This window comes from Salmo trutta, chromosome 33, assembly GCF_901001165.1.
Source record: "Salmo trutta chromosome 33, fSalTru1.1, whole genome shotgun sequence".
Lineage (NCBI taxonomy): Eukaryota > Metazoa > Chordata > Actinopteri > Salmoniformes > Salmonidae > Salmo > Salmo trutta.
Window position 1 is genome coordinate 27,970,036 of NC_042989.1, and position 115,158 is coordinate 28,085,193.

The 115,158-nt window shown below is 42.4% G+C and overlaps 2 protein-coding genes and 1 long non-coding RNA gene across 4 annotated transcripts; 2 read left to right on the plus strand and 1 right to left on the minus strand.

Moving 5' to 3' along the window:
• The first annotated feature begins 900 nt into the window (after nt 1-900).
• Nucleotides 901-17,268, plus strand: itpka (inositol-trisphosphate 3-kinase A). 2 transcript variants are annotated; one of them, XM_029730541.1, is made up of 7 exons: nt 901-1,899; nt 12,245-12,341; nt 12,596-12,809; nt 15,011-15,215; nt 15,490-15,591; nt 15,974-16,045; nt 16,306-17,268. In XM_029730541.1, exons 1-7 carry the CDS (start codon nt 1,468-1,470, stop codon nt 16,537-16,539), a joined length of 1,356 nt encoding a protein of 451 aa, XP_029586401.1. In that variant the 5' UTR covers nt 901-1,467; the 3' UTR covers nt 16,540-17,268. The 2 variants fall into 2 exon arrangements, with proteins under 2 accessions (XP_029586401.1, XP_029586400.1); XM_029730540.1 differs by having other exon boundaries at nt 903-1,899; nt 12,242-12,341.
• On the plus strand, nt 12,819-14,234 carry LOC115172791 (uncharacterized). The gene is made up of 2 exons (XR_003871491.1): nt 12,819-13,373; nt 13,588-14,234. It is a non-coding gene; the product is annotated as an uncharacterized LOC115172791 (long non-coding RNA).
• A 9-nt stretch (nt 17,269-17,277) lies between the features above and the next one.
• On the minus strand, nt 17,278-114,708 carry LOC115172789 (leukocyte tyrosine kinase receptor-like). Its single transcript, XM_029730539.1, has 29 exons — nt 114,438-114,708; nt 91,009-91,098; nt 88,315-88,464; nt 86,122-86,350; nt 80,094-80,239; nt 79,833-79,973; nt 58,357-58,506; nt 54,745-54,845; nt 54,210-54,370; nt 53,883-53,977; nt 50,181-50,279; nt 49,767-49,941; nt 36,171-36,321; nt 35,511-35,630; nt 33,362-33,518; nt 32,578-32,760; nt 31,834-31,932; nt 31,065-31,217; nt 30,696-30,809; nt 28,326-28,512; nt 28,084-28,174; nt 23,587-23,651; nt 22,834-22,963; nt 22,629-22,726; nt 22,443-22,535; nt 22,095-22,196; nt 20,426-20,560; nt 20,193-20,283; nt 17,278-20,100 (listed from the first exon to the last, which is right to left on the minus strand). The coding sequence occupies exons 1-29, from the start codon at nt 114,490-114,492 to the stop codon at nt 19,030-19,032; spliced, it is 4,632 nt and encodes a 1,543-aa protein (XP_029586399.1). The 5' UTR covers nt 114,493-114,708; the 3' UTR covers nt 17,278-19,029.
• Between the last annotated feature and the right edge of the window lie 450 nt (nt 114,709-115,158).

The window sequence follows — 115,158 nt, forward strand, 5'->3', positions numbered from 1 at the left end:
AAGCTTCTTTTTACAGTCGATGGCTCCAGAAACTGTGCAGACACCGTATTCTGAGCTATCTGATTGGCCAGCGGTAGTCGTATAGGTGCACTTGATTTGCTCTCTGGGGCTAGCGGGGAGACGGAGTTCTACCTTCAGACACATGAAATGGGTCAAAATGGGAACACTTCTCCTTCACGGCGCTAGGGCTTCTGAATCAAGTGCAACTACCGACAACCGCGCGAAACGAATAACAAATAGGAACGCAAGGCTTCATCTTTTGAGTTTTTAAAGAAATGTTTGGTGATCGACTAAGAATGCATTAGAGAGCGACCAGATGTTGACCACTGTCCTAAAGTAATACTCTGATAGGATAGGATTGACTGGAAGTTAATGTATACACAGAACACACACACCCAGGAATACTATCTACGGTCAGTGAGCTAACAACAGTGTACCATATCGCTACTGTCTGCTGTCTGCAGCCATACCACGACATGTTAAAGACTTGATATTGCAGTTTCCCTCGTCTCATATTTCCCCCCCTGGGCACAGACGTCAATTCAACGTCTATTCCACGTTGGTTCAATGACATTTCATTGAAATTACGTGAAAAGAACTTTGATTCAACCACCGTGTGCCCAGTGGGTTAAATATAAATCATGCCATTATAAATCAGTAAGGTTCCTGAGACAGTTCTTGATGGCGACTCATTAATCTTCTGAGTGAAATATTAACATCAATTCAGTTTGGGTTACATTAACTTTGTCTTGCCTTTGTTTGCGCAGCTACAGTGAAAATATGGCTCATTCAACATCATAGTTTTTCAGTGAGAGATTTGAACCCCACTTGATTTTGTTCAGTTGACAACTACAACAGCTGGAACAGGTGTAGCCTGTTTTGGCCCTCTACCGCTTATGCGCAGTGGGTGATATCTATTTTGCAGAGTGCAAGACTGAATGAGGAAGTAACGTGAAAACTCAAAATAACAGGTTTGCTATGCGGGATCCTTAGGACGCCCCTACCCCATTGCAGTTGATATTTAAAATGGTTACGGTAAAGGTTCGGGTGGGAGTTAAGGTTTAGTGTTTATGGGCGTCCCAAGGATACCGGATTGCACTGCCCATATACTTCAGCCAGGAAGAGAGACAAAAACAATGCGGAAGATAAAAGCGTGTGTTTTTGGCTAACACTGTCGACGAGATGTGAGCTAAGGAAAGGGGTTCCCCAAAACACCAGTCAGCAAATTGGACCGCCGATGATGACCGCCTGAAACGTCTCGCTTTTATCGGACAGTGGCCTAAACAGAGGAAAACCTATTGCAGTATTGCACAATATTTAATACACTGAAACTTGGACTCCAAAATATTTGGCCTACTGTATTGAGATGGCTACGTTTGATTGAGTGCGGTTAAATTCAATCGTAGCGCCGTACAATTTTGATAACACCGCGTCGGTTGTGAACACTCGCTCGCGTTCATCAGTCGAATGCCGAAGGAGAGAGAGAAGAGGCGAAAGTCCTCCAAGGAGGCAGGGCTGTCTGGCGCTGGTATTAGTGATGGGTTCGTTAAAGAGCGCAGAACAAGCCGCAGAGCATCTGAGCTTCGCGATGAACTCTGCCAAATGAAAGAAGTAAGGTTATCTGAGTTTAACTCCACTCAAGTGCAAACTACTATGATGGAGTCGCTCCGTGTACCGCAGGTGACAATAACCCCAGATGGAGGCTGCTCGCGGGAGATCCAGCAGGAGGACTGGGCTGATGTGGAAGGTTCTCTGCGACGGAAAATGTCAAACTCGTCAATCTCCTCAACAGGTTCCTCCATCATGTTGGAAGAGTCAGAGGATGACATTCTGAGTGACAACGAGACAAAGAGCAAGGGAAATATCACTTTAGAACATTTGTGTGAGGACACGAGTGAAGTGAGTATAGACTATTCTTCATTCAAATACAGTAATATTGTTGTTACGTTGTAATTACACCCAACAGAGCACTGTAACTCTGGGGGGAAATAGTTAGCCTATTCTCTTATATTCTATTGGATTCTATTCTAACCGGGGGCAGACTGGCTGGTCAAATGGCTGGTCAATCTTTTGCCAAGTGGGCCTGTCTAACTTGCTATTTTTTTTTTGTGCAAAATGATCAAGATCTGGCTAATAATGGGGGCCTCAAGGAAAAAATGGTCCGGTGTGTTAGAAATGCCAAGACGGAATTCCGGTCCCAGTCTGACCATGATCTACCAGTCAGCCTGAGGCTAATGTAAAACAAGATTTACTGGTGAATGTTATACAAACTTTGTATCATTGAAGTAACTAGTAGTAGTAAAAACATCCAATCACTGTGTGTAGTTACTAGAAAACCCTCCTCCCTCAGCCTGTCTTCAGAGACAGACACTTTGTGACCTCAAGCTGCATCACGTAGGTTATCATCCCCTGACCAGAGCCTGACTTGTTGTGCTGCAGTAGGGGGAAATTCACACTTCATTCAATTCATTCAGGGCTTGATGATTAGTAGAATGAGGTGTGCTTGTCCAAGGGTTACAATAAAAATGTGTACTGCTGGGGGTACTTAAAGACCAGGGTTGGGTAGCACTGCTCCATATCAACTCATATCTGGACCTTTTCATATTGACAATCCTCCGCCATTGACTTCCTAACTGGTGTTTAGTGTGTCACTGACAATAAACCACTATCACTTCCACCTTTACTCATTTTTGTTTGCCATGTGTGTCTGTAGTGTGGTAATAAACGTGTGAACTGTGTATCTGTCTCCTACTGGTCATTCTATGTCCTCTAACCGGGATGCTGGGACAGTTGTACCTATGATTTGAACCGGCACCTCTTTCAAGACCACCAACGCTCTTTGTCATGGTCCTTCGAGCCGAATAGGAACAATTGTCCAGGGTTATGACCAATAGTGACAGGATGCAGTTCATGCCGCATGCCCCAGCCCAGGCGTACATGTCGTGTGAGAAGAGGCGGACCGGAAATTCCAGTGGGAGGCGGGAGTTGAAGTTCATTCACTTTATTTCTATACAATTTTAAAACTCCCAGAAACTATGTGGAGAATAGCAAAATCAAGAAACATTTCCCCCAGCATTATCACCTTGGCTGATGCAGGTTCATTCACCTCAGTCCATCTACAAACACATATCCTTTTAGCTATGCAATTAGCTGCTACCCATTAACTCACATTATTTCAGCACCGGGATTGAAAACTCTAATTTAAGTACAGAGAGATCTGTTAGCAGAAAAAAAAAGTTAGCTTTACATAACTATTTTTGGTGCAGTTTTACAGCTAGATTTTCCTGCAATTTGACACATTTTGCCATGACTTATGCCATGTTAATATGATATCTGAGTGAGAGTGACTAACAAAAGTAATGGGGGCTCTCTGGAGGTCAGGGCCCCAGGGCAGGTGCCTAGATGGTAATTCGGCCATGATTACTACAAGTTTGGCTAGACTAAGTAGACTAATTAACCAATCTAACAAATGTTAACTGACAAGGCCATGGGCTAATTGAGTGACTGTCATTGGGTGACATAACAAGAGGAAATCTGCTGATGCACAACCAAGTTTCAAAGTTGCACCTTATGTATTCTACTATTCTAACTCTCAACAGTAAGTTGAGACCCGACTGAGTTCCTAAAAAAAGCTAAATACAAAATATATATTTATAAATTAAACAATTACAGAGGTCCGGACCAGTGCAAATACAGTTGAAGTCAGAAGTTTACATACACTTAGGTTGGAGTCATTAAAACTTGTTTTTCAACCACTCCACAAATTTCTTGTTAACAAACTATAGTTTTGGCAAGTCGGTTAGGACATCTACTTTGTGCATGACACAAGTAATTTTTCCAACAATTCGTTACAGACAGATTATTTCACTTATAATTCACTGTATCACAATTCCAGTGGATCAGAAGCTTACCTACACTAAGTTGACTGTGCCTTTAAACAGCTCGGAGAATTCTAGAAAATGATGTCATGGCTTTAGAAGCTTCTGATAGGCTAATTGACATCATTTGATTCAATTGGAGGTGTACCTGTGGATGTATTTCAAGGCCTACCTTCAAACTCAGTGCCTCTTTGCTTGACATAATGGGAAAATCAAAAGAAATCAGCCAAGACCTCAGAAAATAAATTGTAGACCTCCACAAGTCTGGTTCATCCTTGGGAACAATTTCCAAATGCCTGAAGGTACCATGTTCATCTGTAGAAACAATAGTATAAACACCATGGGACCTTGCAGTCATCATACCGCTCAAGAAGGAGATGGGTTCTGTCTCCTAGAGATTAACGTACTTTGGTGCGAAAAGTCCAAATCATTCCCAGAACAACAACAAAGGACCTTGTGAAGATGCTGGAGAAACAGGTACACAAGTATCTATATCCACAGTAAAACGAGTCCTATATCGACATAACCTGAAAGGCCGCTCAGCAAGGAAGAAGCCACTGCTCCAAAACCGCCATAAAAAAGCCAGACTACGGTTTGCAACTGCACATGGGGACAAAGATCGTACTTTTTGGAGAAATGCCCTCTGGTCTGATGAAACAAAAATAGAACTGTTTTGTCATAATGACCATCGTAATGTTTGGAGGATAAAGGGGGAGGCTTGCAAGCCGAAGAACACTATCCCAACTGTGAAGCACGGGGGTGGCAGCGTCATGTTGTGGTGGTGCTTTGCTGCAGGAGGGACTGGAGCACTTCACAAAATAGATGGCATCATGAGAAAGGAAAATTCTGTAGATATATTGAAGCAACATCTCAAGACATCAGTCAGGAAGTTAAAGCTTGGTCGCAAATGGGTCTTCCAAATGGACAATGATCCCACGCATACTTCCAAAGTTGTGGCAAAATGTCTTAAGGACAACAAAGTTAAGGTTTTGGAGTGACAAAGCCCTGACCTCAATCCTATAGAAAATGTGTGGGCAGACCTGAAAAAGCGTGTGCAAGCAAGGAGGCCTACAAACCTGACTCAGTTACACCAGCTCTGTCAGGAGGAATGGGCCAAAATTCACCCAACTTTTTGTGGAAAGCTACCCGAAACGTTTAACCCAATTTAAACATTTTAAAGGCAATGCCACCAAATACTAATTGACCTAAGACAGGGATTTTTTACTAGGATTAAATGTCAGGAATTGTGAAAAACTGAGTTTAAATGTACTTGGCTAAGGTGTATGTAAACTTCAGACTTCAACTGCGTGTAGCTACGGCCCTGAAAGCAAGACACAGACACAGAAACCTTGCAGCGCCCATCCAGAGTCCCGCTCCTGTCCAGCAGCCACCAGCTCCACTACCTACATCTGGTTACTGGCAGTTCCCCAATGCCGAGTACCACAGAACCAACAAACTTTATCCTGTGTACCAGGCAGTGCAGCAGCCTCAGATGGCTTGGTCCCGGCTTGGCCCGCCAGCTAGTTCAGCCGCCACCCGGACTCCAGCATGTCAGGTGGTCACCAGCTCCCCAGGAGGTTCTTCAGCCTGTGCCTTCGCCAGTGCCTTGGCCTATCAGATGGCCACAAGGACTCCACCATGTCCAGCCAGAAACACAGAACCCTGAGCTTCAACCAGCCATGCAGCCCCCTGTGCGCCAGTCCTTCCAGCAGCTGCCAGAGTTGACCCCAGGCCTGCCACTCGCACCGATGCCATGACAGGCATCCATTCACGCGCCTATGCCGACGCTGGAACCAACCCGGCCTCCACGGCTCCCATTCCCATTTCTTGAGACAGCCGAGCATTTTCCAGAGCTGCACCCAGCCATGTCGTCCAAAGCGTTCCAGTCAGCCAACCTGATGACAGTGATGCAGCCAGACCAGCGACTGCCACAGAGGCCCAAGCCATTTCACTAGGCTTGTGTACCGGGGTACAGACGTGACACTAAATGTTTCCCAGCTACATATCTTATAACTATTAAGTTACCTGTCTAGAATGTGCGCAATGCTCTGAAGTTGTGCATTTGGTTTGCTAATTTAGTAGCAAGCTATCTAGCTAAATTGTTAGCTTCTTCCAAAATCTAGCTTCACTTGGTAACAGCAGAGAACACCCTCCTGGCGCAAGTGCATTGCTATCGAATATGTATTTTGTCCGTGCTGCCAACTGAGTAGCATTTTTGAGTTACTTATATAACTTTATGAGCTGGGATGTCTATCCTGAAAATAGTTTAAGTCAGATACGGTGTAAAATGTCCGCAATGCGCTCATTAGCATTTAGTTAGCATTCTCTATGGGATTTTACATGTACTCGTTAGCATTGCTAACCTTTGGATTACAGAGGCAGAGTGGGGTTTGAAAATAACACAGTGCCGGTATTACCGCAAATCCCAGTATGGCACTATGTCGTTATGAAGGTATGGCAATCTGGATACCGCCCAAGCTTACGTTCCAGATTCAGCACCAGGATCCACTTCCCGGACCAGATTAGGGCCTTCACGGGGCAGCAACTGGAGGGTTTTGCTGTATTAAAAATGTACTACATACATTTGGGGTGGCTGTTGAAAACCCTTCTTCTACCCTGCAGCCTGTTTTGAAGACAAAAACTTTGTGATATCAGGCTGCATCAAGTAGGTTACCATCTCCTGACAAGAGACTGACTATTGTCCTGCAGTAGAGGGTAATTCACAGCTCCATTGCTAGGGAGGTTGCTAGGGAGCCTGCTGGAACTCGCCTGGTTTTGGAGAAACTGGTTTTGGCAGGGGTGTATTTGTAACGGCTCATGGTGTAATTGTAACAACATACAGGAACTCAAGTCCTTTTGTTCACCTGACCTAGAATTCCTCACAATCAAATGCTGACCGTATTACCTCCCAAGAGAATTCTCTTCGGTTATTGTCACTCCCTTTTATATCCCCCCTCAAGCCGATACCACGACGGCCCTCAAGGAACTTCAATGTACTTTATGCAAACTGGAAACCATATATCCTGAGGCTGCATTTATTGTAGCTGGAGATTTTAACAAAGCAAATTTGAGAACAAGGCTAGCTAAATTCTATCAGCACATCGACAGTAGCACTCGCGCTGGAAAAACACTGGATTACTGCTTCTCTAACTTCCTCGATGCATTCAAGGCCCTCCCCCGCCCTCCTTTCGGCAAATCTGACCACAACTATTAAAACCTACCCTAACCAGAAACCGTGGAAAGATGGCGGCATTCACGCAAAACTGAAAGCGCGAACCACCACATTTAACCATGGGAAGGTCACCGGGAATATGACCGAATACACACACTGTAGTTATTCCCTCTGCAAGGCAGTCAAACAAGCAAAATGTCAGTATAGAGACAAAGTGGAGTCGTAACTCAATGGCTCAGACACGAGACGTATGTGGCAGGGTCTACAGACAATCACAGACTACAAAAGGAAAACCAGCGATACTCCATCTTAACTCCTCCACATTTACTGGATTGGTTGAACAGTGCAGAAGAGAACCTCCCCCGACAGTTGTTTATCTTCTCGTCAAGACCAGTATGTAGGGGATCTAGTTTCAGGCGTTTCTTTTATGCCTGCTACGTCTGCCCCTGAACTCTTTAGTTGTTTCCAGTAGGAGGGCAGGTTGAGACAAGCTATGTGAATTCCTGTCCTCCACATCAAATCACATTTGGACCTTTTCATATGGACAAGCCTCCACCCTGGACTTCCTAACTGGTGTTCCTAACGTCCTCTTCTGGGACAGTTGTACTGATGCGCCTCTTTGGATACCACCACCAGTTGGTGGTGCTCTTTTTCCGTTGCTGAAATGTCTGATCTGTGATAATCTGAGAGCATTACATGCGTAGAGATAAGGGATTATTGTCTACTAGCATACATCAGATCTGGTCTAAAGTTTTTGGGTTATTATGACTGAGTAAACTTTTCTGTATAAAGTAATAATCGATCTACAATATTTTCCAAGTACACTACCATGTTTGGATGAAAAACAATTTTAAAGGTTGTTGAAAAGTTTCTAGATTTGTTCTGAACTTCAAATCACAGTGCAGCCAATATATAGAAAATATCTTAAAGCAGGGTGTAATTCCCTAAAGTCTAAAGTAATAACATTGAGGTGGTTATTTGATCACATGTATTATATGTATTGACCTGCATGCTTTCAAAGAGCTCAACAAGCACTATCTTGAGTGTTTATTAGGTTAAATTAGCCAAGGAGCCTAAAGGAGAGGAAGGGCTAGGTTATAGTTCAGCACTGTGTCGTAAGATAACTGTAAACACATGTCTCTTCTCTGATTTATATGAAGTGCTTCTTCATTCTTTAATGGGAGTAAGCCTTCTGATGACTGTATTAAACATCCTTTCCTTAATGTATTAGTCTACAACCCCTTCATACACAAGAAATTAAGCCACATACAGTACATGGGATACTGGTATAATCAGTTGTTTTTAGGATCTCAGTAACGTTTTCATCTTTATATTGCAAACATTCACCCTAAGTGAAAAACGGCACATTTAGAAACGTGAAAGGATTTTTCAAAGCTAATCAAGAGCCAAGTCATAAGTTAGCGCTGATCACTTGGGTAATTACAGACACGGTACTCTAATGGTTTATTTTGACTTGTTTGTGATCATGTCAGATAGCTAACTATTGGCCTATCTTAAAGGTAATCTTCAGACATGAACCGAGTTGTCTGTGAGACAACACAGAAGTGGAAAGGAATTAGATTACCCCCCCATATTAAAGGAAAACTCCACCCAAAAACAATATTTTGGTATTTGTTCCATTAGTCCATTGTTGACATAGTCCCAAAATGTTTTGCTTGTCAGTACTCAAGTTTTCAAGATATGTAACTTTCAAAATACAGAAATCATCCCTGTATGATGGATTTTGCATCATGTGATGCAAAACTCAGCATTATATGATGCAAAATTATTTATTTATTTTGAAAGTTACATATCTTGAAAACTTGAGTGCTAACAAGCAAAACATTTTGGGACTATGTCAACAATGGACTAATGAAATAAATGTCAAAAGTTAGTTTTGGGGTGGAATTTTCCTTTAATTGAGTATACTCCCTTCATGTATGATGGTCTTCAAAAAGTTTGAAATCACCCTGGTCTCTCGTCTGAGGCGGCCATCTTGTTTTACCATTGTCTTATAGCACAGAATACAGGCGCTGCTGTACACCTGACCTATGATTCAGGAGGACTGAGGGTGGTGCTGTATTTGACTTCAACACTTGACTGATGACTTGCATTGATAAAGTAGTGATACAGTTGTGATTTCAGGACAATACAGTAGTTTTAAACCCTAGAACTTAAAAGTAGCTGTGAATACCAACACAGCAAATTCTCCAGTGTTAAAAAAACAAAAATGTGAGTGTTAAATCAATTAATCTTATGCTACTCAAATATAAATGACAACATATTCTAAACAAATCAAATATGTTACTTAGAATTATTGCTGCACCCATTACTGAAATGGTTGTCCCAGTTTAGATGCTTTAGGTAGTCTCATAGCTTAGCCTTCCCAACCCTGGCAGTCATTTTGAATACAGGTTGTGTATGATACAAAATTCTAAATGTTGGATATCCCCACACTGGCTGGATTCCTATAGGATTTTCACATCACCTTGCACCTTGCACCTTGCAATCTCTGATTCAGAGGGGTTGGGTTAAATGTGGAAGACACATTTCAGTTGAATGCATTCAGTTGTGCAACTGACTAGGTATCCCCTTTCCCTAAACCAGCATAATGTGACTTGCAGGCCTGATGTGGCCTATAAACCATGAATTTCAGGTCATTATATTACACGCTCAGAAAAAAAGGTTTAGATTTTTTCCTAAAGGGGTACAAACACTTTTCACTGTATTGGTACAAAGGTCAGTTATGAGTGCATAAAAGTTCATACCTCAGGACTCGAAAGGTAAGGCACTGTGGGAAATATTTGGCTTTACACTAAGCAGTGTGTTAATTTAACATTGTTCTGATGTCTATAGGGGTCCACAGACTCAACAATTTCAGTGTTTTTTTTTTAACACTGAAGATTTTGCTGTGTATATGATGATCCAACAAAGTTTTCAAATAATGTCACTTGTGAACGTAAAAAACACGTACGACTTCTAAGGCCTCTGTATCTGCTGGTTGTCAGAAGCCATATTTGACTTTGTCTCTGACATCAGTGTCTTTGTACCTCTGTGTAACTCTTCAGAGCTATGCTCAGCCATCTCCATAGAAGGCTCTTAGCTGTCAACTTCCTTTAAACACACTGAATACACATCGCCTGGCCCTGCTGGAAGGGAAGGCTGTGTACATTGTGGTGCTCACTGCTCAGTGTTCAGTGTTTCAACAGGGGCAGGTCAGTATGACAGGCCACTTGAAAAGCTCTCATACCCAACCTTTTTATTGATCTTTCTAGTCATTCAAAACAAACAATGGTAATGGAAAAAAGTGGCTCTCTGTTCTGAAAATAGAGATTGCATTAACTCTCTATACCCTTTGTTTATAGCAGATAAAGTGTCCAGTCAGCCCCCACACTTGCAGTACAAGCCACCCCCATAGTCCTATGAGTCTATGACAAATGGTTGTGTGCCAATTTCAGCCACATTGACATTTAGGTATTGACCTTTCAACACAGAAAGAAAAGTCCTACTTTGTACACTAGGTTACCCGCTCTCTGTATTTCTAGTATGACAGTGACTTGTAGTGAAAAAGAGGTTTGAATTTTTATGACATCACATTTATTGATGCTAGCAATTTGTGAAATACGCGTATGCTTATGCATGCTCATATTAGAATGTGCCAGGCTGAGAAACCGAGTGAATCATACAGTATTGAGTGAATCAACAGCTTGAGTGAATCATACAGTATTGAGTGAATCAACAGCTTGAGTGAATCATACAGTATTGAGTGAATCAACAGCTTGAATGACTCATACACTATTATTACTCCCTTGTTCCTGTTTTTGTTACTGGTATGACATTGTAATTGGTCTAGTCATTATGTAGTAGGCTCTATTTGCAGCTGATTGAAGACGCCTTATTTGCGGTCAGTCTGTCAACCACATTAGGCCCGGCTTTACAAAGTAAGGTGTGTCCCAGAACTAACCAGGAATGTGTTATCTAGAGGGTTATAGGAATAAACATTTTTACAAACATTGCGTTGTATTGTAGTTTGTGAGAGAACACACCTCATACAGTTAAAATGTAGCATTTATTTTCAGGAATTGAAACACGTTCTACTTCAAATTCTACTTCAGCTTTTACACTACTTTTTTAGAATAACTGTGTAGCCACAAATGGAAGGACTATATGTTCATATTTCTTGATCTTGACAGAGCACAGGGCTTTTTAAAAATACATGTTGATTAATAGGTTGTCACTATTACTATTGGTTATGTGCCTGAGAGAGTGTTGGAGGCCTGTGTGGAAATATGACACCCACACAGCCGACTATTATTACAACAACAATTGAACTTTATACACCACATCAACAAGTGAGTGGAGCATACCACTTGACATTTCAAAGTGGCTGTGGGGTCTGTTATTGGTTTTGAGTGTGTACACTCAACAGAATGAGTCATTTTTTTCACCGAATCCAATGACCAGGGCTTTATTTCCTTTTACTGCAATCTCAGCATACTGAATAGTGACCTCCGACCTCTGTCTTAGTCGTAACCCTAAATCACTGTACATCTAGCTATGGTGAAATCTATCTAAAAAAGAACATGTATCATCTCTGTGTCATCAAGCACCTTCCTAAGTACTTTTCTGTCTGTGAAGCATGTCTGCTGTGAACATGATGTGTGACTCACTCAACATCTCATCACACATAGGGAAACAAAGTCATCATTTCTATGCCTGAATCATCCAGATCTCGTTGAACAAGATCTCCATGACTGTGTCTTAATGCAAATCACATGGCAACAGCAAGTCAGTCAAGTGCGACTATACACAGCAGCTGGTAGGGAAATGTGAGTTCCACAGAAATGACATGTAGCAAAGAGACTAATATGTTTGCGGATGAAGCCAGGGTTAAGGGTCAGGGTTTGAGGCTAGGATTAGAGTTGAGCCTGGACGAGGACATGAAGCTAGGGTTAGTGATGTACAGTAGCGATGACCCAAGTAACAGTGGCCAAGTGATTTAGACAGCTGTCCGTCATCAACTGAATTCAAAACATGATCATTATCCAAGATCATTATCGTTGTACAACTTCATTTACATACAGCCTACTGTTGAGCGCTGGATTGAGGACAGTGTCTCTGCCTGGTTAATAATGAGACAGATACTCCATAGAGGTAAAGCTGACTTTTCCTGTGCTTGGTCCTTCTTCAGCAGAGCAAACCCTGGTGGAAGATAAAGACTATCGTCAACTGGCCTTTTCTTTCCCCACAAAGAAGAAACCTGTCCTGGGTTCAACTAGCTGGACACAAAGGTAAAACACAGTCACCATGGACGTGATCCCTCACCTATCACAGCAGCATACCAAGAACCAAGCACTAATGTAAGATGATGTGTACTGTACATCTTCCACACAAGATAAAGCACACGACACAGACAGTACTGTATACTACTGGCCACTTTGATACAATAGTAACCCATTACACACAATGTCAGATTCCATCTGAAAATGTCAGTCGTTAGTGGTTTGCTGTGGAATGTCAGTGTGTCAGTGCTTATCTTTTCCAGGTAATTTCAAAGCAGGCGGCGAAGGCACCATTCTGAAGAAGTTCTGTAAGAATGAGGAGCTGTGTTTTGAGAGTCTGCAGGGAGACGTGCTCCAGGACTTTGTACCAGGATATTATGGTGTGGTGGAGAGGGATGGGGATCCCTTCCTACATATGACTGATCTACTAGTCAACTTTGATAGACCCAGTGTCATGGACTGCAAGATGGGAGTGAGGTAAGGGAGCAGCAGTAGTGAGTAGGGAGCAACAGTAGTGAGTAGGGAGCAGCAGTAGTGAGTAGGGAGCAGCTAGGTGAGTAGGGAGCAGCAGTAGGGAGTAGAGAACAGCAGTAGTGAGTAGGGAGCAGCAGTAGTGAGTAGAGAACAGCAGTAGTGAGTAGGGAGCAGCAGTAGTGAGTAGAGAACAGCAGTAGTGAGTAGGGAGCAGCTAGGTGAGTACGGAGCAGCAGTAGTGAGTAGAGAACAGCAGTAGTGAGTAGGGAGCAGCTAGGTGAGTACGGAGCAGCAGTAGTGAGTAAGGAGCAGCTAGGTGAGTACGGAGCAGCAGTAGTGAGTAGGGAGCAGCAGTAGTGAGTAGAGAACAGCAGTAGTGAGTAGGGAGCAGCTAGGTGAGTACGGAGCAGCAGTAGTGAGTAGGGAGCAGCAGTAGTGAGTAAGGAGCAGCTAGGTGAGTACGGAGCAGCAGTAGTGAGTAGAGAGCAGCTAGGTGAGTACGGAGCAGCAGTAGTGAGTAAGGAGCAGCTAGGTGAGTACAGAGCAGCAGTAGTGAGTAAGGAGCAGGTAGGTGAGTAGAGAGCAGCTAGGTGAGTACGGAGCAGCAGTAGTGAGAAGCAGTAGTGAGTAGGGAGCAGCAGTAGGGAGCAGCTAGGTGAGTACGGAGCAGCAGTAGGGAGCAGCTAGGTGAGTAGGGAGCAGCAGTAGTGAGTAAGGAGCAGCAGTAGTGAGTACGGAGCAGCAAGGTGAGAATGGAGCAGCAGTAGTGAGTAGGGAGCAGCTAGGTGAGTACGGAGCAGCAGTAGTGAGTAGGGAGCAGCAGTAGTGAGTAGGGAGCAGCTAGGTGAGTACGGAGCAGCAGTAGTGAGTAGGGAGCAGCAGTAGGGAGCAGCTAGGGGAGCACGGAGCAGCAGTAGTGAGTAGGGAGCAGCAGTATGTCTGTTCTATAATAATGTGTAGAATACTACATGTCTGGCCTTTTAGGAGGATTAAGCAATTTTGAGGAAATACTAACAAATCATTGTTGGACTACTGTAATTTACCTATATCCCTCTTACACATCAGTGCTCCTGATAGTAGAACATACAGGCTGTCAACCTGTTCTGTTTGCTCTTGATAAAACACCTGTTGTTACTGGTTCTCTGAGGATTTCCTGCCACATACAGCCGGTGGGGCGTCAAGGCACACAGAGAGGCCGTCACTACTGAGCCACATGTTTCCTGTACACAGCCAGAAAGAACCACACACACACACACACATACACACACACACACACACACACACACACACACACACACACACACACACACACACACACACACACACACACACAGTGGGGAGATAGGGTGCAGGCACAGGGTGTCCCTGGTGACTCCCTTTTGACAAACACACACAACCACCCAAGCTCTCTCGCCTACTGCTAACAAACACTCATACTGTCAACCAGTTAAACTAACAGTCATGCTGGGTACTTTGGAGTCTCCTCCTTGCTTCCTACTACTATACAGAGGAAGTTCAGAATGAAACTGAAATTCACTGAACGTAGGACTCTACCAAGTAAGACTTAGGGCTCTATTCAATCCGCATAGCGGAAGTTCAGCGTTTCAGCGTGATTTAAATGTAAAGGCAATGTTCCCGCGTTAGCGGAGACTTCCATTACGGTAAACGCTGCATATGTCAGATCAATCGTACATTACCTTTACATTTCTATTGTGTAATCTGTAACACTTCAGTGATACAGGTTGAATAGAAACCTTAGAAAGTAAATTCTACCATCTAAAGCATACAAAGGTCACATTATAAACTGGGTGGTTCGAGCCCTGAATGCTGATTGGCTGACAGCCGTGGTATACCACGGGTATGACAAAACATTTATTTTTACTGCTCTAATTACGTTAGTAAGCAGTTTATGACAGCAATAAGGCACCTTACGGTTTGTTGAATATGGCCAATATACCACGGCTAAGGGCTGTATCCAGGCACTCCTCTTTGCGTCATGCGTAAGAACCACCCTTAGCCGTGGTATATTGGCCATATACCACACCCCCTCGGGCCTTATTGCTTAAGTATAACATGCCATTGTCTGTAATACCACTCAGCTATCATCATACACAACAAGACCAAATGAAAAGTCACTTAGCCGTGATGGTGCTAAATAGTGTGATGGCCCCTCAGCGTGTCTCTCTCTGTTGTCCTCTCCTCAGGACGTATCTGGAGGAGGAGCTGGTGCGAGCCCGAGAGCGGCCTAAGCTCCGTAGGGACCTGTTTGACAAGATGCTGGAGGTGGACAGTGAGGCCCCCAGCCCCCAGGAGCACCTCCAGAGGGCCGTCACCAAACCCCGCTATATGCAGTGGAGAGAGACCCTCAGCTCCACACACACACTGGGCTTCCGCATCGAAGGCATCAAAGCAAGTACCCATGTATCAACCTGAGTGTCAACATAAAGGAAGCAATTCAGTCCGTGTTCACTCAAAACGCAACCACAGAGATCCCTTTTCATTTAAACCAGAACATATACAAAAGGCTTATTCCTAGACTAAAAACTTTTTTTATGGTTCATTTTGCACAGTTGTTCATGTGAAGTTCATTACATACTGTATGCAATAAAGTAATGTCTGAGCCTTGACCCTGTTGCACGTGGACAGGGCTGCTTATCAACATATCGACTGTTCCTCCTCTCAGAAAGCTGACGGGACGTGTCATACGGATTTCAAGAAGACCCAGTCTAAGGAGGATATCACTCAGGTCTTCAGGGACTTTGCCACAAACAACACAAACATACTAGTAGGTTGACAGCTACTAGTTGTACCTGTTTTCGTGTTGCATCTGCATTCGTTTGCATGGTCTGCTGATTTTTGAGAAATAGAGACATACAGTACATACCTGTCTCATGTAAAGTGAATACTTGAACAGTCAAACATTTTGGTTTGACTTGACCTACCTTTTGTAAGATCTCATGAGAAGTGATACACATTGGTAAATATTTGGATATGATAAGCAACCCAAATGGCAATATGCACTACAGTAGATCCTGTTGGAATGACAGATAGCAAATATAATTGAACGACCTAGACATATAACCTCTATTGATTTTATGAATTTATCAAGGGAGGTTCCCAACTCTCAACCCTACAGCCAGAATAATCATATTGCCTCTCTAATACAGAATTCCTACCTGAGTAAACTAGCAAAAATTCAACAAGCCCTGATGTCATCTGAGTTCTTCAAGAGACACGAGGTGAATATAGAAGCTTTAGGTCATCTGCACCTGTTTTCTGTTGACATTTGTTCATCACACTAGATATATTAAACATCTAAAGAGCTTTTATGAGGTTTACCGGTAAATAATATAAATAATACCCACTGGGCAAAAATGTCAATTCAACGTCTATTGCACATCTGTTCAATGTAATTTCATTGAAATGACATGGAAACACTTGATTCAACCAGTGTATGCCCAGTGGTTATTGTAATGAGTAAAAGTCTTCTCTCTCCAAGGTGATTGGGAGCTCCCTCCTCTTCATTCATGACCACACTGAGCGAGCTGAGGTTTGGCTCATTGACTTTGGCAAGACTACAGCTTTACCAGAGGGACAGACTCTGAACCACTCCATACCCTGGCAGGAGGGCAACCGAGAGGACGGATACATGTGGGGACTGGACAACCTGATGAGGACACTGGGCTCTTTGACTAACAAAGGAACTAGTGAAGGAACTAATGAGTGCCTTTAAGCTATGGCCACCTGGGAGGGATGGACTACACCATTCTAGTAGTTAGAGAACCCTGGCAGTAATATACAGTCTCAAGGTTCCCCTCAATCACAAAGTATACATACTGTGTAAATCAAACTTACAGCTTACCTATGTACTGTATTCAGCACAACAAATTGTATCTCAGCGTATTGTTGAAGCTATTGTAGCATGGAGATAAGGGATTGCGTTTTTTAAAGTATGTCTGTGCCTTGTGAACAAACGATACATTTTAGGGAAATTTTAATGAATGCAAATTAATGAACAGACAAAAACCTGTGATTGTAGTGCCTGTATATTCTAGAAAGCCATACAATACTATCGATGTAAGGGACAGTATTGCATAGAAATCTAACCCATTCCATATTCCAAGGTGTCATTAGATTTGATTGATTTCAGTTTTTGATAATCAAGCATGTTCTTTTATTTTGTTTTCAAACTTTATTGAAGACATTAGGCATACTGTATTCTAATACAGTTACATACACCAGTGCGTCTTTAGGATCATCTCATTATCACGACGAAGGATGAATGAAAAATGAATCACGCAAGTATTGTAGCAAGTATTGTATTATGACAGTCCATGAGACTAACCTCAGAAAAACACTATTGCCTTGTCCCAATGAGTTAGAAATGGTTGTGTATTGGGATTTCTTTCATATGTACAAGTAAAAATATGTCTTGCTGTATTATAAAACACTTATCAAAACACAAAGGAGAGAAATATTTCTTCATTTATTTGGGGTAGAAGTATACAAGAACAAGTATATTGCATAGTTTCTAGCCTTTGTTCTTCTGTGTAGAGGCACTCAACTTTAGATCTGTGGAATATAAGCCAAAACATGTGAACTAAAATGCAATTGTTTTCACAGACAAATATTTTTTAGGAGATTGTACCTTACCAGGTAGAATCAGGATAGGGGGTTTTCTTCACTAATATATAGGCTCCTATGGATCCTAAAAGAAACACAATCCCTCAAGGTCTCAGCAGATTTACAAATCATGAGTAATAGTGAAGTTGTCAAGAGGATGACAAGACTTGTCCACCTTTAGGCTACAGTCAGAAATATCGTCAGACTTTGAGGTGGCTACAAAGTGCAAATTGGAACCATGGAACATTATCGTGACCTACCATTATTGGAACCAGTATGCTTTATTTCAGTGTAATAAGCTTACATGTATATATCAGTAACCGTACTGCTTTAACAACAGCTCATAACAATAATACATGTTATCTTGTGTCATAAATACTGAGAAATAAAAAAGTAAACGGCAAGCAAGCCCTCTAGTGAAATACACACACAAACTGTTTGGTATTTCATGAGAGGGCTGCCCCCTGTTGAGTGTAAGATGTACTGTAGAGTACTACATCACAAACACTAACTAGTGCTCTGGCAGACCCAATGGCAGTGATCAACTACAAGACACTTAAACATATACAAAAACACGTATAAATTAAGTATAACTGCTACAAATGTAATGAGTTAGTACAGTTTAAATTCCAATGTCAAATAATAGCATTTCATCTTTTGGTGTAGCCAAGGTGAAAGTTAGTATTATTAAAATGTTTCGTGTTGGAACAAGATGGATAAATTACAGAGGGGCTCCTACTATCACATTCTCTGCTCTTGGTGTCTCCAAAACCCTCTTCAGTAAAGAGTGAGAACAGTCACTATAAGACGAAATGCATTTAGAGAGGGTGAAGTATTAGTAGACAATGCGTATAATATGGTAAAACAGACTAAAGTATTAAGCCAATAAGACTAAATAAAATGTAAATGCTATCTACAAAATAACTATGACAATTCTAAACAAGAGATTAACTTTTGCTTATGAGCCAGATAGGGAACAGTAGATAGCACAAGTAATTATAATTGTGATCACAAGTTCATACTCTCTCTGGTCTACTCAGTATCCATCACAGCACTTTCACACATACTGAAAACCTCCTTTCTGCCTTTTCCATCACCTGCATAGGCAACCATAGCTTCCTATATGTTTTCACAGTATTGATTTAGCAGTCAATTCCAGTCATTCATTCCAGTGTAAACCTAACAAGGACATGTTATAAACAAAGAAGAAAGGAATGGATTAACTAAAAAGCCCTGAACCAGAGGAGACACTGCACATTTGAATGGATGCCAGACATTGCAGATGACTCCAGCTAGGGCCTAGAAATCCTCTGAGGCTTGGATGTGCTTCTGTGCCAGTGATGGCCTTCTTGGGCTGTGTCACATTCCACCTCAGGAAGAGAACATGCTACCTGTCTCCTGGCAAAGCAGCATCTCCTTCTGTCTTTAACCTGTTGTGTTTTCTTGCTACTGTGGGCTTTCATATAAATCTCTCACCGTCTATACTAACTACAAAGCATCATCAGTAGTACCAAAACTACACAATAGTGTGTTCCTGTGCATGGCCAGTGAGGTGTGGGGTCTGTTCCAGTGTTCTGCTCCGCTCCCCCAGGGGCCAGGGTTAGACAGGGGTGACACTGAGGTCCTCAGACAGAGAGAAGCCTGAGTCTCTGTCCCGGGTCGGTTTCTCAGGCTTGGTGTGTCTCCTCACATCCTCGTGTCCGTAGCTGGCGTGGCGCTTCAGTAGCAGTTTGGGCATACAGTAAGAGGCCGCACCCAGGCCTGCCCCTGAGCAGGAGGAGAAGGAGGAGGTGCTGGGGGCACAGCTGGTGCTGGCACTGGTGCTGGGGCAGGGCTCTGGGCCTTTGGGCACCACTAGGGGCAGGCTCTCTGCCTCATAGCTCTGCTCATCATAGGCATAGTTGACATTGCCACAGGGGAAGCTCTGCAGCTTAGCCAAGTCCATGCCCAGGGCCTGGCCCCCGCTGGCTCCCCCTGCTTGGCCCTTCCGGGAGGACACCAGGCTGAGGCTGGGTGCACCTTGGGGTTGGGGAGCAGAGAGGGCCTGGCAGGCCGGGAAGGGGGACGAGGAGCACAGACTGCTGGGGACAGGGAGGCCGCTGCTGCCATCGCACCCAGAGTCGGTGCACTCAGAGGTAGGGGTGGCTGCCTGGGGGGCGGAGTAGCTGCTGGACAGGGGCATGGACTTGGTATGAGATAAGGCTGCCTTCCCCCGACCAAAGCTCTCCAGCACCCAGGAGCCATAGGTTGGGTTCCACAGGTTCTTTGTCTTGTTTTTTAGCCTCTGGCTGCCTGAGAAGGAGCTGTCCCTGGAGCAGGGCCAGTTGAGGGGCTCGGGGTGGAGCCAGGCCCCAGGGCAGACACCTGGACCCGGAGCAGGAACAGGCTCGGCCCAGCAGGGCTCCAGGGTCTCACGGTAGGAGGCCACCTCCTGAGGCAGCTGCTGGGGCCGCAGCAGACAGGGCTTGTGGGGCTGGGGCAGCGACGTGGGACCCATGCCCAGGCCCAGACCCAGACTGCTGATCTGGGGCGAGACCTCCTGGGAGGCAGTGTGGGCCAGCAGCAGAGGGGTCAGACTGCCTGGGGTGTCAGGGCGGATCACAGTGCTCAACTCCTCCTCCACTATAGGACCGTACTCCACAGGCAGGGGCGTGTTGATCACATCAGGGTCCTGGGCAAAAGAAAAGAGAGAATAGAAAACGGTGAATATGTATGGTGAGTGTTGTGAAGAAAATGCATCCCTGGCTGCGAGTGGATCAGTACCTGAGTGCAGTAGTTGATCCTCTCCAGAATGGTGGAGAAATTGGGTCTGTGTTCAGGGCAGTGCTGCCAGCACTGAGTCATGATCCTGTACCTACAGAAGAGAGTTGGAGAAAAGCAAACTGAATCATGGATTTAAGTCTAAAACTGCATATTGGCCTTGCAACGGACCTAAATGCATTATAAACTCCTGTCAAGAGAGTTAACTCTCCATTAGCTCAATCTGATCTACTCACACAGGCCCGGGACAGCTCTTAGGGGGGTCCATCCTCCCCCCACTTGTCACAAACTCCAGAACCTCCTGGTTGGTTTTGCAAGGATAAGGCATGTAGCCTAGAGAGAAAATCTCCCAGAGCAGTACACCAAACGACCTGCAGAGGGAGAGCAGAGGTCATTTAAAAGAGTTGATATGAGAAATCAGCTGCTTCAGAAAGTATTGATACCCCTCGACTTATTCCACATATTGTTATGTTACAGCCTGAATAAAATATGGATTACCCATAATGACAAAGTGAAAACATGTTTTTAGACATTTTTTACAAATGTATTGAAAATGAAATACAGAAATATCTCATTTACATAAGTATTCACACCCCGACTCAATACTTTCTAGAAGCACCTTTGACGGCGATTACAGCTTTGAGTCGTCTTGGGTATGTCTGTATCGGCTTTGCACATCTGGATTTGGGGATTTTTTTTTAAGGGAGCGGGGAGTTTTTCACAGATTTTCAATGGCATTGAAGTCTGGCCTTTGGCTGGGCCACTCAAGGTCTTTCACATTCTCGTTCTGAAGCCATTCCAGTGTTGCTTTGGATGTAAGCTTGGGGTCATTATCCTGATGGAACCTAAATCATCGTTTTCACTCTGTATTTGCCTGTATTTGTCTCCATGCATTGTTCCCTCTATCCTTACCAGTCTCCCGGTCCCTGCCTCTGAAAAGCATCCCCATAGCATGATTCTGCCACCACCATGCTTCATGGTAGGGATGGTGTTAGACTGGTAATAACCTGTGCCTTGTTTTCGCCAGACAAAGCGCTTTGCATTCAGGCCAAAGAGTTCAATTTTTGTCTCATCAGACCCCAGAATCTTTTGCCTTACGCTCTCAGAGTCTTTCATGTGCCTTTTTGCAAACTCCAGGCATGCTGTCATGTGCATATTTCTCAGGAGTGGCTTCCGTCTGGCCAGTCTCCCATAAATCTCAGATTGGCGAAGTGCTGTAGAGACTGCTGTCCTTCTGGCAGGTTCTCCCATCTCAACCAAGGAACTCTGTAGTTCTGTCATAGTGGTCATTGGGTTCTTGGTCACCTCCCTGACCAAGGTACTTCTTGCCCGGTTGCTCAGTTTGGTCAGACAGCCAGCTCTAGGCAGAGTCTGGGTAGTTCCATATTTTTTCCATTTCCCAATGATGGAGACCACTCTTCTCTTGGAAACTTTCAACACTATAGACATTGTTTTATACCCTTTCCCAGATATATGTCTCATCACAATTCTATCTCTGAGATCTACAGACAGTTCCTTGGACTTCATGGTATAGTTTCTGCTCCTGACATGCACTGTCAACTGTGGGACCTTATATCGACAGGTGTGTTTCTTTCTAAATGATGTCCAAACAATTGACTTGGCCAAAGGAAACGGGATGCACCTGAGCTCAATTTGGAGTGTAATTGCAAATGGGTGTTAATACTTATGTCAATGAGATATATCTGTACTTCATTTTCAATAACTTACCAAAAATGTCTAAAAACCTGTTTTCACTGTCATTGTGTGTAGATGGCTGAGAAACAAATTCTGTCTAACACAACCAAATGTGGAATACTTCAAGGGGTATGAATACTTTCTGAAGGCACGGTATGTACTGCTACTAGTCATTCAACTACAACTCATGTAATAGAGTGAATGGGTTACCAGGTGTCAGTCTTGCAGGTGAAGATGCCCTCCATGAAGGCCTCTGGGGGCATCCACTTGACGGGCAGCATGGCACGGCCACCCTTTCTGTAGTAGCTGGCCCTGTGGAGGAGAATGAGTCATGGTTAGTGTCTGAAACGCCTCTATAACTCAATGGGAATAGTACTCTCAAGTCTTCACTGCGTGGAGATTAGACTGATCCAACAGATACGTTGAGATATCAGCTGGGAAAAACACAGAATGGAGAAATGAAACATCACAAGGCGTTAAGATCCTGTTTGGGGGATGCTGAACTGAAGCAACAAGCAGCATGGTACTGGGACAGAGAGAACTGGTGGTTAAGTATACCTGTATATATCACGCGCCATTCCAAAGTCTCCTATCTTAGCCACTCGGTCTGGTCCAGGGCAGGTCAGCAAACAATTCCTGGCAGCTATATCTCTGAAACACACAACAAACAACATTGAATACCTCTTTATGTAGTATGAATACTGTATACAAAAGGCTAATGGTTTGGTAGGAGGACATGGTAACCTGTGGATGAAGTGGTTCTCTTCCAGGTAACGGCAGCCGAAGGCGATGTCTCTGGCCACGTGTAGCAGCTCCAGCATGGTGAGGGAGGAGCTCTGACTCTGAAAAAAACACCACACACACAAAACCATTACTACTGACATACAGCTACACAGACCCATAGGGCTGCTGAACACGTCCGGCAGCTGAGAGACACTCTGCTACTGACCGTTTTGGGTCGGTTCTGTCTCAGGAAGCTCTTCATATCGCCTCCAGTCATCAGCTCCAGGAGGATGCAGCGGGGCAGGATCTGAAGACTCACCCCGATGCAGCGCACTATGTTCTGGTGGCTGAACTTACTGTGGACACACAAGAACAGCGGTGGTGAATACACTACTGTACCTCAGGCTAGGAGAGTTGGCCAGACACTGGCTGTAATGGCTTTAGGGTACAGGACTGTTTTTTACAAGTTGTGTGTGATGTGGTGTGGTGGCATCAACATATTAATGAATGTGTCTGTGTTTATGTCTAGGCTGTGTCTAGTATTATTAAATTATCAGGAAACACTCCAGGGCCCAATTTACCCCAGACTACTCATTATATACTCTGCTGTGCCTGCCTTAGACCGACAGCGTCTGCTCGACAGAGATGCTTTCTAATGCTTTCAGCAGAGCTCCATTTGGAGGCGAGACAGATTTCTTCTGGCAACCAGCTGCTGTTACCTCAATGGCGGTGAATTACCTGACTCGCTATGATAAACAACAGCTGGGGAGCTGTTTACCAAAATAAGCAGTGAATGAGGAGAGTCACAAAACATGGCAGCATTTTAGACTGCCAAGCGCTAAGTGATGGTACAACAGTGTCTGGGTGTCGTCTGCCTCCCTCATACATTACACTATGTTACTGTGTGTGTGAGAGATTGAGCGAGAGCAAGAGCGAGAGAGCGAGAAGATGAGGCCCTGTGTGTTCCAGCCTAGTCCACCTCATAATCAGCGCCTCCATCAGGAAATCCATTTCGTCCTGTTCGGAGCAGATCTCCGGAAGAGTCTGTGGAGCAGAAAGGTAACAACAGGCAGTCAGGCCCTATTCAGAACAGAACACAAGCAGAGAGAGAGACACCCCATGGCATGCACTCATCAGCTGATTCACCCAAGGAAATTACAGTTGATTTTCATAGCAGATTTGTCTAGAGAAATCTATGAATTAATTCATGTTTGTAGCAGAATGACTAAAGAAAGGAATTGTGTTGGTTGAGGTGGGGGTAGAGGTAGAGATAGAGGTGGAGGTAGAGATAGAGGTGGAGGTGGGGGTAGAGGTGGAGGTAGAAATAGAGGTGGAGGTGGGGGTAGAGATAGAGGTGGAGGTAGAGATAGAGGTGGAGGAATATGTTATTTGTCTTATGCAGCTGTATGACCCAGTGGGTGAATAAACTTGGTTTGAGCTTTACTAAGCATCCGTGAGTTTTACTCTGTTTATTTAGAACCTTACAAAGGCGAAACAAGTACATGTTTAATGTATTACTGTATGAAATTGGGAGCTATATTGCTTTGCAACATGTTTATCTTGTATACTGTATTACTGTAGTGTTTACTGTACCGCATGCTATTTTGTTTTTGTAGAACTGAAAGACGTCCACCACGTACGTGGTGGTAGAATGCGTCTGTTTACAGACGAACAGGAGGCTGCCATTGTGCAAATGGTAGTTGAAAATAATGCCATAAGACTGCGGGAAATCAAACAGATTATTGAAAACCCTGCCATCTTCAATATCAGAGTGAGTTTATCAACCATAGCCCGCATCCTTAAGAAACACCATCTCTGGATGAAGCAAATCTACAGAGTCCCATTTGAAAGGAATTCCCAAAGAGTGAAGGATAAACTGTACGAATATGTGCAAGTAAGCAATGTAGTAGTATTACAATCTTGAAACATTAGAGACTCATTGATGTTGCCAGTGAACTTTACTATACAGCAATTACAGTATTTACTGTCATTTCAGAGAATCATGGAGTTGGATGCAAGTCCCATCCTCCAGGACCTCATATTCATAGATGAGGCTGGATTCAATTTTGCAAAGATGAGGAGGAGAGGAAGGAACATCCTTGGTCAACGTGCCATCATTGAGGTACCTGGCCAGCGTGGGGGAAATATCACCATTGCGTAGCTATGCGCCACAATGGGGTCCTCCACCGTCATGCCACCCTTGGACCATACAGCACTACCCATTTCCTTAATTTCCCGAACACCTTACACAACAGTCTTTTTCAGCCAGAGCAGAGAAGGCCAGGCGATCCTGAGCAGCAAATGTATGTTCTAATTTGGGACAACGTGAGTTTCCATCAGGCTGCGCAGGTCCGCAACTGCTTCCATGACCATCCCTGGTTTACAATTCTGTATTTGTCAACCCTATTGAGGAGTTGTTTTTAGCATGGTGGTGGAAGGTGTATGATCGCAAACCCCATGAACGTATGGCCGTAATCCAGGCAATGGAGGAGGCATATGGTGACATTCCAGTCTTTTCAGGGGTGGATGCGTCATGCCAGAAGATATTTCTCCACTGTCTGGCCAAGGAGAATATTGCCTGTGATGTTGATGAAACTCTGTGGCCGGACAAAAACAACATATATGACTGATTTTGTTTCCGCAATGGAGTATTTGTTTCTTGACTTATGATTTAGATTTTACTGTATTTTTGGCGGTTTCTTTATCTATTTCGTACAATTGAGCTAACATACAGAACAGCAGTACAAATAGGCCTATTTTTATTCCTTTGCATATGCAAAAATATATTTACTGTATGTTTGCATTTTTACTGTACAGTTGAAGTCGGAAGTTTACATACACTTAGGTTGGAGTCATTAAAACTCGTTTTTCAACCACCACAAATTTCTTGTTAGCAAACTATAGTTTTGGCAAATCGGTTAGGACATCTACTTTGTGCATGACACAAGTAATTTTTCCAACAATTGTTTACAGACAGATTATTTCACTTATAATTCACTGTATCACAATTCTAGTGGGTCAGAAGTTTACATACACTAAGTTGACTGTGCCTTTAAACAGCTTGGAAAATTCCACAAAATGATGTCATGGCTTTAGAAGCTTCTGATTTTTTTATGTCATCTTTATTTAACCAGGTTGGCTAGTTGAGAACAAGTTTTCATTTGCAACTGCATCCTGGCCAAGATAAACCATAGCAGTTAGACACATACAACACAGAGTTACACATGGAATGAACAAAACAAGAAAAAAAAGAAGAGAAAAAAAAGAAAAAAAAGAGGGAAAAAAAGGCTATATACAGTGAGTGCAAATTAGGTAAAATAAGGGAATTAAGGCAATAAATAGGCCATGGTGGCAAAGTAATTACAATATGGCAATTAAACACTGGAATGGTAGATGTGCAAAAGATGGATGTGCAAGTAGAGATACTGGGGTGCAAAAGGAGCAGAATAAATAAATAAATACAGTATGAGGATGAGGTAGATAGATGGGCTGTATACAGATGGGCTATGAACAGGTGCAGTGATCTGTGAGCTACTCTGACAGCTGGTGCTTAAAGCTAGTGAGGGAGATTGGAATCTCCAGCTTCAGAGATTTTTGCAGATTGGCTAGTTGACATCATTTGAGTCAATTGGAGGTGTACCTGTGGATGTATTTCAAGGCCTACCTTCAAACTCAGTGCCTCTTTGCTTGACGTCATTGGAAAATCAAAAGAAATCAGCCAAGACCTCAGAAAAAGAATTGTAGACTTCCACAAGTCTTGTTCATCCTTGGGAGCAATTTCCAAACGCCTGAAGGTACCACGTTCATCTGTACAAACAATAGTACGCAAGTATAAACACCATGGGGCCACGCAGCCATCATACCGCTCAGGAAGGAGACGCGTTCTGTCTCCTAGACATGAACGTACTTTGGTGCGAAAAGTGCAAATCAATCCCAGAACAACAGCAAAGGACCTTGTGAAGATGTTGGAGGAAACAGGTACAAAGGTATCTATATCCACTGTAAAATGAGTCCTATATCGACATAACCTGAAAGGCCGCTCAGCAAGGAAGAAGCCACTGCTCCAAAACCGGCATAAAAAAGCCAGACTACGGTTTGCAACTGCACATGGGGACAAAGATCGTACTTTTTGGAGAAATGCCCTCTGGTCTGATGGAACAAAAATAAAACTGTTTGGCCATAATGACCATCGTTATGTTTGTAGGAAAAAGGGGGAGGCTTGCAAGCCGAAGAACACCATCCCAACCGTGAAGCACGGGGGTGGCAGCATCATGTTGATGGGGTGCTTTGCTGCAGGAGGGACTGGTGCACTTCACAAAATAGATGGCATCATGATGAGGAAAGTTATGTGGATATATTGAAGCAACATCTCAAGACATCAGTCAGGAAGTTAAAGCTTGGCCGCAAATGGGTTTTCCAAATGGACAATGACCCCAAGCATACTTCCAAAATTGTGGCAAAATGGCTTAAGGACAACAAAGTCAAGGTATTGGAGTGGCCATCACAAAGCCCTGACCGCAAACCTACAGAAAATTTGTAGGTCGAACTGAAAAAGTGTGTGCAAGCAAGGAGACCTACAAACCTGACTCAGTTACACGAGCTGTGTCAGGAGGAATGGGCCAAAGTTCACCCAACTTATTGTGGGAAGCTTGTGGAAGGCTACCCAAAACTTTTGACCCAAGTTAAACAATTTAAAGGCAATGCTACCAAATACTAATTGAGTGTATGTAAACTTCTGACCCACTGGGAATGTGATGAAAGAAATAAAAGCTGAAATAAATAATTTTCTCTACTATTATTCTGACATGTCACATTCTTAAAATAAAGTGGTGATCCTAACTGACCTAAGACAGGGATTTTTTACTCTGATTATATGTCAGGAATTGTAAAAAACTGAGTTTAAATGTATTTGGCTAAGGTGTAAGTAAACTTCCCGACTTCAACTGTAAGTGTGCTTACAGTATGCAGTTTGACATGTATTAAGTCATGTTGAAATATAAAACAAAATGTTTTGCATGTGTTCCTTTCTTGTTTGAGTACACACAAACAATATACAGTATAACAAATCTTAGTCTTTACACTGAAATAGGTTCTGATAGTAGTGTTTTGAATTTGTCACATTGGTGTGATCTCGGTTGTCACTAAGTTTGATTAGTGCGTGTGTCTCATTTGTAGGCAGAGTTTAATTTTGAGCAGGGAGTACATGATTTTGATTGCTGTGTTTAATTTTGCAAGATGTCTGAGGTTTGGGGAAATTGTCTAACTGTTTTGTGCTTAGAGTTTTGAGTACATGAGATGTGGTTTCAGCAAATGTGTGTTAACAACTGGGAAAAACGCTAAACATCATCTTCTACTCTTTGTTTTTGGCTATTCATGCATATGCAATGCCCAAGAGGAATTCTATAATTTAAACTGTTCTGTGCTGATATATTCTTAGTCATGGAGGAGCTATGGAGCCGAAAGAAGAGGAACTGACCTTTATGGCCACTTGCATGGCTGTGTACTCTCCATTCATCCCCAGAACCTGGCCTTCATACACCTCCCCAAATGCTCCATGGCCCAATGCCCTGCAAACACACACCAAGCCAGACAGGTGACAAAGAGCTTCACTTCAGAGCTTCACCCCAGAGCTTCACCCCAGAGCTTCATCCCATCATGTAATGCACATTGTACCTTATAGCTCAGTGCTCAGTCAGCTGTACTGTGTGTGTGGACTACCTGAGGAGGGTGATGTTCTTGCGTGGTACTTCATTCAGCTCGCTCAGCGAAGCAGCCTTGCCAGCAAAGCAGTAGTTTGGGTTGTAATCTGTCATGATGATGGATGACCGGATCTTACTCAGCTTGTATTCTGGGCTCTGGAGACGCAGCCTAACTGCGTGCAGCTGGTTCTTCTTACGGTAGTATACTGTAGGAGAGAGAGACCAGGAAGACAGTGTTGGTTACTGTCATACAGTCCTCGGCTTCAAACTGTTGCTATACTGTACCTATCAGAGACATAACACACTATCCCTGCATCAGACACACTACCCTAATGTCTGTCTGTCCTCTAACCTCTGGCCTCTGGCCCTGGTCCAGTCAGTGACTAGCTGTGAGTCTGTGAGTTGAGGACCGAGGACTCACCCTCCGTGGAGGCGGCCCCCGATGCAGGTTGGTAGTCTGCCTGGGGGGTTGGGTAGGGGCCCTGGGGGGCGATGCGTGGTGGTGAGAGATGCCCTCTGCCGTGACGTCGAGCTGCAGGTGCAGACAGACGCGACGCTCGGGGGGAGGAGTGGGGGGGGCCGTGGACAGACTACCAACCTACTTGGGGGAGAGCTCAGGTGAAGAGACAATGTTAACTGTCTGAGGTTTGTCACCACCTGGATGGGCCCTCACCATGGGCCACAGTGGGGCTGCTTGACCATCTGGCTTTTGGGTTGAGTTGAGTTGAGTTTGTGTGTGTTATGCATGTTGTGTGTGTTATGCATGCTGTGTGTGTTATGCATGCTGTGTGTGTTATGCATGTTGTGTGTGTTATGCATGTTGTGTGTTAGGATATAGAGAAACTATATATTGATACTGTACAGTATGCCTTTTGAATTGACAGCGCTAGAGACAGGAAGCAGCTCTGATATCACTTCCTCTGAGGCTTATGGGAAAGTTCTGTGGTCTTACGCAAAGGGACTTTCACTCCACGGTGAAGCTTTGTGTTAATGACAGGTTTTATTTATTTAGCATTGGAAAAAAGTAGTTACACTTCAGTCAGTCATAGCACAGTGTGTTACAGTTAGTGCACAAGTCAAACTCTAAATATGAGGATCTCATACCGACATAGAGGGAATGTTGATATTTGGAGATATCAGTTTGTCTGACATCATCATCAAGAAAAAATTATACCATCCCACTGGGCACACACTGGTTGAACCAACGTGGAATAGATGTTGAATTGACATTCTGTCATGGTAAGACACTCCATGATTATACACTCCTTAATCAGCACTGGCAGGAAAGTAAGAGTCCTACACTGCCAGAATCGTGCAGCACAAGGTCATCAAAAAGGGAACAGTCAAAGAGGAACTTAAAATAATCCCTCACTGTCAAACATTTCTGTCCCAAAAATGAATAAGACAATCAGTCCATTTTAGGAACATGAGCACACATAAAGTACACATATAACACAGTAGCAGCATTCATTATGATATTAATCATTGATCGCTCATTGGCAAGATGAGGTTAGACACTAATATTAGTATAATAGATTATTATTCTTTCTTTCACTCCTCAATGTTTCCAAAGCAGAATAATCATAGGTACAATTTAAAAGTTAATAGCAGTCATTTCCCTAATTCCCTAATCATTCCTTTTAGCAGGCTTATTGTGCAATCATTAGCATTAAGCGGTTAAACCATGTTTCACCTTGAATTAAAATAAACCCATGTGATTATAAAACAAGTATAGAGGGTAAGAATTGATACTGGTGTGGAGATTTGTCCAATGTGCACTTTTAAGCATGACTAGATAAACAGTATATGTATGTTATTGCACATACTTGGGACCATCAATCCCAATGTGCCAGACAACTAAATTAATACTTAGCCAACCCCTTCACTCTGATAGAAACATCTTAGATTTTGTGGAAGTAAAGTGCGAGAGTGGCTAGACTGTAATCCCTTCAGCCCCTCCTAAAGTATGTGTATCACAGTTCAAATCAGTTTAGTCTCTACCAGGCTTGATATCTGGAAGAAATATAATGCCCAAGGGCTGACAAGACAAACCCATTTTTGTCAATGTGGATTTCCCAAAAGAGGATTATAAGCAACAATTCCTAAAAGGCCACCTTTTGTACTATTTTCTACAAGTATCTTCCTGACTGTTAAATGCAGTGTTGAATCATGGACTTCCACCATTCACTCACATCCAACGTCACATTTCCCTCAGAGAGAATACATTAAACCACAGCTTGTTTTAAAATGCCAAGCTCCTGCCTTTTCATGATGCTTACATTGTCAGAAAGTTCAATACAGTATCGTTGGCATGGAAAGAAACTTACAGCTCACAGACGGTGAAAGGTGGAGGGCACAGAATCAACACAGAATTGGAAGAGTCTCTTACTGAGGATGAGGCTGGCTGAGGTCAGGACGATGACTGTCACCACGATGGTTGCCACCACAGCTAGGATGAGGGACAGGGACAGCTGGCCTTCTGGAGCAAGGCCCTGATGGGCTGCTGGGGGGTCAGAGGTCAGGGTTAACAGGGAAAGATGGAGAACCACTCAGATCATAACAATGCATCAAAGACAATGGGATTACTCGAGAGGTAGTTCCTTCCATTCCATTTCTCAATTTCTCTCCTTTTATGAGTGTACCATTTCAAGAGAAACACAGTGGTAGATCTGTGAAATTCTCAAGGACAGAATTTTAAATTTAGCATATATGATCCCAAAACACATCTAGTAAATTAGGGTTTTTACTTGACTGTTACCTGTGCAGGTGACGTTGTCACTGGCCAGCACCTCCTCATTGTGACAGAGGCAGATGATGAGTTGAGTATCCTCGTCCCATTTGCAGCTCTGGGTCTGGCAGTGACCACAGCTGGGCTGCACCTTGATCTCACATTCTCCATGGCTCTCCATGGCTGAGTGGGGAGGATGACAGAGGAAGTTCACCACATGAATCTCACAAGAAGAATTCTGTAGCAGAAGCACTGGTCAACTTAGCCATATCTACGGCTAAAAAGAGAAGCTGTTTCGCAATCAGTGTTCTTTCTTTTCTTCATAACGTTGTCAAACACTGGACTTCAATTCTTAACTATGGTCAACTAAAACAAATCATGGTTTCACTGTAAAGTCGGTACTGCATGGCCATGGGTCAGTTGATCTGTTTCAGTTTGTGTCTTTTTCATGTCTGTCACTACACAGAGGACTGCTTTGTATTCTGTGCTGCATTGGCGGCACATGCATTGGACTCAAATGACATTGTCGTGCCGTAAAGAATTGAGGGGCTGTCTGTTCCTCTACATCATTGAAAAAAAGAGAAGGTTGCATGGCGCCAGGATCAACAGGATCCGCGAGGCCCTGAATTAGTTAACTAGTGTCTGAGGGGTGAGGAGCCCATCCCTTCTTCTCCCACTGAATCAGAATCAGGTGGTAGAGACACACAGACCTCTGTGTTACGGCCTGGGCTCACTCTCTGCTCTCTCCCTCCTCTCTTCTGGCCCCCAGTGACACTGATGAAGGAGGAGAAAGCCTTGCCTGCCAGCGGAAGGAGAAATATTTCCCCCATGGGATTAACAAAGGAGATGCCATCCTGACCGCCCGCTGTGATGTCATCAATCAGCGCAGCATCACCACCTTGATTTAGATGAAACACGATATCAAAGATAAATGAATGCAGAGAGATTGTAAAAGTCTATGTTTGAGCTAATAATAACAATGGTTTATTATTGCTTGCATAACATATGCTCACATTATAAATGGCAATCTTTATTTTGATCAAAGACGGTCTGGGTAGAGGGAGTATATGTGGTATATTAACGATGTTGAAAGAAATCAAATTTTTCTCAGTCTGTGCATATCTCCTCTCAGTGTGTGCCATGTTTTTCAGAGGAGCCAAACGGACCTCCAATCTTATCAGTCAATTAAGTAGAACTTTCTTCCCCAGACAAAACAAAAAGCAGGGTCTGTCATGATCTCAGTATGAGTTTAACCTGTCTCATAATTCCCAACATTCAGAGAGGGATGTTTATTCTGTCACCAAACCATGACTAGTAAATCATACCAGATAAAGGCAGAAAAGCAGTGAATGTTATCAGCCTTCCCCTTTCCTTGGGGCCAATGGAAATTCTCCAGCATAAATGTATTTGTCAGATTCATCACAGCTAGAAAAGAGCTGGAGGCTACAGAGGGAGGATCTTAAATCCTATAATAACACCCCTAGCAGTACAGTATGGCACATAGGAAAGCAGTAAATATTATTATGAGTGTGTGTTAGATTACCTCTGTATCCGCCTCCTCCTCCTCCAGCAGTGCAGGCTCCCCCTCCCCCTCCAAACCCCCCGAAGGTGGCCCAGGACAGTTTGGATAAGGCTTGGGGGCAGGAAGAACCCCCCTCTGCCCCCTCCAGGAGAGACTTCCCTGCCCACACGTGGCTGGAGGAGTCCTTCCAGCCTCCACCTCCCCCTGAAGCATACACACACACACCTCATTTAGCCATCACTCTCTCTAAACACTTCTTCCATTGATGCTTGCATAAGATGGGTCGATAAATGCTCCATAAGAACTTGCTGGTCAAGGAGGATTTACTGGGAATGTTCCATGAATCTTTTCCAAGTACATTAATACAGTACTGCCATATACACTATGTCTTTTCTTCCTTTTCAATGGTTGCATAAGTCAAAAGGCTGCAACCAAGATTATAAGCAGACCCACAGGATAACCAGGGGTCAGGGCCAGCTTCTTGATACAAACACATGCACTCCTGCCCTTTCTCTGACACGTTCTGACATGTTCTACCCCCCCCCCACCAAAAAAAATATATAGATGTACTATTGTAAAGTGGTTGTTCCACTGGATATCATAAGGTGAATGCACCAATTTGTAAGTCGCTCTGGATAAGAGCGTCTGCTAAATGACGTAAATGTAAGACGCTCAAGTAGGAGCTGAAACAGTCAGAGAAATGAAAGCCATGTGTTTTCAAGGAGCAGATAGCTAGCTCTGTGAAGAAAATCTCAGAGGGAAGGGAAAAGTGGAGGTGGTGAAGTGAGGGGGCAACCCAACCAACCTGCTGCTCCAGTCTTGCCATTGGAGCTGGAGGCCACTGTGTCATTCTCATACTGCTCCAGAGGAATCTGGTCCAGGCTGCTCTCTGGGTCCTCCAGGTAGGCCTTCCCTCCACCACCAGCCGCTATCAGTAGAGGCACCAGCACCCCACCCTCCATCTGGCAGGGGTCACAGTCAAACACAATAGCAGCTTAAAAGGTCCAATGCAGCCATTTTTATCTCAATGTCAAGTTGTTTCTGCGTAACAATTAAGTATCTTACTGTGATTATTTTCAATTAAAATGGTCAAAAAGAAACAAATAGCTTCTTAACAAAGAGCAATTTCTCAAGCAATAATTGTTCTAGGACTGTCTGGGAGTGGAAAACTGAAAACTAGCCATTATTGGCAGAGAGGATTGGAACTGTAATTTATTGCCCGGTGATGTCACTAGGCAGGCAAAAACTCCATCCCACCAAAACAGGCTGAAATTTCAGGCAGTCTTTTCAAAAAGCTCTTACAGTAGGGGGCTTTATTTTAACAAACCTAACAGTGGTAAATCTAATCGCAGGCGGTAGAGCTATAGGTTCAGGGGGGTGTCAGAAATATTTTTGCTATTGTCACTATCACAATTATCAGCACATTTGCTGGCGTTGGCGCAAGAAGGCTGGGTTTTGATGAATAAACAAGTTGTGGGTTTGTCTAGGCTTGGCCCCTCACTGGCCAATCAGAACATGCTCCATGGCGAAATATTGTATGTGGTTGCTTCAAGTTGTGTATTTATGGTCTTTTATGTACTGCCTTTGTATCAACTCCAGTTCCAATGTTAGTCCATTATAGTTTGTTAAATGGCTTACAGAAACAAAATAAAAAAATGTAGACCTATTTTTGCTAAATACATTCACCTCAACCCATTTGCAGTCCATGTTGTAAGTAATTGCACGGCTTCAATAGCATTCACACTGATATAGGGTCTAGGCCTACTGTAAATTGCATTATGGCTTAGCATTGACATGCCAAACATTGTCAATAAGCAAGATTACATGTATTATTGATAGGCCTAAAAACAGAATGAATAATTCAAATCAAATTCTAAACAAAACAACAACTTTTAATATTAAAACAATGCAGACTATGGAGGGTTTGGCGCACATCCAAACTTTTCACAGTAGCTGGACAAAGATCCTGAAGAAATATAAAGGGAGAATGCCAACTCACCATTATACTGCTCCCAAATAGGCCTAGGTTTTAAGGACATAGTCGGAACCATCTTAGAGATCAGATCGCCAGAAGTAGCATTAGAAGCACCCCCACGTACATTGTCACCATAAAACCAGGAAGGTCAATCATTCTAAGTTTGGTTGTAATAACATTTTATGAAAAACAAGCAATCAGTTTTTTTTAACAACAACAACAATAATAAATAAATAAATAAATGTCAAATGTAATGACATAAAATCTCCAGGATAAAAAAGACACACATTGCTGTTGAACCAGCCTTCGTTATAGTAGGCCTGAGGGAGGGCTTTCGGAAATTAGCACTTTGGATTATGTTTTTAAAGACACCTTAAATATTTTCAGCCGTCCAAGCGAAATTATATTAGACAGGTAAATAGCTGAAACTGGCATTAGGGCTGGAACATGCCAGTGCGGCAGTTTTTAAATGATGAAATTGCAAACTAATGTGCATTTGACACTAGCGCCGCCTTAACACCAGCCAAAAATAGAACCCTAAAAGGGCATTATCATCATTTTCACAGTATTATTCCAACCTCATAGTGTGGAAATATATATAAAACACAGGAAAATCACATTTTTGACTGCACTCAGCTTTTACAAGTACCACTCTACCCTCTGTTATAGTCCATGGTGCAACTGAGGGGCCAGTCCAGTGTTTCAAAGAGATAAAACCTCTACATTAAAGGGTTCTTGTCATACAAACCAGTTGACATAACCTCTGACCTCTACTGCTTGTAACACTACATCTGTAGATAAATACCATGATAAATAATATTTCAGAATGGCTTCAGAAGATCTTCTAAGCTCATCCATCGGTTCATATCTAACAGCTACATGTGCTTCCGATGGACACCATCATGGCTTTCATTTTGTGGAGATGAGATAAAGGCAGAGAACAGTTGACTCAAGTTAGGTTAAGAGGAGGGTCTCTTACCTTGTAGATATAGGTGGCTCCTCCGCCTCCCCCTCCTCCTCCTGCCCACTCTTCACCAGTGAACTCATCTTCTATCACCGAGGATTCCCCCAGGCAGATCTTCTGTGTCAGGGGATTTCTCTACAGAGAACATTTGAATGTGGTTAGATCAGAGAGAGAGTGGCTGCAAGTCTGAGATTTTCTTTTCATACCATCAGAAGATAAATACTTCAGGATGGCACCCAAGATAGCAGAAAGTTGAAAGGAAGTAAATGCTCACTAAAATGAATCGGACATATTTGAACAGCAGGTTATCCGGTAACACTTTTTTGGATAGTCCATCTGTAGACGCTCTATAGACTATTTACAGACTCAGTAACATGTCGACTAACTATCTACTAACCCAAACCCTAGCTCTAACCCTTATTCTAACCCTAAACTTAACCCTTACCCTAACCCTAGCCCTAAATTTAACTTTAAACCTTATCCTAACCCTTATTCTTAACCTAACTCTAAACGTAACCTTAGCAATCAGTTGCTTATCAACAGATATTCTGTTGATAGTATGGCCATCTGTAGAGCATCTACAGATGGAAAATCCGGACTATCCAAATAAAGTGTGACTGTTTATCCACCCATAATGTCACCCGAGATAACCTAACTCTCCCTTCTACAACTCACCCCTGGACAGGCATCCTCCCCCTGATGTCCCACCAGTATATACATGATGTCTCCCTTCTCAAGAGGGAAGATGGCTGAGATGAAGACCCCGTGGGAGCGCTTGTTGTGGTTCTTTGCTCCTTTGCCGCCTGCGGCTCCATAGGCAGAGATCCTGAGGATTGCACAGTAAACCATAGAAATGGAATGAATAGAAAGTGTGTCTTCATTCAAGTCAATGATGGCATAATGGGTGGACTGGCAGACATTTTGATTGCACCCATGCAAGGAATTAAAAGCAGGAAGTGTACCCTTCAATCTGTGTTGTGATTTGCTGAATCAACTACTCAAAGGACATTACAAAAAATACATTCCATTGTTTGATCCACATAAGTTAGCATCATTTGAATGAGCATTCTACATGACCATGGCAATCCAGCATCAGTTGATAGACCATTCCAAAATACAATGGAAATTATTGCATCACAATACCAGGCAGCAATTGTGAGCGTACCTACGAGTTTACCAGATTGCCATGGTTAGAGCTTCCAAGCCCATTCTATTAATTATATTTCTATGCAGTAAACTATGGTGGCAAAATTAAACTTTGTTATGCTCATGCGCTGTATGAGCCGTAAAACCTGTACATTTCCACTGGCTGTTTCTCTCACGTAAGAAGAAGCCAGTGTTTTCCTCTTGTTTCTGAGCAACTTGATCACTCGACCAAAGACAAAGAGTGTGTGTGTGTATAGATGGAGTTTCCAAATGGGAGCCAAGAGCAGCAGGGGAGAACCCTGTCTGCCAAACCCACAGACTGGACCCGGTGAAGGTAATGGTGGATAAGTGGGGCAGGAACATTCGGGGACAGGTACCACTCTGGCACAAGGTAGCAGACATTCCCTTGAAAGGCACATTAAGTAAAATTTTGTTAGCAGAATGTAGAAAGAAGTTACAGGACTCAGTGATAAACCAAGAAAGGCAAGGCAAGTAGAATAGAATATCCACTGCACCAGCACCCGCCCTGGTTGTCCAACAACGGCCTGCTCAGCCGCCTCTCCCGCCGCAGCTCTACCCCCAACAAGACCTGATAGGACCGTCAGACCCCTCAGAGGCAGCCCCAGAGCAGTAGGAACCATTCTACACACCACCTACAATGAGTCCGTTTCACTGGAAGACTACAGGCATAGATTGGAGAACTGCTTCCGCAAACACAGTGGCATCAGACCAGCAACCGATGACTACAACAGCCTCGACACCAGCGTTCCTTGCTGAAAAAGGCCACAAAGTTTCTAAGAAAAAAAAGCTGGAGCTTGTGTCTTAATCTGTTAAGTATCTAGGACATGATATTACACCAAATGGTGTCTCAATCCGTTAAGTATCTAGGACATGATATTACACTTTGGCAGGAAATTGGCTCCAGAGCGTGTGGCTGTAATTCTATCTGTACCACAGCCAGTTACAAAAAGACATATGTTGACACTCACAGGAATGGCAGGCTATTGCAGAGCCTGGCTGCCTGAATATGCTGAGGTTGTACAGCCACTCTCTGACCACAAGGTGGCGATGAATGACAAGATACAGTGGAATGCAGGGGGACTCAAGGAGAACCATTCGTGGCTTATGCAGTGACTACGGCTGCCACTACTCTAGAGAGTGCTAAATTACCACCACATCTGTCAGCCCAAGCTGCAGAATTGTTTGCGCTCACTAGAGCATGCATTTTGGCTTTGGAATTGAATTTAAGGGAACCAAATTTAATAAAAAATATGTCTGGATTTAGTTAACTGATTGATCTAAGAGTTGACTGCTGGTAAGAAATGTAACTGTTAAAACTTCTTATGGCTTGAATCCCGTTAGTGGGATCGATATGACAACAGCCAGTGAAAGTGCCCAGCGGCAAATTCAAAACAACAAAACTCTCATAATTAAAATTTCTCAAAACACACAAGTATTATACACAATTTTAAAGATAAGATTCTCCTTAATCTAAACACAGTGTCCGATTTCAAAAAGCCTTTATGGCAAAAGCAAAACATTAGATTATGTTAGGACAGCACCTAAACAAGAACGACTACACAGCCATTTTCCAAGCAAGCAGAGGAATCACTAAAACCAGAATGTCAGCTAAAATGACTTACTAACCTTTGATGATCTTCATCAGATGACACTCCCAGGACTCAATGTTACACAATACATGTATGTTTTGTTCAATAAAGTTCATATTTATATCCATAAACCCCATTTTACATTGGTGCGTGATGTTCAGAAAATGTATTCCCACCAAAACTTCCGGTGAATGAGCACATCAATTTACAAAAATACTCATCATAAACGTTGATAAAATTTACAACAGTTATTGAAAGAATTATAGATATACTACTCCTTAATGCAACCGCTGTGTCAGATTTTAAAATAGCTTTTCGGCGAAAGCACATTTGTCAATATTCTGAGTACAGAGCTCAACCATCAAAGCAAGCTATACAGATATCAGCAAAGTTCTGGAGTCAACTAAACTCAGAATTAGTATTATAAATATTCTCTTACCTTTGCTGATCTTGGTCGGAATGCACTACCAGAACTCCTACTTCCACAAGAACTGTTATTTTTGTTCGAAATACTCCATATTTATGTCCAAATACCTCCGTTTTGTTCGTGCGTACAGATCACTATCCAAAGGCATAACGCGTGAGCGTAAAATAAGAGACAAAAAGTCAAATAGTTCCATTACCGTTCGTAGAAACATGTCAAACGATGTTTACATTCAATCGTTAGGGTCTTTTTAACATAAAACGTTGATAATATTCCAACCGGACAATAGCGTATTCATTACAGAAGAAAAAGAAGGAGCGGCGCGCCAAACGTGCCTGCGCAGTAAACAACTCACTGGTCCCAGGCAGTCCACTGATAGACTGTGCTCCTATTCTCTGCCAAGTAATAGGAGATGTTTGAAACAAGTTTCTAAAGGCTGTTGATAGCCAATGGAAGCCTTAGGAAGTGCAAAATGACCCCACAGACACTGTAGTTTGAACAGGGATTAGATAGAAGAACAACAAATCACTTCCTGGTTGGATTTTTTCTCAGGTTTTTGCCTGCCATATGAGTTCTGTTATACTCACAGACATCATTCAAACAGTTTTAGAAACTTCAGTGTTTTCTATCCAAATCTACTAATACTATGCATTTACTCTGGGCACGTCAGTCATCCAAGCGACTCAATACTGCCACCATCCATAAGAAGTTAAAGAACTAAACAAATAAGGAGGGCTATCCCATGAATTAATGTGTGGACGCACACAATAACAGAATGATTGTGAATAAACGATTGCATAATGATGAACTGTTTGAACTGTTTAACAAATTTTTCTTGAGGACAGGTTGAATACCCGTCAAGTACAGCGCTGGAATGGTAAGTTACTATTCTCTGTGTTACACTTAACAATGCTCTGAAGTCTATTTTCCCCAGAATTGAAGCAGCTTTGCCTGAACCAAATGGAGGACAGCTCCACAAACTTCAACCAGGTGATTGGTTGGTCATCAAGGACCTCCGCAGAAAGATTTGGCACCAACAGCGCCGGACTGGTCCATTCCAGGTGCCCCACAACTCAGACGAAGATGTACCAGCCGATAAATCATCGTAGGCAACCCGAGTAGCCATGGAAAGACCAGGACCGGACTCTGCGCATAATATTTGTTGCTTTCATGGTCAGTCTTCTCATTGCAGCTGTTGTCTGGGCCCTGGGAGAAGTGGCCACAATGCAACTGAAGAGTACCAGCACAGTTTCCGGACTATTAAGTGCACCTGAATATAAGCCGCACCCACTGAATTAAAAAAAAAATATTATTTTGAACATAAATAAGCCGCACATGTCTATAAGCCACAGCTGCCTACCGGTACATTGAAACAAATGAACTTTACACAGGCTTTAACCTGTTGGGGGTAGGGGGCAGTATTTACACGGCCGGATAAAAAACGTACCCGATTTAATCTGGTTACTACTCCTGCCCAGTAACTAGAATATGCATATAATTATTGTCTTTGGATAGAAAACACCCTAAAGTTTCTAAAACTGTTTGAATGGTGTCTGTGAGTATAACAGAACTCATATGGCAGGCAAAAACCTGAGAAGGTTTCATGCAGGAAGTGGCCTGTCTGACAAGGAGTCGTTATTCTTGTCTCTGTTTATTGAAGAGTGGGGATCTTAGCTGTAACGTGACACTTCCTACGGCTTCCATAGGCTCTCAGAGCCCGGGAAAAAGTTGAACGATGACGAGGCAGCCTCAGGCTGAAACACATTATCGCCTTTGCCAAGTGGCCGATCAGAGGACAATGGAATTAGGCGCGTGCCCGATTCAACCCCGTGCTGTATTTTCTTTCGCCTGTTTACCTAATTGCAGATTCCCGGTCGGAATATTATCGCTTTTTTACGAGAAAAATGGCATAAAAATTGATTTTAAACAGCGGTTCACATGCTTAGAAGTACGGTAATGAAATATTTAGAAATCTTTTGTCACGAAATGTTCCGTGCGCATGACCGTTATTTACCATTGGGATAGTTTCTTGAACGCGCGAACAAAATGCCGCTGATGGAACATAACTATGGATTATTTTGGACCAAACCTACATTTGTTATTGAAGTAGAAGTCCTGGGAGTGCATTCTGACGAAGAACAGGAAAGGTAATCAAACTTTTATTGTATAACATAATGTCCTAGGTGTGTCATCTGATGAAGATCATCAAAGGTTAGTGCTGCATTTAGCTGTCTTCTGGGTTTTTGTGACATTATATGCTAGCTTGAAAAATGGGTGTCTGATTATTTCTGGCTGGGTACTCTGCTGACATAATCTAATGTTTTGCTTTCGTTGTAAAGCCTTTTTGAAATCGGACAGTGTGGTTAGATTAACGAGAGTCTTGTCTTTAAATAGCTGTAAAATAGTCATATGTTTGAGAAATTGAAGTAATAGCATTTCTAAGGTATTTGAAAATCGCGCCACAGGATTCAACTGGCTGTTACGTAGGTGGGACGAATTCGTCCCGCCTGCCCTAGAGAGGTTAACGAAACACGGCTTGTGACAAAAAATAAATTTGCAGTAAGCTTTGTCTTTTTGCACTGAGTCAATTCCTCATGCTGCTGTTTCCAACGTCTTATCATCGACTCATTAAGACCAAGGTCCCATGCAGCAGCTCTATTTCCTTTTCCAACAGCCAGATAAATCGCCTTCAACTTGAAAGCTGCATTTCTCCGTGTCTTTGCCATGATGAGGGTGACAAAATGACTACCGTAATCAAATGATGGGAAGTTTGAGAAAGCTCGATTTAATCTAAACAGTAAACAAAAAAGTTGTTTGACCTTAACCCGTTCGGCAATTTCATTGGTCTAATGAAAGCTTCATGCCGCCAAAAAACTGAGCACGTCACAGAATGTGTTTTTTTTTTTGAAAAAAAATGTGAAAGCGGGAAAAATCCATATATTAGCCATTGTTTAAGCCGCGAGGTTCAAAGCCTGGGAAAAAAGTTGCGGCTTATTGTCCGGAATTTACGGTACTAGTGTAAGAAAGCCCTCTCCTACAATGTTTAATATTCTACTTGCTTGAAGTTTTGCTTAGAATATGACATTATTGGCTTATATTATGAATTATTACTTACATGCTTACTTGTAATTTTGTATTAGGTTGGCATTAGTCTCAAAAGGGAGGAATGTGGAGGCAAAATTACAAACTTTGTTAAAACCTGTACATTTCCACAGTCTGTTTCTCTCATGTAAGAAGAAGCCAGTGTTTTCCCTCTTGTTTCTGAGCAACTTGGTCACGCGGCCAAAGAGCATCAGAGTGAGTGACCACTGTTTTTGGTCCATCCTGTTCTTTTCGTATCTTTCAAAGGCACAGCTGTGTGGAGACATGAAGAGAACAGATGCTAGCATGAGCTGCAGTGAGAATTCTATCAGCAGAAAGGAGTAACACAACTGGTGTTATCACTTGTTTGTCCACAATGTTTCCACCATGATCTCACACACCTGCTAAACTGCCATGTAGACAGAGGTTGTATTTTTCTATAAAGGCTGAGACCCAACTATTGTTTGTTGGGCTCTTAACTCTGCACTGTTGTTGAGTGGATTGTTAATCAGCTCCAGATTTTCAAATCTTATAATAAAAAGTTGTTGTTTTGAAGAATCTTCAGTCTCTCTTCCATTTGATTAGAATTTCCACGACAAAAGCAAATGAGGAGACCACTGAAGGCCATGTTTGGTGTCACGCCCAGTTCTGATTCACCTGTCCTTGTGATTGTCTCCACCCCCTCCAGGTGTCGCTGATTTTCCCCAGTGTATTTATCCCTGTGTTTCCTGTCTCTCAGTGCCAGTTTGTCTTGCATGTTTTCAAGTCAACCAGCATTTTTCCCGTTCTCCTGCTTTTTGCTATTCTCCTTTTTCTAGTCCTCCCAGTTTTGACCCTTGCCTGTTTCTGGACTCTGTACCCGCCTGCCTGACCATTCTGCCTGCCTTGACCATGAGCCTGTCTGCCACTCTGTACCTCCTGGACTCTGATCTGGTTTTGACCTTTTGCCTGTCCATGACCATTCTCTTGCCTACTCCTGGATGAATAAACATTGTAAGACTCCAACCATCTGCCTCCTGTGTCTGCATCTGGGTCTCGCCTTGTGTCATGATAGTTTGGTGCTTGGGTCACTGTATAAGAATGGCTACTCAACTGATAGATGGAGTGAACATTGCAGAAAGGAGGCAAAAAGATCAAGCCGGTTTTGGTCTCCATAGTGGATCAGACGTTTCACAGCACCTTGAATCAGGCTGTAACAGTGGAAAAGTTAAGGTTGTGCCTGACAGAGGAACACTAACTTGTATCATCAGCTCAAATCATGGTTAATATTGGCATACCAGCGGCAAGAAAAAGTATGTGAATCCTTTGGAATTACATGGATTTGTAAATAAATTGGTCATCACATTTGATCTGATCTTCATCTATGTCACAACAATAGACAAAGATAGTGTGCTTAAAGTAAAAACACACATTTTTGTATTTTTCTTGTCTATATTGAATACATAATTTAAACATTCACAGTGAAGGTTGAAAAAAGTATGTGAACCACCGAGGCTAATGACTTCTCCAAAAGCTAATTTGAGTCAGGAGTCCAATCAATGAGACAAGATTGGAGATGTTGGTTAGAGCTGCCTTGCCCTACAAAAAAACTCACAAAATTTGAGTTTGCTATTCACAAGAAGCATTGCCTGATGTGAACCATGCCTCGAACAAAAGGGATCTCAAAAGACCTAAGATTAAGATTTGTTGACTTGCATAAAGCTGGAAAGGGTTACAAAAGTATCTCTAAAAGCCTTGAGTCTTACCATCAGTCCATGGTAAGACAAATTGTCCATAAATGGAGAAAGTTCAGCACTGTGGCTACTCTCCTTAGGAGTAGCCATCCTGCAAAGATGACTGCAAGAGCACAGCGCAGAATGCTCAATGAGGTTAAGAAGAATCGTAGAGTGTTAGTTAAAGACTTACAGAAATCTCTGGAACATGCTAACATCTCTGTTGACGAGTCTACGATGCGTAAAACACCAAACAACAATGGTGTTCATGGGAGGACACCACGGCACCAGAGAGATCTTAAATTATTAGAGGGACTATGTCATAAACCCTCAAAGTTCCAGAAAGGGGTGAAGATGGCAGTCATATTGGTGTCTAAATGGAATTAATGGCAGCCATAACCAGACTAATTGGAATTAATAGCAGTAGGGGCATAATCCTGATTTTACTTATGCAAATAAATAAAAACAAAGGCATGTGAAATATCAGAAATGTTGTAATATAATTATTACCAACCTTAAATTTTGTAATATAATCATAAATCCTGTTTATACAGGTTTTATACCAATTTTCTGTATAAATAGCCTGGTTCCCGAGCGGCACAGCAGTCTAAGGCACTGCATCTCAGTGCAAGAGGCGTCACTATAATACCTGGTTCGAATCCAGGTATCACATCCTGCTGTGATTGGGAGTCCCATAGGGTGGCGCACAATTGGCCCAGTGTCGTCGGGGTTTGTAAACAGAGCATGAATGTCTAAACATTTTTGGGGGTGAAAGCTTAGAGTGATTTCTACTGATTTCAGCCAGTATATGGCTGTGGACTACCTGCATTGTTTGAAAGGAATGTTGGCATATTGCCAGTTAATTTGAAACATTTATGGAATCATTCCCCTAAAACTGTTTTGCTAGCTAGCTAACAGATTTACAGTGTAGATAAATTCTCCAAATTAATTATTTAACACAATATCTTATCACTTGACTGGTAAACCATGGTTGACCAATTTCCTGACCCAATTGGCTGACCTTTATCCCATCTTAAGAAGGTTCATGTCCATTCTAGTATTCTAATTCCTAATTCTATGGGGGCAATAGCCCCTGGGCACCCAGCCTTGTTGGGGATACGGCGGTGTGTGGTAAGCCAGTGCTTTTAAAATCTAGTGTTGTAATAAGGCCGCGTGACTAGGACAGCAAATCAAATAAATGAGTTCAAAGCCTTGGTTTGGCAGGGGCCAGAATAGGGAGAGAGAGTGAGCAGAGGTAGACTAATCTAAGTCTCTATCCGGTGAGTCATGCTTCTCACACTGCCCGTCTCACTTTCACACACACACACACAGCGCAGGCAGGCAGTGGCTAAGCCCACGTCATACTCTTCCTCCCCTAACTTGGATGATGTGAAAATCAATCTTGATACTGCAGAGACTTGCCTATATTGATCGGTCTAGCAGATCCGTGACACTAAGTAGTATTTAACCTGTATTTAATCAGTTGACTGATTTTTCAGGTTGTGCTGCTTCCTGCCAGCTGTCAATACTGATGTACAGATGCAATCATTGGTCAAGGGGCTTGTTTCAAGCATCTTCTGCGCCACAGAAGGGGCAGACGGAGCGGTCTTCTGGTCAGGCTCCGTAGACGGGTACATCGCTCACCGCTCACGAGTATACTACTCGCTAATGTCCAGTCTCTTGACAACAAGGTAGACGAAATTCAAGCAAGGGTTGCCTTCCAGAGAGACATCAGAGATGGTAACATTCTCTGTTTCACAAAAACATGGCTCACTCGGGATATGTTAGAGTCAGTAAAGCCAATCGGTTTCTTCACGCATCGCGCCGACAGAAACAAACATCTTTCTGGTAAGAAGAAGGGCGGGGGTGTATGCCTTATGATTAACGAGTCGTGGTGTGATCATTATAACATACAGGAACTCAAGTCCTTTTGTTCACCTGACCTAGAATTCCTTACGATCAAATGCCAACCGCATTATCTACCAAGATAATTATCTTTGATTATAATCACAGCCGTGTATATCCCCCCCCCAAGCAGACACCTCGACGGCCCTGAAAGAACTTCATTGGACTCTATGTAAATTGGAAACCACATATCCTGAGGCTGCATTTATTGTAGCTGGGGATTTTAACAAAGCTAATCTGAAAACAAGGGTCCCTAAATTTTATCAGCAAATCGAATGCGTGACCCAGGCTGGCAGCATTCTGGATCATTGCTACTCTAACTTCCGTGACGCATACAACGCCCTTCCTCGCCCTCCTTTCGGCAAATTTGACCACGGTTCCATTTTGTCGCTCCCAGCCTATAGACAGAAACTAAAATAAGAAACGCCCGTGCTCAGGTCTGTTCAACGCTGGTCCGACCAATCGGATTCCACGCTTCAAGATTGCTTTGATCATGAGGACTGGGATATGTTCCGGATAGCCTCGGACAACAACATTGATGTATACGCTGATTCGGTGAGCGAGTTTATTAGCAAGTGCATTGGTGATGTTGTACCCACGGTGACTATTAAAACCTTCCCCAACCAGAAACCGTGGATTTATGGCAGCATTCGCGCAAAACTGAAAGTGCGAATCACTGCTTTTAATCATGGCAAGGCGACCGGAAACATGACCGAATACAAACAGTGTAGCTATTCCCTCCGCAAGGCAATCAAACAAGCTAAGCGTCAGCATAGAGACAAAGTAGAGTCGCAATTCAACGGCTCAGACACAAGACGTATGTGACAGGATCTACAGTCCATCATGGATTACAAAAAGAAAACATGCCCCGTTAACTAGACTGTCTTGCTCCCAGAAAAATTATACAACTTCTTTGCACGCGTCGAGGACAATACAGTGCCACTGACACGGCCCGCTACTAAAACCTGCTGGCTCTCCTTCACCGCGGCCAACGTGAGTTAAACATTTAAACGTGTTAACCCTCGCAAGGCTGCCGGCCCAGACGGCATCCCTAGCCGCGTCCTCAGAGCATGCACAGACCAGCTGGCTGGTGTGTTTACGGACATATTCAATCAATCCCTATCCCAGTCTGCTGTTCCCACATGCTTCAAGAGGGCCACCATTGTTCCTGTTGCCAAGAAAGCTAAGGTAACTGAGCTAAACAATTATTGCCCTGTAGCACTTACTTCCATCATCATGAAGTGCTTTGAGAGACTAGTCAAGGATCATATCACCTCCACCCTACCTGACACCCTAGACCCACTCCAATTTGCTTACTGCCCCAATAGGTCTACAGATGACACAATCACAATCACATTGCACACTGCCCTAACCCATCTGGACAAGAGGAATACCTATGTAAGAAAGCTGTTAATCGATTACAGCTCAGCATTTAACACCATAGTACCCTCCAAACTCGTCATTAAGCTCGAGACCCTGGGTCTCAACCCTGCCCTGTGCAACTGGGTCCTGGACTTTCTGACGGGCCGCCCCCAGGTGGTGAGGGTAGGAAACAACATCTCCACCCCGCTGATCCTCAACACTGGGGTCCCACAAGGGTGTGTTCTCAGCCCTCTCCTGTAGAGGTCGGCCGATTAATCGGAATGGCCGATTAATTAGGGCCGATTTCAAGTTTTCATAACAATCGGTAATCGGTATTTTTGGCCACCGATTTGCCGATTTTTTTTTTTTTACACCTTTATTTAACTAGGCAAGTCAGATTAAAAACACATTCTTATTTACAATGACGGCCTAGAAACGGGGGTTAACTGCCTTGTTCAGGGGGGATTCGTTTTTTGCCACCTTCGGTTACCAGTCCAACGCTCTAACCACCTGCCTTACATTGCACTCCACAAGGATTAACAGGCTGACTACCTGTAACGCGAGGGCAGCAAGAAGCAAAGGTAAGTTGCTAGCTAGCATTAGACTAATAAAAAACTATCAATCTTAACATAATCACTAGTTAACTACACATGGTTGATGATATAACTAGTTTATCTAACGTGTCCTGCGTTGCATATGATCGATGCGGTGCCTGTTAATTTTCATTGAATCACAGCCTACTTCGACAAACGGGTGTTGATTTAACAAGCGCATTTGCGAAAAAAGTATTGTCGTTGCACCAATGTACCTAACCATAAGCATCAATGTCTAACAGGAATATTTAGACTTAGTCACCCGTTAGATAAAATACGGAACGGTTCCATATGTCACTGAAAGAAAAAAACTTTTGTTTTCGAGATGATAGTTTCCAGATTTGACCATATTAATGACCCAAGGCTCGTATTTCTGTGTGTTTATTATATTATAATTAAGTCTATGATTTGATAGAGCAGTCTGACTGAGCGGTGGTAGGCAGCAGCAGGCTCGTAAGCATTCATTCAAACAGCCCTTCGCTGTGCTTCAAGCATTGCGCTGTTTATGACTTCAACCTGGGTGGGTATAATTTGTGGAACGTTCCAACAGGAATCTATTCCAAAAACTTTGTAAATAACAAGGTTTCCGATGTGAAATGGCTAGCTAGTTAGCCGGGTGCACGCTAATAGCGTTTCAAACGTCACTCGCTCTGAGACTTGGAGTAGTTTTTTCCCTTGCTCTGCATGGGTAACGCTGCTTCGAGGGTGGCTGTTGTCGATGTGTTCCTGGTTTGAGCCCAGGTAGGAGCGAGGAGAGGGACGAAAGCTATACTGTTACACTGGCAATACTAAAGTGCCTATAAGAACATCCAATAGTCAAAGGTATATGAAATACAAATCGTATAGAGAGAAATAGTCCTATAATTCCTATAATAACTACAACCTAAAACTTCTTACCTGGGAATATTGAAGACTCATGTTAAAAAGGAACCACTAGCTTTCATATGTTCCCATGTTCTGAGCAAGGCATTTAAACATTAGCTTTCTTACATGGCACATATTGCACTTTTACTTTCTTCTCCAACACTTTGTATTGCATTATTTAAACCAAATTAAACATGTTTCATTATTTATTTGAGGCTAAATTGATTTTATTGATGTATTATATTAAGTTAAAATAAGTGTTCATTCAGTATTGTTGTAATTGTCATTATATAAAAAATATATATAATCGGCCGATTAATCGGCAGCGGCGCTCTTGACCCTCCAATAATCGGTATCGGCGGCGAAAAATCATAATCGGTCGACCTCTACTCTCCTGTACTTCCTGTTCACCGCCAACACAATCATCAAGTTTGCAGACAACAATACAGTGGTAAGCTTGATTACCAACAACGACGAGGCGGTCTACAGGGAGGTGGTGAGGGCCCTCGGAGTGTGGTGTCAGGAAAATAACCTCACACTCAACGTCAACAAAACAAAGGAGATGATCGTGGACAGGAAACAGCAGAGGGAGCACCCCCCTATCCACATCGACGGGACAATTGTGGAGAAGGTGTAAAGTTTAATTTCCTCGGGGTACACATCACGGGCAAACTGAAATGGTCCACCCACACAGACAGCGTGGGGAAGAAGGCGCAACAGTGCTTCTTCAACCTCAGGAGGCTGAAGAAATTTGGCTTCTCACAGAAAACACTCAAACTTTTACAGACGCACAATCAAAAGCATCCTGTCGGGCTGTATCACCGCCTGGTATGGTAACTGCTCTGCCCACAACCGTAAGGCTCTCCAGAGGGTAGTGAGGTCTGCACAACGCATCACTGGCGGCAAACTACCTGCCCTCCAGGACACCTACAACACCCGATGTCACAGGAAAGCCAAAAACAACCACCCGAGCCACTGCCTGTTCACCCCGCTAACATCCAGAAGGCGAGGTCAGTACAGGTGCATCAAAGCTGGGACCGAGAGACTGAAAAACAGCTTCTACCTCAAGGCCATCAGACTGTTAAACAGCCATCACTAACATTGAGTGGCTGCTGCCAACATACTGTCTCAATCTCTAGCCACTTTAATAATAAAAAATTGGATGTAATAAATGTATCACTAGTCACTTTAAACAATGCAATTTTATATAATCTTTACATACCCTACATTACTCATCTCATATGTATATACTGTACTCTATACCATCTACTATGCCGAACGGCCATCGCTCATTCATATATTTATATGTACATATTCATTCCTTTACAATTGTGTGTATAAGGCAGTTGTTGTGAAATTGTTAGATTACTTGTTAGATATTACTGCACGGTCGGAACTAGAAGAACAAGCATTTTGCTACACTCGCATTAACATCTGCTAACCATGTGTATGTGAACAATAAAATTTGATTTGGTTTAGTCTAGTGCAAAAGTGCTCCGATTGCAAAAACAGTTGTTGTCTGTAGCGTTCATGTTTCTACAACATTAGAAGAACATATCAAAACTTGCACCCACATGTATCTGTTGGTGGCTGGTACCTTCCAGGTCTGCACTCCTTTGAACGGGCCGTCCTTACCAACAGTGACATTGAAGTTGGTGTTGCGGTACGCGCTGTCACACTGGGCCTGGGTGGGGCCTCGGGGGCCACTGGCCCCACAGGAAGTGAACCACCAGGTCATCAGGGACACCTCTGAAGAGAGGAGACAAACGTCAGTCAACAAACAAACTCCCCGTGTTGCACAGAAAGACAGACAGACAAACAGACATATGGTAGAACAGCTGCTGAGGAAATCAAAGGAAATTACATTAATGGAAGCACCTTGTTTATTATGAAAAATGGCCAGGAAAAACCACTGTGAAAATCGAACCGCAAAGGCCATTGGTATTAGAAATGCTAAATATATGCCATTGGAACAGCTGGTAGTGTACCTGAGGCAGAGGGCTCTGGGAGGGGGCTGAGGAAATCTTGCTCACTGATGGAGTCCATTTCATGGAAGAATCTGTGTCCGAGCAGCAGGGAGTTGAGATCTGAGAGGGAGAGAGACAGACACATTAATCGCTACAAAACATTCTCTTTCATACATTTTCCATGAATCATGGTCAATTCAAAGACAGAGACAGAGATAGAATTTAGAGTGTACATTTGGTTTTGGGAGCAGCTTAAGGTCCAAAGCTAAGTAGATAAAAAGGCATACACTAAGAAAAAAGGTTATATCTAGAGCCTAAAAGGGTTCTTTGGCTGTCCCCATAGGAGAACCCTTTGAAGAACCCTTTTTGGTTCCAGGTAGAACCCTTTTGGTTCCAGGTAGAATCATTTTGGGTTCCATGTAGAACCCTTTCCAAAGGGTTCTGCCTGGAACCAAAAATGGTTCTGCCTGGAACCAAAAAGTGTTCTCATATGGGGACAGTCGAAAAACCCTTTCTAAGCATGTATGAGCTGCAGGGTGCCGATTGGACTTGGGGTGAGAGACAGACAGACAGAGACAGAGACAGACAGACTTATGGAAAAAGTGGAGAAAGACGAAGGGCTTTAGGTGATAAGTAATAATGATGAGGGATGACATCGTGAAAGTGTTAGCAGGAGACAAGATAAGGGTGGTTATGATTTAGTAGCTGCAACTAGATGTGGAATTCTGGAGGGTCTGGAGATGTGCTCCAGTAAAGCGTAATAGGGACGATAAATCTGCATGCTGATCATATCCCGCCCAATTGGCGGCTGTCTGGCGTCGCCAACTTGCATGCCTTGCATGAAACCGGGAATACCTCTGCAAGCCCCCCTCCTCCCTTCCTTCCAATATTTACCCAACCGCATCTGGGTACAATGCCTATCAAATAAAACTAATGTTGGCAGGCTTCCCCCCAAATGTCTGACCAAAAAGCTTTATGGTAGATAACAATGGATGGAGCGAAGAAGATCTGTGTTCCAGTGTGACAATAACGTATATGACACAGGAACCTGCTGATTTTATTGTCAGATTGCGGATTCAATCCCAGGGAGAAGTATTCTACGGTCGGTTTCCCCCGTTCAGAAGCAATCAGGCAGTGTGTTGTCTTCCAGGTGAGCTCTCCAGCCGATTTGGAGATGGCGGTTAGCTGACGCATCTGTGTGCATCATGCTTCGGTTAAGACTTCTCTTTCTTTGACTCTTCCTCAATAGCTCTATTGCTTCCAGTCTTAAGGCATGCTCTATTAACGATCTCATTTGCAACTTCATGTGGGTTAGGGGGGGGGGGGTCAGCAGTTGTCATGGGGTGTTGCTCTCCACTGAATGTTACTGTGTCCCAACTATAATCTATTCAGTCATGGCATCACTCAGGTGAATGCCGTAATTCAGTGATATAGGCCATGTGAACTTATAGCCATCATCTAGTGGTCCTTTAAGGAATCTATTTCAAATCAAATCGTATTTGTCTCATGCGCCAAATACAACAGGTGTAGACCTTACAGTGAAATGCTTACTTACAAGCCCTTAATTAACCAACAATACAGTTAAGAAAAATACAACTACAAAAAATAAATAAAGTAACAAATAATTAAAGAGCAGCAGTAAAATAACAATAGCGGGGCTATACACAGGGTAAACCGGTACAGAGTCAATGTGCAGGGGGCACCGGTTAGTCGGTTAGTCGAGGTAATTGAGGTAATATATACATATGGTAGAGTTATTAAAGTGACTTAAGCATAGATAATAACAGACAGTCGCAGCAGCGTAAAAGAGGGGGGGGGGGGGGGCAATGCAAGTAGTCGAGGTAGCCATTTGATTAAATGTTCAGGAGTCTTATGGCTTGGGGGTAGAAGCTGTTTAGAAGCCTCTTGGACCTAGACTTGGTGCTCTGGTACCGCTTGCCGTGCGGTAGCAGAGAGAGCAGTCTATGACTAGGGTGGCTGTAGTCTTTGACAATTATTTGGGCCTTCCTCTGACACCGCCTGGTGTAGAGGTCCTGGATGGCAGGAAGCTTGGCCCCAGTGATGTACTGGGCCATACACACTACCCTCTGCAGTGCCTTGCGGTCGGAGGCCGAGCAGCTGCCATACCAGGCAGTGATGCATCCAATCAGGATGCTCTTGATGGTGCAGCTGTAGAACCTTTTGAGGATCTGATGACCCATGCCAAATCTTTTCAGTCTCCTGAAGGGGAATAGGTTTTGTCGTGCCCTCTTCACTAATGTCTTGGTGTGCTTGGACCATGTTAGTTTGTTGGTGATGTGGACACCAAGGAACTTGAAGCTCTCAACCTGCTCCACTACAGCCCCATCGATGAGAATGGGGGCATGCTCGGTCCTCCTTTTCCTGTAGTCTAATATCATTTCCTTAGTCTTGATCACGTTGAGGGAATTAGTTGTATCTCTATGAAAGAGACCCCTTTATAATTTTATTTATATACTGTATGTTTTTTATTTTTTCCCATTTTCTCCCCAATTTTGTGATATCTAATTTGTAGTTATGACCTTGTCTCGTTGCTGCAACTCCCCAACGGTCTCGGGAGAGGGGAAGGTCGAGACATGAATCCTTAAAACATGACCCGCCAAGCCGTGCTGCTTCTTAACACACTGCTCGGTTAACATAGGCAAATTGCAGTTGGCCCAGAACAGAGCAGCACGTCTGACCCTTAAATGTACACGGAGGGCTAATATCAACAACATGCATAACAATCTCTCTTGGCTGAAAGTAGTGGAAATATTGACTTCATCTCTACTGGTCTATTTGAGAGGTATTGACGTGTTTTAAAGTACTGAGCTGTCTGTTTAACCGGTTAACACACAGCTCAGACACTCATACATACCCAACAAGACAAGCCACCAGAAAGGTCTCTACACAGTCCCCAAGTCCAGAATAGAGGCTAGGAAACACACAGTACTATTTAGAGCCATAAGTACATGGAACTCTTCCACCTCTGGTAACTCAAGCTAGCAGTAAAATCAGATAAAAAAAACAGATAATACAACAACTCAAGGCACAACGCGGACTGTGAAGAGACACAGTCTAAAAGATCAACTCTACACACACCCACACATTATTCTTAGTAATGTGATGTAGTATTGTAATATTGTAATGTAATAACAGAGCAATGTACATTTGTAAAATGCATTGTATGAAACAATGTTTTATGTCTGTTTAGACCAGGAAGAGTAGCTGCTGCCTTGGCAACAGCTAATGGGGATCCTAATAAAATACTTAAACACAAACCTGGAAGTCAGCCATATCAATGTGTTGGAGGAAACACCATCTGACTGGCAATGCTAGAGCGCAATGAGCCAAGGAAAGCCTTGCCAGCCAAACCCTCCCCTAACCCAAACGGTGCTGTGCCAATTGTGCGCCATCCTTCGGGGCTCCCGGTCACAGCCAGCTGTGACAGAGTCAGGGATCGAACCCCAGGCTGTAGTGACGCCTCAGCCCTGCGATGCAGTGCCTTAGACTGCTGTGCTACTCAGGAGGCCGAAAGAGGCCCCTCTCAATCAGTAAATGTAATCTTAAAATATTTAGGGAGTTTTACCTGAGAAATTATTCAATGATGTGTTTGGAGCCCTCCAAATAGTCGCTCACTGTACTCGAGCCATACAGCATGTTAAGTATCTACATTGAGACCTGACTGTTTGTGTTGTGTACAGATTGTGTTGCATGGAGGGCTACCTGTGTCAAAGCATGCGGCCCCCAGGGTGATGTCATCTAGGCCGATGTCAGCATTGGAGCCTGGTCCCCACAGAGCCTTCACCTTGAGGTGGAACCTGGGGGAACACACATCACAATGAATGGAGAGAAACACAGTATGGCACTAAATCTAGATTTCACATTAGTTTTTGTTTTATTAAAATACCATAAATTCTTTCACATTCTTTCACAGTAATCATTTATCAAACTACAATCACTCAAGAAACTTTAACTCTGAACTTCATGTACTGTAATGTTATGTGTTGACATCTCAGGTCAGTAATTAAGCAGTACATTAGGGCACCATACCCACTGAGGAGGGCAGGTAGCTGTAGAGTGATGTCCTGCCAGTTATCTTTCCACTGTCCAGACCTCTCCCACACCACCCGGGACGTGGTAGCACTATTTTCCTCTAGTGACAACAGCACGGTGCCATTAAACTCCCCATAGAGATACAGGGAGAAATGCAACTGCAGACAGAGACATCCAGAAAGGATGTGAATTAGTGAATTTCATGACATACTTTTTGAAGACTTTAACATGACTTAAAACTATATGAAGTTTGATATTCTGTGTGTAGTACCAGATGACTGCTCTCTGTTATGATAGACCAGCTGTCTGGGGGGGAAAATCGGACCAATTACAAAAAATGCAAATCAATAGACAGGCCTTGGCTATGGTTGGTTGATTCTGGCATCTTTTGAGGGTGTTTCTAAAACTCCCTTAATGAGGACGTCTAGAACTCAGTGAGTCATCAGTGAACATGTTGTTGGAAGGGGAGATTGTCTCATTAGTAAGGAAGCCATTGGGTGGCTGGATAGATAAGTCCATTTACGCCTCTCACCTGACAGGCTGTAGTAGAGACCGGTTGGGGGAAGGAGTAACTCCGGACAGACACCTCATGATTGGAACTACTCCTTCTCACGGCCAGGAACAGGAAGTGGCCTGAGGGAGAAGACAATAACCACAACACAGAGTGGAGTTGACACTGACGTAGTGCACCAGTCAACAGGGCATGACTGATAGAGCTCTGAAGAAAACAGTCTTTCAGTCCTCATCTCAAAAACAATACATTTTGCCTTGGCGCAGTGCAAGTCGATTTGGACTGAAGCCAATTGGAGCTATAAACTGAAATGCAGAAAAGGAATGGAAATCATCTCAGCAGCAACAGGACATGTTTTACATTACACAACATGCTGCTGGCCTTCATAATACTCAAGTGTTATAACTGATTGTAAATCATCGACAAACTGTCCAAAGGAATGTAATTCTATTCAGTGATAACCTTTAGGCCTACAAAGCCTTTAGATTCCAAATGTTTTGAAAACTTGAATTGGAATGAAAATCAAATCAAATTGTATTAGTCACATGCGCCGAATACAACAGGTGTAGTAGACCTTAAAGTGAAATGCTTACTTACGAGCCCCTAACCAACAATGCAGTTTAAAATAAAAAAAATAAAAACCTGAATAAGAATAAGAAATAAAAGTAACAAGTAATTAAAGAGAAGCAGTAAAATAACAACAGCGAGACTATATACAGGGGGGTAGAGAGTCAATGTGCAGGGGCACCGGTTAGTCAACGTAATTGAGGTAATATGCAAATGTAGGTAGAGTTATTAAAGTGACTATGCATAGAAGATAACAACAAGTAGCAAGTGATGAATTGATTACATACATTTTCCCATTATTAAAGTGGCTTGAGTTGAGTCAGTATGTTGGCAGCAGCCACTCAATGTTAGTGATGGCTGTTTAACAGTCTGATGGCCTTGAGATAGAAGCTGTTTTTCAGTCTCTCCGTTCCAGCTTTGATGCACCTGTACTGACCTCGCCTTCTGGATGTTAGCGGGGTGAACAGGCAGTGGCTCGGGTGGTTGCTGTCCTTGATCTTTTTGGCCTTCCTGTGACATTGGGTGGTGTAGGTGTCCTGGAGGGCAGGTAGTTTGCACCCGGTGATGCGTTGTGCAGACCTCACTACCCTCTGGAGAGCCTTCCAGTTACGGGCGGAGCAGCTGCCGTACCAGGCGGTGATACAGCACGACAGGATGCTCTCGATTGTGCATCTGTAAAAGTTGCTGCGCCTTCTTCACCACACTGTCTGTGTGGGTGGACCATTAGTTTGTCCGCGATGTGTACGCCGAGGAACTTAACTCTCCACCCTCTCCACTACTGTCCTGTCAATGTAGATAGGGGGCTGCTCCCTTTGCTGTTTCCTGAAGTCCACGATCATCTCTTGTTTTGTTGACATTGAATGCAAGGTTATTTTCCTGACACCACACTCCGAGGGCCCTCACCTCCTCCCTGTAGGCCGTCTCGTCGTTGTTGGTAATCAAGCCTACCACTGTTCTGTCGTCTGCAAACTTGATGATTGAGTTGGATGTGTGCATGGCCACGCAGTCGTGGGTGAACTGGGAGGGCGGGGGAGGGCCTTATATGCGTCGCGGAAGTTAGAATAACAGTGGTCTAGAGTTTTGCCCGCCCTGGTAGCACAACCGATATGCTGATAGAATTTTAGGAGCCTTGTTCTCAGATTAGCCTTGTTAAAATCCCCAGCTACAATAAATGCACCCTCAGGATATGTGGTTTCCAGTTTACATTGAGTCCAATGAAGTTCTTTCAGGGCCGTCGATGTGTCTGCTTGGGGGGGATATACACGACTGTGATTATAATTGAAGAGACTTCTCTTGGTAGATAATGCGGTCGGCATTTGATTGTGAGGAATTCTAAGTCAGGTGAACAAAATGACTTGAGTTTCTGTATGTTGTTATGATCACACCACGTCTCGTTAATCATAAGGCATACACCCCCACCCTTCTTCTTACCAGAGAGATGCTTGTTTCTGTCTGCGCGATGCGTGAAGAAACCAGGTGGCTATACCGACTCAGATAGTGTCTCGAGTGAGCCATGTTTCCGCGAAACAAAGAACGTTACAGTCTCAGATGTCTCTCTGGAATGCTACCCTTGCTCGGATTTCGTCTACCTTGTTGTCAAGAAACTGGACATTGGCGAGTAGTATGCTCGGGAGCGGTGCGCCCGTCTACGGAGCCTGACCAGAAGGCCGCTCCATCTGCCCCTTCTTCTACGGCGTCGTTGTTTTTGGTCGCCTGCTGGGATCCGATCCATTGTCCTGGGTGGTAGGCCAAACAGAGGATCCGCTTCGGGAAAGTCGTATTTCTGGTCGTAATGTTGGTGAGTTGACGTTGCTCTTATATCCAATAGTTCCTCCCGACTGTATGCAGTAAAACCTAAGATTACCTGGGGTAACAATGTAATAAATAACACATAAAAGCTAAATACTGCATAGTTTCCTAGGAACGCGAAGCGAGGCGGCCATCTTTGTCGGCGCCGGAAGTCACAGTATGTCATTCACGTCGGGCTCGTCAGACTCGTTAAAGGAAAAAAAGGATTCTGCCAGTTTGTGGTGATTAATCACAGTTATGATGTCCAGAAGTATTTTCGGTCATAAGAGACGGTAGCAGCAACATTATGTACAAAATAAGTTAAAAAATAAGTTACAAACATCGCAAAGAAACAAACAAAAAAAATACAATTAGTTAGGAACACGTAAAACGTCAGCCTTCTTCTCCGGCGCCATCTACAGACGTGAGTGCTACGGGTCAGTGGTCATTTAGGCAGGTTACCTTAGTGTTTTTGGGCACAGGGACTATGGTGCAGGGACTATGGTGGTCTGCTTAAAACATGTTGGTATTTCAGACTCAGACAGGGGGAGGTTGGAGATCCCATTGGAGTCATAAAAAACTAAATGGATTTCCAGTCTCTGTGTAATATGAGAAACTTGGAAAGAAACCTGAAGGATCATCTTTGCCTATACAGTGTCCTCATTCTGTAGTTCCCCTCTCTTAGCTCCAGGACCTGACGGAGAGGAGACTCAACAGCAACTGAAAGCCAATTCTCAATTTGAACCCTACAGCTGTAGGACACCATCCACAGGAGGTTGGTGGCACCTTAATTGGGGAGGACAGGCTCGAGGTAATGGCTGAAGCGGAATTGGTAGAATGGTATCAAATACATCAAACACATGGTTTCCATTTGTTTGATGCCATTCAATTTGCTCCATTCCAGCCACTACTATGAGCCGTCCTCCCCTCAGCAGCCTCCACTGACACCATCATATCTCCATTTACAATTCCTAGTCAATTGCCTATTGGGTGCAAAAGAAGCTTATACTGTATTGCACATACGACGAGGGTTGCAAGATTGAACTCCATCATCAGTACAATGTATGTTCACTAGTGTTTAGGGACTGAGTAATTTACAGGATGAGGACCAGTCTAGTGTAAAATTGGTACGTTATACAGCACAATGTAATACCCAACCGCTATTTATATCTGGTCTCATAAAGGTGTCATCATGTATACCCCCTTCAAATAAAGTGTTTCCCAGCAATTTTAGGTCCGCTTACCTTCGATTGACCTGTTGTGTTTTGCACCATTTACCTTGTGTATTTTGCAGAGCTGTCCCCAGCATGTCTTCACTGTCTTCCAGTTCCTCCCCACTGACCCTCCTCCAAGAGGACAGCTCATTGGACGTTGACCAGCCACAGGACCCAGGCTCAAAGGAACAGTGGGCTCCATAGGGCAGAGCATCTCCATAGGGACACAGTGGACCAGAACATACTCACTTCACCGGCTCATTCAGTGCCCTGTACACTTATAAATACGGATACAGCTTATAAAAATGAAAGCTTCTAGGAAATGATCAAATAGGGCAGGGTGACAAGATCTATTGACTAACCTTTTTAAAGAACACCTTGTATACTAATTTGAGCACTCCAGCACATTATATTTTCTTCTCAAAATGTAGTGGCTTTTGAATGTGCAAAAGGCAGGCTATCCTATTGTGCTGAAGCCATGTCATCTCTCCAGGGTTCCACTATTCAATAGACATTATTCATTTCATTACTTACTGGAGGAATCAGTTTTATTCTCCATGTAGGAACTATTCTTTGCATTGAATGATGAATGTTTTGATTGAGTGTTGAGCAGGTTAGTGTTCTTCGTCGTGAATCTTGTTCTGGAGGCAGCTCTGCAGAGTGCTTAACCCTAACCTTAACCACACTGCTAATCCTAATGCCAAACCTTAAATTAAGACCAAAAAAGCGCATTTCTGTTTAAATTAATTTGTACAATATAGCACATTTTGACTAAATATCTAACAAAAATCACTCAGTTCTGCCTCCAGGACAAGACTCATGACAATACATGGCAACCTGTGAGTGTTGAGAAGGCTTGTATGACTAATGGTGTTGTTGTGAGCATTGATGCAAGGGCTGTAAGCACTGAGTGTACCTTCATGTTTTCACTAATTTCTAAATTCACTGAATAATTTTACAAAGCTGCAGTTTAAAAGAGCATTTCAGTTCAAATTATAGTTGAATAATGGTATTTCAGTTTCAAAGGGTGTCTCGGAGAAACAGTAATCTTAACAAACCCACAGAGAATGGTCCAAAGGAACATATTAGCCTTAGTGGGAGGACTCTGGCTGGCACTTTTCTGTCTCTTAATGCAATGTCCATCTAGTGGTTGTTATACTTTGCTTTTAGCATAAGGGACTGAGACAGAGAGGAGGAGAGCACTTACTGTTGGCTAATACACTGCTTCCAGTGAAAGGATTAACAATTTATCATGGTCATTAAACTTTAATATAGTTTATGCAAGCGGCATGCACCCTGCCAGTAGCACCACACTCAACAAAAACAGTGTGATTTAAAGATGGGGGAACTCTTTTTCCCGAAGATGATTCAAACATAATCTGATCCAACGTTATAAAACTTACTTTGAAAAAATATTGTTTTTAGTGAGTACATTTTTTATCTAAGCTAACAATGAATTATGGAGAAGGCCTATCTACGGAATAGTAGGGCCAAGTGTAATAAACGGCAATGTGTGGTGGCACTTGGTAAAAACAACATTTTTGCACGGATAGTACAATATTTCGAGAATAAAGTCAAAATTATATTTTGTGAATAAAGTAAAAACATTAGGCTACAGATATTTTTCTAAGCCCTAATCACATGTGATTGCTGGCATCAGCACAGATCACAGTACACTAGACTGGCAGCCAGCCAGCCGGTACACAGGTGAGATGTAAATCTAGTTTGTTCATTACAGTGGTTTGGGTAAATGACATTACAAAAGGAAGCAAATAATTAGTAGGAATACATTTGTCGTCATTTTTATTTCGCCAAATTGACTTTAGATGCAGTATAATGTTAGCTAGCTAGATTGAGAGATCAGTGAATGATAGATAGCTAGCTAACGTTAGCATTGCTAGCTATTTTTATGAACTTTGTTTGCTAATAAAACCATTGTCACATCTAAAGTAAATTTGACAACTTTTTTGCCACCTCTAGATATGCTACATCTAACTATTTACATGACATATGGGGTTCAGCTTCTTGAAGATGTCAATCATTAACATCTCGGATTTCCTGCACGACCGTGGGGTCGCAGAAGAATCCCTCTCAAAGTTGGAGGAGCAAAAGGTGTGTTCGCCATAGGCGGGGTTGTGTAGAACCATACATAGGGGTAGCAGAATCGCGCAGAGCTCTGCTCTCTGCCTGCATGAAGAATGTTGATCCTGACTTGATGCAATGTCACACCGATGACAGCAAAATTCTTGAACCAGATTACAGGTTCATAACTAGTCTACAGGTTATGGATCAGGTAACAGGCTAACACTTAAGACACACATGTCAATGATTAGGTGTTACATTGGTGTAGTATTTTTGCATTGACATGGCATACTCTCTAAACACTAATTCCAACAAATTGGCTACTAGAGTATGTCTGCAGATGTTCGTCGACACCACTAGCAAACTCTACTGCTGTTATTTAACCTCTGCATTTCCTCTATTATATGCTCCAAATACAACTCATATTTATTCTCATCTTACATAGGAACATTTATTTGGTCTTTGTAAGATAAACAGTCATACATGCATCACTGCTTCTCAACAATGATCTTTCATATTTGAAGGGCCATTATATTCAGCTGTGAACAAAAAAGTATATTGAGCACAAAATGTGTGTCTGCCAAATAGGCACCATGTAGATAAGTGTCAGTCCACTGACTGGGCTGCACAAGCACTAATATGAATGAAATCATCCTACTGTGCTTGTGTAAGGGTTTAAATTGACTATGTACAATACAGTGCATTCGGAAAGTATTCAGACCCCTTCCCTTTTCCACCTTTTGTTACATTACAGCTTTATTCTAAAATTGAATAAATATCTATTTTTTCTCATCAATTTACACACAATACCCCATAATGACGAAGTGAAAACAGGTTATTAGAAATGTTGTACATTTATAAATAAAAAACAGAAATTCCTTATTTACATAAGTATTCAGACTCCTTGCAATGAGACTCGAAATTGAGCTCGGGTGCATCCTATTTACATTGATCATCCTTGAGATGTTCCTACAACGTGATTGGAGTCCACCTGTGGTAAATTCAATTGATTGGACATGATTTGGAAAGGCACACACCTGTCTATATAAGGTCCCACAGTTGACAGTGCATGTCAGAGCAAAAACAAAGCCATGAGGTCGAAGGAATTGTCCGTAGAGCACCGAGACAGAATTGTGTCGAGGGACAAAACTGGGGAAGGTTACAAAACAATGTCTGCAGCATTCAAGGTTCCCAAGAACACAGTGGCCTTCATCATTCTTAAATGGAAGAAGTTTGGAACCACCAAGACTCCTCCTAGAGCTGGCCACCCGGCCAAACTTAGCAAAAGGGCTCCCGAGTGGCGCAGCAGTCTAAGGCACTGCATCTCAGTGCTAGTGGAGTCACTACAGACCCTGGTTCGATTACAGGCTGTGTCACAAACGGCCCTGATTGGGAGTCTCATAGGGCGGCGCACAATTGCCCCCGCGTCGTCTGGGTTAGGGTTTTGTCTGGGTAAGTCGTCATTGTAAATAAGAATTTGTTCTTAACTGACTTGCCTAGTTAAATAAAGGTTAAATCAGGGGAGAAGGCCTTGGTCAGGGAGATGACCAAGAACCCAATGGTCACTCTGACAGAGCTCCAGAATTCCTCTGTGGAGATGGGAGAACCTTCCAGAAGGACAACCATCTCTGCAGCACTTCACCAATCAGGCCTTTATGGTAGAGTGGCCAGAAAGAAGCCACTCCTCAGTAAAAGGCACATGACAGCCCGCTTGGAGTTTGCCAAAAGGCACCTAAAGGACTGTCAGACCATGAGAAACAAGATTCTCTGATATGATGAAACCAAAATTGAACTCTTTGGCCTGAATGCCAAGTATCACATCTGAGCAGAAACCTGGCACTATCCCCACAGTGAGGCATGGTGGAGGGCAGTGGCGATTATAGCATATAAATCTTGGTGGGGCAAAAAATGAATGTTGGATGCATGCCAGCAAAGCCACTACACAACACTAAAAGGTGACAAATGGTTCCCACAAACTGTTAGGACCTACATAAAGCTGTCCCAACAGGACACTTTACCACTGCTACACCTGGCTATCAGAGGTCCCTTGTCTGGCAGTGAAACAGTACATTCAGCTTAATTTACTGCTTTAAAAAGAAACATAGCTGATATGGCTGACTTGCTTAAACAAATGTTGTTTCTACTGAGATGTACAATTGAGATGTACAAACTATGGCATAAGGGGACGACAAGCGGATAAGAGGCAATCCGTAATTTCGATTAAGACTTTAATGAGCGAGCTAGGACTGATGTAGTCAATATGACTATTTGTTCAGCACTTTTGAAATGTACAGCGACAGAATTCAGAACATGGGCCATTCTTACGGTGTTCTCCCTGTACACCAAGTCAGAACAGTAGGATAAATAAAGGGGGCATATAAGCAGACAATGAATGCTCTTACAATATTCAATGATTACATTTCTCTAAAACAGGTTATAGGCTACATGTGCACCACCAAATCAAAGCAGTAGGCAAAATTAAGAGGGGAAAATAGACCAAATTATTAGGGTGAGGCACATGGGCTACTAACAGCTTACTGCACAACATACACTTAGTATTACTTTCTTACCTACAGTATACATATCTCCCTGGCATATTACATAATTTATGCAGCAGCATACAATACATTTTTGGAGTCAACTTGTTGTGATCTGCTCACTTGAACAGGAAGGTGGTGCGGCAATCCTTCGTGGGAAAATTGTGTCACCAAACATTGTCAAAGTCTGGCATTCTCTGGATTTATGGTGCTTTCAAGACAGCTGTGAACTAGGAAAAAAACAAGGTTGAATCATGATGACGTCAGTGATCTTCAGGTCATAGCTCTAGAAAGAAGCCAGAGTTCCGGATTTCCAATTCTGAGTTAGATGACCGTTCAAAACTTATTTTCCCAGTCAGAACTTGTTTTTTCCCCCGAGTTCCCAGTTGTCTTGAACTCACTGAAGTCAGATTTCACAGTTCCGAGTTAACAGCTGTTTTGAGCGTGGCACAAAACATGCTTCATTGACAGCATGGCCAACTTTGAATGTTTATCATTTTAAGCTTGGAAAAGAGACCCTTAATCCCAGACTTGGGACCACACAGCCACTCCACTGAATAGCAGGCCAGTGATTGCTTTGCAGTTAGCCACTGATTCCTTCCAAACCACTCATTGTTGAATTTGCAATTTCCAACTTGTTGTGTAATGTTTATGTCCAATGGTCGATGAGCAGCGCTATGTTTTATCTATAATTTCTCTTCATTATTTCTCTTCATATGATAAGGATTTAAAAGGATTTGCCAGTAGATAGTCAACTTGATTCATGATGATGACTGCTAGCTAAGATTTAGAAAGGATAATGTTGACATGATCAGTCCAATCAAAGCTACTGTAGGCTGTTTGGAGTGTTTATCTGACTGAAAAAAATGAATTATGCTCCCCCTAAAACCAGAGTTGCACCCCTGACAAAAACAATATAACATTCAAAAAGGGTATTGAAAAACAGATACATGTAATACTTTTCCTTGAGTAGTATTTTACTGGGGGACTTTTACTTTAGTCATTTTCTATTAAGGTATCATTACTTTTACTCAAGTATGACAATTTAATACTTTTTCCACCACTGTGTGTGTGTGTGTGTATGTGTATATATATCAAATTTTATTGGTCACACACATATTTAGCATATGTTATTGGCGGTGTAGTGAAATTCTTACATTAGACACAGAACAAAACTATAAAACGGCACACAATTTCAACAATTTTACTGAGTTACAGTAGCACGGCGTTGCCTCGTTTTGTATCACATGTCCCCCAATCCCCAGTGAAAGTTGTGCCCCTGGTTTTTGTGCATCTCTGAGTGATGTTCTATCAACTCCTACGGTAATTTCATGTTTTCATGTGTATCTGAGTTTTTGGCAGAAATCCGGCCGGTATGACGTAGCACTGTGATAAAGTCGCTCTCACTACACTAGAAGTTAACACAAATACAACTTTTAGATCGCGAAAACGTCTAACATACATGTCAGATTTCAATACTGGTCGATGTCATAACTCGAGAGGCTGTCTTCTCTTGAATGAGCCATTGATCATATTTTTGCCATATTCCTACCTCTGGAAATGTGTAATTTAACAGAGGGTCTAGCACATTTTTCCTATTTCTCTGCCTCTTTAGTCCAGGGTGCATTGCATGGTGCCGTTGCCAGAGATATTACTGAAAGGAGATAGGAGTGAGCTCATGGGCTCCTGAGTTCTTCTGCAAAAAATATAGAATTAGAGTTGGATAAATGTAGATAAACTACTTTTTTTTTCGCAAGGACTTCTACAGGTTACTAAGATCAACATTAAAACCTTCAATCCAAATCCCATACCTAAAACCTTGATTTTGGACAGAATTACCTGAATGGATTATTACTACCAAGGACTACTGTATCAACAAAAAACTTCTAACAAACCAAAACCTGCAGAAGAAACACACCTGATCCTGGAAATAACATCCAACACAAAACTGAGTGAGTAATATTCAATCTGAAGCTACGTATGAAGCCAAAAAGTAAAAGACAATCTCTAGGTAATTATGTTACGTAAAGCAGACAGCACAGGACTCACCAACCCAACAGACTCCACCCCCTCCTATCAGCCCTCCTGTCAGCTCCCCCCATAGCCCTCCTGACAACCCCCCCCACATCCACCGAAGACACACAAAAGCCAGAGATTGTGCTCCTCATTGACTCAAAATAGCAAATACATTCAATAGGATAAACTTTTTCCCAAACACAATGTGGCTAGACTCTGGTGCCCAAACACTAGGCATGCCCTGGAACTGTTGTCAGCTCCAGGGCAAGCCCAATCCTGCGACCTCAGATGCTCAACATGCTCTGCTCACACCTACTGTAATGTTCCAGACCTAAACCACCCAAAAACAACACTAGACACTATGGAACACAAAGCTTTTACTATCTCATCCTAGAATATACAAGGTCTGAGATCATCAGCCTTTGGCCGAAAGAGCAGGAACCCCAGACTTCAAAGAAATTGGAAATACAGACATTGTCATCCTACAAGAAACATGGTATAAAGGAGACGGACCCACTGGTTGCCCTCTAGGTTAGAGAGCTGGGAGTCCCATCCATCAAACCACCAGGTGTGAAACAGGGAAGAGACTCAGGGGGTATGCTAATTGGGTATAGAGCAGACCTAACCCACTCTATTAAATTAGTCAAAACAGGAACATTTTACATCTGGCTAGAAGTTAATAAGGAAATGATCTCAGAGAAAAATGTCCTCATGTGTGTTACCTACATCCCCCCAATAGAATCATGACAGCTTCTCCATCCTACAGGGGGAGATCAACATTTTCCAGGCTCAGGGACATGTACTAGTCTGTGGCAACCTAAATGCCAGAACTGGACAAGAACCCCACACCCTCAGCACACAGGGGGACAAACACCTGCCTGGAGGTGACAGCATTCCCTCCCTCATATGCCCCCTTAGACACAACTACGACAACATAACCAACAAAAACGGGTCACAACTCCTGCAGTTCTGTCGGACGCTGGGTATGTACATAGTCAATGGTAGGCTTTGAGGGGACTCCTATGGTAGGTACACCTATAGCTCATATCTTGGCAGTAGTACTGTAGACTTTATCACTGACCTCAACCCAGAGTCTCTCAGAGCGTTCAGTCAGTCCACTGACACCCCTATCAGATCACAGCAAAATCACACTGTACTTGAACAGAGCTATGCTCAATCAAGAAGCATCAAAGTAAAATGAACTGAATAATATTAAGAAATGCTATAAATGGAAGGAAAATAGTGTGGAAATCTACCAAAAAACAATTAGGCAACAACAAATTCAATCCCTTACAATTTCCTGGACATAAGGTTTCACAGTAATAGTGAAGGTGTAAACTTGGCAGTAGAAAACCTAAACAGCATATTTGACCTCTCAGCTTCCCAATCAAATAAAAAAAATGTCAAGCAGACAACCTAAGAAAATTAACAACAATGACAAATGGTTTGATGAAGAACGCAAAAACCTAAAGAAATTGAGAAACCTATCCAACCAAAAACAGAGACCCAGAAAACCTGAGTCTACGCCTTCACTATGGTGAATCACTAAAACAATACAGAAATACACTACAGAAAAAGAAGGAACAGCACGTCAGAAATCAGCTCAATTTAATTGAAGAATCCATAGAATCAAATCACTTCTGGGAAAATTGGAAAACACTAAACAAACAACAAAGAATTATCTATCCAAAATGGAGATGTATGGGTAAACCACTTCTCCAATTTTTTTGGCTCTATAACAAAGAACAAACAGCAGAAACATATACATGATCAAATACACATCTTAGAATCAACTATTAAAGACAACCAGAACACACTGTATTCTCCAATTACGTTGAATGAACTACAGGAGAAAATACAAACCCTTCAAACCAAAAAGGCCTGTGGTGTTGATGGTATTCTCAATGAAATGATAAAATATACCGACCACAAATTCCAATTGGCTATACTTAAACTCTTTAACATCATCCTTAGCTCTGGCATATTCCCCAATATTTGGAAACAAGGAATGATCACCTTAATTCACAAAACTGGAGGTAAATTTGACCCCAATAACTACCGCGGGATATGCGTCAACATCAACCTTGGGAAAATCCTCTGCATTATCATTAACAGCAGACTCGTTCATTTTCTCAGTGAAAACAATGTACTGAGCTAATGTCAAATAGTTTTTTAACCAAATTACCGTAGGACAGACCACGTATTTGCCCTGCATATCATAACTGAAACAAAAAAGACAAAACAAATGCAATGTTCTCTCATGCTGTGTTCATTTCTCTCATGCTGTGTTCACTTTGCTACCTGACGGTTTTTACTTTTTCATTACCGTATATTTTTACTTTTTCCCTCACTCAACTTTTTTTTTTTTTTCCTTCAACTTTCCTACCCCGGAGGTTTTATCTGGACATGGTTCGTCAGGACTTCAAACAGCCGAAGCTAAGTAACATTAACATGATGCCTTCTAATTGCAGTCGTTGTACTCATAATATACAGGAGAACGATCGCCTTACGGCAAGGATAGCTGTGCTGCAAGCCCAGCTTCAGACGCAATCGTTAGGCAAGGGTCATTTCAGTGTAGGAAAGGATGAAACAGCGTCTGTGCCACCAGCAAGTACAGATAGTAACGTTAGTATAAACCCCCTCGCACGGTCCCCGCAGCCGGACATCTTTCTCATGGCTTCTGGAGGGAAACGCTGTAGGAATGCTCAACCGGTGTCGCTTATTCAGCCGACAGAAACTTTCAACCGGTTCTCCCCATTAAGCGAGTCGGAGTCGGAGGCCGAGACTTCTCTGGTCTCTGCTCCTCCCGTTGTGGGGTCTGAGACGCCGACGGCTCCCACCATTAGCTCTGACAAATTGAAAACCCTAGTCATTGGCGACTCCATTACCCGCAGTATTAGACTTAAAACTAATCATCCAGCGATCATACACTGTTTACCAGGGGGCAGGGCTACCGACGTTAAGGCTAATCTAAAGACGGTGCTGGCTAAAGCTAAAACTGGCGAGTGTAGAGAGTATAGAGATATTGTTATCCACGTCGGCACCAACGATGTTAGGATGAAACAGTCAGAGGTCACCAAGCGCAACATAGCTTCAGCATGTAAATCAGCTAGAAAGATGTGTCGGCATCGATTAATTGTCTCTGGCCCCCTCCCAGTTAGGGGGAGTGATGAGCTCTACAGCAGAGTCTCACAACTCAATCGCTGGATGAAAACTGTTTTCTGCCCCTCCCAAAAGATAGAATTTGTAGATAACTGGCCCTCTTTCTGGGATTCACCCACAAACAGGACCAAGCCTGGCCTGCTGAGTGACGGACTCCATCCTAGCTGGAGGGGTGCTCTCATCTTATCTACGAACATAGACAGGGCTCTAACTCCTCTAGCTCCACAATGAAATAGGGTGCAGGCCAGGCAACAGGCTGTTAGCCAGCCTGCCAGCTTAGTGGAGTCTGCCACTAGCACAGTTAGCGTAGTCAGCTCAGCTTTCCCCATTGAGACCGTGTCTGTGCCTCGATCTTGGTTGGGCAAAATTAAAAATGGCGGTGTTCGCTTCAGTAATCTTACTAGTATAAAGACCTCCTCCATTCCTGCCATTATTGAAAGAGATTGTGATACTTCACATCTCAAAATTGGGTTACTTAATGTTAGATCCCTCACTTCCAAGGCAGTTATAGTCAATGAACTAATCACTGATCATAATCTTGATGTGATTGGCCTGACTGAAACATGGCTTAAGCCTGATGAATTTACTGTGTTAAATGAGGCCTCACCCCCTGGTTACACTAGTGACCAAACCCCCCGTGCATCCGGCAAAGGCGGAGGTGTTGCTAACATTTACGATAGCAAATTTCAATTTACAAAAAAAAAAACAATGACGTTTTCGTCTTTTGAGCTTCTAGTCATGAAATCTATGCAGCCTACTCAATCACTTTTTATAGCTACTGTTTACAGGCCTCCTGGGCCATATGCAGTGTTCCTTACTGAGTTCCCTGAATTCCTATCGGATCTTGTAGTCATAGCAGATAATATTCAAATTTTTGGTGACTTTAACATTCACATGGAAAAGTCCACAGACCCACTCCAAAAGGCTTTCGGAGCCATCATCGACTCAGTGGGTTTTGTCCAACATGTCTCTGGACCTACTCACTGCCACAGTCATACTCTGGACCTAGTTTTGTCCCATGGAATAAATGTTGTGGATCTTAATGTTTTTCCTCATAATCCTGGATTATCAGACCACCATTTTATTGCGTTTACAATTGCAACAAATAATCTGCTCAGACCCCAACCAAGGAAGATTAAAAGTCGTGCTATAAATTCTCAGACAACCCAAAGATTCCTTGATGCCCTTCCAGACTCCCTCTGCCTACCCAAGGACGTCAGAGGACAAGAATCAGTTAACCACCTAACCGAGGAACTCAATTCAACCTTGCGCAATACCCTAGATGCAGTTGCACCCCTAAAAATTAAAAACATCTGTCATAAGAAACTAGCTCCCTGGTATACAGAAAATACACGAGCTCTGAAGCAAGCTTCCAGAAAATTGGAACGGAAATGGCGCCACACTAAACTGGAAGTCTTCCGACTAGCTTGGAAAGACAGTACCGCGCAGTATCGAAGAGCCCTCACTGCTGCACGATCATCCTATTTTTCCAACTTAATTGAGGAAAATAAGAACAATCCGAAATTTCTTTTTGACACTGTCGCAAAGCTAACTAAAAAGCAGCATTCGCAAATGGAGGATGGCTTTCACTTCAGCAGTAATACATTTATGAACTTCTTTGAGGAAAAGATCATGATCATTAGAAAGCAAATTACGGACTCCTCTTTAAATCTGGGTATTCCTCCAGGGCTTCATTGTCCAGAGTCTGCACAACTCTGCCAGGACCTAGGATCAAGGGAGATACTAAAGTGTTTTAGTACTATATCTCTTGACATAATGATGAAAATAATCATGGCCTCCAAACCCTCAAGCTGCATACTGGACCCTATTCCAACTAAACTACTGAAAGAGCTGCTTCCTGTGCTTGGCCCTCCTATGTTGAACATAATAAACGGCTCTATATCCACCGGATGTGTACCAAGCTCACTAAAAGTGGCAGTAATAAAGCCTCTCTTGAAAAAGCCGAATCTTGACCCAGAAATTATAAAAAACTATCGGCCTATATCGAATCTTCCATTCCTCTCAAAAAATTTTGAAAAAGTTGTTGCGCAGCAACTCACTGCCTTCCTGAAGACAAACAATGTATACGAAATGCTTCAGTCTGGTTTTAGACCCCATCATAGCACTGAGACTGCACTTGTGAAGGTGGTAAATGACCTTTTAATGACGTCAGACCGAGGCTCTGCATCTGTCCTCATGCTCCTAGATCTTAGTGCCGCTTTTGATACCATCGATCACCACATTCTTTTGGAGAGATTGGAAACCCAAATTGGTCTACATGGACAAGTTCTGGCCTGGTTTAGATCTTATCTGTCGGAAAGATATCAGTTTGTCTCTGTGAATGGTTCGTCCTCTGACAAATCAATTGTAAATTTCGGTGTTCCTCAAGGTTCCGTTCTAGGACCACTATTGTTTTCACTATATATTTTACCTCTTGGGGATGTCATTCGAAAACATAATGTTAAATTTCACTGCTATGCGGACGACACACAGCTGTACATTTCAATGAAACATGGTGAAGCCCCAAAATTGCCCTCGCTAGAAGCCTGTGTTTCAGACATAAGGAAGTGGATGGCTGCAAATTTTCTACTTTTAAACTCGGACAAAACAGAGATGCTTGTCCTAGGTCCCAAGAAACAAAGAGATCTTCTGTTGAATCTGACAATTAATCTGGATGGTTGTACAGTCGTCTCAAATAAAACTGTGAAGGACCTCGGCGTTACTCTGGACCCTGATCTCTCTTTTGAAGAACATATCAAGACTGCTTCAAGGACAGCTTTTTTCCATCTACGTAACATTGCAAAAATCAGAAACTTTCTGTCCAAAAATGACGCAGAAAAATTAATCCATGCTTTTGTTACTTCTAGGCTCGACTACTGCAATGCTCTACTTTCCGGCGACCCGGATAAAGCACTAAACAAACTTCAGTTAGTGCTAAATACGGCTGCTAGAATCCTGACTAGAACCAAAAAATTTGATCATATTACTCCAGTGCTAGCCTCCCTACACTGGCTTGCTGTTAAGGCAAGGGCTGATTTCAAGGTTTTACTGCTAACCTACAAAGCATTACATGGGCTTGCTCCTACCTATCTTTCCGATTTGGTCCTGCCGTACATACCTACACGTACGCTACGGTCACAAGACGCAGGCCTCCTAATTGTCCCTAGAATTTCTAAGCAAACGGCTGGAGGTAGGGCTTTCTCCTATAGAGCTCAATTTTTATGGAATGGTCTGCCTACCCATGTGAGAGACGCAGACTCAGTCTCAACCTTTAAGTCTTTACTGAAGACTTATCTCTTCAGTAGGTCCTATGATTAAGTATAGTCTGGCCCAGGAGTGTGAAGGTGAACGGAAAGGCTGGAGCAACGAACCGCCCTTGCTGTCTCTGCCTTGTCGGTTCCCCTCTTCCCACTGGGATTCTCTGCCTCTAACCCTTTTACAGGGGCTGAGTCACTGACTTACTGGTGTTCTTCCATGCCGTCCATGGGAGGGGTGCGTCACTTGAGTAGGTTGAGCCACTGACGTGGTCTTCCTGTCTGGGTTGGCGCCCCCCCCTTGGGTTGTGCCGTGGCGGACATCTTTGTGGGCTATACTCGGCCTTGTCTTCGGACGGTAAGTTGGTGGTTGTAGATATCCCTCTAGTGGTGTGGGGGCTGTGCTTTGGCAAAGTGGGTGGGGTTATATCCTGCCTGTTTGGCCCTGTCCGGGGGTATCATCGGATGGGGCCACAGTGTCTTCTGATCCCTCCTGTCTCAGCCTCCAGTATTTATGCTGCAGTAGTTTATGTGTCGGGGGGCTAGGGTCAGTCTGTTACATCTGGAGTATTCTCTTGTCTTATCCGGTGTCCTGTGTGAATGTAAATATGCTCTCTAATTCTCTCTTTCTCTCTTTCTTTCTTTCTCTCTCTCGGAGGACCTGAGCCCTAGGACCATGCCTCAGGACTACCTGGCATGATGACTCCTTGCTGTCCCCAGTCCACCTGGCCATGCTGCTGCTCCAGTTTCAACTGTTCTGCCTGCGGCTACGGAACCCTGACCTGTTCACCGGACGTGCTTGTTGCACCCTCGACAATTACTATGATTATTATTATTTGACCATGCTGGTCATTTACGAACATTTTAACATCTTGACCATGTTCTGTTATAATATCCACCCGGCACAGCCAGAAGAGGACTGGCCACCCCTCATAGCCTGGTTCCTCTCTAGGTTTCTTCCTAGGTTTTTGGCCTTTCTAGGGAGTTTTTCCTAGCCACCGTGCTTCTTTCACATGCATTGCTTGCTGTTTGGGGTTTTAGGCTGGGTTTCTGTACAGCACTTTGAGATTTCAGCTGATGTACGAAGGGCTATATAAATAAATTTGATTTGATTTGATTTGATTTCAAAAAAGCTTTTGACTCAATTTGGCATGTGGGTCTGCTATACAAATTGATGGAAACTAGTGTTGGGGAAAAAAACATGACATTATAAAATCCATGTACACAAACAAGTGTGCGGTTAAAATGGGCAAAAAACACATTTCTTTCCACAATACCGGGGGTGAGACAGGAATGCAGCTTAAGCTCAACATATACAGTTGAAGTCAGAAGTTTACATACATCTAAGCCAAATACATTTAAACTCAGTTTTTCACAATTCCTGACATTCAATCCGAGTAAAAATTCCCTGTCTTAGGTCAGTTAGGATCACCACTTTATTTTAAGAATGTGAAATGTCAGAATAATAGTAGAGAGAATGATTTATTTCAGCTTTTATTTATTTCATCACATTCCCAGTGGGTCAGAAGTTTACATACACTAAATTAGTATTTGGTAGCATTGCCTTGAAATTGTTTAACTTGGGTCAAATGTTTCAGGTAGCCTTCCACAAGCTTCCCACAATACGTTGGGTGAATTTTGGCCCATTCCTCCTGACAGAGCTGGTGTAACTGAGTCAGGTTTGTAGGCCTCTTTGCTCACACACACTTTTTCAGTTCTGCCCACACATTTTCGATAGGATTGAGGACAGGGCTTTGTGATGGCCACTCCAATACCATGACTTTGTTGTCCTTAAGCCATTTTGCCACAACTTTGGAAGTATGCTTGGGGTCATTGTCCATTTGGAAGACCCATTTGCGACCAAGCTTTAACTTCCTGACTGATGTCTTGAGATGTTGCTTCAATATATCCAAATCATTTTCCTGCCTCATGATGCCATCTATCTTCCAGTCCCTCCTGCAGCAAAGCACCCCCACAACATGATGCTACCACCCCCATGCTTCACGGTTGAGATGGTGTTTTTCTGCTTGAAAGCCTCCCCCTTTTTCCTCCAAACATAACAGTGGTCATTATGGCCAAACAGTTCTATTTTTGTTTCATCAGACCAAAGGACATTTCTCCAAAAAGTACCATCTTTGTCCCCATATGCAGTTGCAAACCGTAGTCTGGCTTTTTTATGCCGGTTTTGGAGCAGTAGCTTCTTCCTTGCTGAGCGGCCTTTCAGGTTATGTCGATATAGGACTCGTTTTACTCTGGATATATATACTTTTGTACCTGTTTCCTCCAGCATCTTTACAAGGTCCTTTGCTGTTGTTCTGGGATTGATTTGCAATTTCCGCACCAAAGTATGTTCATCTCTAGGAGACAGAACGCGTCTCCTTCCTGAGCAGTATGATGGCTGCGTGGTCCAATGGTGTTTATACTTACGTACTATTGTTTGTACAGATGAACGTGGTACCTTCAGGCGTTTGGAAATTGCTCCCAAGGATGAACCAGACTTGTGGAGGTCTACAATTTTTTTCTGAGGTATTGGCTGATTTCTTTTGATTTTCCCATGATGTCAAGCAAAGAGGCAGTGAATTTGAAGGTAGGCCTTGAAATACATCCACAGGTACACCACCAATTGACTCAAATGATGTCAATGAGCCTATCAGAAGCTTCTAAAGCCATGACATCATTTTCTGGAATTTTCCAAGCTGTTTAAAGGCACAGTCAACTTCTGACCCACTGGAATTGTGATACAGTGAATTATAAGTGAAATAATCTATCTGTAAACAATTAATGGATAAATTACTTGTGTCATGCACAAAGTAGATGTCCTAACTGACTTGCCAAAACTATAGTTTGTTAACAAGAAATTTGTGGAGTCGTTGAAAAACAAGTTTTAATGACGCCAACCTAAGTGTATGTAAACTTCCGACTTCAACTGTATATACATTATTTGACGAGGGCACTAGAACAATCTGACATCAAATGTCTACTGTTTTCTGATGATCTGGTCCTTCTGTCCCAAACGAAGGAAGGCCTACAGCAGCACCTAGATCTTCTGCACAGATTCTGTCAGACCTGGGCCCTGACAGTAAATCTCAGTAAGACAAAAATAATGGTGTCCAAAAAAAGTTCATTTGCCAGGACCACGAATACAAATTCCATCTAGACAACGTTGCCGTAGAGCACACAAAACACTATACAAACCTCGGCCTAAACATCAGCACCACAGGTAACTTCCACAAAGCTGTGAACAATCTGAGAGACAAGGCAAGAAGGGCCTTCTATGCCATCAAAAGGAACATCAAATTTGACATACCAATTAGGATCTAGCTAAAAATACTTGAATCAGTTATAGAACCCATTGCCCTTTATGGTAGTGAGGTCTGGGGTCCGCCCACCAACCAAGAATTCACAAAACGGAACAAACATCAAATTGAGACTACTGTATGCATGCAGAATTCTGCAAAACTATCCTCTGTGTACAACGTAAAACACCAAATAACGCACAAATAACAGAATTAGGCCCATCCCCGCTAATTATCAAAATCTAGAAAAAGAGCCATTAAATTCTACAACCACCTAAAAATAAGCGAATCACAAATCTTCCATAACAAAGCCATCACCTACAGAGAGATGAACTGGAGAAGAGCCCCCTGAACTTGCTGGTCCTGTCCAGGACAGCAACACAATTAGACCAAATCATGAGAAAACTAAAAGATAATTACTTGACACATTGGAAAGAATTTACAAGAAAACAGAACAAACTAGAATGTAATTTGGCCCTAAACAGAGAGTACACAGTGGCAGAATACCTGACCAAGGTTCTGACCCTAAATTAAGGAATTCTTTGACTTTGTACAGACTCAGTGAGCAAAGCCTTGATATTGAGAAAAGCCGCCGAAGGCAGACCTGGTTCTCAAGAGAAGAAAGGCTATGTGCACACTGCCCACAAAAATGAGGTTGAAACTGAGCTGCACTTCCTAACCTCCTGCCAAATGTATGACCATATTAGAGACATAAATTTCCCTCAGATTACACAGACCCACAAAGAATTCGCAAAAACAAATCCAATTTTGATAAACTACCATATCTATTTGGTTAAAAATACCACAGGGTGCAATCACAGCAGCAATATTTGTGACCTGTTGCCACAATAAAAGGGCAACCAGTGAAGAAAACACTATTGTTAATTCAACCCCTATTTCTGTTTATTTATTTTCCCTTTTGTACTCTATTTGCACAACATTACAACACTGTATATAGACATAATATAACATTTGAAATGTCTTTATTCTTTTGGATCATTTGTGAGTGTAATTTTTACTGTTCATTTTTTATTGTTGATTTCACTTTTGTTTATTATCTATTTCACTTGCTCAGACAATGTAAACATATGTTTCCCATGCCAATAAAGACCCTTAAACTGAAATAGAAATGTATAGGAATCCAATGAATGAACGAAAGTATAACGCCACACCCAGCAGACTGTCGACCAATAACGTTCAGGTTGTCATGCTGCATCACGCGGATGTCAAGCATCTCGTCACACAACCCCTTCTCAAAGTCAATGTATATGTCGAGAAGCGTACCTATTTTCCTGGAAAGTATGTAATGTCATGATTCCAAAGCTATTCGATATTACAGATAGAAAGTTAGTTATCTGACATCTCGGAAAAGAGGGGTAATGTTGTACTTCTTGTTTGCGAAATTGGTGCTAATGTTGGGTTTTTGTGCTAGCGCCCAATAGACTCCCGTTCACTCCTTGAAGGAGAGCGCTCCTTGTTCCATGAGTGTGTGAATCACACAGTCAGAGATAATTTACAAACGCAGGATTTGTGTTTAGTGAGTTTGCCAGATCAGAGGCAGTAGGAATGATTACGCGTTACATTGATTAGTGCGTGAATTTGACCATAATTCTGTCCCGCCTGAGCATTCTAAATGTAACAAGTACTTTTTGGTGTCAGGGAGGAAAAAGTTAATATTTTCTTTAGGAATGTAGTGGAGTAAAACTAAAAGTTGTCAAAAATAGAAATAGTAAAGTACCCCAACCCCAAGAAACAACTTAAGTAAAAATGCTTTAAAAAGTACTATTTAAGTACTTTACACCACTGTATAAAGTACTTAAGTGAATTTCATCATAATGAAGCATATTATTTGTGAACAGCTATGTATAGTTATGAAGCCACCTAGTGGAGTGTTCTTGCCACAGCATTTTCTTGATAGGATTGTTCTGGACTTTTTTGTTGTTGTTGAATATTTAACTTATATTTGAAAAAAAAGTGTCAAGGATAAAGATAACCACCATTGCACATTTTGAACAATTTGGAGGGATATAGCTGCTCTAAGGATTCTTAATTATTAATTTATGTTATGTTAAAAACTGTATTGTCACCTGCTGCATGATAATATCGCAAGACAGTCAATTTTGGTTAGTTTTTCTTGTCTGCTGAAATGGCCTATGCCTTTGCTTTACTGTGTTGTGAGTATTTAAACAAGTTTTATTTTTAAAAGCTGTTTTCTATGCAGTTATCCACGCCAGGGAAATATAATGAGGATAAAATAATGAAATGACAATGCACACTATTTCAATGCTTAGAATGTTCTATCATATTTCCTTTCCCCATAGATTGACAAATATGTTGTCCTGATCATGGACGATGCAGATATGGCCAGCTTCATTTCCTCATATGGAAATGTTGTGTTTTTGAAAAACTTGTGGAAAGCTGAAACTAAGAAAGCAATCAAGCAATGTGGAAGAGGAAGCCCACACCCCAGGAAGATCAGAGGAAGCAGACCAGAGGAAGACCAGAGGAAGATCAAGGACTCGCAGTATTGAAGTAGAGTGGATTCACACTGATAACAAGGACACCAAACAAGTCAGAGCAAAGCAAGGAGGAGGCACCAGAAAGGTTGTTATGGACTGCAGTGCAGGAGTTACTGAGATCCTGAAAGACGGAAAGGATATTTTCTTCCGCACTGGACAATCCAGCAAAGGCCTTGAGACTGGCTTTGAGGTGTGGGACTTCAAACAAAACACAATTCCAGCTGATTTTTCCACTGGCACAATATATGAGACAGTCAAGATACCCAAGTTGAGTTTCTATATTGTAACTAAGCCATTGCAAGAGACACTTCCATCTCTGAGCCTTTGAGTGATGTGTCTCACGATGATGATGATGATGAATATGACAGCACTGAGTTCATTGTCTAGGATGAAGACCAAGTATCAGAGGTCAGTCAGCATGGGCCAAGCATCACTGATTACACGGTCAGCACAGATATTCCCATCATCTTCAACCACCCAGTCATCAGAGATGAACATTTCATCACTGATCGGCATTACCCCGAACTGAACTTATTAACGTGGTAAGTTTAGGCCAAGGTCACTGTACAAGCTCACCAAGAATAAATAATATCACCAATTTAATGCAGATAATAAAAACAAGTGTTAAGAATAGCTGCTGGTGGGGTGTGTGTGATTGTTTCATCAGCAAGGTATAATAAACAGAATTATTACCTGCACACATTTAAGGAAGCAGAACTGTATCAGACTTCTATCCAGGAAGAGGTTTTGGAAGAGGTTAATCCAGAACTGCACACTTTGTTTTCTTAATATTGCCCACCATGATTCAATTCACAGGTTTACAGTGCTACGTCCATAAAGGAAACTTCGGTATTTGGCAAAACTGTCATTGTGGTTTCTGCGTAGACACCTGCATTTTTTCTACTTGCCCATTTTCGGTACCTCTTGTCAGCGCAGACCCTCCCTGGGCACGCTCCCAAACGCATAACACATGTAATGAAGTAATCTGCTATTGCCTTTGGGTCGTTGTTTGTGGTGTAAGCTTCCATCCACAAAACATAATGGCTAAAGCCATCTATGCAGCACTGTATTGCAATACCATATGGTTTCATTTTATCATATCCGTCCATATGCCATAGCGTGTTGGGACCTTTGGTTGTGTATTGCCATCATCTCATGCATTGTGCGCGCCTAAGCTCCACACGTTGACCTGACGATCGATCATCTTGATTATCTGTCTTATAGTGTCTTGCATTACTACAAAACCTCTCTGAATTGCACGGAGATGCAACCCTCTGTAGCCTTGCATTTGCCCATTACTGTTGATTTCACTGTACAATGGCCAATACCTCATCCAAGTCCGTGTGGTTCCTCCTTCTGAAAAGACCCAATCTGCGGCACAAACTCTTTAAGGTCCTAATACTTATAATAATATGGTTATTATGTGCTAAAGGGCAAGGATTTCCTTGTTACTAAAGCCAATTCTAAATTATTGTCACACCCTGATCTGTTTCACCTGTCTTTGTGATTGTCTCCACCCAGTGGCGGTTCTAGACCATTTCAACTGGGGGGGCCAAGCTGGGGCCAGTTGTACTGTTGAGGGGCCAGTTACATTAGGCGTTATTGTTGTCATATCGTTTTCTTCACTGCATTGCAGGCATTAGCAGGCAAAAGACCATGTTCATAATCATCATCATTGTTGCCACTGTCTAATAACGGATGTAAAAAAAGAACGATAGCAAAAATTTGTTATGTAAAAATGATTTCATACTCCACATTTAGGAGGGCCATAAGGGGGTCAAAAAAAAAACAGAACTACGAGTGTCTCCACCCTCCACCGGTTTTTGACCTTTTCTGCCTGCCCTGACCCTTCCTGCCGTCCTGTACCTTTGCCCCACCTATCTGGATTACGGACCCCTTCCTGCCCTTGACCTGTCATTTGCCTGCTCCAGTTGGATTAATAAACTGTTGTCAATTCGATGTTGTCTGCATCTGGGTCTTACCTCAAATGTGATAATTATAGTTTTACCACGTTATCTAACTCCGACCTTTCTATGGTGGCTTGCACAGCAACAGGAAGCCAGGAATCATGCAATTAACCAAATCCTCTACTTTAAGCTTGAAATATAACTGCCACATTCTGAAAATAATGGTACTTTGTCTTCAATTTTTTTTTCTCAAAATTATTCTTGAAATTTTGCCGCTATATTCATAAAACATTACCACTTTATTCTCGTAATATTGCTACTTTATTCACAAAATTTAATGTTACATTTATTCTTGAAATATTGCTACTTTATCCTCGTAATATTGTCACTTTATTCTCGAAATATTGCCACTTTAGTCACAAAATGTTATTTTCAATTTATTGTTGAAATATTGCCACTTTATTATCGAAATATTGGCACTTAGAAAAAATATTCTCAGTACAAAAATAAATAAAAATAACTCTGAGTTTTTGTTCTCTCTTGAATTGGCCCTAATACTCTTCCATACCTATCTGAAAGGTCAGAATACTTAATCCAATTTCTCAAAGTGTGAAGTTTAGATAAAATATAAACACATCTTCGACAACATGATTCTTGGAAAGATCAGATACAATGTACACATACAGTACACAGGGCCCAGAATTTTTCCTTGCCCATGAGTAATGAAATGTGACGTTGTTGCACTGTTGAAGCCCTCACAGACTCACCACAGATAAATCCCTCATCCTCCCCTAGGGGGCAGTCACCGTGGAAGTCACACACACTAGTCTTGTCAATGCAGCCGCCCAAGTCACAGTGGAAAGACTTGCTCTCGTCACAGTCTGTGCCTAGCTCTAAGTCAGGGTGACCTGGAACAAGAAAGAGCTCACATTTAACTTCTAGTTTAGTCCACCATAATACACTTAAGTAAAAATAGTATTGCATTTTGATGTTTCTATTGATGTTTGGATATGTAGTTCAGAACATACCCATGTCACAGTCTCTGAGGTCCAGGGAGTCGAGGGCCAGAGCACCCCTATCCTTTCCCAGGCAGGTGGAGTAGAGTAGGGTCACCTGGAAGGGCTCATCCACCTCTCCAATCACCACCTCCAGCACCTCCCACTGGGCCCTATTCCTAGCAAACAGAGGGTTAAGTGTGTGTGTGTAGTATGTGTGTGTGTTTCTGCGTGTTTGTTTGTTTCTGGGCGGCAAAATGTTGAAAGGACTTACTGTTCAAATAAGTATCTAAACAGCCTTGTCTACTGTCCCAAACAGTCGTTAGCCATCTGTGCAGTAAGTGGATAAACAACTTTACTTTAATGAGAGAAGTGTGTTGTATCTACACTACCGTTCAAAAGTTTGGGGTCCTTGTTTTTTAAAGAAAATCACATTTTTGCCCATTAAAATAACATCAAATTGATCAGAAATACTGTGTAGACATTGGTAATGTTGTAAATGACTATTGTAGCTGCAAACGGCAGATTCTTTATGGAATATCTACATAGGCGTACAGAGGCCCATTATCAGCAACCATCACTCCTGTGTTCCAATGGCAGGTTGGCAATGGCCTTCTTTAGACTAGTTGAGTATCTGGAGCATCAGCATTTGTGGGGTCGATTATAGGCTCAAAATGGCCAGAAACAAAGTCCTTTCTTCTGAAACTCGTCAGTCTATTCTTGTTCTGAGAAATGAAGGCTATTGCATGCAAGAAATTGGCAAGAAACTGAAGATATCGTACCACGCTGTGTACTTCTCCCTTCACAGAACAGCGCAAACTGGCTCTAACCAGAATAGAAAGAGGAGTGGGAGGCTCCGGTGCACAACTGAGCAAGTGGACAAGTACATTAGTGTCTAGTATGAGAAACAGACGCCTCACAAGTCCTCAACTGGAAGCTTCATTAAATAGTACCTGCAAAACACCAGTCTCAACATCAACAGTGAAGAGGTGACTCCGGGAGGCTGGCCTTCTAGGCAGAGTTCCTCTGTCCAGTGTCTGTGTTCTATTGCCCATCTTAATCTTTTCTTTATATTGGCCAGTCTAAGATATGACTTTTTCTTTGCAACTCTTCCTAGAAGGCCAGTATCCCGGAGTTGCCTCTTCACTGTTAACGTTGAGACTGGTGCTTTTCGCGTACAATTAAATGAAGCTGCCAGTTGAGGACTTGCGAGTTATTTGTTTCTCAAACTAGACACTCTAAGCTTTGCACACCTGGATAGTACAATATTTGCACATTATTCTTTAAAAAAACTCTTCAAGCTCTGTCAAGATGGTTGTTGATCATTGCTAGACAAGTCTTTCAAGTCTTGCCGTTGATTTTCAAGCCGATTTATGTCAAAACTGTAACTAGGCCACTCAGGAACATTCAATGATGTCGTGGTAAGCAACTCCAGTGAATATTTGGCCTTATGTTTTACGTAATTATCCTGGTGAAAGGTGAATTTGTTATACAGTGTCTGAACCAAGTTTTCCTCTATGATTTTGCCTGTGTTTAGCTCTATTCCGTTTCTTTTTATCCTAAAAAACTCCCTAGTCCTTGCCGATATCAAGCATACCCATAACATGATGCAGCCACCACCATACTTGAAAATATGATGAGTGGTACTCAGTGATGTGTTGGACTTGCCCAAAACATAATGCTTTGTAATCAGGACAAAAGTAAATTTCTTTGCCACATTTTTTACAGTTTTACTTCTGTGCCTTATTGCAACCAGGATGCATGTTTTAAAATATTTGTGTCCTCCCGATTGGCTCAGTGGTCTAAGGCTGTGCCACAAGAGAATCTGGATTCGAGTCCAGGCTCTGTCGCAGCCAACAGTGACCGGGAGACCCATGGTGCAGGGTACAATAGACCCAGTGTCATCTTGGTTAGGGGAGGGTTTGGCCGGCAGGGATGTTCTTGTCCCATCACGTACTAGTAACTCCTGTGGCGGGCTGTGCACAGGGCATGCTGACATGGTCACCAGGTGTACAGTGTTTCCTCTGACACATTGGTGCGGCTGGCTTCTGGGTTAAGTGGGCATTGTGTCAAAGAAGCAGTGTGGCTTGGTTGGGTTGTGTTTCGGAGGATGCACAGCTCTCGACCTTCATCTCTCCCGAGTCCATACGGGAGTTGCAGTGATGAGACAAGACTAACCACCAATTGGATACCACAAAAATGGGGGAAAAAAGGGCAGAAAAATTAAATAAATACAATTTTTTTTTAAATTGCAATTTATTTTCATTCTGTCAGTATTATGACGTAACTACAATGTTGTTGATCCATCCTCAGTTCTCTTATCACAGCCATTAAACCCTGCAAGTGTTTCCTTCCTCTCCGGCAACTTAGTTAGGAAGGGCGCCTGTACCTTTGTAGTGACTGTGTGCAGTGATATGCCATCCAAAGTGTAATTAATAACTGCACCATGCTCAAAAGGGATATTCAATTTCAGCTTTTTTTACCCATCTACCAATAGGTGCCCTTCTTTGCAAACCATTGGGAAAAAACCCTGGTCTTTGCGGTTGAATATGTGCTTGAAGCACACTGGGCACACACTAGTTGAATTAATGTTGCATCCACGTCATTTCAATGAAATTATGTTGAACCAACGTGGAAAAGACATTGAATTGACATCTTTGCCCAGTGGGAATACTGTTTTCACATTGGCTCTAATGCCGTTTCTGCTCCTGCAGTACCATACAATAACCATCTAACTGAGATTCCCCGAGCTCAACAACAGCACAGGAGCTATGAGACCCCACTGCATGGCATCTTAAACCACTTTCATTTGGAACCGAGAAATCCAGTAATTCTCTAATCCTTTAATCTGAGACCTGTCAAAGAACCTAGCAGCATATGGCCCACCAATGGATATTTATAGATTAGGTAGCTCACGTTGGAAGAGGACTCCCAAACTGATTTAGGTAGTGTGGATTGACTAAGATATGAGAAGAGAGATGTGCCAAAGTAGTTTTCTTCAGAGCTAAATGACATACGTGTACATCACCTTTCAAATCCAAGATTAAACCCTGATTAGTTTATTTTTTTTCATGACGTGTATGCCTTTATTCAAGAGATGCTCTTAACTGCCCACTTCTATTAATACCTCAGCTCTCTTCATCTCTACTTTCTACAAATGTACCTGTATATAGTCAAGGTTTCATACCAAACCATAGAAAACAAATTACATCCAACACTACTGTACATTCTTTGTTGACTTCCAACTGTTTTCTTCTCTATTTCCAGTCCTGTTTATACAGGATGTCTTGCTTCCAGTGGTGACTGAGGTGTCAGCTTGTCAGCTTGTCTGTCGATACGTTTGTTATTAGGTTATTCAATTATTGCATCTGAGCTCCTACAGTGTGCGACTCTCCTTTACTTTTTCAAGTGTTCTACTCTGCTAGCCAGCAGCTCGCCTTAACAGGTGTGCTTTTCTTTTGCCTCCATATTGAGGTGTCCTGTCATCCCTAGTACTCACCATCTTACTGTCTATGAGTTAAACCCTCTTTCATAATGGACATGCACTCCATTACTCTACAAATAAAGAGGCCAGAGTATAATGTTGTTTCCTTTGCCACAGCCCACCCCTCACCCCTACTGTCCAGACCATTTATGTCCAAATTCATTTTCAGGGTCTGCATTTGGAACCAAAATGCTTTTATCTGGTCCCAGAATGGCTGTGTCTAACATTGGCCCAAGAATAGGTAGACAAATTTGTAGTGGTATTTCCACGCCATATGTACAACTTACTGTATGTCAAGACTGTGTGAACACGCTCTTGGTAGCTGATGTGAGAAAGACCTTTAAACAGGTCAACATTCACAAAGCCACGGGGTCAGACGGATTACCAGGACGTGTACTTCTTCCTTGGGCACAGGGGCTATGGTTGTCTGCTTGAAACATGTAGGTATTACAGACTCAGACAGGGAAAGGTTGAAAATGTCAGTGAAGACACTTGCGGACCAACTGGCAAGTGTCTTCACTGACATTTTCAACCTCTCTCTGACCGAGTCTGTAATACCTACATGTTTCAAGCAGACAACCATAGTCCCTGTGCCCAAGGAAGCGAAGGTAACCTGCCTAAATGATTACCGCCCCGTAGAACTCACGTCGGTAGCCATGAAGTGCTTTGAAAGGCTGGTCATCACTCACATCAGCAGTATCCTCCGGGATACCCTTGACCCACTCCAATTTGCATACCGCCCCAACAGATCCACAGATGACACAATCTCACTCCACACTACCCTTTCCCACCTGGACAAAAGGAACACCTATGTGAGAATGCTGTTCATTGACTACAGCTCAGCGTTCAACACTGTAGTGCCCACGAAGCTCATCATTAAGCTAAGGATCCTGGGACTAAACACCTCCCTTTGCAACTGGATCCTGGACTTCCTGACGGGCTGCCACGCTGATCCTCAATGCTGGGGCCCCGCAGGGGTGTGTACTTAGTCCCCTCCTGTACTCCCTGGTCACCCACGACTGCATGGCCAAACACAACTCCAACACCATCAATAAGTTTGCTGACAACACAACAGTGGTAGGCCTGATCACCGACAATGGTGAGACAGCCTATAGGGAGGAGGTTAGAGAACTGGCAGTGTGGTCCCAGGACAACAACCTCTCCCTCAATGTGAGTAAGACAATGGAGATGATCGTGGACTACAGGTTATGGCGGGCCGAACAGGCCCCCATTCACATCGACGGGGCTGTAGTGGAGCAGGTCGAGAGTTTCAAGTTCCTTGGTGTCCACATCACCAACGAACTATCATACTTTTTTTCCTTTTTTTATATTTAACCTTTATTTAACTAGGCAAGTCAGTTAAAAAACAAATTCTTATTTACAATGACGCCCTACCAAAAGGCAAAAGACCTCCTGCGGAGACGGGGGCTGGGATTAATTTAAAAAATTATATATATATATATATATATATATATATATAGGACAAAACACACATCACGACGAGAGACAACACTACATAAAGAAAGACCTAAGACAACAACATAGCAAGGCAGCAACACATGACAACACAGCCTGGAAGCAACACAACATGACAACAACATGGTAGCAACACAACATGGTAGCAGCACAAAACATGGTACAAACATTATTGGGCACAGACAACAGCACAAAGGGCAAGAAGGTAGAGAACAATACATCACGCAAAAGCAGCCACAACTGTCAGTAAGAGTGTCCATGTTTGAATCTTTGAATGAAGAGATTGTGATAAAACTGTCCAGTTTGTGTGTTTGTTGCAGCTCGTTCCAGTTGCTATCATGGTCTAAACACACCAAGACAGTCGTGAAGAGGGCACAACAAAACCTTTTCCCCCTCAGGAGACTGAAAAGATTTGGCATGGGTCCCCAGATCCTCAAAAAGTTCTACAGCTGCACCATCGAGAGCATCCTGACCGGTTGCATCACAGCCTGGTATGGCAAGTGCTCGGCATCTGACCATAAGGCGCTACAGAGGGTAGTGCGTACGGACCAGTACATCACTGGGGCCAAGCTTCCTGCCATCCAGGACCTACAATATTAGGCGGTGTCAGAAGAAAGCCGAAACCCCCCCCCCCCCCCCCCATTTGTTTTGTACACTGCTGCTACTCGCTGTTTAATATTTACCCACGCACACTGACTCGGTACCAGTACCCCTTGTATATAGCCTCGTTATTGTTATTTTATTGTGTTACTTTTTATTATTTTTTACTTTAATTTATTTGGTAAATATATTCTTAACTCTTTTTGAACTGCACTGTTGGTTAAGGGCTTGTAAGTAAGCATTTCACAGTAAGGTCTACACTTGTTGTATTCAGTGCATGTGACAAATAAGGTTTGATTTGATATATACCTACTACGAACTTACTCAAGATGCAAGGTAGAGTACCGCAAGTGAGATACACATGGTCGCACTAAAAAGCTAGTTGAGCAAATGCTACTACTGTAAGCATACAAAAGAGAGATTGTTGAAATGTTAAAGTGAACAAGCATAAAATCAAAACATAAGAGGCTAAACATGAGCATAAAATCAAAACATGCTAACCTGGTGCCATCTTGGTCTCTGCCACTGAGAGTTGTTGTGCTGATGACAGACGCTGATTCGACTGGTTTCACTAAGACTGAGAGGTTTCCAGCGGTGGGCCCCAGCTCAAAGCGGGCCAGCTGCAGATGGCACAGTGGGCCACTACTGTAGACCACTGGACTAGTGATGTAGTATTCACACTTCCTAGATGCCCTGGAGGAAGCGGAGGGACTCAAAAGCAGGAAGTGACCTAGAATGGGGGAGGGGGGGCAGACAATCAAGTCATCTGAAGTGTTTGAACAAAAAAACAACCCATAGCGAAATATTTGTATTGTTCTGACTGAAAGCAGTATTTTCAGTTAATTATAAAGCAAAACACCACATCAAAATGATTAGGGGAAAAATGCTGCATTATCCTACTGAACATAGCACTGTTTCTCTTGGCCGGGTCCCCCCAGCACTCAACACACGTCACAATCTCTCTAACAATTCCATTACATCTCCCTGAATACAGTTGTCATGACATGGCCCTTTCTGGGTATAGATTGTGCCTTCCCCCTCTGTCTCACTCTCTCCTAAACCCAGGTTCTGTTATCTCAGGCCGTAAATTCCTGGCTGAGACTCTCTCCCCGGCCATGCAGTATAGAGAGAGAGAGTTTCACAGTAGAGCAAAGGAACTTCTACTACATCACAGAATTTGAGAACTGAACAATATCCATGTTTTGGAGAATGTGTAAACGCTCAGTGGAGAAGCCAGCTACGACCCGGTCAGTTTTTTTCTTCATGTTTGTGACCTCATGAAAGACAATACAGCCACATTACATAACTCTGTTTATACAGGTGCCTCCGTTATGAGGTTTGCATCTAATTATTGTATGAAATGAGTAAAGATTAAACTATTAGTGAAATTATGTAATGTGATGTTAAACCTTTAATGTGAGAGAATTGTATTCCCTTTAAAGTTTAACTAAGTCATTGGCCCGCCCCCGTGAGCACAGACATAATCCGTCGTCATGGAACAGCCCTTTCCTATTGTTACGAATAAAACCCCCTCCTGAGGAAATCCTCTTTAGACCATGCATACCTCAGTGTCAGCTGAGGTGGCACAGGTTAGGGTACCAAGACTGAGCAAACCCACAGCGTGAGCTGTGATTGCGAATAGTTTCGACTAAGCAAACCCACAGCGTGAGCTGTGATTGCGAATAGTTATTGAAATCCTGACCATACCATGTGGAGCATTGGCTACACGGCTGGAAATGGTTAAACTCTGAGAATATCGAACCCTACCGAATAAGAGAATCTTAAATACTAATTACTAGTCTGCAGCTAGAAATTATGTAAACCTGGGATGCGAATACCGACAACCGCCGAAACATCTATCTATGAGAATATTTCTGAATGGTACTCTGAAGTTTCCATTCTAACCACAAAATAATTTGATCTTCAGGGAAACAGAAAGAGAGAGACTCGGAACTCTCCAGCAGACGGACCAATTCCAACAGAGAAGATCACGACACATGGGTGTAAATATATATTGACTGCAATTATTCCCGAATGAGTGAGCATTCATGTGCAAAGGATTAGCATTTCAATTAATATAATTATCAACTGTGTGTAGTGATCCCTTTTGTCTTTCCCGCTCTCTTTCAGTCCACACCCACTTCCCTTTGTCCACCAAGCTGTCATATCAGCTTAGCCCACTAGGGAATCTTCCCTATCATTTCTTAGTAACATATCTACTGTTTGTTTATGCATTTCTATGATTATTTAATTAGTTAGTAAATAAATGATTAAGCAAATTGGTGTATGGATGATTCATAGTAAAGGCTGGGTTTGTGCAGATAACCAACAATTTACGACGTTTGGAATGAGACTGATGAGAGGTAAAGAATAATTTATTAATAGAAGACTAATTGATCAGATATTAAAATATCTTTGTACAAAATGTAAAAAAAAATCATAACTTTGTAATCTGAAGATTTTCCGTAGTGCCCCGACTTCCTAGTTAATTACATTTACATGATTAGTTTAATCACGTAATAATAATTACAGAGAATTGATTTGATAAAATACCAGTCTTCACTTTTAATGATGCCAAAGACACGACACAGTATACTACACTATGCTCTCAGTGAGATGAAAGGAATAGCACATTAAAGGTGTGAGTGAAACACACATGGAGTATTCTCTTTGTGACTGTGCTTCCTCCCTTACCATCAGAGCTCCCCTCCGAATGGTCGCTGACTGGCTTCATGGCCTGTGTGCTGGATCTTTGTTGCTGTGGTGACATGGCCCTCCAGTCATTTCTGACACTGTGATTGGAGAAGGTCCAAGAGCAAGGCGATTCAAAATCACAAGAGGTAGCTGCAGGAGTGAGGAAAAAGAGATCCATTATGTCTGAGACTGACTCTGTTTTGGCCACACATTTTTGTTTAACATTGGCCACGTCAACATGGAAATTAAGAGGGAAACTGCACCTGATTGTAATTAAATTCATTTAAATGAATTCTACAAATGAATGACAGAAACGCATGGAACTAATGATCCTCATCTGATGCCAAATTAGGCCAACATGGCAGCCTGCTTCAGAAAAATGATGAAATGAGGACATCACAAGGACTTAACTGTATACTCCACCAACAGCTCCTAACAGAAGTAAAAACTCCAAATGCTCAGGGCAATTATCATTTGAAACCATTATGGTTACAGTAAATTGGCTAGAGTAGAAACAGTGTCCTTGGTACTGTTACCAAAGTTATGAGGCTTTACTGTTTCTACTGTCAACATATTCAAACAAGTGATGCAGAGTGATCCACATAATTGCTAGCCTCACAGCAGTTACCAACACTTTCCACTTGTACCAAAGGAGCTTTCTGACATGCATTCTTTTTTTAATTTAACTAGTCAAGTCAGTTAAGAACAAGTTCTTATTTACAATAACAGCCTAGGAACAGTGGGTTAACTGCCTTGTTCAGGGGCAGAACGACAGAATTTTACCTTGTCAGTTTAGGGATTCAATCTAGCAACCTTTCGGTTACTGGCCCAACACTCTAACCACTAGGCTACCTGCTGCCCCATTACCTGAGAGCATATTTACCAGACTCAGACCATGGCAATAAGTAGACCACTCTGACTATCTCCAAGAACAGCAGACGCCAAACCAGATACAGGCATACAGCATAATTAGTTGAAATTGTCTTTTTAGTTTAACATTGAAAACCCATTATAAAGCATATCTGAGCCTTAACAAAAAGCCATCATTTAACATAATGCTACTAGACACACACTCACTCACTGTCAACGACGTCGTAAGGATTGGACCAAGGCACAGCGGGTAACGTGCTCATCATCTTAATTTATTTAAACAAAACACTTAAACAAAATAAACAAACGACGAAAACAGTTCCATAAGGCTCCCAGGCTATACAGAAAATAACCACCCACAAAACACAAGTGAAACCAACACAACTAAATATGGCCTCCAATTAGAGACAACAACAACCAGCTGCCTCTAATTGGAGGTCATTGCCAAAAACCCAACATAGAAATAGAAAACTAGATATAAACATAGAAAACATAGAACCTAAACCAAAAACACCAAAACACACAAAACAAACACCCCCTGCCACGCCCTGACCAAACTACAATGACAAATAACCCCTTTTACTGGTCAGGACGTGACACTCACGTACAAATGACTCATGTCAGTACATTTAATACACTTTCTTCTCATCAACCAAGCTCGATTAAAATGACCTTAGAAACCCTGCTTAGTGTTCTGAGCTGTTTCAGACTGATTCCATTAGCGCTTTAACTTTCCCAAAGTACAGTGCAAGATATGAGGCATGTCTCCAACAAGACACAGACAAAACAATTCAAAATTGCTTTATAGTGCAGACTAAGCACATTCCTTGGTGTCTGATGAAGCATACTGTAGCACCAACTAGTGATTTGTGAATGATCAAACATAAAAACAACTCCAATATAAACAGAGAAGACCAGGGAATGCCAGTCTGGAAAAGGAAAATATAAATTTTTAAGGGCTCCATAATTGGCATGTTGAATCTAACAATCCTAATCTAACCCAAGTGAATGTGGAGGGAGTCATGTGATGTGTCCTGAAGGAGTGAAACCACTAATAAGACAACCACATCTCTTTCCTCTGGGACACAGAAATACTAGAATGTAAGTGGTTAAGTGAAAAATGTAAGACATGTTTTGGTCGTACATAAAACACGCAGATGAGGATTTTTGTGTGAAGCTCAATTTCATCAGGGTCTTCATTTAATGCTCAAAGTCTCATTTAGAACAAACACGACTGCCAACGTGAGCTTTGAACACATTACAATGTTGTAACAGCTATGACAAACACTATTTGATTAGTGCTTTCTATAGTTTAAATTACATTGATTCACTCTCTGCAGACCACACATAAGAGAAACAGCAGCCCTATAAGGCAACACATTTAATAGTAACAGAAACCGGAACCCCATTGTCCCTGACACACATTATTATTAATGAAACTAAACAGGTTGGGTTCCATACAGATGTAGGAACTTAATTTGAGCCAGTTTTCTACAGCAGGAAAATAATCCTGCACGAACAGGAAATGTGAATTATTACGTGGATTATAATTCATGGCTATTTTTGTAGGGTTTGACACAATTTCAAAGTGGAAATTACAAACTTTGCAAGCATTTCTAAAACTCAAATACACTACAAGTTTGCATCTCCTTCTGTGCAGGAAAATGATCAGCAACAAAAGGGTGATTAAATTAAGATCTGTAGACACTGAATATTTCATACTAACGATATGGGAGAGAGCTCTATGTGATTGATTTAATAAGTAAATCATGCTTCTTCCCCAGGTCTCCAAATGACAAACAGCTTGGTGTGGATGATTCTTACTTTGGCTCTTGTCGTCAGGACTCAAGTGATGGGGAAACATGAAGCTCTCCTCCAGGGACTTGTCCAGTAGAGCATGACTGGAGCTGCCAACTGAAAGCGAGAGAGCGAAAGAGAGAGACAAGTGGTTACATGATTGTTTTTATTGACTGTGTGTCCCTAGTGTTTCCACACAACATGGTTGACAGCAGAGGACTATTAGACAGTGGGACATCAGGCTGTCCTTCCATTTTAAAGTTCAAATGAGAGATATTGCCTACCCTGGGGCCTGTAGATCAACACAGCTGCATGAACAGCCAGTTCAATCAAGACAAGTAGATTACTGAAGACGCCACTGACGCAAAATAATATAATGACAAACAGATCCATCAAACTTAAGTATAGTTGGCTTACGGCAGGTAGCCTAGTGGTTAGAGTGTAGGGGCGGCAGGTAGCCTAGTGGTTAGAGTGTAGGGGCGGCAGGTAGCCTAGTGGTTAGAGTGTAGGGGCGGCAGGTAGCCTAGTGGTTAGAGTGTAGGGGCTGCAGGTAGCCTAGTGGTTAGAGTGTAGGGGCGGCAGGTAACCTAGTGGTTAATGTGTAGGGGCGGCAGGTAGCCTAGTGGTTAGAGTGTTGGGCCAGTAACCGAAAGGTTGCTGGATTGAATCTCTGAGCTGACAAAGTAAAAGTCTGTTGATCTTCCCCTGAGCAAGGCAGTTAATCCACTGTTCCCCAGGTGCTGTGAATGTTGATTTAGGCAGCCCACCGCGACTCTGATTCAGAGGGGTTGGGTTAAATGTGGAAGACACATTTCAGATGAAGGCACTCAGTTGTACAACTGACTAGGTATCCCCCTTTCCCTTACTCAATGTTCCCTGGCGAGGCCTTTAAATACAAGTTATTTTCATGGTACCCATTTATTGAATATCCCAAATTAGTTTTCATGAAAAACCGGGACAATAAGTTCCATACAAGGTAACCATAACATAACAGCTCATAACCTTCTCTCTGGATTGACATACAGCATATTAAGTCCTCTTGTTGACATAAATTAACAACACAGAACAAACACAAAAGGCTGGGCCTGTCTTTTAGACTTGGCAATAAAACCTTTAGATCATTTATAGAAGATGGGACATTAAGATCTTTCTCTTATTCGTAGTAGTTAGGAATGCCTCCTCCCTGAATCTGTCCTTACATTTCAATAGCATCAGCTGAACTGAATTATTTTAAGTAAACCCTTTAGCTACAACTTGTCCACACTTACTCAGTTAAATGAGGGTGGAGGGGATCATGCTGTAATCCTGGTCAGTGAGTTTTACATTTAAAATAAACCACTTGGATAAACAAATTCTGGAAATCATATTTCACTGCCTGTTTATTTTATACCACAGGAGGCATCCAACGTAATCTGGCATCTTAAGGCAGCTTTCAGAATGTGTTAACAATAAAATATATATAAATAAAGTATTCACAGAAGAGCCATAAACAAGACCAAACAGCAGGCAATATTGCAAGTGTGAGTGCTCTATTTAACAGAGGCTTAGGGATTCTAAAGCATGAAACACATATAGAATCTCACTGCTGATTGGTATTTATCACAGTGGGAAACCTGTACGTAAATCTGGGACACTCCATTTAGTATGATACAGTGCCTTCAGAAAGTATTCATACCCCTTGACTTATTCCTCATTTTGTTAGCCTGAATAAAGAATGGATTAAATATATGTTTTTTTCTCACCCATCTACACACCATACCCTATAATGCAAAGCTTCTAAGAGCTTTGCACACCTGGATTGTACAACATTTGAACATTATTATTTATCAATCTCTGTCAAATTGGTTGTTGATCATGGCTAGACAGCCATTTTGAAGTCTTGCCATAGATTTTCAAGCAGATTTAAGTCAAAACTGTAGCTCGGCCACTCAGGAACATTCCCTGTCTTCTTGGTAAGCAACTCCAGTGTAGATTTGCTCTTGTGTTTTAGGTTATTTTCCTGCTGAAAGGTGAATTCATCTTCCAGTATCTGATGGAAAGCAGACTGAAACAGGTTTTCCTATAGGATTTTGCCTGTGCTTAGCACCATTCTGTGTCTTTTTTATTCTGAAAAACTCCCCAGTTCTTAACGATTACAAGCATACCCATAACATGAAGCAGCCACCACTTGAGTGGTACTCAGAAATGTGTTGTATTGGATTTGACCCAAACATAACACTCTGTATTCAGGAGAAAATGTTAATTGCTTTGATACATTTTCTTTACAGTATTACTTTAGTGCCTTGTTGCAAACATGCATGTTTTGGAATATTCTTATTCTGTACACGCTTCCTTCTTTTCACTCTGTCAATTAGGTTAGTATTGTGGAGTAACTACAATGTTGTTGATCAATCATCAGTTCTATCCTATCACAGCCATTACAATCTGTAACTGTTTTAAAGTCACCATTGGCCTCATAGTGAAATCCCTGAGCAGTTTCATTCCTCCCCAGCAACTAGGTTAGGAAGGATTCCTGTATCTTTGTCGTGACTAAGTGTATTGATACACCATCCAAAGTGTAATTAATAACTTCACCATACTCAAAGGGATATTCAATGTCTGCTTTTTAAAAATGTGTGATACCAATAGGTGCCCTTCTTTGCGAGGCATTGGAAAACCTCCCTGGTCTTTGTGGTTGAATCTGTGGTTGAAATTCACTACTCAACTGACGGACCTTACAGATAATTGTATGTGTGAGGTACAGAGATGAGGTCATCATTCAAAAATCCTGTTAAACACTATTATTGCACACAGAGAGAGTCCATGCAACTTATTAAGTTACTTGTTAACCCAACCTCTCTGGCACTGTATATAAAGTCTAATATTGGGATGCAAAGTCAAAATTGAATACATTTCAACTATATATCTGACATGGTGCAGGTGTCTTCTTTTTTTAAAATTATTTTGTTTCCAAGTAGACTTGTTTAAGACTACTAAGAAGCAGTCTGTGTGACCCTGATTTAGCGTACTGTAGTAAAAGGTTAAGTCAAAACGTAAGGAGGGTGGTCGGTCACGCGTATAAAGCAAAGGTATAACAATCCAAAGGCTGCATGTTCGAATCCCGTCACGGACAACTTAAGCATTTGAACTAATTAGCAGCTTTTTAACTACTTTGCATGTTAGATAACCCTTCCCCTAACCATATCCATAACACTTTTAGCTAACCCTTCCCCTAACCTTAACCATTTAACCTAACACCTAACCTTAACCTCAAACCCTAACCCCTAGCCTAGTTAACCATAACTAGCGAACGTTAGCCACAGAAAATTGGAATTGTTAACACATCATTTGTTTTGCAAATTCATAACAAATCGTACGTTTTGCAAGTTCGTAACCTATCATACGAATTTTAACTCGGAACATATCATACGAAATGGATGATGGACATTCACAAACTAATACATACCATATGAAATGTAAAATACATTGCCTTCAGAAAGTATTTACACCACTGGAATCTTTCCACATTTTGTTGTGTTATAGCCTGAATTTAAACTGGATTAAATGTAGCTTTTTTTTTATCACTACGCCTACACACAATACCCCATAATGTCAAAGTGGAATTATGTTTTTTTTTTAATATAACAAATAAATTAAAAAAGAAAAGCTGAAATGTCTTGAGTCAGTAAGTATTCAAACCCTAGGTTATGGCAAGCCTAAATAAGTTCAGGAGTAAAAAGTTGCTTTAGTGTGGAAGACACATTTGTCATATGGGATTATGGAGAGTGAATTAAACTGTTTCTTCATCATCTTGATAGGTAGTTATCTAGCTGTGGCCATCTGGCTAGTATTAACAAGAGATTTCTATAAAATAGCAACATTATTACAGCTAGTTACTGCCACCTTCTGGCTTGGAGCATTTTAACAAGGCTGAGTGGCTGACGACTTCCAAGGTCCTTGCTTTAACACAAAGACCTCTATAAAGCCCTACTCATGTTTCCTGATCCCTCTGACTCAACCATTACGGAGAATGGTTGTTTTGTAGGGGAAGGCTCCAGGCTACCGACAGGCTTTACATCTCTGACTCCCCAAACAGGAACTCAGCAGAAAGGGTTGAAATAGATCAAATGTGAATAAACAGATTAATTATAGAAAGCAAGCCGAATTAGAAACAACCATCACCAAATTGTGACTACAACACATTCACACAAAAATAAACTGGACATGACAGTTTTAGCTCTATGGAGTGGAGGGCCGGAAACAGGACACAAGGCCAACAATCAGAGCCCTGGGGGTTAATGGAACAATCATGTGACACACCCCCACGGTCCAGTTAGGATCAATACACACTAACAGGGACAGGGGGTTTCACAGTGGGTCGGCATAACTCAACAACACTGGACAAAAGAGACAATTAAAATAAGACAATACTAGTATTGTATGAAAAGCTCACATGACAATGGACAGTCTGTATGTTGCCAGATGCCCAATAAAAACATAAGAGACAAGGTCACATTGGCCATGCTTGAGAAATGTTGTTATTAAAAGCAGTTCGCTAAGTGAGGTCAGACTGTAAATACAGTATTTAGAGTAAGATGCTGCAGTTTCACTGAAAACACCAATATATTTTCTCAGTTTATATGCCCTTTTCACAGAGACCGCTTGGGATTCAAAAGCTATAGAAAAGCCCTTGGCTTCAGAATAAAGCAATTGTGGGTTCAAAAACATGCTGAAGAAAACACTAAAACTCATAAATGTATGTTTACTTTGGGTGTGTTGGCTTGTTGGCTAGCTACTGGCTACCAAATATGGCAAAGCGTAAGGAATTGTTTGACTGTAAATTCAGATATTTCTATGTCAAATGGTTTTGCTATATTTCAGTCTTCTGTAATGTATATAAAGTGTAATATTGGGATGCAAACTCAAAATTGAATACATTTCAACTCTATATCTGACATGATACAGGTGTCTTCTTTTTTTAATCCCATAACCAAAGATGGTACATGGTTAGCTGGGGACATGCTGTCGGAGTCCGTACAGCCAACGGGATTTTCAGTGCATCGCGCCGACAGGAAAAAACATCTCTCTGGTAAGAAGAAGGGCGGGTGTGTATGTTTCATGATTAACGACTCATGGTGTAATTGTAACAACATACGAGAACTCAAGTCCTTTTGTTCACCTGACCTAGAATTCCTCACAATCAAATGCCGACCATATTACCTCCCAAGAGAACTCTCCTTGGTTATCGTCACAGCCATGTATATCCCCCAGCAAGCGGATACCAAGACGTCCATCAAGGAACTTCACTGGACTTTATGCAAATTGGAAACCATGTATCCTGAGGCTGCATTTATTGTAGCTGGAGATTTTAACAAAGCTAATCTGAGAACAAGGCTACCTAAATTCTATCAGCATATCGATTGCAGTACACGAGCGAGTAACACACTCAACCACTGCTACTCTAACTTCTGCGATGCATACAAGGCCCTCCCCCGCCTTCCTTTTGGCAAATCTGACCATGACTCCATCTTGTTGGTCCCCTTCTATAGGCAGAAACTAAAACAGGAAACGCCTGTGCTTAGGTCTATCCAATGCTGGTCTGACCAATCGGATTCCACGCTTCAAGATTGCTTCGATCACGTAGACTGGGATATGACGTATACGCTGACTCGTTGAGCGAGTTTATAAGGAAGTGTATAGGAGATGTTGTACCCACTGTGACAATTAAAACCTTCCCTAACCAGAAACCGTGGATTGATGGCAGCTTTTGCACAAAATTGAAAGCATGTACCACCACATTTAATCATGGCAAGGCAACTGGAAACATGACCGAATACAAACAGTGTAGTTATTCCCTCCGTAAGGCAATCAAACAAGCAAAGCGTCAGTGTAGAGACAAAGAGGAGTCGCAATTCAACGGCTCAAACGCGAGTATGTGGCATGGTCTACAGACAATCATGGATTACAAAAAGAAAACCAGCCCCGTCGGAGACATCGACGTCTTGCTTCCAAACAAATTAAACAACTTCTTTGCGCACTTTTAGGACAATACAGTGCCACTGACACGGCCCGCTACCAAAGACTGTGGGCTCCCCTTCTCCGTGGCCGATGTGAGTAAAACATTTAAACGTGTTAACCCTCGCAAGGCTGCTGGCCCAGGCGGCATCCCTAGCCGTGTCCACAGAGCATGCGCAGACCAGCTGGCTGGTGTGTTTACGGACAAAATTTGATTTGGACAGTATTTCAGCTCCATCACATAAACCTGGGTTCATAACCCCCCTGCCGTGCTGCACATCTAGTCAAACTTCAAAGGTTATTCCTGGTGTACCAGGCACATACTACAAAAACCCCACACTTGGTAACAATGTGGAATGTTTACTCTTGATAAGAGCCTTTTGGGTACGATTGAGTGATTTTAATTGATTGCATGACTTAAATTTCACCTCACACCTTCCATGCTCTGACGACGTCTGATAAACAGAAGAAACACCTACAGAAAAACATTTAAATTGCCATACAAAATGGACTTGAAAGATTTTCAGGGAAAACTGTAGCCCACAGTTCTCACACTGGAGTGTTTTCCACATTATATTTTCAAAGTCCATTTTTCTTCCAAGGGTAACAGTACATACTGGGTTAGTTTCAAGTTTCAAGTTGTAATGTCACGTGCACAAGTACAGTGAAATGCCTTTCTTGCAAGCTCCAAACCCAACAATGCCGTAATCAATATCAATGTAGTACTAAAAATAGCACAAGGTAGAACAAAAACAAACGAGAAATAAAAATAAGAAATAAGAAGAGCACAAGAATATAAGTAAGTATTCTATTTACAGGCTCAGTCAGTTCCAGTACCATATTTACAATGTGAAGAGATACTGGAGTGATATAGGTACAGTGCCTTCAGAAAGTATTCACACCACTTTACTTTTTCCACATTTTGTTGTGTTACAGTCTGAATTTAAAATGGATTCGATTTTTTTATCACTATGCCTACACATAATACACCATAATGTCTAGGTGGAAATACGTTTTTCAAAATGTTTACTCATTAATTAAAAATGAAAAGCTGAAATGTCTTGAGTCTTCAACCCCATTCTGATAGCAAGCCTAAATGAGTTCATGAATAAAGATATGCTTTACAAGTCACATAATAAGTTGCATGGACTCAATCTGTGTGCAATAATAGTGTTTAATGACTTCCTCATGTCTGTACCCCGAACATACAGTTATATGTAAGGTCGCGCAGTCGAGCAGTGAATTTCAAACACAGACTCAACTACAAAGACCAGGGGGGTTTTGGCTTAAACGTACTTGAACATTTATGGCAAGACCTGAAAATAGTTGTCTAGCAATGATCAACAAACAATTTGACAGAGCTTGAAGAATTGTGAAAAGAATAACAGACTATTGTTGCACAATCTGGTGTGGAAAACTCTTAGACTTACCTGGAAAGACGCACGCTGCAAAAGGTGATTTTATACAAAGCATTGACTCAGGGCTGTAAACACTTACCTAATTCAAATATTTCTGTATTGAATTTTTTATAAGTTAGCAAACATTTCCAAAACATGTTTTCACTTTGTGATTATGGGATGTTGTGTGTAAATGGGTGTGTAAAAAATATATGAATCTGTTTTGAATTCCGGCTGTAATGCAACAAAATGTGGAATAAGTCAAGGGGTATGAAAACTTTCTGACGGCACTGTAGATATGTATAGGGGTAAGGTGACTAAGCATCAGGATATATGATAAACAGAATAGCAGCAGCATATATGATGATTGTATGTGAGTGGGTGTGTGTGTGTGTGTGTGTAGATTCAGTATAAATATATCTTCATATTATGTGTGTGACCAAATTAAGTGAGCGTTTGTGTGTGTGTTGGAGTGTCAGTGTGCATGAGTGTGTAGGGCCCTGTGAGTGCGTGTAGAGACTTGTAAAAAAAATTGTATAAATAAAATGGTCAACTCAAATAGTCTGTGTAGCCATTTTGTTAGCTATTTAGCAGTCTTATGGCTTGGGGATAGAAGCTGTTTGGGAGCCTGTTGGTGTCAGACTTAATGCACCGGTACTGCTTGCCATGCGTAAGCAGAGAGAAGAGTCTATGGCTTAGGTGGTTGGAGTATTTAGTGATTTTCCAGACCTTCCTTTCATACCGCCTGATATAGAGGTCCTGGATGGCAGGGAGCTCGGCCACAGTGATACACTGGGCTGTCCGCACCACCATCTTTAGCGCCATGCGATCGAGGGCAGTGCTATTTCCATATCAAGCAGTGATGCAGCCAGTCAAGATGCTCTCAATGGTACAACTATATCACTTTTTGAGGATTTGAGGGCCCCTGCCAAACCTTTTCAACCCTCCTGAGAGGAAAGAGGTGTTGTAGTGCCTTCTTCATGACTGTGCGCCTGTGTGGACCATTTTAGAGATTTGAAGACCAAGAAACTTGATGCTCTCAACACGCTCGGTAATAAAGCAATACTGAGCTATTTCAGGTATTTCCAAACTGTATTCTGACCAAAAGAGTGCCCAAAATGTATAATATTTGATCTCATCTGCAAGAAAATTAAGTCATTCACAGAAAAGATCTTTGGAAGGGAGCCATTTATTTCCAATCTTGTTTTAATGAAAACCATATCCAAATCCTGAGGTATGATTAATTATAGAGAGACATCAACTAGAATCAGTGGTCTGCATAATTCCCAACTGACACTAGTTTACACTGCAAACAATAATGAGTAGTTAAGACCTCCACGGGACATCGCAGAATGGTTGCCTAACGTCGTCAGGACATCCTCTGTTTGCTGGGTTTATACTGTTTGAGTCATCCACTGTCTATTCATCCAGAAAAGGCTACACATATCACACATGTTGGTGTTAGAAGCTCTGCAGGATGTCAAGAAAGAATGGTCCTGTGCCCACTGAGAGGGGATGTCCAGAGGGATACACTAATAATAGAGCTTTGACAGTGCATGGGCAATTTACTGGAGCTAAAAGGCCTAGACCATGGTGCTGTTCTTCCAATGCACCATTAAATGCCTGTACAACTCACTCATTACCATCTTTTATAGGTCATTAGAAAATAAACAAAGCTATAAAGTTCTTTACTGACTATTAACAACTGGAACTGAATAAGACTGGAAACTGAAAGCAGCACAACAAACAACTCTCAAGATAGTCAATTTACTCTCAAGACAGTCTACATAAAGATCCCAGAATCATATCAAAATGTTCTGAGCATCAGTGTTATTACCTTTTATAGCCTTTTCCTATTAGCTGAAGGTCCAAGTAGTATAAATAGTTTAACCAATGACTACTGTCAACAACACATGCTTTGATGAATCTAACAAGACCTGCCAAAAGGAATCATGATTATTCTTTATTCACAAAGAAATTTTTTGTGGTGATATGACCTGGACAATTTATCCTGACAAATGAGCTTGGTGCTGATCAAACCCACTACTGTCAAACACATTTAACCACAGGGGTATACTTTATCACCATTTGAAGAAAACATGGAGGAATAACACTCCCATGAGCTTAAAATAGAAGTAACTTCTGGACATTGGGTTCCCTTGCTAACGGAGATCAGGATTTTAGAATAAGTGCCTACTTTTTATTTAAAAAAATGTACTTCCCTTTTCTCCCCAATTGCGATTCAAATACAACCTTGTCTCATCACTGCAACTCCCAGATGGGCTCGGGAGAGGCGAAGGTCGATTCAAGTGCCAAGCCGCACTTCTTAACACTCGCTCGCTTAACCCGGAAGCCTGCCATACCAATGTGTTGCAAGAAACACAGTTCAACTGACGACTGCGGTCAGCTTGCAGGTGCCTCGCCCGCCACAAGGAATCACTAGAGCGTGATGAGTAAAGTAAAGTCCCCCCAGCCAAACCCTCCTCTAGCCCGGACGATGCTGGGCCAATTGTGCACCGCCCTATGGGACTCCCGGTTATGGGATCGAACCCCAGGCTGTAGTGACGCTGCAACAACCGGGAGGATGAGAGTGCCTCTTTATAAAAACTGATTTTAATGTGTGATTTTATTTAGGTATTTTCTTTAACTTCTCAATTTTTTGGTATCTGTATCTTTGTAGTGCTTTTATTTATCTGATTTGATTTTGATCATTTGTTATTGAAAAGCACTCTAGAAATAGTTATTATTATTTTTGTTAAAAAATAGCATAGTGAATTTTCTGATACATTGTGCGTCCGTCCATAGTGACTGTAAAATACAGCTTCAACATCCGTATAATACCTTGACAATATCATCTGACCCTGAGACATTAGTGACAAAAGCAGTTGTGTTTGACCTTGAACACAAACCAGATCTCTGCTCTCTGAGGCTAAGGAGTAAAGTACAGCCACATCCAAAATTATTGGCACCCTTGATGAACATGAGCAAAAAATTATGTATCAAATAAATAATACAAATACTAAGCTATAATGTAATACTTTCTGCACCCTCCCCTTGCGAGGATAACAACACAGCCTTTTTCTATAATGTTTTATGATATTGGAGAACACATTGGTAGGGGTCTTAGACCATTACTCCATACAGAATCTTTCCAGATCCTTGAGATCCTTCAGTCTGCACTTATGGACTGCCCTCTTCAATTCAAACCACAGGTTTTCAATGGGGTTCATGTACGGAGACTGAGATGACCATCGCAAAATATAGATTTTTGGTCAATTAACCATTTCTTTGTAGATTTTGAATTGCGCTTGTGGTCATTGTCTTGGAAGATCAACTTGCGGCCAAGTTTCATCCACCTGGCAGAGGCAACCATATTTTTGGCTAAAATGTCCTGAAACTTGGTAGTTCATGATGCCGTTGACTTTAACAAGGGCCCCAGGACTAGTGGAAGAAAAACAGCCCCAGAACACTAAAGATCTACCACAATATTTTACAGTAGGTATGAGGTTATTTTCTGCATATGCATCTTTCTTACAAGGCCAAACCCACCACTGCTGTGTGTGGCCAAAGACCTCTATTTTCTTCTCATCTGACCATAGCACCTGGTTCCAATCCAAGTGCCAATGCCATTTAGCAAACTCCAGTCATTTACATTTGTTGGTTGACCTCAATAAATGCTTTTTTATGGCAACCCTTCCAAATAGCCTATTGGCATGGAGGTCGCCTCTAACTGTAGATTTGGAGACTTAGTGACCCCAAGATGTGACCAAGTTCTGTCATTTCTTCAACTGTGGCCCTTGCACTCTTTGCCTCTCGAATGATCTTCCTTGCTGTGCGTGGGGACAAAATACACCTGTCCTCTACCAGGCAAGTTTACCTCTGTTGCAGTGGTTTTAAACTTCTTATTTGTTGCCCTAATAGTGGTAAGTGGCATAGTTGGTTTTTCATAGTTTTTTTGTCTCATTGGCTGATTAATGAAAGTCAACAATCATTTATCTCTTTTCATTTGTGAGTTCTTTGCCTTGCCCCATGTTTATTAATAATATTTATTTATTTAACTAGGCAAGTCAGTTTAGAACAAATTCTTATTTACAATGATGGCCTACCAAAAGGCAAAAGGGCTCCTACGGGGACGGGGGCTGGGATAAAATAAAAATAATAATAATAATATAGGACAAAAAACACATCACGACAAGAGAGACACCACAACACTACAAAAAGAGAGACCTAACACAACAACATAGCATGGCAGCAACACATGACAACACAGCATGGTAGCAACACAACATGACAACAACATGATAGCAACACAACATGACAACAACATGATAGCAACACAACATGGCAGCGACACAACATGGTAGCAGCACAAAACATGGTACCAACATTATTGGGCACAGACAACAGCACAAAGGGCAAGAAGGTAGAGACAAGAATACATCACGCTGGTGTTCATGATTGAGTTTGAGTGTTTTTTGCAGCTCGTTCCAGTCGCTAGCTGCAGCGAACTAAAAAGAGGAGCGACCCAGGGATGTGTGTGTTTTGGGGACCTTTAACAGAATGTGACTGGCAGAATGGGTGTTGTATGTGGAGGATGGGGGCTGCAGTAGATATCTCAGGTAGAGGGGAGTGAGGCCAAAGAGGGTTTATAAATAAGCATAATCCAGTGGGTCTTGCGACGTGTATACAGAGATCACCCGTTTACAGAGGAGTATAGAGTGCATTGATGTGTCCTATAAAGAGCATTGGTGGCAAATCTGATGGCCTAATGGTAAAGAACCTCTAGCTGCTCGAGAGCACCCTTACCTGCCGATATATAAATTAATCTAGCATAAGTAGGATGGTCATCTGAATCAGGGTTAGTTTGGCGGCTGGGGTGAAATAGGCGCGATTACGATAGAGGAAACCAAGTCGAGATTTAACCTTAGCCTGCAGCTTTGATATGTGCTGAGAGAAGGACAGTGTACCGTCTAGCCATACTCCCAAGTACTTGTATGAGGTGACTACCTCAAGCTCTAAACCCTCAGAGGTAGTAATCACACCGGTGTGGAGAGGGGCATTCTTCTTACCAAACCACATGACCTTTGTTTTGGAGGTGTTTTGAAGGTGCCAAAGACCCATCAGAGACACCAATACTCATTAGCCGGCCTACAAGAATGGAATGGTCTACCGCATCAAAAGCTTTGGCCAAGTAAATAAAAATAGCAGCACAACATTGCTTAAACAAATCAAATCAAAGTTTATTTGTCACAAGCGCCGAATTCAACAGGTGTAGACCTTACAGTGAAATGCTTACATACAGGCTCTAACCAATAGTGCAAAAAAGGTATTAGGTGAACAATAGAAAGGTAAAGAAATAAAACAACAGTAAAAAGACAGGCTATATACAGTAGCGAGGCTATAAAAGTAGCGAGGCTACATACAGACACCGGTTAGTCAGGCTGATTGAGGTAGTATGTACATGTAAATATGGTTAAAGTGACTGCATATGTGATGAACAGAGAGTAGCAGTAGCGTAAAAGAGGGGTTGGCGGGTGGTGGGTGGCGGGACACAATGCAGATAGCCCGGGTAGCCAATGTGCGGGAGCACTGGTTGGTCAGCCCAATTGAGGTAGTATGTACATGAATGTACAGTTAAAGTGACTATGCATATATGATAAACAGAAAGTAGCAGCAGCGTAAAAAGAGGGGTTGGGGGGGCACACAATGCAAATAGTCCGGGAAGCCATTTCATTACCTGTTCAGGAGTCTTATGGCTTGGGGGTAAAAAATGTTGAGAAGCCTTTTTGTCCTAGACTTGGCACTACGGTGTCGCTTGCCATGCGGTAGTAGAGAGAACAGTCTATGACTGGGGTGGCTGGGGTCTTTGACAATTTCTCGGGCCTTCCTCTGACACCGCCTGGTGTAGAGGTCCTGGATGGCAGGCAGCTTAGCCCCAGTGATGTACTGGGCCGTACACATTACCCTCTGTAGTGCCTTGCGGTCAGAGGCCGAGCAATTGCCGTACTAGGCAGTGATGCAACCAGTCAGGATGCTCTCGATGTTGCAGCTGTAGAACCTTTTGAGGCTCTCAGGACCCGTGCCAAATCTTTTTAGTTTCCTGAGGGGGAATAGGCTTTGTCGTGCCCTCTTCACGACTGTCTTGGTGTGTTTGGCCCATTCTAGTTTGTTGTTGATGTGGACACCATGGAACTTGAAGCTCCCAACCTGCTCCACTACAGCCCCATCGATGAGAATGGGGGCGTGCTCGGTCCTCCTTTTCCTGTAGTCCACAATCATCTCCTTAGTCTTGGTTACGTTGAGGGATAGGTTGTTTTTCTGGCACCACCCGGCCAGATCTCTGACCTCCTCCCTATAGGCTGTCTCGTCGTTGTCGGTGATCAGGCCTACCACTGTTGTGTCGTTTGCAAACTTAATGATGGTGTTGGAGTCGTGCCTGGCCATGCAGTCGTGGGTGAACAGGGAGTACAGGAGGGGACTGAGCACACACCCCTTGGGAGCTCCAGTGTTGAGGATCAGCGTGGCAGATGTGTTGCTACCTACCCTCACCACCTGGGGGCGGCCGGTCAGGAAGTCCAAGATCCAGTTGCAGAGGGAGGTGTTTAGTCCCAGGATCCTTAGCTTAGTGATGAGCTTTGAGGGTACTATGGTGTTGAACGCTGAGCTGTAGTCAATGAATAGCATTCTCACATAAGCGTTCCTTTTGTCCAGGTGGGAAAGGGCAGTGTGGAGTGCAATAGAGATTGCATCATCTGTGGATCTGTTTGGGCGGTATGCAAATTGGAGTGGGTCTAGGGTTTCTGGGATAATGGTGTTGATGTGAGCCATTACCAACCTTTCAAAGCACTTCATGGCTACGGACATGAGTGCTACAGGCCTGTAGTCATTTAGGAAGGTTGCCTTTGTGTTCTTGGGCACAGGGACTATGGTGGTCTGCTTGAAACATGTTGGTATTACAGACTCAATCAGGGACATGTTGAAAATGTCAGTGAAGACAGTTGGTCAGCACATGCCCGGAGCACACGTTCTGGTTATCCGTCTGGCCCCGCAGCCTTGTGTATGTTGACCTGTTTAAAAAGGTCTTACTCACGTCGGCTACGGAGAGCGTGATCACACAGTCGTCCGGAACAGCTGATGCTCTCATGCATGCCTCAGTTTTGCTTGCCTCAAAGCGAGCATAGAAGTGATTTAGCTCGTATGGTAGGCTCGTGTCACTGGGCAGCTCGCGGCTGTGCTTCCCTTTGTAGTCTGTAATAGTTTGCAAGCCCTGCCACATAAGACGAGCGTCGGAGCCGGTGTAGTATGATTCAATCTTAGCCATGTATTGACGCTTTGCCTGTTTGATGGTTCGTCTGAGGGCATAGCAGGATTTCTTGTAAGCTTCCGTGTTAGAGTCCCGCACCTTGAAAGCGGCAGCTCTACCCTTTAGCTCAGTGCGAATGTTGCCTGTAATCCATGGCTTCTGGTTGGGGTACGTACAGTCACTGTGAGGCTGACGTCCTCGATGCCCTTATTGATAAAGCTAGTGATTGATGTGGTGTACTCCTCAATGCCATCAAAAGAATCCCGGAACATGTTGCAGTCTGTGATAGCAAAACAGTCCTGTAGTTTAGCATTTGCTTCATCTGACCACTTTTTTATAGACCGAGTCACTGGTGCTTCCAGCTTTAATTTTTGCTTGTAAGCAGGAATCAGGAGGATAGAGTTGTGGTCGGATCTACCAAATGGAGGGCGAGGGAGAGCTTTGTACGCGTCTCTGTGTGTGGAGTACAGGTGATCTAGATATCCCACTAGCTGAATATCCATGTCGTCATTCAGCCACGATTCCATGAAACACAGGATATTACAGTTTTTGATGTCCCATTGGTAGGATATTCGTGATCGTACTTCATATAGTTTATTGTCCAATGATTGCACGTTGGCGAGTAGTATTGGCGGTAATGGCAGCTTTCCCACACGTCTTTTCCGGGTCCTGACCAGGCATCCGGCTCTTTGTCCTCTGTACCTGTGTAGCTTCCTCTTGCAAATAACAGGGATGTTGGCCATGTCGAGTGTTTGGAGAATGTCCTGTGCGTCTTGCTTGTTGAAGAAAAAATCTTTGTCTAATCCGAGGTGAGTGATCGCTGTCCTGATATCCAGAAGCTCTTTTTTGCCATAAGATACGGTTGCAGAAACATTATGTACAAAATAAGTTACCAATAACTCGAGAGAAAAAAACACATAATAGCACAATTGGTTGGGTGCCCGTAAAACTGCTGCCATTTCTTCCGGCGCCATTTTACAGTAGAATCAAGGGCAATGGTGAAATCATTTAGGACCTTTAACTTCTTGTGGGCAGGTGGCAGGATTCGGTATTTCGGATGGCTGACGTGCCCAAAGTAAACTGCCTGTTACTCAGGCCCAGAAGCTAGGATATGCATATAATTGGTAGTATTGGATAGAAAACACTCTGAAAACACTGTTTCCAAAACTGTTAAAATAATGTCTGTGAGTATAACAGAACTGATATAGCAGGTGAAAACCTGAGGAGAATCCACCCAGGATTTTTTTTTTAGCTCACCACTCATTATAATGGCTGTCTAATGGTATATCAAAGGAAAACCTTCCAGATTGCAGTTCCTAGGGCTTCCAGTAGATGTCACCAGTCTTCAGAAAGAGTTTCAGGCTTGTTTTTGAAAAATGAGCTAGAATTTGTAGTTTTTCTAAGTGGCTCCCATTTTGGCTGTAGTGTTGTGGTGGGCGCGCACTTCATTATTTATCTCCGGTAATGAACATACTATTCTCCGTCTTAAATTGTATCATTTATTTACATATTTGGGTACCTGAGGAAGGATTACAAACATTGTTTGACTTGTTTGGACGAAGTCTATTGGTAACCTTTGGGATTCATTTGTATGCATTTTGAACGAGGGAAACCGGTGGATTACTGAATGAAGCGCGCCAACTAAAATGACATATTATGGATATAAAGAAGGACTTTATCGAACAAAAGGACAATTTGTTATGTAGCTGGGACCCTTGGGATTGCAAAAAGAGTAAGATCTTCATAGGTAAGTGATTTATATTAGCGCTATTTCTGACTTTCGTGAAGCCTCTGCTTGGTTGGAAAATGTTTGTAATGCTTTTCTATGCGGGGCGCTGTCCTGCAAGGTATGCTTTTGCCGTAAAGCCTTTTTGAAATCTGACAAAGCGGCTGGATTAACAAGAAGTTAAGCTTTTAAACGATGTAAGACACTTGTATTTTCATGAATGTTTAATATTACTTTAATATTACAATTTTGTATTTTGAATTTGGCGCGCTCCTGATTTCACCGAATGTTGTCGAATTTGATCCTGGTAACGGGATCTCCGCTCTAAGAGGTTAACCTTTTCATACATGAGTTCCAAATATCTATAACGGTCGCCCCAGCATGAGTTTTTGATGCACGTGATGTTAGAATGTTCTCTCCATTCCAGAATGTGATTGTTAGGCAACAGTACATTTAATCCGTGCTGCCCTCAAACCAAGGCACGCAGCCTGTTTTTATTTATAGGCTGTTTTCAACTTGTCAATTTCAAATGATTTTCTAACAACTTGTATTTTCTAAGAACAGTTTGAATTGAGGTGTGTTCCGCCTTATCATTCATTCACATAAAAGTAGTCCTTTTTACTTTTGCGGACAATACATCTTTTGGACATTTCTGACCCGGACAAAATTCCCCAAGCACTTCCCAGTTGTTTGTACAGTTCAAGTCTGCAGACATTTGCACATCTCCCGTCAGAACAGGATCTGCACACACGTGTTCACATTTTCTGTCTGTTGCCTGCATCGCAGTCATTGTTGTGTTCATTACTAATAATAACTTTGGAAATGTGTGTGTTTCTATCAAAGTAAGTGCCTTATTGCGTTATAATAGTTTCTGTATGTCGTTTCTACTGTCTCACTGTATGTATAGAGCATAATATATAAGTGTATATTCCTTATAACCGTGGACACGCGAGGTAACGTTATTCATTTCATAACCTTTATGGTGTTATATTCAATCGTGTTTATGTAGCTAGCTAAATTTTTCTATTAGCGCTGTATAACAATGCTAATTGCGTCAGAGAAGTATTAGCTTGTGTTGTATTTTGAAGCTACCCTGCCCTTATGACTCCCAAGTGGCGCAGCGGTCTAAGGCACAGACTCTCAGGGCTAGAGGTGTCACTACAGACACCCTGGTTCAAATCCAGTCTGTGTTTCTATCAAAGTAAGTGCCTTATTACGTTATAATAGTTTCTGTATGTGAACTGCACGTCCAATTACAAAAAATACCTTGTTCAGTAATCATCTCACCTGTTAGTTGGCGGTGAACTATGTTGCCATTGAGGGCAGCAGTGTCAATCAGATGGAAAAATATCTTCTTATACCACTTGGTCGTTTTCCGAGTGCATTCCACAAAGCTGTTCATCATGTCCGCCTTATCCAGTGCCCCCATTTTGAGGTTATAGTCAAGCACAAAGTCTGGTCTGATTTTTCTCTCTCCCGTCAGGTGGTCCACCTTCCCTGTGGCCGACATGGTTGCTGTATGGACAGACAGTGGAGAGGACATGGACGTCTCGTTTGTCATGCCACTTTACTGCCAGCTGTTGACCGTTCTCCTTGAACTCCACCTCCCCTCTCTGCATCTTCCTGCATCCGAATGCCGGCATCCCCTTCCTGTTCGACCTGACTGTGCCACAGGCCCCTGTGCTGTTGGAGAGCAGATGCTGGAAGAGTGTGGGACTGCTGTAACAATTGTCCACATACAAAGTGTGTCCCTTGCTGAGATGAGGAGCCAGCATGGTCATCACCACGGACCCGGACACCCCAAGCCCCTCATAATGTTGAATGTCAGTGGTGGACCCTGTGTAAACTATAATGTCCTGGACAAATCCCTGTCTTCACGTCGCACATGACAAAGAACTTGACCTCACACCTGTGCCTTTTGGAGGGAATATATTGACGGAACGCCAGCCTACATTTCCATAACATCAGTGACTCATCACTGCATAGGACCTTGTATGGCACAAAGACCCGACCAAATGCTGATGTCAGGCTGGTAAGAACATTTCTTACTTTGTATAACGGGTCATTTAGGATGGGAGTAGCATTGTTGACAAAATACAGGCATCGCAGCAGAACTAGGAAGTGGTCTTGGGAAGAGAGGGTGGCAAAGAAGGGAGTTGCAAACATAGGATCTGTGCTCCAGTATTCTCTTAGGGAGTTCTTCTTTACTATCCCCATGAGAAGGACTGTCACCAGGAAGGTATACATTTCACTAATTGTGGCTGTCACCCATTTAGCGAGTTTCCCCCTCACTCCTGGCTCTCTCTTCTCCTGTAGCTCCAAGTTATTGTGATTGTCTCGTCTACTATGTCTCCCACCAGCTCCACCTGTCAGAAACAACTTGAAGCATTCTGCCTCAGATGAAAATGGCAAGGGGCATTGCGCTCCAGACTGGGACTCTTCAAAGCAAACAGCAGGGCCAGGAGGGGTGAAATGGCTGGCGGCCTTCCAGCTACCACAGAACTCCTGTACTTCATCCACTGTCGGTCTGCCTCTATCACCACCAGCATCTTCAAAGGGACCTTGGACTTCATCAGTGGACAAGGAGTCCTCAGATTCAGGGTTCTCAATGACTACAAGTTTGGGGGGCAGCTCCTCACTGTCAGAATCTGATTCCTGACTTTCATCCTCAGACTCTGAGTGTTGGTGCGTGTGAAATGGTTAAGGTTGCAGTGACCTGAGCAGAAACCAGATTGCATACCAGAGAGAATACAACAGGCATCAAGAAAACCAGTAAGTTAATTATTGCCAAGTTTTTCCAACACTTTTGATAAACATGGCAAAATAGAAATTGGCCAATAACAGTTAAGATCAGCTTGATCTCCCCCTTTAAATAAATGATGCACTGTGGCTGCCATCCAAGAAATGGGAACCTCCCCAGAGAGGAAAGACAGGTTTAAAAGGTCAGAGATAGGCTTGGCAATGATAGGGGCAGCAACCTTAAAGAAGAAACGGTCTAAACCTTCTGACCCAGATGTTTTTTTGGGGTCAAATTTAAGGAGCTCCTTTAGCACCTCGGACTCAGTGACCGCCTGCAGGGAGAAACTTTGTAGCGGGGCAGGGGGAAAAGAGGGAGGAGCATCAGGGCTATTTGCATTAGAAGGGGTGGGAGATGAGGAAATGTTGGACGGGCAAGGAGGCATGGTTGAGTCAAATAGGAATCCTGACTTAATGAAGTGGTGATTAACTTCTATGGGCTACGTGGGACTCTAGCGTCCCACCTGCGGGACACAGCCAGTGAAATATCAGGGCGGCAAATTAAAAAACAACAAAATGTCATAATTCAACTTTCTCAAACATACAACTATTTTACACCATTTTAAAGATACACTTCTCCTTGATGTAACCACATTGTCCGATTTCAAAAAGGCTTTACAGCTAAAGCAAAACATTAGATTATGTTAGGAGAGTACATAGACAAATATAACCACACTGCCATTTTCCAAGCAAGGACATGTGTCAATAAAACCCAAAACACAGCTAAATGAAGCACTAACCTTTGACGATCTTCATCAGATGACACTCCTAGGACATTATGCTACACAATACATGTATGTTTTGTTCGATAAAGTTCATATTTATATCCAAAAACAGCATTTTACATTGGAGCGTGTTGATCAGAAAATGTATTCCCACCAAACCCTCCGGTGAATGTGCACATCAATTTACAAAAATACTCATCATAAACATTGATAAAATATATAACAATTATTTAAAGAATTATAGATAGACTACTCCTGGATGCAACCGCTTTGTCAGGTTTTAAAATAGCTTTACGGAGAAAGCACATTTTTCAATATTCTGAGTACATAGCTCAGCCATCACAGAGAGCTATACAGACACCCGCCAAGTTCGGGGCAACCTATACTCAGAATTAGTATTAGAAATATTCTCTTACCTTTGCTGATCTTCGTCAGAATGCACTCCCAGGACTGCTACTTCCACAAGAAATTTTGTTTTTGTTCCAAATAATCCATATTTATGTACAAATACCTCTGTTTTGTTTATGCGTACAGATCACTTATCCAAAGGCATAACGCGCGAGAGTGGAACCAGAGACGAAAAGTCAAAATGTTCCATTACCGTACTTAGAAGCATGTCAAACGCTGTTTAAAATCAATCTTTATGGTATTTTTAACGTAAAATTGCGATAATATTCCAACCAGACAATAGCATATTCATTCAAGAAGAAAAAGAAGGAACTGCGCATCGCGTGACCGCGCATCGCTTGACCGCGCATATCCAATCCCTTTGTTGCCAGGCAGTCCACTCAGGAACTGAGCTCCTATTATCTGCCGAGTGACAGGAGAATGCTCAAACCATTTTCTGAAGGCTTTAGACAGCCAATGGAAGCCTTAGGAAGTGCAACGTAACCCCACGGATACTGTAGTTGATGGTGGATGATAACACCCAGCAATATTCAACAAAGAGCTATTTGAAATTGTAATGCTTAAAACCAGCAAATAAATTGTTCGGGGAAAGACTTGGTGGAGACAACCGAGCACTGAAGGTGTTCCTTGGTAAAGATTGGCACTCCACCACCTTTGGAAGATCTGTCTTGCCGAAAAAGGTTATAACCAGAAAGGTTAACATCATTGTTCAAAACACTATTTCTTAACCACGTCCCAGTAATGACCAACACATCTGGATTGGAGCTGTGAACCCACACTTTCAATTTATACATTTTAGGTAACAAGCTTCTAGTGTTAATGTGCAGAAAACCCAGGCTTTTACGAGAGCAGAAATCAGTGAAGCAGACATCAGAGCATGTCAGAATTTGGTCTAGCAACAGTAGATGGGCCAGGGAGTACATGCACATTTCCAGATATCATCAGCAGTAATACAATCACAAGCAAAAACTAAAGCAGGAAGTACCAGCGACTTGCTCAATACGGAAGTGGTCAAATGACAAGGATGCTACGCTACAGGACTGTTTTGCTAGCACAGACTGGAATAGTGACCGTGCGTACATACCCCAATAAAACCTATTCAACCTCAGGAGACTGAAAAGATTTGGCATGGGTCCTCAGATCCTCAAAAGGTTCTACAGCTGCACCATCAAGAGCATCCTGACTAGTTGCATCACTGCCTGGTATGGCAACTGCTCAGCCTCCGACCGCAAGGAACAACAGAGGGTAGTGCATACGGCCCAGTACATTACTGGGGCAAAGCTTCCTGCCATCCAGGACCTCTATACCAGGCGGTGTCAGAGGAAGGCCCGAAAAATTGTCAAAGACTCCAGCCACCCTAGTCATAGACTGTTCTCTCTGCTTCTGCATGGCAAGAGGTACCGGAGCACCAAGTCTCGGTCCAAGAGGCTTCTAAACAGCTTCTACCCCCAAGCCTTAAAACTCCTGAACATCTAACCAAAGGGCTACCCAGACCCCTCTTTATACGCTGCTTACTCTATGTTTATAATCTATGCATAGTCACTTTAACACTACCTACATGTACATATTACCTCAATTACCTCGACTAACCGGTGCCCCCGCCCATTGACTCTGTACCGGTACCCCCTGTATATAGTCTCACTATTGTTATTTTACTGCTGCTGTTTAATTTTTTTATACTTTTATTTTCTATTTTCTACTTATCTATTTTTTACTTAACACTTAGTACTTTATATTTTTTCTTACAACTTCTTAAAGCATTGTTAGTTAAGGGCTTGTAAGTAAGCATTTCCCTGTAAGGTCTACACCTGTTGTATTCGGCGCATGTGACAAATACAATTTATTTTGATTTGATGTGAAATACTTCAATGATCCTCATCTAGGGAAAATTCTGCCACAATATATAGCAATAACGATTTCATAAAACTATAAAGAAATAAGCCACTATAAAACAGAGCAAAACCACCTACTATAATTTGGACACTTTTTAAAAATATAATTTATAATTTTTCTTCTTAAAAAGTTGAGAGATAATTATGCAAGTACTTTATTTTTTTGCCAACTGAAAACAACATTTACTAAATTATTCTGATTAAACTTACATTTGAACTTCATGAATCTTACATGAGTGTTTTCATGTCATATTTACATAAAACTAATTGAGAAAACGCTGATTTGTTGCTAATGCTAAATCATAAGTCACAACGTGTGTGGTAGTGCAGTCATAATTCCTCATAAGACAGTGGGTTTGTGTGTGTAAATTTACAGTGTGCCCATTTTCTAAAGAAGCACTATATGCAGAAATGTAGGCTCCAGTTAAAACAGACATGTACAAGCAGGATCACCAGGAACTCTCTGATTGAGACATTACTAATTGTGGAGATTGAGAGGATTTGTATAATGTATGGCCAATAAAGGCTTCTAGTTTAGAAGGTTATACAAGTAAATCAAGGACATATCCTACTGTAGGAAAAAAGTATGAGGCACAGGCTACATATTGACAACATGGACATCTATCCATTTGGATATCGTGTTTTGATATAATCCAGCACCGTTCCAAACATGCAGCGTTTCAAACGTTCAAGAATCACGTTGTATGTCAAATAGCGATGTTCTAGAAGCAACTCAGTTGAAAATGACTCTAAGGGAGCAATTCAATCCGTGTCTCGGAAATTCAGCGTTACAGCATCATTTAAATGTAAAGGCGATGTTTCCGCGGAGGCTGCATTCACCGTAAACGCTGCATATGTCAGATCAATCGGAAATCACCTTTACATTTCTAGCGCGCAATCTGTAACACTTCAGTTATACAGATTTGATAGAACCTTAAATAACTCTAAAATGATGTTTACCTTAATGAAATTCGTTCGGGAATGTGTAACAATTGCCCAATAAAGTTAATTGATGTATATGCCTATCATAGGAGTAGACGAATCTCATGACCGTGAGGGGAACTGATGTTGAAACTTCGAATAAAGTTGACTCAGTTAAGTACTACTACACCAAACTAAAGCGATGAAAAAAATATTACTGAAATTGATTTAATACAAGTGCCCAAATATAGCCAGGCAGATTATCAATGAATGACTAGCTAGTAGGTTACTTACCGATCAAAACACTGAGCGCAATATTAATAAAAATGTGTCTTCCTATATAATCCATGGCTCTTTTTGGAAGGATCCTGGAAAGAGTTCTCTATTTTGCACTTTTGCCACTTTATTTATTCATGTAAACAAATGCTAAACTAAAAACACGTTTTCGAGATCACCAAGTCCCAAGGACGCGTAGCCTCTTTGCAAGTGCAGTTTCTTCTCCCGCTTGCAGTAGTCTAATAAAACATTCTGATGCTGATGCTGATGCTGATGCTGATGCTGATGCTGATGCCGCAGCGATTGGGTCTGAACTCGCGACAGACTCAAACTCTCTCTCTCTCTCTCTCTCTCTCTCTCTCTCTCTCTCTCTCTCTCTCTCTCTCTCTCTCTCTCTCTCTTTCTCTCTCTCTCTCTCTCTCTCTCTCTGGGTTACTACCTCTGCCTAGTCAGAAACTTGGTCCTAACGCCTGCTGCTCTTTTTTTACCGAGCAGCTATTGCGCCATACTGTACACTGCCTTGCAGAGGGCTTGTATGTGGCGGTTGGTATGGTCACGCCATGGTGTACTGTTTGCGTTAAGAAATCGTAACCTTCCAATATTTTCAGATTTGTATGAAATATGACCAATAATTAATTACAATATGAGTGAAAAACTTTTCCTTCCAAAAAATGTAATTAAGTATTTTACAAGCAGCTTCTCCGGTTTGGAATTGTGTGGGTATACCCCAGAAACAGAA

Excerpts from the sequence above, each read along its gene's own strand:
- itpka (XM_029730540.1), top strand. The coding sequence starts at position 1,468 with ATGCCGAAGGAGAGAGAGAAGAGGCGAAAGTCCTCCAAGGAGGCAGGG. Across the intron at positions 1,900-12,241 it reads TGTGTGAGGACACGAGTGAA|CAGAGCAAACCCTGGTGGAA; the intron begins GTGAGTATAGAC and ends GTCCTTCTTCAG. Across the intron at positions 12,810-15,010 it reads GACTGCAAGATGGGAGTGAG|GACGTATCTGGAGGAGGAGC; the intron begins GTAAGGGAGCAG and ends TCCTCTCCTCAG.
- LOC115172789 (XM_029730539.1), bottom strand. The coding sequence starts at position 114,492 with ATGGATTATATAGGAAGACACATTTTTATTAATATTGCGCTCAGTGTT. Across the intron at positions 54,846-58,356 it reads AGCTCTGCAAAATACACAAG|GCCACTTCCTGTTCCTGGCC; the intron begins GTAAATGGTGCA and ends CTTCTCCCTCAG. Across the intron at positions 35,631-36,170 it reads GGGAGGATGCCTGTCCAGGG|AGAAATCCCCTGACACAGAA; the intron begins GTGAGTTGTAGA and ends TGTTCTCTGTAG.